Here is a 144,179-nt window from a genome sequence, read left to right as displayed (position 1 = left end):
CCGCGCAGACCCTCAGCTCTGTGACTTCCTGGAGAGCCACCTCCTAGATGAGGAGGTGAAACTCATCAAGAAGATGGGCAACCACCTGACTAACTTCCGATGGCTCTCTGGTCCCCAGGCTGGGCTGTGCGAGTACCTCTTCCAAAGGCTCACCGTCAAGCATGACTAAGAAGGAGCCTCTGGAGCCCAGCGGCCTTTGAGGAGCCCTCTGGTGCCAGGGCTTCTGCCTGAAGCCTCTCTCTGCAGCCACTAGGCAGTCTTTTAACCACCCTGGAGCCCTCCCCCAAGCCTTGGACCAAATGGAAACAGTAAAGCTTTTTGCAGCAACAAAACAAAACAAAAAACTCCCCCCCAAAACAAAACCCACCCCCACCCCCATTTCAATACTAACACGACAACAAGTTTTCTTTTGGTTACTATCTGCCACATATGTCTTTTCACTTACTTTTACTTTCAACCTTTTTATGTCCTTATGTTTTTTAAAAAATTTTTATTTATTTTTTATTTTTGGCTGCATTGGGTCCTCGTTGCTGTGTGCGGCCGTTCTCCAGTCCCGGCGAGCGGAGGCTACTCTTCGTTGCAGTGCACGGGCTTCTCATTGCAGTGGCTTCTCTTGTTGTGGAGCACGGGCTCTAGGCACGCAAGCTTCAGTAGTTGTGGCACGAGGGCTCAATAGTTGTGCAACACGGGCTTAGTTGCTCCGCGGCATGTGAGATCTTCCCCGACCAGGGCTCGAACCCGTGTCCCCTGCCTTGGCAGGCGGATTCTTAACCACTGTGTCACCAGGGAAGCCCCTGTCCTTATGTTTTATGTCCCTCTCTATTAAACAGTATTTAGCTGGATTTTTAAAAATATAATTGTACAATCAGTCATTTATCTGGTGAGTTATTTTCTTTAACCTAGTATACCCAAAGTATTAGTTCAACCAGGTACTCTTTTAAGAACTTTACTTTCATTAACTCATTTAACTCTCATTTTACTGATTTACCTTGTTTTACAGATTAGGGAACTGCAGCAGAGAGAGGTCAAAAAATTTGGCCAAGTTCGCATAGCTAGGTAGATTTCTGAGCTGGGATTTGAGCTTGAGTTGTTAACTATACTATAAAGGAGGGATAAAACCAAAACGTTGTTTTTGGCAAAAGAAAATTTTATTTTTGCTTTTTTTTAAAATAAATTTATTTATTTTGTTTATTTTTATTTTTGGCTGCATGGGTCTTCATTGCTGCGGGGGGGCTTTCTCCAGTTGTGGTGAGTGGGGGCTACTCTTCACTGCAGTTCACAGGCTTCTCATTGCTGTGGCTTCTCTTGTTGCGGAGCACAGGCTCTAGGCATGTGGGCCTCAGTTGTTGTGGCACGTAGGCTCAGTAGTTGTGGCGCATGGGCTTAGTTGCTCTGCGGCATGTGGGATCTTCCCAGACCAGGGCTCAAACCCATGTCCCCTGCACTGGCAGGCAGATTCCTAACCACTGTGCCACCAGGGAAGCCCTTGCTTTTTTTTTGCTTTTTTTTTTTTTTTTTTTTTTTTGCGGTACGCGGGCATCTCACTGTTGTGGCCTCTCCAGCTGCGGAACACAGGCTCCGGATGCGCAGCCTCAGCGACCATGGCTCACAGGCCCAGCCGCTCCACAGCATGTGGGATCTTCCTGGACCGGGGCACGAACCCGTGTCCCCTGCATCGGCAGGCAGACTCTCAACCACTGCGCCACCAGGGAAGCCCTCCCTTGCTTTTTTTAATGCTAGTGACTTTCGCGTTTTTTCATGTAGTACTTGGCTTTTTGCATTTCTTCTCTAGTCTATTTTTCATATTCTTTGTCTATTTTTATCTTGGAGTCATAAAGCTCCTTGCCTTAACCACAGTAACATGTATTTTTATTTAATAAAATTTTCATTTTACCAGAGATAATTTCCCAGTTAACATTTTAATTTCCTAAGGAAATTTAGGAGAGTTATACAATTCCCTTTTCAAAGAAAACATACCTCTGCTCTCCTTCATCCTCACTATCAGGAAATCCTCAGCTATTATTATACAGTTCCTGAGCTCAAATTTCCATAAGGATAACATGGAGAAAGAAAAAAAAGCATATGTTCTTCTGTTATGTATATTATATAAAATATCATTTCTGGATGGCTATAAAATTAAATAAAAAATATATTAGATATAACAAAGAACTAAATCTATTTAATATGCCATAAGCATCATATGGTATAATGAATAAATGGACACAACTACTATTTGCGTTATTTTAAGGAATAAAACAAAATTTAAAAAAAGTTTTAAAGGTAGAGATTAATGATCATGCAGGATATAAAAAGGAATACTTTATTTTCAAGAATGAGCCACTATAGAGATCCTTTATGGAGAGATCCAAAGTCTTATTTGATTTTTACAACAAACAAAAGTTTAAGAAATTAAAGAATCATGCAGTCCCATTTTGAGGCTCTCAACATTTGTCGTGGTCAGAAACTCTCCTGGGAAAACAGCACAGTTTAGGAAGGTTGCCATCTAGTGTTCACTTTTAGAATTGGTCCCACAAAATTAGTGTAACCTGAACAGATTATTTCAAAATGTAGTTAGAGGAAAACATAGGAAAAACACTCTTTGACATAAACCACAGCAAGATCTTCTTTGATCCACCTTCTAGAGTAACAGAAATAAAAACAAAAATAAGCAAATAGGACCTAATTAAACTTAAGAGCTTTTGCACAGCAAAGGAAACCATAAACAAGACAAAAAGACAACCCTCAGAATGGGAGAAAATATTTGCAAATGAAACAACAGAAAAAGGATTAATCTCAAAAATATACAAACAGCTCATGGAGCTCAATATCCAAAAAAAAATCTAGTTAAAAAATGGGCAGAAGACCTAAATAGACATTTCACCAAGTAAGACCTACAGATGGCCAAGAGACACATGAAAAGATGCTCAACATCACTAATTATTAGAGAAATGCAAATCAAAACTGCAATGAGGTATCACCTCACGCCAGTCAGAATGGCCATTATCAAAAAAGCTAGAAACAATAAATGCTGGAAAGGGTGTGGTGAAAAGGGAACCCTCCTACACTGTTGGTGGGAATGTAAATTGATACAACCACCAAGGAAAACAGTATAGAGGTTCCTTAAAAAAACTAAAAGTAGAACTACCATATGACCCAGCAATCCCACTACTGGGCATATACCCTGAGAAAACCATAATTCAAAAAGAGTCATGTACCACAATGTTCACTGCAGCACTATTTACAATAGCCAGGACATCACCAACAGATGAATGGATAAAGAAGATGTGGCTCATATATACAATGGAATATTATTCAGCCATAAAAAGACACAAAATTGAGTTATTTGTAGTGAGGTGGATGGACCTAGAGTCTGTCATACAGAGTGAAGTTAAGTCAAAAAGAGAAAAACAAATACTGTATGCTAATGCATACATAAGGAATCTAAAAAAAGAAAAATGGAACTGATGAAACTAGTTGCAGGACAGGAATAAAGAGGTAGACATGAGAATGGGCTTGATGACATGGGGTGGGAGGGCGAAGCTGGGACAAAGTGAGAGTGGCATTGACATAGATGCACTACTGAATGTAAAATATTTGGCTGGTGGGAAGCAGCAGCATAGCAGACAGGGAGGCTGGGAGGGAGGCTCAAGAGGGAGGGGATATGGGGACATGTGTATGCATATGGCTGATTCACTTTGTTGTGCAACAGAAACTAACACGGTATTGTGAAGCAGTTATACTCCAATAAAGAACTATTTTTAAAAAAATGTAGTTAAGATCTTGACTCTTTGAAATTGGAGCCAGAGATCAAGAGAGAGTTTCCTGAGGTAACTGAGAATTGTTTAAATTAAGGAAAGAAAGGAGGAGGTTACTAAAGATGTGTGTACATACGTGTGAGGACCGCAATGAATGAGGATAGACAATGGAAAGAGAAAATGGCAAATGCCCAGGACTCTTTAGGGAGAATAAAGAATGTGAGAAGGCTGAGGGTCAAATCTTTGAAGCAGTAGAAAAATAGTGAACTTAGTCTTTGAAATGTATTAGATGGGAAATCTTAAAAATAAAATGTATTAGATGTTTACAACTTTTGAAGGATTTCTGTTTTAGATAATAAAAAGTTACCATTTATTGAGTATTTAGTGAGTACCAGATATTCTAAATGCTTTGCATGTAATACATACTTGACTTCTGTAATTACTCTGTTACCCCCATTTTAAAGATGAGAAAATTGAGGTACAGAAAGGTTACAAAGCTGGTAAGTGACAAAACATTGTCATTTGATTTTTCTAAACCAAGAGGCTGGTTCCAATATCCATGCTCTTAACACACATGCTATACACTTCCATCTAAAATAAGTACAGAACTTGGTCTGGGGTCACCATATAACATTAGATAGAAAGTGTAGTCAACTATCCAAATAATGCTGACAAAATCTTATTATTTTTATTATCCGGATCTGGTGTTTGAACCGATAAACTCATCTGACAATTGTTCAGTTTTCCCTTTTACACCTGTGCTACGTTTTTGATAAACTTTAGTACATACATGTTTTAGTACATACAAGTTTAAGGAGAAAAAAAAAAGACATTTCCTAAGGAATATTAGATAGCTCAGAGAATCTTTGGAGAACTAGAGAGCCAGGTTTGGAGGCCACGCAGTGAGAAACAATGCCCAAAGCACGTTGAGAGATTGTGCCAGTAAAGGCTCCAATGAAACCAGACACTGCATTACACACCACTCACTGTGGACATGAGGTGCCAGGACTTTCACCTTCTGCCCATGGAAGATAACATCTCAGAGGCTACCTGTGCCCCCAAAATGGATTTCCTGCAGCCCTGTATTGCCATGTAGCTCATTTGTGGTCTGACGTCTCTAGTGGGTGTGTGAGATTTGGGGAGCCTAGGTTCTGTGCCTGCAGCCTAGCTGTGAGTGAGTTGGGAGAGTGAGCTTTCTAACTCCTGCCGCGTGGAGGTGGATCAAAAGGCAGGAAATTGTCTAGACAGGGAAAGGGTGGTGGTAAACCAGAAAAAGCACATAAAGGGAATCCATTTTAAAACCTCAGTAGTACGAGTCTTTGACCCGCTGCTCTGTTGGTACATTTCTCTGAGACCTAGTTGTCATTTCCTTAGTTCTTATACTCTTCTTGAATTTATTTTTATTTTCATTGGATAAAACCTCTCCCTTGTCTAGAAATCAAATGACTATCGAGCACAAATAGCTGGACCCCTCACCCCACCTTGCTGTCTACCTTTGAAAGAAAGAAAGAAATTAAGCAGGTTGATATGAAGTTGTTGCTTGCCAAGTAGTTATTCCTCCTTAGGCTGGTCAAAGAATCCCCAGTTTTCCTCAGTGAATCACCCCTTCCCCCTGTCTTTCCTTATAGTTTCTGTGGGGATAACGTTCCCTACTCTGCTGCTCCAGCCCAAGTTCCAGAAGACTTAGGCTCAGTTTGGCCAATCAGAACATACACACACCAGCCCTCCTCCCCAGCTGTGTGATTAGTTCTAGAATAGGCAGGAAAATTGTCCGGGACAGACTAATGAGACTCAGTCCAAGGATACTTCCTAGAACGACAGACTTGCCTCTCCTGGCTCCTCTCTTTCTGCTGTGGTTGCTAGGCTAGGACACAAGCGTGGAGCTGTTGTTGACTAAACTGATACTCCTTGATGAGCACTTTCCTGAGAGTAAAATCGACACAGTGGAAAGTAGAGACAAGAGATAAACAGACACAGTCCTAATATCCCTTGAGTACCTAGAACCAGCTGTGCTTGAAGCTTGCACTGCCTCTGGACTTCTCAGTTCCTTACGCCAGTAAGGTCCCTTTCCGCTTAAATGCATTTGAATGTCTTCAGTCACTTGCAACCAAAAGACTCTTGACTCATTTTATTGGTTAAATAAAATAGTTAATTACTACAGATTTTCCTCTAATCATTCTGATAAACAAATATTTATAGTACCTCTAATTTGATGTCCAAATAAAAAAAGAAACTTGGCCTTGTTTTTATATAAGTGTGTATATACCACACATGCACATGCACACACAAACACACAGAGTAAGGCAAAAATGGAGTAAATATATCAAAGATTTTATTCATCTTGGTTTCTTTCTCTTTAGATAAAATGACCTTTTTAGGATTTGATGAAACAGAAAACATACTTGCATATATTTTTCTATATATTTTTTGCTCTATCCAGGTTGTCTCTTGAATGCAACAGAGAATTATTTTGCTGTTTCTTGCATCCCAGTGTTTGGAGGTCAGCATAAGTTTTGCTGCATTAATTTTGTTTCTTTTTAACATGCTGGCTTCACTCTCCTCAGGTTTGATCTTTCAATTTCTTTCCTACATCTGACTATTCCAGGTTAAATGCTGGGATGTACACACACATTTAATAGAGGAGTACTGTAAGTTCAGGCAGACTTTCATCTCTCTGTCTCCTGTAAGAATTATGAGCGCTATCAAGTAACAATTGTACCCTGCTTTACTTTGTTTCATCTTTTAGCTTTCAATGCCTAGTTTTAACTGTCCTTCCTCTTGTAATCATAAATCAGATCCCACTGTACTTATCTTAAGAGCAGCTGTTGTATTGAAGGAAACAGATCAGTATCACTAATTTAAATCTAAATTTACTTTGGAGGAAATAGTTCATTAAAGTCACTGTACCTAGATATATCAAGAATCTAGTTCTCAAGTTGTGTTTCTGCATAAATTACGAAATGAGACATAAATGAGTGCCCTGGAGAAACTATAGACATAAGCACTGTCTTAGTCTGTTCAGTTGGTTGTAACAAAATTCCCCAGACTGGGTGGCTTATAAAAAAACAGACATTTATTTCTTACAGTTATGTATGGAGGTTGGGAAGTCTAAGATTAAGGCGCCAGCAGGGTTGAGTTCTCATGAGAGCCCTCTTCCTGGTTCATAGCTGGTGTCTTCCCACTGTGTCCTCACATATTTGAAAGGGCTAGGGATCTCTCTGGGGTCTCTTTTATATCCCATTCATGAGGGTTCCACCTGTGGAATTAATTGAGGAAGCTCAGCTAAAACTGGAATCAGGACAGGCCTGTAGGGGGAGCTCTCACATCCTGCCATACATCATCAAACATCACTTCAACTAGGAAGAGATTTCTGCCTATATTTACAACAGGAAGGTGCCTCTACCATCCAGTAGGAAGAAGAAAACTCTCTGCCCCATGACAGCCCAGCCAATCTGAGACAGTGACAGCCCAATGAATAAAAAGCCTCCATACTTTGGACTCCAATGGACTCTTTGGTTACCACAGCCCCTCCCAACTCCCACCTTTCCCCTATAAAGGCAAGTTCCCCTTCCCCGTTCTCTGGATTTACCTGTGCTCTGCCATGGTTCACGTATCCTGGATTGCAATTCCTCTGCTATTTCTGAATAAACTCAGTTTTGCTGGTAATATAACTGGCTATTATGTTTTTAAAGTTGACTACCCTTATGACCTAATTACCTCCCAAAGAAAGGCCCTTCCTCCTAATACCATCACTTTGGAGTTTGGATTCAAAATATGAATTTGGGGGTGGGGGACACACAAATATCAAGTCCATAGCAAACACTATGACACACTGGTTTGAAGAGCAGAAGCTTTGTCTTTGAGGCTCCATGATGCCTTCCTTTCTTCTACCTTTTCTTTTAACCACATTAACTTTGTGTTTTATTGGACTTAATGTTATTAGTGTGTCTTTTCATATCATCTTGAAATGTGTTCTTATAATTCCAAAATAAATATTTACTCTTAAATATTGGAATTCTTGTTCTACAACTCTTGCTTTCATGAATTTCATGTACTAAAATATCCAAGTGGAATAATTTTTGTGTGAAGTGACTTCTCTGGAAGTCATGCCCAATAAAGTTAACCAAGAATACAGCTTTTATAGAAGAGTGAGGAGGTTGATTTGGGACCATGTGCATCTTATGTTGCTAGATTGCTCAACCTAGAAAGGGGCAAATCCTAAAATAGGGACGATTTTTCAGTATTACAACATAATAACACAGCATGGGCTTCGGACTGGCTTGTGTGAAATGACCCTGTGGGTTTCTCAGAACACTATCTCACAAAAACTCAGACCAGTGTGACCTACCTAGTATCCTGGACATCTGGGGAGAAAAGAATTAGGGGTGAGGGGAGGGCTGGGCGGAAGGGAAGGGGAAAGGAGGAGGAGGAAGAAAGAAAGAGAACTGTGTTTAACATTTCATCGTCTTAGGGCAAATCCTGAGTATCCGCAACTTGTAAATAACAGGATAATGTTCCCTCACTGAAATTAGGACCTTGTTTTTATGTTATGAATTTATGATTTCCTAATTGCTATTGATATTTGTTGCAACTTAAAACAAGCAGATATTCTTGTAAATTAGATTTGCCTATTATAAACTAATGGATGTCTCAGGTTCAATACAATTTTTGCTTAGTTCCTTATTGTATGAAAGTATTTTAGTTTTGATTACTGTAAAAATATGCATAATTAAATTGGCTTCTCTGTGATTAAATATTTCATAACTTCCTTTATTTGATTTGTAATTTTTACTGATAAAGTGGTTATTTTCAAAAGTAAATGAAGGCAAATGATCATAGTAAACAGTGAAATTATTTAAGTATTTGTAAGTAAATATCTAAGGTATTTCCTCTGAAATGGGTCATTTCTAAAGCAGACACGTGTTTATAAATATAGTTTAGGCACAATATATTAAGTTTATGCAATATTTTTTCCAAAACAGTTAACATACTTTTTGTTAACCTACTGCTGTTTAAAAAAATTACTTCAAAACTTATTGGCTTAAAACAACCACAACCTTGTTATGCCTCACAGTTCGTGGATTGGGATTTGGCTACGGCTTGTTGATTTCACTACTTGGACTGGACTGGAATGTCCAGGATGGCTGCTTCACTCACATTTGTCACTTGGGCTAAGATGGATTGAATGGGTCTTACTGGAATGGCTCTCCTACGGTCAGATATTTGGGACTTTGGTTCCCCCTGCTGGCTGCATTCCTTGGTCTTCTCCAGATAGCATTAGAACCTCTATTTCTCCATGTGGCCTCTCTCTAGTTCTTCTGGCAAAGTAACTTAGACTCAAGTTGTCAGGTGTAAGCCTGGAACAGATACACGGTCGCTTCTGCCACATTCTGTTGGCTAAAGTAAATCACAGGGTCAGCATGAATTCAGGGTGGAAGAGGACTACACAGGGTGTGAATACCAGGATGAGCAGTTCATCATGAGAGAGGAGGTACCTTGTGGAGTTTAGCTACTTCGGTCCATGTGTCCCTCGATGGCATCATTTCCTGCATCCTCAAGGGTAAAACTGAGTATTTCTCCGGATGTATCCTTTGTGTTATCTGAGGCTTAAGAAATGCCTTTCAGAAAAAGAGCACTTAGTTTAATAATTTGGGAGACAGCAGAAATGATAGCCCTTCTCTTGGGTTTATAATGGCTTACTAAAAACAGTAAGGATTTTGCAGTATAAAAATATATGTACTTTGTTTAACCTGGCATTTCCCAAACATTTAAGTGCATAGAACTGTGCCTGGCACTTAGTAATCACTTATAAATATTTGTTGAATGAGATTTATCCATTTTTCACAAAACATACATGTACATTACAAAGAATTGGTGTTTCCAGGAAAGAACTTTGTGAAAGGAGTATGTGATTCTGGGTTTCCTCCTGATCTACAGCCCCCATCTAGCTGCTTCCTAATGAATTAATTGTTGTACTTTAGTATGACCCCATCTCCTGGCTGCAGGTGACTAGACTCGCATGGGCACCTGACTCAAAGGCAGTTGTCTACAGGCTGGCTAGCAACTTGAAAGATAGCCTGGCAAAAGAGCTTTCACCAAAAGTAGTCTGAATTGGATTGTGATCGGCAGAGCAAATTAGATCCCGTCACTTGGGTGGTTTGAATGTGGGAAAATCAGTCAGTTAGTTGGCCGGGGTAGGAGCCGTAGAAGCAGAAGCAGAGAACACATGAGTTTCCATTGTACGCAACCCTAGGTTGCTGTTTCTTCATGATCCTGGTTTTGTGGCTGCTGAAAACACTTCCTATTTCCCTTTCTTCCTCCATCTTTAGAATAAAACCCATTAACTGTGGTAGCCCAACTATGTCCCTATTTCTTAGTATCTGAAAGAGTCTAATATGTGATGTCAGGGAGGCCTGATGCTCTCTTATTCAGAATGAGAAAACAGTCTATTCAATTATCTAGTCAGGGAAGAAGTACCACTACGACACGCTCTCTTCAGAAGCCTGTAAACACAGCAGGAACTGCTACTAGTGGCGCCAATAATAGGTAGAATGGTAGGGTAGGCCGGCACACAAATTGCTCAGGAAGTTCTTTCAACTGTTGTAGGAAACTCTTTGGTTAATAGCTTCAGAAGAAACACTTAATGAACAAATACTGATGTATTATTATTAAAGTCCACAATTTATTCAGATTTTCTTAGCTTCTACTTAATTCCTTTCTATGCTCCAGGTTCCCATCCAGGATATCGCATTGCATTTAGTTGTCGTGTCTCCTTAGGCTCCTCCTGGCTGTGACAGTTTCTCAGACTTACCTTGTTTCTGATGATCTTGACAGTTTTGAGTACCGATCGGGTATTTTGTAGGTTATTCCTCCGTTGGTATTTGTCTGATGTATTCCTCATGATTCGACTGCAGCCATGGGTTTTTTTTTTTTTTTTTTGGACGCGCAGGCTCAGTGGCCATGGCTCACTGGCCCAGCTGCTCTGCGGTATGTGGGATCTTCCCGGACCGGGGCACAAACCCGTGTCCCCTGCATCGGCAGGCGGACTCTCAATCACTGCGCCACCAGGGAAGCCCCAACAGCCACGGGTTTTTGAAGGAGGATCACAGAGGTAAAGTGTTATTTTCATCACATCACATTAAGACTGCATACCATCAACATGACTTATCACTGTTGATGTCGATCTTGATTACCTGGTTGAGGTAGTGTTTGTCAAGTTTACTCACTGTAAAGTTGCTCTTTTCCTCTCCGTTTCCATAATGTACATTTGGAAGGAAGTGTGCACAGCCCATATGTAAGGAGTGGAGATATATGGTCCCTCTCCTCGAGGGTTGAGTATCTACATAAATTATTTGGAATTCTTCTCCATGGGAGACTTGTCTCTTCTCCCATTTATTTATTCATTCAATCATTTATTTATATCAATATGGACTCACAGATATTTATTTTATACTTGTGATAATTCAATACTACTTTATTTTGTTGCCCAAGTTGTTCCAGCTTTGGCCATTGGCAACTCTCATGTGGCTCTTTTGCTCCTTCAACAGAACCACATGAATGTGGTATTTTGTTATATTCTATTTTGCTTTGTTGTTGGTTTTTGTACTTCCTTACTTTCTGACACTACAAGATGTCCCAGGCTCATCTCGTTTATTTCTTAGCTAGTCCGAAAATCAGCCATTACTCCAAGGAACCCTGGTTAGTTATTGGAAGTGGCATTAGAAACCAAGATCTGGGCATTAGGTGTACTTGTTACTAGGAGTAAGGCATTGTTTCTCTTGAGTCTTCTCAGCTGACAGAGCAAAGAAATATACATGTGCATATCACTTACGTATATACACATATCAATAAATATTTCTATATGTAATCATCTGTATCTATAATAATTTACATATGAGTTCTTACGAGTGTCTGCAATTCTAATCCATTACCAAATGAATCACTCTAGCCTCTCCTTAACCCCTACCCCTTGCTTATCTGAATCCCACTCCAACAGTGAGAAAGTTAGCTCTCATTCTGTGCCATCCATTTACTTAATTGTTCAATTCCATTGTACATGTACAGTAGCATCAGAATTATTAACCAGTACACTCATGGGAATGACTTTATCAACTAGAGTACGGTGCTTATGTGAAGTTCCTTTTGTGTTTGGTTTTACAGATCCCACTCTCCCAAATTTACTTAGTTCAGCACCCACTTCCCTTTAGTGACGCTGTAAAGAAATGAAAAGGATGGAGAAGTAAATTTACAGATTAAAATAGTCTTAAAGACAATATCATACTTTTTAAATTGGTAAGAATTAATTACACTATCTAGAGAGGTACATTTAAATGGTGAAACAAACAAACAAAAAAGCAAAGAAGTTATGACTATAACAGTAACCACATAAAAAGTAACTTCTACTTCTGGGCAGATAAAGTGTCAGAGATTGGATGTACTATCCGACCTGAAACAGGTAAAAAACCCAACAAAATAATACGTGAAACAATGATTTTCAGACACTAGATACCAGGCAATGCAGGGCAGTGAGATGGGGAAGTAAACAAGGTAAGCCCTACAATTGCCTCAGCTTACTACCTGGAAAGAGTTTTGAGGCTACAGTGCAATTTACATGAGGGAGAAGAAATTAAGTTGAGACCCCAGGAGCAAACGAAATTTTACTGTTGTTGTCTGAACAGGCTCAGTGGATGGTGAGCATTTGGGTATTTAGTGCATGAGAGAAACATGTTTGCTCTAGGGTGTCAGGATTCTTTTATTTTTAAAAAAATAGTCTCTATTTTCAGAACAATTTTATATTTACAGAAAAACTAAGGAGATGGTACAGAGAATTCACAAATACCCCACACCCAGTTTTCCCTGTTGTTAACATTTACCTTACCGTGTAAGGAAGGGGGAACCCAAGCAGAGACCAGGAGTCCCCCTGGGTTTAGGAGATAGAGTTGGGTATCAGAGAGACACAGTGGAGTGCAGGAGAGGAGACAGCTACCACAGAGAAAGCTCCAGAGATGGCAGAATGTCCACTTGAGCAGAGGCAAGTGAGGAAACTAATGTAGGACAGAGAAAAATTCCACCCAAAAGGAGCACGGGAAAATGCCGGGAGCTCACACCAGCAGAAATAGATAGCGTTCCCACTGACTAGAGTAGAAAAACTTGGCTTTGGGCAAAGTATTTAAAATCATGTTCTGAGTGGTAAGGCACACTTAGTCATAGACTAAAGGCTGCTTGGGTACCACCTAATGATGCTAAAACCAAGACTTGGAAGTATCGAACTGTTTCCAAGTAACTTAACTGTGACCCAGGATAAAACTCAAGAATATTTATAGGAATACAAAAATATGCAGCATTCAACAAGGTAAAATTCACACTATCAGGGGTCTAATAAGGAGGAGGGAAGAAGTGGGGGAAAGGAGGAAGCTATGACACATCATGAGAAAAAAATGAATCAATACAAAAAGGTATAAACACAAATAATAGAATTAGTATATAAGGATATTAAACAGTTACATTACATACATTCAAACAGGTAGAGGAAAGACTTCTCATGTTAAATGGAGGCATGGAAGACATATTTTTTTACAAAGACCCGTGTTGAACTTCTAGAGATGAAAAGTAAAATGTTTCAGATGGAATATATATATATTATTCTTAGTAACAAGAGAACAAACAATTCAGTTAGAAAATGGGCAAAAGATCTGATCAAACCTTTAACCAAGGAAGATATACAAATAGCAAATAAGCACATGAAAAGACATTCAACATCAGTAGACATTAGGGAAGTGGAATTAAAACCACAATGAGACACCGTTGCGTACTACAATCATGACTAAAATTGAAAAGACCAGCCATACCACGTGTTGGCAAAGATGTGGAACAACTACAATTCTCATACACTGTTGGCAGGAATGTGAAATTGTACATCCACTTTGGAAAATGGTTTTGGCAGGTTTTCAAAAAATTAAACATATACCTACCATATGGCTCAGCCATTCCTCTCTTAAGTAGTTACCCAGGGGGAAAGAAGGCATATGCCCACACAAAGACTTGTATCTGAATGTTCATGGCAGCTTTATTTGCAAAAGCCCCAAACTGAAATTACCTAACCATTCAGCAACAGACGAATAAACAAATCATGGTGTATCCATGTGTTGAGAGTTTAGCTAAGCTACTCAATGGTATTGCTGTTTCAGCATTATTTTGTGTGGCTAAGAGGCTTTGGGGAGAGAGGGGCCTTAAACTGACACTAGCTCCATCATGCAAGTATATGCCCTAGAAAATAGCCTGCAGAGTCACAAGCAAGTGAAGATTCCTGAGGCGACTCCCCCAACAGCCCCTGTGATCAAGTCTTCCCGGCCTCCCAAGAACTTTCCTTGTGTGCCTCTTAAATAAGACCCCCCACAGGGCTTACCAAGCCGCATTAATTTTGGTTTGAATTAACCAATACAATACCGTGTTAGTCCCAAAGCACTCACCCACAGACCCTAAAAAAGGCATGTGCCCCAGGTCCTGCCTCTCTCTGCCTGCACCCTGCTTTGATCTACCAATGTGGCCCCTCAAGGTGTGCCATGTACTTTGTTCAGGATCTGCGAGTAATAAACTTCTCTATTTCAATTTCTCTTTTTTCTTTTACATCTTTATTGGAGTATAATTGCTTTACAATGGTGTGTTAGTTTCTGCTTTATAACAAAGTGAATCAGTTATACATATACATATGTTCCCATATCTCTTCCCTCTTGCGTCTCCCTCCCTCCCACCCTCCCTATCCCACGCCTCTAGGTGGTCACAAAGCACCAAGCTGATCTCTCTGTGCTATGCAGCTGCTTCCCACTAGCTATCTATTTTACGTTTGGTAGTGTATATATGTCCATGCCACTCTGTCACTTTGTCACAGCTTACCCTTCCCCCTCCCCATATCCTCAAGTCCATTCTCTGGTATGTCTGTGTCTTTATTCCTGTCTTACCCTTAGGTTCTTCATGACATTTTTTTCCCCTTAGATTCCATATATATGTGTTAGCATACCATATCTGTCTTTCTCTTTCTGACTTACTTCACTCTGTATGACAGACTCGAGGTCCATCCACCTCCCTACAAATAACTCAATTTCGTTTCTTTTTATGGCTGAGTAATATTCCATTGTGTATATGTGCCACATCTTTTTTATCCATTCATCCGATGATGGACAGTTAGGTTGTTTCCATCTCCTGGCTATTGTAAATAGAGCTGCAATGAACATTTTGGTACATAACTCTTTTTGAACTATGGTTTTCTCAGGGTATATGCCCAGTAGTGGGATTGCTGGGTCATATGGTAGCTCTATTTGTAGTTTTTTAAGGAACCTCCATACTGTTCTCCACAGTGGCTGTACCAATTCACATTCCCACCAGCAGTGCAAGAGTGTTCCCTTTTCTCCACACCCACTCCAGCATTTATTGTTTCTAGATTTTTTGATGTTGGCCATTCTGACCGGTGTGAGATGATATCTCATTGTAGTTTTGATTTGCATTTCTCTAATGATTAATGATGTTGAGCATTCTTTCATGTGTTTGTTGGCACTCTGTATATCTTCTTTGGAGAAATGTCTATTTAGGTCTTGTGCCCATTTTTGGATTGGGTTCTTTGTTTTCTTGTTATCGAGCTGCATGAGATGCTTGTAAATTTTGTAGATTAATCCTTTGTCAGTTGCTTCATTCACAAATATTTTCTCCCATTCTGAGGGTTGTCTTTTGGTCTTGTTTATGGTTTCCTTTGCTGTGCAAAAGTTTTGAAGTTTCATTAGGTACCATTTGATTTTTTTTTTTTTTTTTTTTTTTTTGCAATACATGGGCCTCTTACTATTGTGGTCTCTCCCGTTGCGGAGCACAGGCTCCGGACGCGCAGGCTCAGCGGCCATGGCTCACGGGCCCAGCCGCTCCGCAGCATGTGGGATCTTCCCGGACCGGGGCACGAACCCGTGTCCCCTGCATCAGCAGGCAGACTCTCAACCACTGCGCCACCAGGGAAGCCCCTGGGTTTGTTATTGTAGGTCTTTTCCTTCTCTTGTGTTTCCTGCCTAGAGAAGATCCTTTAGCATTTGTTGTAAAGCTGGTTTGGTGGTGCTGAACTCTCTCAGCTTTTGCTTGTCTGTAAGGGTTTTCATTTCTCCATCAAATCTGAATGAGATCCTTGCTGGGTAGAGTAATCTTGGTTGTAGGCTTTTCTCCTTCATCACTTTAGATATGTCCTGCCAGTCCCTTCTGGCTTGCAGAGTTTCTGCTGAAAGATCAGCTGTTAACCTTATGGGGGTTCCCTTGTGTGTTATTTGTTGTTTTTCCCTTGCTGCTTTTAATATGTTTTCTTTGTATTTAATTATTGACAGTTTGATTAATATGTGTCTTGGCATGTTTCTCCTTGGATTTATCCTGTATGGGACTCTCTGTGCTTCCTGGACTTGATTAACTATTTCCTTTCCCATATTAGGGAAGTTTTCAACTACAATCTCTTCAAATATTTTCTCAGTCCCTTTCTTTTTCTCTTCTTCTTCTGGAACCCCTATAATTCGAATGTTGGTGTGTTTAATGTTGTCCCAGAGGTCTCTAAGACTGTCCTCAGTTCTTTTCATTGTTTTTTCTTTATTCTGCTCTGCAGTAGTTATTTCCACTATTTTATCTTCCAGGTCACTTATCCCTTCTTCTGCCTCAGTTATTCTGCTATTGATCCCATCTAGAGTATTTTTAATTTCATTTATTGTGTTGTTCATCATTGCTTGTTTCATCTTTAGTTCTTCTAGGTCCTTGTTAAATGTTTCTTGCATTTTGTCTATTCTATTTCCAAGATTTTGGATCATCTTTACTATCATTATTCTGAATTCTTTTTCAGGTAGACTGCCTATTTCCTCTTCATTTGTTAGGTCTGGTGGGTTTTTATCTTGCTCCTTCATCTGCTGTGTGTTTTTCTGTCGTCTCATTTTGCTTATCTTACTGTGTTTGGGGTTTGCAGGCTGCCAATTTGTAGTTGCCATTGTTTTTGGTGTCTGTCCCCAGTGGCTAAAGTTGGTTCAGTGGGTTGTGTAGGCTTCCTAGTGGAGGGGACTACTGCCTGTGTTCTGGTGGATGAGGCTGGATCTTGTCTTTCTGGTGGGCAGGTCCACGTCTGGTGGTGTGTTTTGGGGTGTCTGTGGACTTATTATGATTTTAGGCAGCCTGTCTGCTAATGGGTGGGGTTGTGTTCCTGTCTTACTAGTTATTTGCCATAGGGTGTACAGCATTGTAGCTTGCTGGTCGTTGAGTGAAGCTGGGTGCTGGTATTGAGATGAAGATCTCTGGGAGATTTTCGCTGTTTGATATTATGTGGAGCTGGGAGGTCTCTTGTGGACCAGTGTCCTGAAGTTGGCTCTCCCACCTCAGAGGCACAGCACTGACTCCTGGCTGCAGCACTAAGAGCCTTTCATCCACACGGCTCAGAATAAAAGGGAGAAAAAGTAGAAAGAAAGAGGATAAAAGAAAATAAAGATAAAATAAAATAAGGTTATTAAAATAAAAAATTATTTTTGAGAAAAAATTTTTTTAAAAGATTAAAAAAAAGAAAAAAGGACGGATAGAATCCTAGGACAAATGGTGAAAGCAAAGCTATACAGACAAAATCTCACACAGAAGCATACACACTCACAAAAAGAGGAAAAGGGGCAAAAATCACAAATCTTGCTCTCAAAGTCCACCTCCTCAATTTGGGATGATTCGTTGTCTATTCATGTATTCCACAGATGCAGGGCACATCAAGTTGATTGTGGAGCTTTAATCCGCTGCTTCTGAGGCTGCCAGGAGAGATTTCCCTTTCTCTTCTTTGTTCTCACAGCTCCCAGGGGCTCAGCTTTGGATTGGGCCCCGCCTCTGCGTGTAGGTCGCCGGAGGGCTTCTGTTCTTCGCTCAGACAGGACGGGGTTAAAAGAGCCGCTGATTGGGGGACTCTGGCTCACTCAGGCCGGGGGGAGGGAGGGGTATGGAGTGCGGGGCGAGCCTGCTGCGGCAGAGGCCAACGTGACGTTGCACCGGCCTGAGGCGCGCCGTGTGTTCTCCCGGGTAAGTTGTCCCTGGATCCCGGGACCCTGGCAGTGGCGGGCTGCACAGGCTCCCCGGAAGGGAGGTGTGGAGGGTGACCTGTGCTCGCACACAGGCTTCTTGGTGGCGGCAGCAGCAGCCTTAGCGTCTCATGCCCGTCTCTGGGGTCCGCGCTGTTAGCCACAGCTCGCGCCCGTCTCTGGAGCTCCTTTAAGCAGCCTCAATTTCTCTTGTCGGTAGTGGAGCCACAGCTCACCATCCAGCACCCTATGTCCACTTCACAAATGTGATTCGATCAAGTCATAACAACATACAATGAAATATTAGCCATCAATAAAATGGAATGAACTATTGATACACAGAGCAACATGGATGAATCTCAATAATTACGGTGAAAGAATGTAGGGAGAAGAATATGTGCTGTGTTTGGTGATGTATCCTATTACTTACTACTTAGCTACTTTAACACACAGAAATTATTAACACAGTGCTTTACATATAGTAAGGTACTTAAATTATTATTTACATGTATAGATGACACAAATTAAGAACCTAGAATAATTTTAGAGGAAGAATCCTTTGAGATAAATGTATCCAACTGCCCCCGCCAGAAGTTATGTGATTTCCCCAAGGTCATATGGGCAAAGTAGAAAACGCAGATTTCTAGCAAGTTATTTCCAGTCACTCTGAAGATCTCCTTTGAATTTTGAATGAGCCATAATTTTAAAATATAATCTTTTTTTTTAGTAACTGGTCTTATGCAATTCACTATCTGGGGGGTTTTTCTAAGGAAAAAAAAGACAATGTTAACCAGAAGGAAATGCTTCAGATGAAATTGAGTGATGTTTCAAGGATTCTTTCAGTCGTTTCTTTATTCAGTCAAATCCCCCTAGTGGAGAAGATATGCCTTTACGTATCTTCATATATCTTCACACATAAAATGTGCAGAAAATGGAACCACCTTGACTAGAGGGGTCATTTTCTCTACAGACTGACTTAGAAATCGTCTGGCAAGTCCCAGAGACTTGAGGGGAACTTTCCTGAATCTATGGTGATTCCTTCCAGGTGGAAACCAAATATCCGTGACTGCTTCCAAACCATCACACCAGTTTCTCAGCTGGTGGCGATTTAATGAGGGAGTACGGAGGTGAATGAGATCCTAATGACCATTTATCTCTGGCTTGTGTGGCATCTTTTTAATTCTCCCAGGTGAACTTCTGAGACTGATGCTCCAATATTACCAAGATAAATGACTTACAATATTACCAAGCTTACTTACCTATTATTCTCTTACTGAGAATACCTGTGTACCCAAAGGGTTAAAATACACGTTGCTCTGGGTTTCCTAATTTTTATAGCTCCTCAGTTTAGCTTAAAATATTTAATTTTTTCTTTTCAATTTTTATGATGTTTGAAATATACAGTTAAATTACGGGAGAGATCTTAATGCCTAAGGTTAATTACTTAGTTATAGATATTTAGGAATGCCCATCCATTATTTACAGCAATAGTTCTCAAAGTATGGTCCTCTCTCACTAATGGCCTTGCTTCGTACTAAATGAGAAAATAAAAACCTTCAATGGAAATTCCCTCATCATTCCACTACCTATACAAACGGACTGGCATCTGTGCACATCCTCTCCTTTTACTTTATTTTGCAGGAATTACTTACTGCGCATTAAAGGCCTGTCTTTACTTATTCTCTGGATTCTCAGCCGCAAGGACCTCCATCCATCAGTTACCCTCTCTCTCTGTTGGATCATTCTCATCAGCATACAATTTACTCTAGTTTTTCTCCTTTCTTTTTAAACTATCCTATCTTGATTCTGTATTATCCTTCAACGATGTCCCATATCTCTGCTCCTTTTTTCAAGCCAAACATCTTCAGGGTTGTTCTCACATGATAACTTCATTTGACTTCTAATTCACTCTTTCCAAAAAAAGTTTTTTTGTATGTGTGTCAAAATGATAATATCCAAATAGTTTAGAGTCAAGTAATTCAATAAGGAATTTTAAAACAGAGAGCAATTTTCCTTCCCTGGAGGCAACTACTCTTAAGTCTTTTAGCAAATTCCCTTGGTATATATCTCCACATCTTGAAACAATGGGTATATTGCTATTCTTGGTCTTTATGTTTTAGACAATATCTCTTGTTCTCTCACTATGGAAAATGAGGATTTATCTGTTTCCTCTCCTATTATCATCATCACACAAACACACACACCAACACAGACACACTCATTGTATCCCCTCAAACTCTCCAGCTAGTCATACTGCAATTTTGTTAATGTTTATATTCATAGTTTACATTATTATGACTAAATATGTGTGATTTAGAGCAGAGCCATGTAGTAAAACTATTATTAGCCCTCCTTTCCAGCATGATATTTTTCCTCTGGAGACAGTTTCTTTTCTTTTCTTTTTTTTTAAGTGGGCTTGTGTGGTTTTCTTTGAAAAATTCTTTGCCTTTTCTCATCTTAAAAAAAAGTACTCTTACATAAAAAAGAAATAGTATAGAAATATGCTTTTTTTAAAAAAAAGAATACTTCATTAGCGGCTCTGGCAAACACTTCTGGTGCCCATCCACATCCACTTTGCCCTTACTGCCATGTCTTTGCATGAGGGCTTTCTTTAGGACTAGTGCCCTCTCTATAGATGTGCATTGCAATCCAAAAGTACCAGAGAATGAACACTCCCTGGGAGTAGTCCTTGAATAATGACTGAAGGGAGTTGTATCAATGCCCTAGTTCTCTCCCTCAGGTGAGATACTCTGAAGGACATGCTCTACACTGTTTCTCAGAGTTCCCTGGTGGGATTTAGCTCCAGTTACCCACCATGGCTGCTTGATAGCACACTTTTTTTTTTTTGCAGTACGCGGGCCTCTCACTGTTGTGGCCTCTCCCGTTGCGGAGCACAGGCTCTGGACGCGCAGGCTCAGCGGCCATGGCTCACGGGCCCAGCTGCTTCGCGGCATGTGGGTTCTTCCCGGACCGGGGCACGAACCCGCGTCCCCTGCATCGGCAGGTGGACTCTCAACCACTGCGCCACCAGGGTAGCCCGATAGCACACTCTTTATTGACTTCCTTCTTGTTCCACTAATGGTGTTTCCTGGGATCACCTCCCAAATAAATGACTTGTACTCGAATCCTTCTTTCCATGCCTGCTTCTTCAACAACCCAAACTAAAACAATAGTGCTGAGTATTCCCTGTTACTTCACATTTTAAGGTACAAGATATCTGCTGTCCCAGTTTTAGAGATGCTAAGATTAACAAGTGGACGCAGGTGGTGTCAGCCTGATGTGTCCATTATAAAATTCCCTTTCCTACCTGTATTAGTCAGGGTTCTCTAGAGAAACAGAACCAATAGGATAGATAAACAGATAGATAGGAATTGGCTCATGTGATCGTGGATGCTGAGAAGTCCTAAGATCTGCAGTCAGCAAGCTGGAGACCCAGGAGCCAACATTTCAGTTCAGGTCTGAAGGCAGGAAAAGACCAATGCCTCAGCTCCAGGAAGTAAGGTAGGAGGAGCTCCCTCTTACTTGTGGAAGAGTCATCTTTTTTGCTCTACTCAGACCTTCAGCTGATTGGATGAAGACCACCACATTAGAGGGGCAAGCTACTCAGTCTACTGATTCAAATGTTAATCTCATCCAGAAACACAGACACACCCAGAATAATGTTTAACCAATATCTGGTCACCCCATGACCCAGTCAAGTTGACACAAAATTAGCCATCACACTACCTTTCACCTAATACTTTTATCAGTCGCTAATGGTTATTGCCTATATCAATTACCCCCTCAGGTGTATTTTTGGCCGTGCCACACAGCGCGGGATCTCATTTCCCAAACCAGGGATCGAACCCGTGACCCCTGCAGTGGAAGCTCCAAGTCCTAACCACTGGACCGCCAGGGAATTCCCTCGTCAGTTGTTTAAAATGGTGATTTTTAAATACCAACATTCCTTCTGCATTTATTAGCTAAAATTCTATCAGTCTGAGCTTTCCCTTATCAACTATTTGATTACCCTGAAATACAGTTTGTACAGAAAGGGTGCAATAAATATATCCTTTTTTTAAAGAAAAATATTTGTTTATTTATTTGGTTGCATGGGGTCTTGGTTGCATGGGGTCTTAGTTACAGCAGGCGGGCTCCTTTGTTGCAGTGTGTGGGCTCCTTAGTTGTGGTAGTCGGGCTCCTTAGTTGCAGTTTGCAGGCTTCTTAGTTGTGGCATGCCAACTCTTAGTTGCGGCATGCATGTGGGATCTAGTTCCCTGACCAGGGATCGAACCCAGGCGCCCTGCATTGGGAGTGTGGAGTTTATCCGCTGTGCCACTAGGGAAGTCCCAATGTATCCTTTTTGATGACTTAGTTTTCTAAGTAGTTATCACTAATTTAATCCCAAACTCTGTCACCTATCTAAATTATTTTCAGTATGGTCATTCCCGTCAAATGCTCTATCAATTTCATCTTCCTAAACAGGGCTCTCCAAGGGCTTCCTGACTTCTTGGAGAGGCTTCTGAATGATTATCTTCTACACCTGGTACACTGCCGTCATCCTGGGATCTCCGTTCACTAGAATTCCCTCCAGTTGTTTCCTGTGTGGGAACTCCTATTCTCTGGATGCCATGTTTTTCTCTTCCTATTTAGGTGAATCATATCCTCTAATATTTCTTTAAGAGAGGGTGTACGATAATTCTAGATTCTAAATTGGAAATATTTTTTTTTCCCTTTTTTTTCTTTTGCGGAAATACCTTTTTATTAGAGCTCTGAAGCTATTGTTCCATTTGTCTTCTAGCTCTTGGTGTGTTTCTTGATAGCTTCAATTCATTTATACTCCTGATTCTTTCTTTGCGAACTCTCCATCTTCTCCTTGGAAGCTTGTAGGATTTCCAAACAGTTTCAGAACACTGGGGAACACGGTTTGGAAATTTCATAGTGCTGTGCTTTGATTTTTATCTCTTAAGCTGGACATTCAACAAATGTCTAAAATCCTTCAGTTATAGGAAATTTTGTTGAATAATTTCCTTGGTTATTTCCTCTGGTGGGTTTTCTCTTTTTGGAACTCTTAATATTTGAATCTTAAATTTCCTAGACTGTTCTTTCTTTTTAAAAATTCTCCTCTATTTCTCATCTTTTGGGGTTTTTGCTCTGCATTCTGAAAGATATCTTCACCTTTTCTTCCACTCCTGCTATCTTGTTTTTAATTTCCAGGAGACGAGTTTTGTTTCCTGAATACCAATGGCATTGCCATTTCATTGGTAAATCTTTCAATACCTATCTCTAAAATTACTCCTTTAAAGATATAATAACAATGCTATTATAATGCCAAAAGAATGTCTTTAATATCAAGAGTCTAGGGACTCTCTAAATTTCCTGTATTTAAAAATATTTTTTTGTTTGAAGCAGTGTTCAGATAAGTTCATGTATTTCAACTGCTTGATAGTTCTCATAAGTTCTCATAATCTTTAGTTCTTCTTTAGTTTTTCCTATAATTGAATTATTGAAGAGTCGGGTCATTTATGATGTAGTTTTTCACAGTTTGGACTTGACTGATTGCATTTATGGTGATTTTACATCTTCCTCTTTCCTCTGCATTAGCTATAAATTGATAATGAAACCTGAAGACTTAAGATCAGTTTTAACTTTTTGGGGGGCATTAATACTTCATCAGGAAGCAGGAAAGTTCTAATGTTCTTTATTTTCATGATTTAGCAGCCATTGAGGACCATTGTCTTGATCCATTTATTTCATTTAAAGTTGTAAAATGGTGACATTATAAAATCTACCTTTCCTTCCTAATTTATTAGCTGTATGTCTACAAAGAAAAACTTCCTCTCATCAGTGTAAGGCCAACTGGCCCGAGGCAGGGGAACGCAATCAGACTCACAGGTTGAAACTGACCTGGAGACTTTCCGGACCACCCAGTTCCAGGAACTGACCTGGGGACTTTCCACCCGGCCCAGCCTTCCCGCCTTTCGAGGGGCGGGACTAACGGTCCCCCACGATACCCGAAGAGACCACCAAATAAGGAATACCCAGCGCCCTCCCGGATTCACCACACCCCTTTCCCTTCTTCCCCTATAAATTCTGCCTAAACCCTCGCCCGGGCCCGACTTTTCTGGCCCCTTTCTCTCGGATCAGTGAACCTCGCCCGGGAGCGTACCCAAATAAAGCTTGTTTAAGCTCTCCTCCGTTTTTGGTGCCGTTCCTTACAATCAGCTCTTTCATTACCTGACTTACAGTTAGTGATGGCAGCCAGGGTAAATGCTTAATTCTTTCCTTTTATTTATAAGTTTTCAAAACAATTAGTTGGTTTGTTAGCATCCTCCAAGTGTGACAATTAGTTCTTTTTAAATTGTCATCATTATGAACATTTAGATTTAAACATATTTGATTTGTTTCAATACCTTATAGATATTATCCCTGTAGTGCTCTAATTGTGTAATTTTGACAGGGGAAAGCTTCAGTTTGGCTTCTGAGTCCTTTTGACATAATCCTAGTGGTTTTTGATAATTTCTTGTTTTGGATTTGACAGGATGTTTCAGGCTCATTTGCATGAATGATGTCTGAAATAATACATTTGAATTGATAGTATCAAGGTAAACTTATGATATATTTTACCTGAAAAAAGTCTTTCACTGAAAAAGTCCAGAAATATGGACTGACTCAGAAGCACTAAACAGTTTTAGAAGCCCAGATTGTGATATCTAAATACCACTCCCTTCTGAAAACCAGGAATCCTGGGACTCCTTAGAGAAATGGCTGATTCCAAATGTGGTGCTGTGTTTTCATTTGAAGCTTTGGATCCTCTTCTAAGCTCATTCCGTTATTGGCAGAGTTCAGAAATATACTGAAATTAAGTTCTATATACAGACTGCAAATGAAGAGTCCCCAAAGAAAAAGCTACAAGGAAACCATTGACAGTTTGAGGTCAAGTAACAAGATTGAAGTTTTAGAAATAACACTCTGACAGCAATGTTAAGAATGGAGTGTGTGGGCAGCAGATGCACAGGATGCCCAGATACGGGGATTAGTTGTGATTCATCCTGGATATAGGAAAGGCCTAATATTAACACAGTAGCAGTGGGGTAAATAAACAGGGAACTAATTTGCTAGCTATTAAGAATGTATGACTGTTGGGACTTCCTTAGCGGTGTAGTGGTTAAGAATCCACCTGCCAACGCAGGGGACACGGGTTTGAGCCCTGGTCCGGGAAGATCCCACATGCCGCAGAACAACTAAGCCCGTGCATCACAACTACTGAAGCCTGTGTTCTAGAGCCCGTGAGCCACAACTACTGAAGCCCGCGCACCTAGAGCCCATGTTCCGCAACAAGAGAAGCCACCGCAATGAGAAGCCCGTGCACCTTAACAAAGAGTAGCCCCCGCTCGCCACAACTAGAGAAAGCCCATGCGCAGCAACGAAGACCCAATGCAGCCAAAAATAAAAATTAAAAAAAAAAAAAAAAGAATGTATGACTGTCAGCATAACTGATGGCAACTTGGGCCTGTAGAAGTTCCTCCTGTCCTTCCACTGGCCCTACCCAGGACTGTACTCTGCAGTAAATCACTTCTCTTGTCGTCAAGGGCTTTGAAGTTAATAGATATTGTTTAATAATCATTAGGACCCAGTGGCTTCTATGCTATCTTAGTCCCCAGACAATGATGAAGACCTTTGTTGACATATTCCCAGTGCCCAGGAGACTACTTACCCATCCATAAACCTTGACTTAGGAATGCACTTCCTGTTTCTAAGCACTACTCCAATACCCTAGGTTAGCTATACAACTGTCCCAATGTCCCCTCAGCAGTGCGGATGCAGCTGTAAATGCTTCTGGATCACAGTCCTCCATGATCTCACCCTGTAAGTTACTGTATAATAAACAGATCCATTGATTACATGGAGCCACCTGCTTCATTTTCTCAGTCTCGAGATACCTTCTTAGTTTGGTGGGCATTTTTCATTCCCTCTTGTCCTCCAGCAAAGAGGCAGTAATGTCAGGTCTTTGGGATTGGTGTGTATTTGTAGGGTAGGGCTTTGGGTTATGGAGGAGAAGCACTTCAAACAACTATCTTGGTGCCAGGGACAAGCTATGGAAAGTCCCTTAGGGTACTGGGGGTGGAAGGGGAGATAACTCCTAGAGCAGGCTCCCCTCCATCCCCAGCCCATCCTCCCGTGAAGTAGCTGTGGTATACTTCGGTGAATTTGAAAATGTCCTTCACACATGGACATTCTACTCTGTGGTAACCAAGGGCCCTCCTGCAGCCTGGATTTCATTCCTCTAAGGATTTCCTGAGAAGCTAATAAAATAGAGGTCTTTTTCTGGCTTACCGGGTGAGAAGTATCCGACAGAAATCTCCTGAAGAGACATCTGCAAGTGGGGAAGGAGGCACCTTGCAGATAACCACTAAAACCTGAGAGATATTAATTACTGATGTCCCGGGATGGGGTACTGACTTTTTTTTTTTTTGAAACTGTGCGCTGAGCAGAATTTTAAAGCTAAGTGGAACGTGTGGAGAATGAGCTGTTTAGCACATCTTCCCTCCGCGAAGCTGGAAAATTCCTTTTTAAATGTGGCCAGGGAGAGGAGGGCACAGATATGGAGGATAGGAAACTGGTGGACGGGTTTACGGAGTAAAAACCAGAGGGCCGGGAGACCACCTCAATGTCTTCTGCCATCTAGTAAACAGCAGCACACACCCAAACCCGCAAAGAGGTGGGGAGCTAGTATCTTCCTTGTCCTTCCAAGCCGAGGCCTGGGACGCGTTTCCAGCCTCTGCGCATGCGCAGCGCAAGGCGGCGAGCGGGGGAGGGACCCTGGAAGTTCCACGACTACCTTCTCAGGCCCCGCCCCTACTTCAGAATCAAGAGGGAGGAGCGTCGTGCGCGCTCGCGTCGGTGCGCGCCCTGAAGGCCCGCTCCCACCCCCTGCGTCCGGTTCTCGTCCGGTGCTTCGCCCCACCCCACACACCTCTGTCCCGGACCCATTTAGGAGGCGGGGCCGAGGCGCCGCTGAGTCGGAGCCGCGAGCACGAGCGCGTGCCTACGACAGCGCGTGCCAGCCCGGTCGCGAGGAGACCCCGCCCTCCCGTCCCGCCCACGCCGGCCTCCAGTCCTCCGACTACTCACTGGGCGCTGAGAACGCGGGCACGCGCGCGCTGAGCAGCCATGGAGGTTCCCGGTAGCCTGTGCAAGAAAGTCAAGCTGAGCAATAACGCGCAGAACTGGGTGAGTCGGAGTAGAGGTGCGGAGGAGGCTCTGGGAGGCTCCGGCTGCAGCTTATTTCGTAGCCGCTACCTCCCTTCCGTCTCCTCTGTATCCTCCCTGGAGAATTGGGGGTGGTACCCGAGGCCGCGGCGCCTTCCACCTGGGGCGGTGGGTTGTGCCGGGTGGAGTGGCGCGGCGGGGGCGGGGGTCCGATCCAGGGTCCGTGGGAAGAACTCCCCCTTCTCCAGCTCCTCGCCTCAGAGGAGACCTTGAGGACGCTCTTTCGGCAGTGAGCTGGCGGCTGCTGAAACCTGCATCCCTCGAGGGGGAGCTGCCCGCATCCCCCTCCAGTGGCCTGAAGGTCTGCGGAGGAGGCAGAGGCAGGCGTCTTTGGTACGTTTCCTGGTTTTTCTTGGCTTTGCCAGTGCAGTGAGCCCAGGTTTGGGTCCATCTCCACGTCTTTCCATTTCTGACTTTCAGCGTGAAGGGAGAGTACTCAACAATGCGGCCATTCATGAGCTGAGACTGCCCTGAACTGAGGTTCTTTGTGATTCGGTGCTAAATCGGAATATCCAGCAAATAACATGGAAACAGTGAAGTGTGGGGAAACTAATGGTTTATAACGTTTAGCAAGGACTGCCAGTTTGCTTTGATGGTTAAGCAACCTCGGAAGGTTGCTTGCTTCCTTAATTATTCTTGGTAAGAAACAGCCTTAAGCTAAGATTTTGTAAGTGTAGAGGGGGTGGGGTGGAGCAGGTGATGTCCAGCTCTGGAGGCCGGAAAGATACTGGTTTTAAGTTTGGGTGGAAATTTTTATTTCACAGTACAGCAAGATCATGAGGTTTAAATGCAGCCTTGTAAATCGTGATTACCCTTGGTGAGTCAAAGAAAAAAAAAGCCATTTCAGACAAATGTTCAAGTCATTAATTTACCACATCTGTTGTTACCAAGTATTCTCACCCGATTCCTTTCCCCTCTTAGTTATTTAACTCTTCCTTAGGTGATAAGGACGGAGAAGAGATAAAAGGGGAATTAGACCATTGGAAAGAGCGCTGGACTAGCGGCCTGGTCTCTGGTTCCAGCTTTGCCGTATAGTAGTTGTGTGATCCTGAGTAAAAACCCTCGACTTCTTTAAACCTCAGCTGACTTAAAGGTATAGTAGTGGTACTTCACTGGAGAGTTTTGAGGAGTAAAGAAGATAATGACTTGGAGGGTGCAGTGATAACACTGCTCTGAAACTATTGATACTGCTCCTGTTACCTTGAGGTGTTTCCTGGTTAGGGAAATACGGTTGGCTGAATTAGGGTATTTACATGTCATTTCAGCTACACTGTAACTCATTTACTGTTCCATTTGCCACATAGTGTGTGTTTTTTGTAGAGGCATGTGCTACTCACGGGGAAGGTGAGAAATGAGGGACTCAGTGCTTGCCTTCCAGTTGCTCAGGGCCTGGTTGGGGTTGTGATTGGCATTTGCCGGATGATGAATATATCATTATAGACCCCAGTGAGTGGGGTAAGACAGCTGTTTTATCACAGTTTAGAGGGGAGATTAGTTTAGTCTGGGCGTGATGGAGGGGAAGTGTGCTCAGATTTTTGAGGCAGAGGGGAACTGTATGAATAAGGTCTAATATTAATAATAATTTATATTATTTATAATAATATATAATATTATTATTATAAATAATATAAATAATAATAATTACCATTATTTACTCCAGGAACAATGAAGAGACCTGTTTAACCACTCTGGAGGGCTTTTGTTGACTGGAGATAAGATTGAATGAGCGGGATGGGGCTAGGTTGTATAGTTGTTAATGTTTGGTTGCTGAGTTGAGACTAGATTCTGTGAGAGATTTTGGATGAGGCTAGAATTTTTAATTTTCAGGGCCTTGTAAATCTTTCTTTGCCCCAGTAGGGAACACCCATCATCTTTTCCTCTCACATACATCAACTGATAGGGACACATGTAGCGAATCCAGACACCTTTAAAGTTCCCATCATATGATGAAATTGGTATTCCAGGAGGACAGGTCTGCTAAAGAAATTAGACACTGTTAGAGCCCAGGTATAGAAGTCCTGGAGAACAAACAGGGTTATAGTAAGGTTTAAATGAATTAATAGACTTGAGGAATGCCTGGTACGTGAGCACCAGTTAAGGTCTTTGTCTTGTTACTGCTATTAATTCATACAGTTGTGAGGGTGCAGAGTACTGGGCTAAGGTGGTAGTGGAAAAGCAGCATAGATCCGTTAAGAGCGTTCAAGGTTGAGTAAGAAGGACCTGACAAGAGTTAGGGAATGAAAGAGGGAGACGTATTAAAAGAGGATCCTGAGGTTTTAATCCTGGGAAATGAGGAGAAAAGTCGCGGCATGCAGGGAATTTGGGAAGTAGGTTGAGGGCTGGAGTGATGGTGATAATAGTTAAACACTGAAGGAAAGTTTACTATGTGCTGGAGACAGTTTGAAATTTTTTACCTAAATTAACTTATTGAATTTCTGTACCATTTTTGAGGTGGGTATCATGAGAGACAGTGGTTTAAAGCAAGGACCCTGGAACTGACTGCCTGGACTCGAACCTGGGCTTCACTATTTACTAACCGTGTAACCTTTAGGTAGTCACTTAATTTCTCTGTGCCAGTTTGCTCATCTGTAAAATGGGGGTGATGGCCTCACAGGGATATTGTGAAGATTAAAGGAGTTAATATATGAAAAATGCTTAGAACAGTGTCTGGCATATTGTAAGTGTTGTGTGTGTGTTAGCTGTTACAGTCTGAGTATTATGTGTGTTAGCTGTTATTGTTAGTTATCCTCTTTATTCCAATTAGTATCTCCATTTTATTGATGAAGAAGCTGAGGCACAGAGATGTCATAGAGCTTGTAAAAGGTGGACCCGATATTAAGTATGCTGCACGTAAGGGACAGATGGCCTTAGTAGAGATAGTCTGTAGAACAAGGCTATCCAGTAGAAATATAACGTGAGCCACATAATGCAATTTAAATTTTTCTAGAGGTCATAGTAAAAAAAAAGTAAAAGGAACAGGTTGAAATAAATTTTAGTATTTATTTAACCCAGTATAGCTAAAGTACTGTCATCTCAATATAAAAATGAGTTTAATACTATCATAATCAATATCAAATTATTAAAAGATATACATAAGTATATATTTTAACTTAGCACACGTCTCACTTCAGACTAACCACATTTTATTTATTTTTAATTAACAACTTTATTGTAGTATAATTGCTTTAAATGTTGTGTTTCTGCTGTATAACAGTGAATCAGCTGTATGTATACATATATCCCCATGTCCCCTCCCTCTTGCGTCTCCCTCCCACCCTCCCTATCCCACCCCTCTAGGTGGTCACAAAGCACCGAGCTGATCTCCTTGTGCTATGCAGCTGCTTCCCACTAGCTATCTATTTTACATTTACTAACCACATTTTAAAAACTCAGTCGGGACCTGTGGACAGCACAACTATAGGGATTGAGTTAGGTTAAGGTCGAAAATAAAGATTTGATGGTTAAATTCGAGTTAGAGAATATACTAGAGAGAAGGGAGGTGTCTCCATGTACCTACAAGAATAGTAAAGAAAATCAAGAATGAGCATGCCCCTTTAGCCTCCTCTTGTCTCAGTCTGACGAAGCATTAGGTGTAATGAGTATCATTTAACATCTGATTGAACCTTTCTCTGTTGGGACCGGTTTTCATCTGCCTTCCATAAAACATTTCAAACTGTGTGTTAGCTGGCCCTCAGTTCAGACCCAGGTGTCACTCCCTATTTTGTAGACTCATGTTGGGCCAAATCCCTTGCTTGGACCCGCTTTACAGTGGAGCTGGACCCTACTACCCACAGAATAGTCTGAGATCTAGCATTGCCGTTTGGAAGCACATACGACAATCTCGTTCTGGTTTGCCGTTCCATTCCCCTCTCTCCTCCATGCCCTAAATTCCCATAACTCCATATCTCCAGCACCAACTCTCTTTCTTTCTTTCTTTTTTTTTTTTTTTTTGCGGTACGCGGGCCTCTCACTGTTGTGGCCTCTCCCGTTGCGGAGCACAGGCTCCGGACGCACAGGCTCAGCGGCCATGGCTCACGAGCCTAGCCACTCCGCGGCATGTATGTGGGATCTTCCCGGACTGGGGCACGAACCCGTGTCCCCTGCATTGGCAGGCGGACTCTCAACCACTGCGCCACCAGGGAAGCCCCAACTCTCTTTCTATACCTTGCATCCTCAGGGTTTTACACAAGCCTTTCCTTCTGCCCTGATGCGTGTTGACCTTTATCACTTGTGGAAATCTTAAGAGCCTCGGGCTCCTGTACTGAAACTGTGGCCTCCTGTGTCCACACACTGTTGCACATAGGCTGAATTCTTTGTGCACCTCTGTGTTATGTTGCAGTCTGCTATTATCGTGTATCATGTAATCATACTTCGTTATAGAGGTTTTGCGTCTACACGGAGCTTTTCCTTATATAACAGGATGGGGATAAGGGTTAGGGTGCCGAGTAGGCCTCGGTACTTCTGTTATTAAAAGTCTTAGATAACTTACTAGTAACTTAGCACAGCTTAAGTAAGAGAATAAGCTCCATACGTGGTAGAATTAAAATTATAGCTTTGTCACTTACTACCCGTGTGACCTTGGGCATGTTGCCTAACTCCTCTGTGCCTCAGTGTCTTCAAATGTAATAATGTGGATAATGAAACACAGCTTCTAGTGGAGCTAATAGGGCATATCTCATAGGGTTATAATGAGGTTTCAGTTATTTAATACATTTAGAGCACTCTAGTGCTGGCACATGGGCACTGTTTAAGGTGTTCTTATTTATTAAGTCATCGAATATTTGACACCTGCTTTGTGTGTGCCTGTGTTCCAGGTGCTGGGGCTGCAGTGGTAAAAAGACAGCCAACGGCCCTGCTCTCATGGATATTACATTCTACCTGGGAGAGGGTTAATCGAAAAGCAAATAAATGAATAAGATATTTTTCCTTTTTATCAGTTCTACCTTTTCTGAACAATGTGTCCCTCATACTGTTCGATGCCTTTCATAGAAGGCCAGCAGCCCGTTCTGGATTTGGGGGAAGACTGAGGTGGTCCAAAAATGAAGCAAGCATGGAAATGGAACACACAGCATACGGAAAGCCATATATTCCTCCTTCAGAGCATTGGCCTGGCTGTGTGCAGGGGCAGCTACTGAGTTTCCTTCCCTGGAAGTAGGGAGATACTGCTGGAAGAGTTGCCTAAAGGAGAAGGAGAACTGGACTTTACCAAGAATGCCCTCCGTGTTGACTGAAAACAAGAACGGGAAGAATGACAGCAGGGTCTGGATCTGCATGGTCCAATCTGGTAGCCACTAGCCACCTGTGGCAACTTAAATTTAGTTAAACTAAGATGAAACGTTCCATGTTTCAAGTGCTACATTTCCATAGGAAGCTCGTGGCCACTGTATTGGACTGTGCCGTGTAGAGCATTTTCATCATCTCAGAAAGTTATACTGGACAGTTCTAGATCGTAACTTTGGGATGGCTGCTGACATTTTTTCCTACTTATGTGTGTATTTCTGTACTTGTGTATTTGTTCTTACTTTCTTCCCTGGGGAAGGAAATTTCGAGAGATGGTAGCAACTTTGGAATCACGGTTTTGGGCAATTCTGTAGTCCTGGCTGCAGCAGGGTACCCAGCTGTCAGTTAGCCTCCCCTTTAGCATAGTGGCATCTCTAAAGTTGAAATATGAAATAAGCTTCCCCAGCTTGGCTCTATTACATTGACCTTTGAGGAGTAGTTTTCTTTTCCAGTGATTTTCAACCAGGTAAAAATTTACTTCCCCCCAGGGGGTGTGTTTGGAAAATATCTGGAGACATTTTTGGTTGTTATATTTGTGTGTGTGTGTAGGGGGGTGTTGCTTCTGACATCTGTTGGGTAGAGGCCAGGGATGCTGCTACAAACCCTGCAGTGCACAGGACAGTCCCCACAGCAAAGCATTATCATTAATGCTGAGGCCCAAAAGTCACTAATGCTGAGGTTGAGAAACCCTGTTCTATTCTTCGCTTTGAGTAAGAAAAAGGGGAAATAAATTAGGTAACTCTGAAATGCAAAACTAGTAATTTAAAATAAAATCCAATACTAGCATTTTCTCCTCCACCAGCTAGGATGTTACCATCTTTTGCTCTGAGATGGATCAATTACTCATAGCATACCAACAGCAAAACAGTAAAATCCAACCCTGAATTGTTTTGAAAGCGAATTACTAAGTAATTAGTTCAAATGAAGAGACTGGGTTTTTTTTTGGTTTTGTTTTTGCTTGTTGTTTTTATTTTGGTATTTACCTAAGTGGTAATTATTTCCGTGAAATATCCTTTCCTAAGGACACAGTTCTCTACCAAGTAAGTTTTAGCTGAGTAAACAGTGGAAAAATTGGACAGTACATATAGAAATCCCGTTAGACGACTGCAGCCATTGTTCTTATTCTTCTCTGTAGTTTCTTTGATGGTTGCATCCCTTCCCTCTGTCTTTATCTCTCATATGTTTAAGTGTTCAGTTCATTGTTTTTTTAGTATATTTACAGTTTTATAACCATCACCAATATCTACTTTTAACATTTTCATCACCCCAAAAAGAAACCCTGTACCCATTAGCAATCATTCCCTATCCTTCCCCTTTCCCTCTCTGTAGCACCTGCCAACCAATAATCTACTTTTTGTCTCTGGATTTCTTTATGCTAGACTCTCCTATGAATGTAATGATATAATATATGGCCTTTAGTGTCTAACTTCTTTAACTTAGAATAATGTTTTCAAGGTTCATCCATGTTGTAGCATGTATCAATACTTCATTCCTTTACATGCTTGAATAATATTATGTTTTATGGATGTATCACATTTTGCTTTTCCTTTCATTAGTTGATGAACATTTGAGTTGTTTCTCCTCTTCAGTTGCTATGAATAAGGCTGCTGTGAACATTCATGTACAGTAAGTCTCCTACATATGAATGAGTTCCGTTCCGAGAGAGAATTTATAAGTCCAATTTGTTCGTAAGTCCAACAAAGTTAGCCTAGGTACTCAACTAACACAGCCGGCTATATGGTACTGTACCGTAATAGGTTTATACACTTTTCACAAAAATAATAAAAAACAAACAAACACAAAAAATAAAACATTTTCAATCTTACAGTACATACCTTGAAAAGTACAGTGCGGTACTGGCTACATCACTGCTGCTTTTATGCTTGCTTCTGGACATCCTGGGCTTGAAATAAAGATACTGTACTACTGTACTCTATACAGTATTGTGCAGTAAAGTACACGAAAGCACAACCACCTGTAGAGGACACATCCCCATCATGTATGTAGGGAAAGCCCCGCTGTCACCATAGTGGGAGGCAGGGGCCTGTCATAGTGTAAAGGTGTCTTTCTCTCTTTATTGTTTGTCTCCTCCCCTGAAATGTTTTTGATCCGTTTTACTCCCCGTATCTAGGAGGGATCCATCAACAAATGATGAATGAACAGGTCGTCTCAGGCTCATTTCTGACTTCTAAGAATCTCTTCTGGCTGGACTTCCCACCTGGAGGCCATTCAGGGCCCCTTCCATTAAAAGTATTGACAGTTTAAAATATCCATTAAGTAAATATTTAAGTGTTCTTTAATCTTTAAAACAGAATAGTCGGAGAGCCATAATGGATATGCGGAGTGTATGCGTGACAATCGGTGATCGAATAGGCATGCCAGTATCTTAGCTCTGATTCGGGAGATCTGGGGTAGGGCCTGAGATTCACTTTCTGAGAAGCAGCTGGGTCATTGCCAGTGTTGCTGTGCCCCGTGCTTTGTAGCAGCAGGGTTTTAAGTGTAGCCTTTTCAAGTTGTTTTCTTAACCTCCAGGAATGCATGAGCCTCGGTTTTGCTGTTTGTCTTTGGCTTGTTAACGTTAATGTTCAAAAGATTAACTTCAGTTATCAATAACGCAGTGAACGAAAGCTTTCTTCTCACTGTATTCTTTTCAATTTTATCCACATGGTACTCTACCATCTCTCCAGTTTACTCACAGTATGTCTTGGGTTATAAAAGACACATCCGTGTTACCATTTCAGGTATTCTCTTTGGAAGAATATACTGTTTGGCAGTCAGTTTAAGATGGGTGGTGGGGTGAGTGATCGATGTTGAAGTCCAGAATTATGCTTCACATTGGGTATATTTTCTGTGCCTTTACAAATTTCACTGAAGAATGCAGAGTTCTTCATAAAATCATCATAAACTCACAGACCATGAAATTCTCTAAGTAGCATCATAGGAGAAGTTAATTTGTCCCATACGGAAGCGGATAAAATAACAAAACAGCCCATGTGGAAGTTAAGGTGGGTCAGAAAGGGACACAGGGCCACTCGTGTGGGTGCGGAGGACAGCAGTTTGTAGAATGTGTAGGAAATGTACACCACACATAATGAGAGGCCACCTGGCGTTAGCTTAGTAGCAGGACTGGTAGTCATTTAGTCCCAATCGTAGAAAGAGAAGGAATTCTTTTGAAATGAATTGTCCCAGTTCCGCTATTCTTAAGACTTCTGAATGTCAATCATCATTTCATTTGCAGGTTATACAGAGAACACAAATCACGCTTTAAAATAAATGCCTTATATCTAACTTTTACTGAGCACTGACAAGGCACAAGAAAAGAGGTTGGGTGTTGTGAAAAACACAAAGAACTATAACTCATAGTGCTTGACCTATTCTCCCAAGGAAGTAAAAATTATACACAAAAAGACACCGTATGAAACGGTCCATAAATAACAGACAAATCCTATGGGCAGTAAATGTTACAGGGACTGCCTTGGGTATATGTACAACAAGCCAAATATTACTATCAACCACCCAGACTCTTAGAAAAGAATAAGCCTGATTTCATTGTTCTGTGAATAGAAACTAGGGCATTGAAGACTCTGAGAACAGGAATGGAGAGTTGGAAGGAAATAACTCACTGATGCACCCACTAATGTCATGTTTTCCTGGCGGGATTATAGGAAGGCTTTGGCTAGAGTGGGTGGAAAAGGAAAAGAGGGGAAGGGGAACTAGAAGATTACGTATGGAAGTGAGCTTTAGATTTTTAGTAAAGTTCAGGCATACACCCACCACCTTGCAATTCTAAGAGTTTTAAAAAGTGCTCTTTGATTTATTCTGAAAAACCAGGAGGTAGGAGATTGTGGCAGATCTTTTTTTAAGTTTGTGTTTTAATATGGAAAATATCAAGCATACATAAACAGTAAGCCTCCTTGTACCCAGGCTGCCATATTTACTGCCAGAATTCTTTTAAATGTAGGAGGCAGGAAGCCCGGAGGGAGCATACTTTTCTAGTGATTAAAACAATCTCTTATCCTATATTTGCTCTCAACCACAGCCTCAGCATTTTGTAGCTTCTCAGTTTTTATACATTCTACTCAGTTTAAAAAGAAAAGCGGAAGATATTTTATGGTGCCAAAATGAATTAAAACTCATTAAATACATGTTTCTTCTTGCCCCAAAGCAAAGTAACTTGGAAAAAAATCGCGAAACAAAATGACGAAGTCAAACAGGTTCTGCCAGTGTAGGCAGCTAATGTGTATAGCACCCTCCTTGTCCCCCTATCCCTGTCCTGTCCCCTTCCAGCAGACCCAGCTCCTGTCTCCTCTCCTCCCAGGCTGCCTGCCTGGGAGCTAAAACTGGATACCTCAGGAAAGAGGGGCCGCTGCTTCCCGGGAGACACAGATGTCTGGGTCAGACACCCCGGGTTTTGTTTAAAATCCTGAAAATGCAGAGCTGGAAAGTTATGTTTGCTTCATCAGTTTAATTGAAAGGAAATGGTTTGGGAGACCCATAGGAGAATTCTTTGTGATTATTGGAACTATGGATACATCTGCTAATGAGATGGTTAGTGGGGGAGGGGTGCAGCTTTTGTGGTGGGCCTATTAAAAGAATTGTCCAATTGTCCCTTTGGCTCCCGAGGACACCCCCAGGGCAGTGAGTGAGAGTAAGATGCAGATGGGCAGAGATGCTTTCTCCTGTACACTAGGGGAATTGTGCAGGGAGAGGGGGAAAGAGATCCTGAACCTCAGGCACCTTCTCAGGCCAACCAGTTTTAGAAAAGAACACGTCTGGAAGTTGAAGATCTGGATAGAAATGGTCCCTTGACAAAGTCCATGTTCATGTACCTATCAGGGTGTTTGTTCCCCATTTTGAAGACCTCTGGGTCAAGGGTGAATCAGTCTATTTCGTGCCTCAACCTGAGCCATGCACGTGGCTGCAGAAAACATGGTCATGGCCACTGCTCTTGTTTTAGATGTATGACTGTTGCCTCCAGACGGCTTCTTTGGACTGCCCAGGAATCATTCTGGATTTCCCCAGTTACTTTTTCACTTTTCTTTGCACTTGCTGTTCCCTGTCTGGAAGGTGCTTCCCTCAGAGGTCATCAGAGATCTTAAATATCCTCTTTTTGCTGAAGCCTTCTCTGGCCACCCTGTCTAAATATCATACTTCGTATGATATTTCTTCACTTTTTTTGCTTTATTTACTTTTTCCCCCTCTTTGATACTTATTTCTAACTTACATAATTTCCTTCTTTATCTTGGTGTTTTCTTTTCTCGCCTCTATTTTTCCTCTTAGTCCAGTGGTTCTCAAACTTGAACTGGCATTTGAGTCACTTGGAGGCTTTAAAATGCAGATTGTCAGGCCCCACGCCAGAGTTTCTGACTTAGTCTGTTTGGGGCAGGTCCTGATAGTTTGCATTTCTGGCAGTTCCCAGGAGATGCCAAAGCTGCTGGTTAGGGACCACGCTTTGAGAACCGCTTCCCTGGGAGGGAAGACTAGAGAAGCCCCAGGAGGTTGGTGATTTTATTGGTATTGTGCACTTCTGTTTCATCAGCACCTAGAAGAATATCAAGCATGTAGTGTGCATTCAGTAGATATCTTTGAGTGAATGATGAATAAAACTGTCTTAAAAAATATAAGAGCTATACGCAGTATGAAATACAAACACCCTATTAAAAGAATGCTGACACTTACCTATTTTATAAAGGCATAACTTGTTGAAAAGAATCTAAATTATGTTCTTGCTCCATAGGAGGAGAAAATAGAGGCTGTGTGATTCATTTTTTTAATTTTAGAAAACAGCTTTATTGAGACAATTTGCCTACCGTTCAATTTACCCACTTAAAAATGTACAATTTGATAGTTTTGATTATATTTACACAGTTTTGCAACCATCAGCACAGTCAATTTTAGAGCATTTTAATTACCCCAGAAAAGAACCCCATATCCATCAGAAGTCACTCCACATTCCTCTCCCAACATCCCAGCCTGAGGTAACTGCTAATCTGCTTTCTATCTCTTTAGATTTTCCTATTCTGGATGGTTCATATAAATGGAATTATGCAATATGTGGTCTTTGTGACTGGCATCTTTAACTTAGCATAATTTTTGTTTGTTTGTTTTGTTTTGTTTGTTTTTTTTGCGGTACGCGGGCCTCTCACTGTTGTGGCCTCTCCCGTTGCGGAGCACAGGCTCCGGACGCGCAGGCTCAGCGGCCATGGCTTACGGGCCCAGCCGCTCCGTGGCATGTGGGATCTTCCCGGACGGGGTCACGAACCCGTGTCCCCTGCATCGGCAGGCGGACTCTCAACCACTGCGCCACCAGGGAAGCCCAGCATAATGTTTTTGAGGTTTGTCTGTATTGTAGGTTGTATTAGTACTTCATTCCTTTTTATTACCAAATAATATTCCACTGTATGTGTATACCATACAATTAAACACTTTGATTATTAATTGATGGACAGATGGGATGTTTTCACCTTTTGGCTTTTATGAATCATGCTGCTAGAACATACGTGTACAGGTTTTGTGTGGACATGTTTTCATTTCTTGTGAGCATCAATGTAGGAGGGGGAATCATTTGGACATATGATAATTATAATTAATGTTTTGTAGAACTTCACTTTTCCAGAGTGACTGTACACTCCCATCAGCAAACGTATGAGGATTCTAATTTCTCCATATCCTCACTAGCACTTGTTATTTCCTGTCTTTTTGATTATAGCCGTCGAGTGAGTGTGCAGTGGTATCTCGTGGTTTTGATTTGCATTTCTTGGGTGGCTAATGATGTCGAGCATCTTTTAATGTGCTTATTCACCGTTTGTATCGTTTTCTTTGGAGAAACGTCTATTAAGATCCTTTGAGAACTATGTAATTTTATGCCCTTTTTGTTTAAGGAGAAGAAAATTTGAGAGAACAACAATTACCTTCCATTTTTTTCATCATGCATTTCATGATACCTGCAGACATCCCTTCCACACTTCATTCAGGAATCTGCTCAGATGCCACCTTCTCAGAGGTTTTTCCTGATCATCCTGTCTAAAGAGGCACTCATCCCCTATCTCTCTTTCCATTCTTACCCTGTTTTATTTTCAGAGTGCACTTGTCACTCTCTGATTTAATAATTAAGTGTTATTGGTCTGTCTCCTGCCAGTGGAATGAGCTCAGTGAGAGTAGGGACCCTGTTTTGTTCACTTGGTGTACTAGTAGGGCCTCAGGAAACAATGGTTGAACGAATGAATGAGTGAGAAGACTGGGCTCTGGAGTCTGCCACTTACCAGTTAGGGGAACTGGGGCAAGTTATTTAACTTTTCTCAGGTTTAACACCTTCATCTGGAAAACCACAGTAGTAGGAGTTTGTGCATCCTTGAGGGGCTTTGCAGACGAATTAATTGGTGTTTGTAAAGAACTGAACACCGTGCCAGGTACTCTAAAGAAAGAAAAAGCTGTTAGTTTTCACCTTTTTCCTTTCTTTTGGCATGTTACATAGGGCAGTTACTGTATGTTTGCAAGGAATATATGTTTACCTTTTAAGGGACTCAGGTAAACCAGAATTCTTTCTTTTTTTTTCTTTTTTCCAGGGGATGCAGAGGGCCACTAATGTCACCTATCAAGCTCACCACGTCAGCAGGAACAAGAGAGGTCAGGTGGTGGGGACCAGAGGTGGCTTTCGTGGTTGCACGGTTTGGCTAACAGGTATGGTCTGGAGAGACAAGCCAGTCTGTTTTGAAAGCAGTGGTATAGACAGCCTTGAGCCAGGAGTAAGAATACTTACATTTTGAGCTCTGTTCTTGTATCTGGAGCACCATAATATGTAACTGACAAAGTTGCTTAATAATAACATATTTTCTTTTGGTGATTCCTTTTGTTCTTTACAAAATTGCTGTTAAAGAGGAAAAATCAGAATGCAGCTTAAAACTACTTTCTAGTTGGTAACTACCGTACATTCTATAAAATTCTGCATGCAAATAGGACCTGGATTCTGCCTTCAAGATGCTAATAATGTAGACCATATGAAGAGAAAGAATGAGTGGTAAAGAATTTCACACAATCAGTTTCTAATGATTCTTCTTTTGCTTTGGCTTCTGATTGATTCTTGTGTTGATTTTCCCAGAATCTCTCTTTGAGAGGGTAAATTGATCCAGGTTTTGGAGGTGGTTTTAAAAATGATGGATCTTTTTTCACTTCTAGGAGTTTTAAATAAAATTTTGTTGCATCTCGCCAATTTACCCATGCTGGAGGACAGAGGGAATGAAAAGTGTCCACTGAATTGAGAAGGAACCTTGAGACTGAAAAGCAAGGCAGGCAGCTTCATATAATCAGTGGATCAGTTTATGTTATAGGGTAACTTATTCACAGGGTGGGAGCTGGCAAACAGTGATCTGGAAACATTCACCGCTGCACTCTGCGCTGCTGAGGGGCCACTGGGACAATTTCATAGTTAACCTAGGGTACGGGGGTACGTGCTTGGAAACAGGAAGTGTATTCCCAAGTCAGGATTTATGAATGGGTAACTAGTCTTCTGGGCACCAGGAATATATTAGCAAAGGTCTTCATCATTGTTTGGGGACTAACAGAGCATAGAGGCCACCTGGACCTAACGAACATTAATCTGTTAACTACAAAGCCTTGATGACAGAGAAGCGCCAAGTTGGCATCAGTTATGCCGACAGCCATACAACCCACTAAAATTTATACCTATTTATTTTCCAGAGGTGGATGAGGGTCCATTTTCCAGTGTCTTTGTCAACATGGATATTACCCATCCTTAAAACTTTTGCTGATTGCCAAAAAAACAGCATTCCCATTTTCTGTTTTTATAAATTGAGAATTTCAACTGTAGATAGGTCTGTGTATTTCTGTATGAAAGAAGAGAGCATTTTTGAGTTCTTCCCATCTCCTCATTCTTAAGTCTAGATTGATGTTAAATTGTTATATTTATATTGTCTAGGCTTGTGACACATTCTGTTCCAAATCTTAAATTTCCATAGGTGTTTGTATTTGAGTTCTGTAAGTCAATTGATTCAACCTTATCACCTTCCCATCAGTTCTTTTATTATGGCATGCCCACTCATGAGCTCTTTCTTTGAGTCAGGTTTTTATGGTCTGTATTTTTTTGTTCAGTGGTTTTTATAAGATGGCTTTCCGTTGGATTCTGAATTCCCTGAGTTTTTGTGTTGGAGTAATGTTTTAAGAATTCCAGGACAAAGAAAGTATGAACCAAATATATATTTTACCCAGCCAAGTTGTCATAAGAGGCAGACATTTCTTCTATTAAATGTGGTGACTAATCCAATTTTTTTTTCTTCTTCTAAGGAGCTTTCCTTTTTTCATCTGCATGCCTGAAGAATTACTTCTTTTCGTATATTTTCTTTCGGAAGTTTTGCTTTTCTCGTTTAGGCCCTTTTCCTTCTGCAATTGGTTTTTGTGTGTAGTGTGAGGGGCGGATCCATTTTCTTTTCTTTCCATACGGATAATCAGTTGTCCCAAGATGAGGGTATCCTTTTTCTCTGATCTGCTGTGCCAGCTGTCATAGATCAGGTTTCCACTTATGTGTGGATTTGTTTCTGGGAGCTCTGATCTATTCCACTGGTATACTTACCTATTGCTCTGTTACTGCCACACTGTCTTAATTACTATATATTTGTAGAGTCTTGAAATCTAGTGGAGTAAATCCTCTTACCTTCTTCATTAGGAATGTCTTGACTTTTTTTTTTTTTTTTTTTGGCTCTTTGTATTGTATAAATTTTGTAATAGGTTTAACTAATTCCACCAAAATCCAGTTGGGATTTGATTTGGGATTACATTGTATCTAAAGGTCAATTTGGGAGGAAATTGATCTTTAGAATATTGGGTACTCCTTTTCTTAAACATGGTATATTCCATTTATTTTACCACTAATGATGCTTATAAATACTTCTATCAGATTTTTTTGGTACTTGCTTTACAGTGTAGGATGTAATCAGTTTCATAAATGTGTATTTGTAAAGAAAATGTGTTCCCCTGATGTGGGCAATATTCTATATACGTCCATGAGATCAAGGTTGTTAATTATGTTGTCAAATTTATAGCCTTCACTTTTTTTTTTTGATATTGTTGGAAACGGAAGTCATGATTTCTTTCTTTTTCTTGCAATTCAGTAGCTTAACCAGATCTGTCCAGGTATGGAGTGGTTTGTATGTCATTTTCTTGGAACACTGTTTTTTCTTACATCTTATTTCGGATAAACTTTCTGGTTTTGTATTTTTACATTGATTGGTATATGAGTTTCCCAGGGCCACTGTAACAAATCACTACAAACCGAGTGGCTTCAAACAACAGAAGTTTATTCTCTCACAGTTTGGGAACCTGAAATCAAGGATGGTTCCTTCTGTCAGCTCTGGGGAAGAATCTGTTCCATGCCTCTCTCCTAGCGTCTGGTTCTGCTGGCAATCCTTAGCATTCCTTGGCTTGTATGGGTACCACTCCAGTCTCTGCTTTCGCCTTCAGATGGCCTTGTTATAAAGATTTCAGTCACTGGATTTAGTGCCCACCGGAGTCCTGTGTGACCTCATTTTAATTTAACTAATTACATGCACAGAGACCCTGTTTCCAAATAAGGTCACATTCTGAGGTTCCAGCTGTATGTGAATTTTGGGGAGGACGCTCTTCAATCTAGTACATTTGGTTTCTCTTTGGTATACCAGTTTTCTTTATCTTAGTTTTGGATTATCTGTCTTGCATTATCTATTAATTTTCTCTAACCACTTTGATATCCTAGCCTTTTTGTCTACGTTCACTATAATCATCTCAGTGAAATTTTCTGTGTCATTAGTTCAGTTTTCAGCAGTGTCTGTTCTTTGTTTCAAATTAAATATATACATAAAATACGTACATGTACACACGTATGTATAAACAGACACTTTAATTGTAGTTCAGGTTATCTGTGTTTTTTTTAATTTTTATTTTATATTGGAGTATAGTTGATTAGGTTGTCTTTGGTGTATAAGAAGCTGATGTTTTCAGTGTTTTTTCCCCCTGATTCCTAGTGTTCAACTGGTAGTTAAAAACAACAATAACAAAGAACAGAAAAACCTAGTCCCCCCAACATCCATCTCTTTGTTCAGTCATTGTTGCTATGTAACAAGTTACCCAAAACCTAGTGGTGTGAAACAACCATTTTAACTTGCTCACTGTTTTGTGGGTAAGGAATTCAGGAGTGCTCTGCTGGGCGGTTCCCCCCTGGGTCTTGCTTGGTTGCAGTCATGCTGGCTTGGGCTCCAGTCATCTAAAGCCACAACTGGCTGGGTGTCCACAGTGACTCCCCAGTGGACGCTGCTGGTCAGCTGGGAGCTTAGCTGGCTAAGGCTATCGACAGGAACACCTACTTGTGATTTCTCTAGCACGGTGGTCTCAGAGTATTTGACAGCTGGCTTCTCCACAGTTAAATAGCCAAAGAGAAGCTGAAGAGCCTTTTCTGACAGTCTTGGAAGTCATGTTCATCATTTTCACTATATTGTTTTGGCTACAGGCGACTCCTAAGTCCAGCCCAGATTCAAGGGCTGAGAAATACTCTGCCTCTGAGTGTGACAGTGGCAGTGTCACATTGTAAACAAGCTTTCAGTCAATCTTTGGAAAATACTACCTGCTGTACTCACGTTAATATACATTTTTAATGTAGAAACCATATAACACTATATTGATCCTCTTAACATATCATCCTTTTTAAAATTGATTTTTCAGTTAGCCCTCTATACTAGCATGTCAAAGTATCAGTACATTAGGTTTCAGTGTTTTATCTCTTGTCTCATAACTATCTTAATTTTTTTTTTGAAATACCTATCTGTGTATTTATATATCTGGCTGCGTTGGGTCTTAGTTGCGGCACCCGGGATCTTCGTCGTGGCATGTGGGATCTTTAGTTGCAGCATGCGAACTCTTAGTTGTGGCATGTGGGATCTAGTTCCCTGACCAGGGATTGAACCTGGGCCCCCTGCATTGGGAGTGCAGAGTTTTAGCCACTGGACCACCAGGGAAGTATCTGTCTTAGTTGTGAATTCTGATACACTCACCAAGGTGGCAAGTATTAGTGCATAAATGTACTCTTTCCTTTTCCTTTATTCCTCATCGTTTAGTGACTAAACATTGGTAGAGGAAGGTGAAATGAGGATATTCTTTTAAGGTTAATTATATTATAAATTGGATTCCCAGGTGCTTTTATCATGGTTGCCTTTGGGAGGTGTTGATCCTGGGATATAGAGGTAACTTTCTAGTATTTATTTCACTTACTTTTGTCCTTTCTTTTTCTTCCCTCACCAGAAATAATTTGGTCATATAACTTTCTTTTAAAATTGGCATGCAGCTTTAGAATAGTGGTAACAAGAGGACAAAGTGAATATCTACCCAGCCATGTGTAATATTAAAATTGGTTAAGCCTTTGTAGCTTGGTGATTTCTAGGATACCTTTGGGGTTAGACAGAAGTTACTAAAAAGATAAATGCTTATTATATTTAAACTACAGATGTTTTTTCTAGCTAAGATGTAGTAAAATTTTACAGAGAAATATTAGACAAGAATGTTGCTAAGAGACTGCTCTGAATAACGAATATAATTAAGCCTGTGGTTAAAATTCTTTATTATTTATCCCCCTAACTTTATGTATGGAATCTGTTTGGACTGTTCACTTCTAGGCTTATCGGGAGCAGGAAAGACCACAGTAAGCATGGCTTTGGAGGAGTACTTGGTTTGCCATGGTATTCCATGCTACACTTTGGATGGTGACAACATTCGTCAAGGTCTCAATAAAAATCTTGGCTTTAGTCCTGAAGACAGAGAAGAGAATGTTCGACGCATCGCAGAAGTTGCTAAGTTGTTTGCAGATGCTGGCTTAGTATGCATCACAAGTTTTATATCACCTTATACTCAGGTATGTGGCTTTTGCGCCATTGCTGTTCTAATTACATGTATTGAGAGTATGGTGTCAGGCAAAGTGAATAATTTAAACACTGACATGTACTTTGAGGCTAAGTCCAAATTAAAACAATTAACTTACAACATTTTTGTGCCGCAACTTCCTGAGTAAATTCATTTTTGAAAAGCTTGCTATAACCCACACACCCACCGCCCCCCTCAAAAGTATAATCAAAGTTGTTGAACAAGTCAGTGGCCAAATTATTTCAAGTTTGACTTTTCAGTTCAAAAATCCTATAATAAATACTCAACATGTGTCAAACACCAGGGAGAATCTTAGGTTTCTTAACACGTGTCCTGTCGTGGCTTCTTTGCTCACAATCCTTGAGTTTCATCTTTCATCACACTCTTTCTTATTTTAGAGACCATAGAGCACTAATTCACTTTTTTGTATTTCTCTGAAAAAAATCACATTGTTTCTTACCACGAGAATTTTGTTTCCCTCTGCCTCGAAGGCCCTCTTCTCCTTCCTCTTAGCCTCCCCTCAGCATCAGTTGACACCTGTTCATGCTCTGAGACTCAGGTTGGGTATTTCTTCCTCCTAAGTCTCTCAGGCTTTGTTGGGTACCTGTCTTTGGTGCCCTTGTTATTGTACCATAGCACATTGTTTTATTATAAATACCGGTTCTTTGGTTGGTGGTGCTGATAGCAGCAGTAATAATAATAATAATGATAATAATAGCAGCTAATGTTGATTGAACACTTTACTGTGTACTGGTAACGGTTTTAAAGTGCTTTTATGTGAATTAGCTCACTTAGTTCTCATCACCCAGTGAGGAGGGTGGAGGTGAGGAAACAGGTGTCAATCACCCCACCTCACAGACTCTACGTGGCAGAGCAAGGATTTGCACCCAGACAGTGTCAGTGGAACCTGTGCTCTTGCCCACTGTGCTCTGCTGTCTCTAAACCCCACTGGCTCTTTGAAGGCTGGGATTACCTCTGATTTATGCTTATAATCTTGATGCCAAGCCCAGATCCTGGAACACGGTAGATATTTAGTGTTTGTTAAATGGTAGATTAGCCCTTAGGAAGCCCAGATATGAAAGAACAGGTGAGTTAGTGTAATAGTTAAACACAGCAGCTTTGAAGCCAGAAACAGGAGACTGAAATCTCGGCTCTGCCAGTTACTGTTAGGACCTTGGCCGATTTGCTTAACCTTCCAAGCTCAGATAATACCTACCTCGTAGGGTTGCTCTGAGGATTAGGTAAATCGTGCATTCACAGCTTTCAGCATAGTGCCTGATGTGTAATAAATATTCAGTAAGTGTAGTAAATAATAGTGCAATTCTAGTACTGTATCATAAATCTGTCTGGTTACTTAGACTTTTTTTTAAAACAAAAACTAAATTTGAGCGGTAAGGGTTATAGATAAGTGTGAGACTGACTGTTAATCATACAGGTTCACTCATGGCAGGAGTCCTAAAAGGTTCTTTGAGGACTAGGTACTTTTCATTTTCCTGAAACCCTGGGATCGGTGTCAATATGTCAGTTTAAGGTATCCTGAATAATGAAGTGTATGAGAGTTGTTAGAGTTCCTGAATTCTAGGATATAAACAGTTTTCATAGTAATATAGTAACAGTGATTTTCTTGCACTTTCTGGGAAGCTCTGCAACTCTTGGAAAAAGAGAAAGTTAGTAACACCTAATTTGGAGAGCGACCAGCTGAGACCTGGGTATCGAAAAGTATACGCTGATCTGTTTTTTTGGCTCCCTTGTTTCCATAACACGGAGCAACACTTTTCTTGATCTCACCCCCAAAAGCACTAAGAATGAAAATGAGGTTCGGACTATGCTTAGGTCATGTCAAAATTCATGATAGGGCTTCCCTGCTGGCGCAGTGGTTGAGAGTCTGCCTGCCGATGCAGGGGACACAGGTTCGTGCCCCGGTCTGGGAAGATCCCACATGCCACAGAGCGGCTGGACCCATGAGCCATGGCCGCTGAGCCTGCGTGTCCGGAGCCTGTGCTCCGCAACGGGAGAGGCCACAACAGTGAGAGGCCTGCGTACCGCAAAAAAAAAAAAAAAAAAAAAAAATTCATGATAATATTTGGACCAAATCATATATTATAGGATATGTGTATTCTCTGTCACCACTAACCTTGGGCATCTTGGTTGTAAAAATAAACCTGATAGTTCTTATCCTTGAGGAGTCAGTAGGTAGTGGGAGCATAGAGATGCGAACAGTTGCAGTATCGTGAGGCAAGTGATTAGGTACATGTATATAAAGGTGCTGTGGAAGATTCGCAGAGGAAGCGCTGCTTGAAATGCGTCATGAAAGATGAGTCAGCTTTCTCGCAGGAGAAAACTGTTTCACAGAGGAGATGCTACAGGATTTGCAAAAGCATGGAAATGTGAGGGACTTAGGTCTTTGGGGAACTGTAGGTTGTTTTGGCTGCTCTGCCGGATGAACGTGAGGGGAGATGAAGCTCGAGCGATGAGCAGAGGTCTGACGGTGAACTCCGGACTGCTCGGGACTTTGCCCCACAGGTGGTCGAGAGTTTGAGATTGCACTGGGGAATAGTGTCTCTGGTGCCTTTGTATTTTAGTGAGGTCACCCTTAAGGCCTGGAATGGGGAGGGTCTGGAGGTAGGAGACTAGTCAGGAGGCTTTTGGAGTGAATTGAGGTATCGGCCATGGGAATAGAAAAGATGGGGCATATTTGAGGGCTCTTGAGCCTGTAGCATCAGTGGAACGTGGTGTCCGGGTTGATTGCTGAATTTGGGGGTGAACATGAAGGATGGTGCTTTCAGAAGAGAAGATGGTATGATTGAGTTAGAAAATATAGGGTAGGAAGGGAGAAGATGACTGTTTGATTTTAGCTGGGTTAGGTTTGAAATGCTGGTGGCGTATCTAGGTGAAGATGACCACTGGGTCATTGGGAAATTGGTTCTGGAGCTCAGGAACGTTGTGTAGAATTAAGATAAAGATTTGGGAATCAAGGACTTCCCTGGTGGTGCAGTGGTTAAAGAATCCGCCTGCCAGTGCAGAGGACACGGGTTCGAACCCTGGTCGGGGAAGATCCCACATGCGGCGGAGCAACTGAGCCCATGCGCCACAACTACTGAGCCTGTGCTCTAGAGCCTGCAAGCCACAACTACTGAGCCCATGTGCCACAACTGCTGAAGCCTGTGCACCTAGAGCCCATGCTCCGCAACAAGAGAAGCCACCACAATGACAAGCCCGCGCACCGCAACGAAGAGTAGCCCTCGCTCGCCCGAGCTAGAGAAAGCCCACGCACAGCAACAAAGACCCAGTGCAGCCAAAAATAAATTTAAAAAAAAAATTGGGGAATCATTAACTTTATTGTTGAAACCTTGATGAAGTTGAGTGTACAAAAGAGTATATAGAATGAGAAGCGAGTCACAGATGGAAACTTGGGGAACACCTTCATTTAAAAGGACGGTTGGAATAGTAGGATCACGACTTAATCACTCTGCCAGATACTAAGGCTATAAAGCTACTGAAATTATTTCAGTATATTGGGATGAGATCTGTGACAGAGGTATATGGTGGGTACTCTGAGAACCCAGCAGAAGTGAGGCCTCAGTCAGCCTGGACATGAGGGTAGGCTTCCTGGAGGACTTAGCATGGAGCTGTGCTGTGGGGGACACATTGCTGTAGCCAGAGGAGAGAGGTGGAGTGTTTTTGGCAGGGGGGATGGCAAAGGCATTAGGCCCAAACAGCCTGGTAGACCAGGCAGGTGTTAATTATCAATAGAACATCAGGTGCAAGACTGAGAATGGTGGGGCCAGGTGGAGAAGGCCTGACGATTCACACTGAGAAGCTTGGGTTTTACCCTGATGGTGCTGGGCAGTCTCTGAAGAGTTCAGTGATGTGGTTGAATTTGCATCCTCTGTCATCCTGGGGCCAGTGTAGAGTGTGGCTTTGAGCAGGTCAAAGCTGGAAGCCAGCAGACGTATTAAAAGGGTGTTGTCCAGGCAGGAAAAATGAGGTTGAACCAGGAGCTAGGGAAGAAGTGCAGACTGGGTTAGTGTAATGTCTAGAGGTAAAATCTGAAGGACCTTGTGACAAAATGCAGGGGTGGGACGGCAAAGGGAAGAAACCAGAACAACTCTGGGGATTCTGGGTGAGTAGTGTCGTCATCCCTTGATTCGGGCAGTATAGGTGGGAATGCAAGCTTGGGAGAAAAGAGAGTGGGTTCAGTTTTGGACGTGTTAAGTTTGAGGTACCTGGGAGATCTCCAGGTGGGTGTATTTTGGAGGAAGTTGGAAAGGTGTGTTTAATTTCGGGAGAGGTCAGAGTTCAGGCTTGAGTGTTGGTTTATATGCTGTAGTTTACACAGTGAAAGCAGTTGAGAAAAGTGCTCAGGGACTGTGCAGTGTGAGCAGTGGTCTCCTGGTAGAATGTGGGCAACACCAGTGCCGCAGGGGAGCATAGGAACGACCGGGGAGTAGCATGACTGCAGTACACAGGGTTAGTAGTATGACATGTGGCAGAATGGCCTGGAAAGTGCCAGGATTGAGGGAATTTTTGTATGATTTGTTAGCTCATCTCTTTTTAATGGAAGAGAGTGACTTTTACTTGTTTGTTGCCAGTGGAGAAGGGGGAGGTTGAAAATTCCAGATGCAGCAGCCATAATGGATTGAGCAAGGTTCATTAGCAGGAAGGGGATTTTTTTTTCTTATGTACAATTTTTAAAAGTTACTTTCCATTTACAGTTATTACAAAATATTGGCTCTACTCGCCATGTTGTACGCTACATCCTTTAGCTCATCTTACACCTAATAGTTTGTACCTCTGACTCCCCACCCCTATGTTGCCCCTTCCCCCTCTCCTACTGGTAACCACTAGTTTGTTCTCCATCTCTGTGAGTCTGCTTCTTTTTTGTTATATTCACTAGTTTGTTGTACTTTTTAAAATTTATTTATTTTATTTATTATTTTTGGCTGCATTGGGTCTTCATTGCCGTGCGTGGGCTTTCTCTAGTTGCGGCGAGTAGGGGCTACTCTTCGTTACTGTGTGCGGGCTTCTCATTGCAGTGGCTTCTCTTGTTGCAGAGCACGAGCTCTAGGCACGCAGGCTTCATTAGTTGTGGCTTGCGGGCTCTAGAACACAGGCTCAGTAGTAGTGGCGCACGGGCTTAGTTGCTCCACGGCATGTGGGATCTTCCCAGACCAGGGCTCGAACCTGTGTACCCTGCATTGGCAGGCGGATTCTTAACCACTGCACCACCAGGGAAGTCCTGTTGTATTTGTTTAGATTCCACATACAAGTGATATCATACAGTATTTGTCTTTCTCTGTCAAACTTATTTCACTTAGTATAATGCCCTCCAAGCCCATCCGTGTTACTACAAATGGCAAAAATCTCATTCTTTTTTATGGCTGAATAGTATTCCATTGCAGAGTAGGGGATTTTGAATCCGTGAAGGGAGGAGCGGCAGGAGGGAAGGAGATGAAGGTGGGGGATATAGGTAAATCATATGGCAGAGGGGAGATTGAGAGCGTTCGTGTCTGGGGATTTCCTTTTCTTTTCTTTCTTTCTTTTTTTTGGCCATGCTACACGGCATGTGGGATCTTAGTTCCCCGACCAGGGATTGAACCCACGCCCCCTGCACTGGAAGCACGGAGTCCTAACCACTGGACGATCAGGGAAGTCCCTGGGGATTTTCTTTTTGAAATGAGAAGTGTGGCCATCTGATAAGAGTGGAAGTAGGCATGGGTTGAGGGGCCGTAAGAAAGGTGGTAAATGATAACATGAGCCGTGTGGGGATAGACTGGAGGAAGGTGCAGGGGCTGGCTTTGAAAATGGTGGCGCTGCCTTGTCTATAGAATATGAACGTGGAGCCTGCGTTTGAGAACAGGAAGATGAGTGAATCCTCAAGGGAGAACTTGGTTTCAGTTAAGACCAGGAAGAAGAAGAGTTTCACTTACAAAGGAAGCAGTGTTCCAGAGAGAGTTGAGGCCGAGCAGTGAAGGTGTTAGCAGAGTTGGGGGTTAGGAGCCATGCAGAAAAGTGAAGTTTTGGGAATGCTAGAGATGTGTAGCGGCTGCAGGGGTTTGTGTTTGGCAAGTGAATAAACTAGCCTCGGGGTTCTGAATGGATCCCTTGTGAAGTTACTTTCACGCTAGCTCAGGCTGAGGTGGAGCCTGTTGTTAAGAGAGAGGCCTGATGACTGACATCTGCATTTAAGCTGGACTTTGGCTCAGCTTCCTCGTAAAATTTAGGTGAAAGTTTTAATGGGGCATCCATTGTTCTCCCTCCTGGAACTTGCCAGTATCTCAGAATAGCAGGCCTTTTGAGGATCCGGGGAGGGGGAAGGGTAAGCTGGGACAAAGCGAGAGAGTGGCATGGACATATATACACTACCAAACGTAAAATAGATAGCTAGTGGGAAGCAGCCGCATAGCACAGGGAGATCAGCTTGGTGCTTTGTGACCCCCTAGAGGGGTGAGATAGGGAGGGTGGGAGGGAGGGAGACGCAAGAGGGAGGGGATATGGGTACATATGTATATGTATAACTGATTCACTTTGTTATAAAGCAGAAACTAACACACCATTGTAAAGCAATTATACTCCAATAAAGATGTAAAAAAAATAAATTAAAAAAATCCTTAATGAAGAATGGGTGTGTTAATCTAATAATTTCTTGGGTTTACTTTTTTTCAGTTTATATTTTCAAAATATAAATTAAACTTTGTCTGTTTTCCACTAACACAGCTGAAAAGCACTTTTACTTGTCCTTGACATTAATACAGTACCCTTGATTCACATGAGCACTCTTCATTACGTTTCTGTATGTGCCTTTTTTCTAAGGATCGCAACAATGCAAGGCAAATTCATGAGGGTGCAAGTTTACCTTTTTTTGAAGTGTTTGTTGATGCTCCCCTGCATGTTTGTGAACAGAGGGATGTCAAAGGACTCTACAAAAAAGCACGGGCTGGAGAAATTAAAGGTAAGCAATATTGTTTTCCCAGTTTGTCTTTCCTTAGATGTTTCATCTTACCGTATCTGAGACTGGTAATCTTTTCTAAGAGATGGAAGTTTTCAAACAACTTGGAGCTACTTGAGAAGAGAAAGCAGGTCTTGTTACACTGTTGTATCTCTCAGGCCTACCAGTAGTACCTGGCACCGTGTACCCTCAGTATCATCGATCAGGTTGAAATCCTACTCACAAGGCAGTTTTAGAGGATTGGGACTTTGGGAAGCCTATTTGGTATAATTAGGTACCTAGCATTAGATTGGCTATTAGTCGGATAGTTGCTGCCACTTCTGTTCTCTTTGTTCCAGTGAAGATGTAGGACATTCCATAGCTGCTGGGAAAAATGCCTGAATTACAAGCATCTTGAGAGCAAGGAAAATGTCTCATTCTTATTTACATCATAGTGCCTGGAATGGTCTGAAATTCATTCTATGTATGATTGTTGCAGTAGATTAAATTAACATATCTGTGATTTTATCAGAGTACATACAGCTTGTATTTTCGATTTTATGGTCTGCTCCCAGAGTTTCAACTATGATGAAAATTTGGACATAGAAAGAGACATTTAGAACCCGTTCTGCTGTCGCCCTTGATACCAGTCATTCTGTTTATCTTTTAGACATCCTTTGACATTAGCCCTGGTCTGTTACCGGTATTATTATTAACAGTAACAGAGGGCACGTAGGTTCAGCATTGTTTGGGATCAATTCATGCCCCTAACTTTTGTTTGCCTTCCCAGCAGGGAGTGTGATAGCCTCGGACTCCAGGAGCTCCCAGGAGCTCTAGGAAGTGTAGATTTTAGCACCAGCTTCTGGCCCTAGAAAGGAAAAGGTGGAACAGGAAGGAAAATGCTTGTTATTCTGGGCTCTTCTGTTTGGACCTGGGAGCCCATTAGCAGTTGGGGCAAGTTCCACTGGCCGTGATGAATCTGGTTCCTTGGGCAGGACTCGTATCCAGTCTTGCCATCATGGAGACTCAGGTTTCACCCATTAAGCCTGTACTTTCTTGACTCAGTGAGAATAGGCTGCCTGACCTGAATAATATATGACAACAGGAGGGAAAACAGTTTATCCATTTAATTTCTAGGTCACCCTCTCTCTGTTGACGGCCAGTGTGCACTTCTGCAAAGAGAAGCAGAACAGTGTGTCCAGGATCCTGAAGTCTGAATCTTTTACTTATTTTAACTGTAGTTGCTTTTGTTGTTTTTGCAAGGATGGATTGGTGAGGGAGGTAGATTTGTTTGCTCAGCTGGAGTAAGCACCCTGTGAGCCAGGACAACATCTTTACCATTTTTGTATTTTTAGAATTTAGCACAGAGCATGGCCCAAAGCATAATACTTGGTGCCCACACACAGTAAATGCTTCTCGAATGGATTAGAAGGTGGAGTGGAAATTGGATGTTCAACACTTTTATCAATGCTTTCTATTTGCAAGGTTTATATCTGGTGCTGGGGATGCAAAGATGAATAATAAGACTGAATCCAAAATACCTTGAGTCACTTACAGTTTGCATTCTGTATCTGGGAATGTGCTTGTATTAGTTCAGTTTTCTATGTTTTACTTGTTTACCAGGTGTTTCGTAACTCCTTTGAATAGACATTGTTAAAATGTTCTTAGGTTAATGTATACTTGTGTGCATGTGTGTACACACGTTTATTTATTTTAGGTTTGCCATGGTTCTAGAGTTCCTGACTGGACAGTTTTCAAAATCATTTACTCATTGTAAGAATGGTGCTTAAAAAGTTTCCTACCAATGCTATTTCAGAGCCTTGATGGTAAACATTTCAGGGACAGGTGAGATTGCATACATTCAGCAGACTTCAGGCTTTTATAGGCCTTTATATGACATTTACTAAACTGTAAATATATGCCTGTGTCAGCTACTCTTAAATACCTAGATTATTTTCATGAGTAACGCTCAAGTAGTTATTATTTACTTAAATATAAACGTTTTTTTCACAGTATACATTTACTGTAATCACTTATGGGCTAAATTAACTAGGAAGAGACTTCCTGGGCTTTTAAAATGTTAAACCAAGTCTTCTAACACAGTGATCCTCAAAGCTTTGCTGCACATAAGCATTATCTGATGGGACTTAAAAGATCTAGTGCCAAGGCTGTACCGCAGACCATTGAAATCAGAATCTCTTAAGGGTGGGACCCAGTGATTCCAGCGTGTAGCCACATTTGAGAATCAGAGCTTAAGAACTAGTGTTTTAACCAGGTTTGTTTTTTCCCCACGTATTTTACTGTGACTCACCACTAATACTGTCGGGAACATTGGTAATGCAAAAATTTCTTCTTGGGTTCAGAACTTCATGTGATACTTAAAAATATGAAATAGAAAAAAAAAAAGAACTAGATGGGCTGTAGACTGGTAGTGTTTATTTTAAAGCTTTTTAGTAATGATTTTAAGTTCATGTTGACCATTCTAACCCAAGAATGACTTGGCATTCCAAGGCAGACAGATCTCGAATGACTTAGGTATGGAATAATATGAAAGATAGGAATAGCATATCTTCAGCTCAGCCGGCCCATTCTGTGGTTAACATCATGCGTTCTTTCTCTTCTAGGCAGTTACACGGTAGCACATGTACAGATAGGGAAAATCTAAATAGTGGTTAATATCTAAATGGGTTACATTTGATTGTGGAACATTTTTGGTGATATAACAGGATTCCTTACTTATGTTCTGCTTAAGCTAATAGTAGTTCATCTGTCTTGCCTGAACACTTCATGTGATGGCAGAAGAACCCTGCAGAGCTTCAATTCGGCTGTAGATAATCCTGGTGAATATAATGGACAGATTGGCTTGGCGTTGGTTTTTGCACTGAGAGGGAAAAAAATCTTGTCGAGTTTGGTTTTCTGCCCAGGGTTTCGGCACTATATCCTGTGTTCCCGTGGAGAAATGGGATGCTCTGGATTACTTGGTATTCATTCCTGTTTTCTTCACAGGCAATGTAGGCATTTACTTAACAGAAAAAAGGAAGGGTGATAGAAATATCATCAATCTTCATTATTGGAAGATTCCAAATTTGCAAGTGTGCCTACTCACTAAAATTTGTTACCCCACATCCATATACCCACAGTACTTTGGCTGTCACTTGTAGACACACACAGAGCAGCAGAATTTTAGTCACCTGGAATATACATTCCCAGCTGAAGTTGAACAAAGCTTTTGTGTATCAGCTCTCATACTGTAAAGAAGTGTCCTTTTCTGTTTTGTTTTGTTTTTTTGGTACGCAGGCCTCTCACTGTTGTGGCCTCTCCCGTTGCGGAGCACAGGCTCCGGACGCGCAGGCTCAGTGGCCATGGCTCACGGGCCCAGCCGCTCCGCGGCATGTGGGATCTTCCCGGACCGGGGCACGAACCCATGTCCCCTGCATGGGCAGGCGGACTCTCAACAACTGTGCCACGAGGGAAGCCCAAGAAGTGTCCTTTTGATGGCCTGTTTAGTGCCATGTGTTTTAACTTTTTTTTTTCTTTTTGTTGGTGATTTTGCTGTTTAAAATGACCCCCCGGCACAGTGCTGAAGTACTGTCCAGTGTTCTCAAGGGCAGGAAGACTGACCTGCCTTGTGGAGAAAATACATGTGTTAGATAAGCTTTGTTCAGACATGAGTTCTGGTGCTGTTGGCCATGAGTTCGGTGTTAATGAATCAGCACTATATATGAAATAAGCTGTCTTTAAACAGAAACACTCATAAAACAAATATATTAATTGGTTGACAAAAATTTGGTGACTAGAGGCCCACAGGAAACCAAACCCACACTTCTCCTAGAAGCAGTGGTTCAGTATTCACTAATTTTGTATGTGTGGCAACTTATTGAAGAGAACTACTGCGAATAAGAAGGATCGACTGTTTGTGTTCAAAGAAGAAACAAAAGTTTAATTAGAAATCTTCTCCCAGGAAAGAAGTTTCAATATTATAACCCCGTAACTTAGAAGGGGCAGCATAAATATGAACTTCAGCATAGCAGAGACTTACACTGAGAAAACAAACCTATTTTAATTTCCACTCCCTCTATTATCTTTTACCTTTTATAGGTTTCACTGGGATTGATTCTGAATATGAAAAACCAGAGGCCCCGGAATTGGTGCTGAAAACTGACTCCTGTGATGTAAATGACTGTGTCCAGCAGGTTGTGGAACTTCTACAGGAACGGGTAAGAGGAGGTCCAAGAGGGAATCCCCAGAGAATAATTATATCCATCTCATAACATTCCCCCTCCAAAAAAAGGGTGCTGGTAATGTGGAGTAACATTTGTATTTTATATTCTTTTTTTTCTTCCAATTTTATTGAGATATAATTGACATACAGCATTGTATAAGTTTACAGTGTACAGCATAATGATTTGACTTATGTACATCACGAAATGATAATCACAATAAGTTTAGTGAACATCCATCATCTCACATAGGTACAGAATTTAAGAAATAGAAAAAATTTTTTTGTGTGTGTGATAAGAACTCTTAGGATTTACTTTCTTAGAAACTTTCATATATGGCATACAGCAGTGTTAATTATATTTATAATGTTGTACCTTACATCCCTAGTACTTATTTACCTTATAACTGGAAGATTGTACCTTTTGACTGCCTTCATCCAGTTCCCTCTCCCCCCAGCCCCTGCCTCTGGTAACTACAAATCTGATCTCTTTTTTTGTGAGTTTGTTTGTATGTTCATTTGTTTTTGAAGTATAATTTATAACACTGTGTTAGTTTCTGTTACACAACATACTGATGTTTTATATACATTTCAAAATGATTACCATAATAAGTCTAGTTACGTTGCCACAAAGATATTACTTAGTTATTAACTGTATTTCCCACACTATATATTTCATACTCATGACTCATTTATTTTGCAACTGTAAGGTTGTACCTCTTAATCACCCTCACCTATTTCTTTCTTCCTCCCCCAGTCCCCTCTCTTCTGGTAATCTTTTTGCTCTCTATCAATAACTCTGTTTCTGTTTTGTTAAGGTTGTTCATTTGTTTTGTTCTTTAGATTCCACATAAAAGTGAAATCATACAATATTTGTCTTTCTCTGTCTGACTTATTTCACTTAGTATAGTATCCTGTGGGTCCATCCATATTGTCATAAATGGCAAGATTTCATTCTCTTTTATGGCTGAGTAATATTTCATTATATACATGTACCACAACTTTATCCATTCATCTATTGATGGGTACTTGGGTTGCATCCATTTCTTGGCTGTTGTAAATAATGCTGCATAGGGGTGTGTATAGCTTTTCTAATTAGTGTTTTTATTTTCTTTGGATAAATACCTAGGAGAGGTATTGCTGGATCATATGATAGTTCTATTTGTAATTTTTTGAGGAATCTCTATACTGTTTTCCATAGTGGCTGCACCAATTTATATTTCCACCAATAGTGTATGAGGGTTCCCTTTTCCACACATCATCGACGATACTTGTCATTTGTTGTGTTTTTGTTAATAGCCATTCTGACAGGTGTGAGGTGTTATCTCTATAGTGGTTTTGATTTGTATTTCCCTGATCATTAGTGATGTTGAGCATCTTTTCATGTGCTTGTTCACCAACTGCATGTCTTCTTTAGAAAAACAGATCCTCAGATCCTCTGCCCATTTTTTAATCGGATTGTTTGGTTTTTTTTTTTTTTTTTTTTGCGGTACATGGGCCTCTCACTGCTGTGGCCTCTCCCATTGTGGAGCACAGGCTCCGGACGCGCAGGCTCAGCGGCCATGGCTCATGGGCCTAGCCGCTCCGCGGCATGTGGGATCCTCCCTGACCGGGGCATGAACCCGTGTCCCCTGCATTGGCAGGCGGACTCTCACCCACTGTGCCACCAGGGAAGCCCTGTTTGGTTTTTTTGATGTTAGTTGTGTGAGTTCTTTGTATATTTTGGATATAAACCCCTTACCAGCAATATCATTTGCGAATATCTTCTCCCATTCAGTACGTGGCCTTTTTGTTTTGTTGATCGTTTCCTTTGTTGTGCAAAAGCTTTTTAGTTTGATGTAGTCCCATTTGTTTACTTTTGCATTTGTTTCCCTTGCCTGAGGAGACATAGCCAAAAAAAAAAATACTATTAAGACCAAAGAGCATACTGCCCATGTTTTCTTGTAGAAGTTTTATGGTTTCAGGCCTTACATTTAAGTCTTTAACCCATTTTGAATTAATTTTTGTATATGGTGTGAGAAAGTAGTCCCAGTTTGATTTTTTTTAAATTATTTTTTCACACACACACACACACTGTACTTTATTTTTACAAGAGATAGACTGATACCAAGCATTGTAAATGGATGACCACAACAAAAGCAACAATGAATGTAATTACCAAACACAAAACACACTCATACTATGTCATAATATTGACATTCAGTCCAGTAATCCTCCACTGTAACAGCTCCTTTACTTTGCAGTGAAAATTGATTCGTATATTTTTTGCCTCTGAGTCCTTGTGGGATTTTTTTTTTTTAATTCAGACAGAAAGTCACAAAAATTATAATTATCCTCATCAGTTCACTCAGTCCCATGTAATTAATTGTTTTTCATCTTGATCTTTTGTTAGCACTTTTATGAATTCATCAGTTTTTCATTAGAGTTCTGAAAATGCTTATTCATTCAGTTCAGCAGTATAGTCAGTTACCAGAAACCTGTACTTGTCAGTCTTTTCCATGAATTCCTTGAAGATGAAACCCTTTTATAGGAACATTTTTGCAAAAGCCTGAGTACACCCAGAACTGTCTGTGAATGACAAAAGACTTAAAAATGACCATGGTTAAAGATTTGATGAAAGTTCATAATAAGGCAATTGACAAGGAAATTTAGTTATTTCTGAGATATACATTTTAAAGTAATAACTAGAATTATGACTTATAACATTATACCAGAACATATAAGATTTTTAGAAATTTCATGTAATGTCTGAAACATTTATATTAACATATTTCCATACAAATAACCCAATGAAAGTTTAGTATTAGTTGTTTTCTTTGTTTTTTTATACTGCAGGTTCTTAATTAGTCATCAGTTTTATACACATTAGTGTATACATGTCAATCCCATTTGCCCAATTCAGCACACCACCATCCCCACCCCAATGCAGTTTTCCCCCATTGGTGTCCATATGTCTGTTCTCTATATCTGTGTCTCAACTTCTGCCCTGCAAACTGGCTCATCTGTACCATTTTTCTAGGTTCCACCTACATGCGTTAATATATGATATTTGTTTTTCTCTTTCTGACTTACTTCACTCTGTATGACAGTCTCTAGATCCATCCACGTCTCAACAAATGACTCAATTTCGTTCCTTTTTTATGTCTGAGTAATATTCCATTGTATATATATACCACAACTTCTTTATCCATTCGTCTGTCATTGGGCATTTAGGTTGCTTCCATGACCTGGCTATTGTAAATAGTGCTGCCATGAACATTGGGGTGCATGTGTCTTTTTGAAATATGGTTTTCTCTGGGTATATGCCCAGCAGTGGGATTGCTGGATCATATGGTAAATCTATTTTTAGTTTTTTAAGGAACCTCCCTACTGTTCTCCGTAGTGGCCGTATCAATTTACATTCCCACCAGCAGTGCAAGAGGTTTCCCTTTTCTCTGCACCCTCTCCAGCATTTGTTGTTTGTACATTTTCTGATGATGCTCATTCTAACTGGTGTGAGGTGATACCTCATTGTAGTTGTTTTTTTTTTTGTTTTTTTTGTTTTTTTGTGGTACGTGGGCCTCTCACTGTTGTGGCCTCTCCCGCTGCGGAGCACAGGCTCTGGACGCGCAGGCTCAGCGGCCATGGCTCATGGGCCTAGCCGCTCCGCGGCATGTGGGATCTTCCCAGACCCAGGCATGAACCCACATCCCCTGCATCAGCAGGTGGACTCTCAACCACTGTGCCACCAGGGAAGCCCCTCATTGTAGTTTTGATTTGCATTTCTCTAATAATTAGTGATGTTGAGCATCTTTTCATGTGCTTCTTGGCCATCTGTATGTCTTCTTTGGAGAAATGTCTATTTAGGTCTTCTGCCCATTTTTGGATTGGGTTGTTTGTTTCTTTAATATTGAGCTGCATGAGCTGTTTATATATTTTGGAGATTAATCCTTTGTCCGTTGATTCATTTGCAAATATTTTCTCCCATTCTGAAGGTTGTCTTTTCGTCTTGTTTATGGTTTCCTTTGCTGTGCAAAAGCTTTGAAGTTTCATTAGGTCCCATTTGTTTATTTTTGTTTTTATTTCCATTACTCTAGGAGATGGATCAAAAAAGATCTTCCTGTAATTTATGTCAAAGAGTGTTCTTGCTATGTTTTCCTCTAAGAGTTTTATAGTGTCCGGTCTTACATTTAGGTCTCGAATCCATTTTGACTTTATTTTTGTGTATGGTGTTAAGGAGTGTTCTAATTTCATTCTTTTACATGTAGCTGTCCAGTTTTCCCAGCACCACTTACTGAAGAGACTGTCTTTTCTCCATTGTATATCTTTGCCTCCTTTGTCATAGATTAGTTGACCATAGGTGTGTGGGTTTATCTCTGGGCTTTCTATCTTGTTCCATTGATTTCTGTTTTTGTGCCAGTACCATATTGTCTTGCTTACTGTAGCTTTGTAATATAGTCTGAAGTCAGGGAGTCTGATTCCTCCATCTCCATTATTTTCCCTCAAGACTGCTTTGGCTATTCGGGGTTTTCTGTGTCTCCATACAAATTTTAAGATGATTTGTTCTAGTTCCGTAAAAAATGCCATTGGTCATTTGATAGGGATTGCATTGAATCTGTAGATTGCTTTGGGTAGTATAGTCATTTTCACAGTATTGATTCTTCCAATCCAATAACATGGTATATCTCTCCATCTGTTGGTATCATCTTTAATTTCTTTCATCAGTGTCTTACAGTTTTCTGCATACAGGTCTTTTGTCACCCTAGGTAGGTTTATTCCTAGGTATTTTATTCTTTTTGTTGCAATGGTAAATGGGAGTGTTTCCATAATTTCTCTTTCAGATTTTTCATCATTAGTGTATAGGACTGCAAGAGATTTCTGTGCATTAATTTTGTATCCTGCAAGTTTACCAAATTCATTGATTAGCTCTAGTAGTTTTCTGGTGGCATTTCTAGGATTCTCTATGTATAGTGTCATGTCATCTGCAAACAGTGACAGTTTTACTTATTCTTTTCCAATTTGTATTCCTTTTATTTCTTTTTCTTCTCTGATTGCTGTGACTAGGACTTCCAAAACTATGTTGAATAATAGTGGTGATAGTGGACATCCTTGTCTTGTTCCTGATCTTAGAGAAAATGCTTTCAGTTTTTCACCATTGAGAATGATGTTTGCTGTGGGTTTGTCATATATGGCCTTTATTATCTTGAGGTAGCTTCCCTGTATGCCCACTTTCTGGAGAGTTTTTATCATAAATGGGTGTTGAATTTTGTCAGAACCTTTTTCTGCATCTATTGAGATGATCATATGGTTTTTCTTCTTCAATTTGATAATATGGTGTATCACATTGATTGATTTGCATATATTGAAGAATCCTTGCATCCCTGGGATAATTCCCACTTGATCGTGTTGTATGATCCTTTTAATGTGTTGTTGGATTCTGTTTGCTAGTATTTTGTTGAGGATTTTTGCATCTATATTCATCAGTGAAATTGGTCTGTAATTTTCTTTTTTTGTAGTATCTTTGTCTGGTTTTGGTATCAGGGTGATGGTGGCCTCATCGAATGAGTTTGGGAGTGTTCCTTCCTCTGCAACTTTTTGGAAGAGTTTGAGAAGGATGGGTGTTAGCTCTTCTCTAAATGTTTTATAGAATTCACCTGTGAAGCCATCTGGTCCTGGACTTTTGTTTGTTGGAAGATTTTTTTTTTTTTCTGGTACGAGGGCCTCTCACTGTTGTGGCCTCTCCCGTTGCGGAGCAAAGGCTCCGAACGCACAGGCTCAGCAGCCATGGCTCACGGGCCAAGCTGCTCCGCGGCATGTGGGATCTTCCCGAACCGGGGCACGATCCCGCGTCCCCTGCATTGGCAGGCGGACTCTCAACCACTGCGCCACCAGGGAAGCCCTGTTGGAAGATTTTTAATCACAGTCTCAATTTCATTACTTGTGATTGGTCTGTTCATATTTTCTGTATCTTCCTGGTTCAGTCTTGGAAGGTTATACCTTTCTAAGAATTTGTCCATTTCTTCCATGTTGTCCATTTTATTGGCATAGAGTTGCTTGTAGTAGTCTCTTAGGATGCTTTGTATTTCTGTGGTGTCTGTTGTAACTTCTCCTTTTTCATTTCTAATTTTATTGATTTGAGTCCTCTCCCTCTTGATGATTCTGGCTAATGGTTTATCAATTTTGTTTATCTTCTCAGAGAACCAGCTTTTAGTTTTATCGGACTTTGCTATTGTTTTCTTTGTTTCTATTTCATTCTGGTCTGATCTTTATGATTTCTTTCCTTCTGCTAACTTTGGGTTTTGTTTGTTCTTCTTTCTCTAGTTGCTTTAGGTGTAATGTTAGATTGTTTACTTGAGATTTTTCTTGTTTCTTGAGGTAGGCTTGTATAGCTATAAACTTCCCTCTTAGAACTGCTTTTGCTGCATCCCATAGGTTTTGGATCGTTGTGTTTTCATTGTCATTTGTCTCTAGGTATTTTTTGATTTCCTCTTTGATTTCTTTAGTGATTTCTTGGTTAGTTAATAACGTATTGTTTAGTCTCCATGCCTTTGTGTTTTTTACGTTTTTTTCCCTGTAATTCATTTCTAATCTCATAGCGTTGTTGTCCAAAAAGATGCTTGATATGATTCCAATTTTCTTAAATTTACTGAGGCTTGATTTGTGACCCAAGATGTGATCTATCCTGGAGAATATTCCGTGCGCACTTGAGAAGAAAGTGTAATCTGCTGTTTTTGGATGGAATGTCCTATAAATATCAATTAAATCTATCTGGTCTGTTGTGTCATTTAAAGCTTGTGTTTCCTTATTTATTTTCATTTTGGATGATCTGTCCATCGGTGTAAGTGAGGTGTTAAAGTCCCTCACTATTATTGTGTTACTGTCGATTTCCTCTTTTATAGCTGTTAGCAGTTGCCTTATGTATTGAGGTGCTCCTATGTTGGGTGCACATATATTTATAATTGTTATATCTTCTTGGATTGATCCCTTGATCATTATGTAGTGTCCTTCCTTGTCTCTTGTAACATTCTTTATTTTAAAGTCTATTTTATCTTACATGAGTGTTGCTACTCCAGCTTTCTTTTGATTTCCACTTGCATCAAATATCTTTTTTCATCCCCTCACTTTCAGTCTCTATGTGTCCCTAGGTCTAACTGGGTCTCTTGTAGAGAGCATATAGATGGGTCTTGTTTTTGTATCCATTCAGAAAGCCTGTGTCTTTTGGTTGGAGCATTTAATCTATTCATGTTTAAAGTAATGATCGATATGTATGTTCCTATGACCATTTTCTTAATTGTTTTGGGTTTGTTTTTGTAGGTTGTTTTCTTCTCTTGTGTTTCCCACTTAGAGAGGTTCCTTTAGCATTTGTTGTGGAGCTGGTTTGGTGGTGCTGAATTCTCTTAGCTTTAGCTTGTCTGTAAAGCTTTTGATTTCTCCATCGAATCTGAACGAGATCCTTGCCGGGTAGAGTAATCTTGGTTGTAGGTTCTTCCCTTTCATCACTTTAAGTATATCATGCCACTCCCTTCTGGCTTGTAGAGTTTCTGCTGAGAAATCAGCTGTTAACCTTATGGGTATTCCCTTGTATATTATTTGCCTTTTTTTCCCTGCTGCTTTCAATAATTTTTCTTTAATTTTTGCCCATTTGATTACTATGTGTCTCGGCGTGTTTCTCCTTGGGTTTATCCTGTATGGGACTCACTGCGCTTCCTGGACTTGGGTGGCTATTTTTCTCATGTTAGGGAAGTTTTCGACTATAATCTCTTCAAATATTTTCTCGGGTCCTTTCTCTCTCTGTTCTCCTTCTGGGACCCCTATAATGTGAATGTTGTTGTGTTTAACTTTGTCCCAGAGGTCTCTTAGGCTGTCTTCATTTGTTTTTATTCTTTTTTCTTTAGTCTGTTCCGCAGCAGTGGATTCTACCATTCTGTCTTCCAGGTCACTTATCCGTTCTTGTGCCTCAGTTATTCTGCTATTGATTCCTTCTAGTGTAGTTTTTATTTCAGTTATTGTATTGTTCATCTCTGTTTGTTTTCTCTTTAATTCTTCTATATCTTCATTATACATTTCTTGCATCTTCTCGATCTTTGCCTCCATTCTTTTTCCGAGATCCTGGATCATCACTATCATTATTCTGAATTCTTTTTCTGGAAGGTTCCCTCTCTCCATTTCATTTAGTTGTTTTTCTGGGGTTTTATCTTGTTCCTTCATCTGGTATATAGTCCTCTGCCTTTTCATCTTGTTTGTCTTTCTGTGAATGTGGTTTTTGTTCCACAGGCTGCAAGATTGTAGTTCTTGTTTCTGCTCCAGTTTGATTCTTTTGCATGTTGCTGTCCACTTTTCCCAAAATCATTTATTGAAGAGGCTGTCTGTTTTCCCATTGTATATTCTTGGCTCCTTTGTCATAGATTAATTGCCCATATAAGTGTGGGTTCATTTCTGGGCTCTCTGTTCTGTTCCTTTGATGTATGTGTCTCTTTTTGTACCAGTACCATACTCTTTTGATGACAGTAGCTTTATAGTGTAGTTTGAAATCAGGGAGCATGATACCTCCAGCTTTGTTCTTCTTTCTCAAGATTGTTTTGGGTGTTTGGGGTCTTTTGTGTTTCCATACAAATTTTACAATTATTTTTTCCAGTTCTGTAAAAAATGCCATTAGTATTTTGTTAGGAATTGAAGTGAATTTGTAGATTGCCTTGGGTAGTGTGGTCATTTTAACAATATTAATTCTTCTAGTCCATGACCAAGGTATATCTTTGCATGTTCGTGTCATCTTCAGTGTCTTTCATCAGTGTCTTATAGTTTTCTGAGAAGAAGTCTTTTACTTCCTTAGTTAGATTTATTCCTATTTTATTCTTTTTGATGTGATCGTAAATGGAATTATCTTAATTTCTCTTTCTTATAGCTCATTTTTACTGTATAGAAATGCAACAGATTTCTATATATTAATTTTGTGTCCTCCACCTTTATGAGATTCGTTGATTAGCTATAGTAGTTTTTGGTAGTGTCTTGAGGATTTTCTGTGTAAAGTATCATGTTATCTGCAGTGACAGTGTTACTTCTTCCTTTCCAGTTTGGTTGCCTTTTATATATTTTTCTTGTCTGATTGCTGTGACTAAGACTTCCATTACTATGTTGAATAAAAATGGTGAGAGTAGACAACTTTGTCTTGTTCCTGATCTTAGAGGAAATGCTTTAACCATTGAGTATGCTGTTAGCTGTGGGCGTATCATATATGGCCTTTATCATATTGAGGTGTGTTCTCTCTATAACCGCTTTGTTGAGAGTTTTTACCGTAAATGGATGTTGAACTTCGTCAGAAGCTTTTTCTGCCTCTATCCAGATGATCATATAATTTTTATTGTTCATCTTGGTAATGTGGCATATCACATCGATTGATTTGTGGATATCGAACCATCCTTACATCCCTGGGATTAATCCCACTTGATCAAGGTTTATGATCCTTTTAATGTGTTGTTGAGTACATTAAGTGCTGAATACGTGCATTTAAAATTCTTTATAGCACTGACAGTTTTCTGTGCATGTGTGTCACTGTGTTAGGTGCTGTGGGGGGCACCATATATGTATCACATGTGAAATATTCCAGTCAGTCTAAACCACAGGAGGCTTGAGAGACAAACAATCTTTTATTTTACCTGTAATTTTAACACACAAATGCCTTATAGAGGAAATTCAGCCTTGGTTATTCAGCTCTACAACTTGGCATCAGTATATTTTTAAGTTGAGTTATATAATGTATTTAACTTTTCCTAAACATTTAGAGAGTCCAGATTTCCCCTGTGATAACTTGATGACATCTTATGGTTGAATTTTAGGTAGGTGAAGGTTCCAGGACATAACGACCTTTGTCTCATTCCTGAACATATGGAAACGTAAAGAGGTTTGATGTTATCAGGCCCACTAGGTGCGTGATTCTCTGAGTTTAGTTTAATCTCAGTTTTTAGAAGTTATTTTTCTTCCCTTCTCTGCTCCTTTCTCCATACTTCCCCTTTCCTAGTGGAGGGTCACAGTTCATTTAGCTGAAGAGGATCTGGCCTTCATGTGGGGGTCAGTAGTTCCTTTCTCCCCAGTCATGGGGTTCCTGCCTTTGCTGTTCAGTGCTGCACAGGAACTCCTGATATGGTGGTACACAGTCGGCGTTGTATCATTGCTCCTCATTCTGTCCTAACTGTGGCTTGTGATTTCTCAACCCACTGTTGACTTTTAAAATCCTATTACCATAAAACTCTTTCATCTAGTATTCCTTACTGGATATACTAGGCATACAACTTTTAAATAAAAATTACCTATATCTGAATATACTATGAATGTTTAGCCTTTGAATTTTTCCATATTATAAAATGTTTACCAGATGATTAGTCTGGGACTTGCTTTCCTAATTTATTTCCCTTACATAAGCATTTTAGCTGAATAGATAGAAATAAAATGAATTGCTAACTGCCCTGCTCTGATGTTTTTCTTCATATGTATTGGTGTACTCTCTGCAGGTCAATGAGACCTAATCCCAGAAGGTTTCGTACTTCATCTTTCTGCTCTTCTTCATTTTTCTGTTGGTTAACCAACTTCTGAGCTCTTGAGCTAGTCCTATTGCTCTGCTTCTGGCTTCCTTCTCATCCCTTCATTATTCATTCTTTCATTATCCATCATCAATCCGATATCTGTTAAAAGCCCGCTACTGTAGTCAGTCACATTCTAGGGCACTGGCACTACAGAGCTTAACCAGCTGTGTTTCTGTCCTTGAGGAATTTACATTGTAGGTGATAGAAATTAGAGTATATAACTCCTAGAAAGTGTCCTAGAAACCATAGTTTCAATGTATACATAGCATACTGGGAGGCACAGATGACTGCGTTTGGAAAGGCTTTATATCAGATCTTTCTCATCTGTTTGTTCATTTTAAAAAGATGTTTGGGGGAGGGCATAGGATACATTTTAAAAAATTTTATTGAAGTATAGTTGATTTACAATGTTGTGTTTAATTTCTGCTCTGCAGCAAAGTGACTCAGTTATACATATATATGTTCTTTTTCATATTCTTTTCCATTGTGGTTTATCACAGGATATTGAATATAGTTCCCTGTGCTATACAATAGGACCTTGTTATTTATCCATCCTATATATAATAGTTTGCATTTGCTAATCCCAAACTCCCAGTCCTTTCCTCCCCCACCCCCCTCCCCCTTGGCAACCACAAGTCTGTTCTCTATATCTGTAAATCTGTTTTTGTTTCATAGATATGTTCATTTGTGTCGTATTTTAGATTCCACATATAAGTGATGTAAGGTGGTATTTGTCTTTCTCTTTCGGACTTAACTTTGCTTAGTATGATAATCTCTAGGTCCATCCATGTTGCTGCAAATGGCATTATTCCATTCCTTTTTATGGCTGAGTAATATTCCATTGTATGTATATACCATATCTTGTTTATCCATTCATCTGTCGATGGACATTTAGGTTGTTTCCATGTCTTGGCTATTGCAGATAGTGGTGCTGTGAACATTGGGCTGCGTATATCTTTTTGAATTATAGTTTTGTCTGGGTGTATGCCCAGGAGTGGGATTGCTGGATCGTATGGCAACTCTATTTTTAGTTTTTGGAGGAACCTCTATACTATTTTCCATAGTGGTTGCACCAGTTTACATTCCCACCAACAGCATAAGAGGGTTCCTTTTCCTCCACACCCTCTCCAGCGTTTTATTATTTGTAGACTTTTTAATAAAGGGCATTCCATCTGGTGTGAGGTGGTACCTCACTGTAGTTTTGATTTGTATTTTTCTAATAATTAGTGATGATGAACATCTTTTCATGTGTTTGTTGGGCAGAGTTCTGGGTTGACAGGTGTTTTTCTTTTAGTACTTTAAAGATGTTGTTCCATGGTCCTCTTGTTTGCATTGTTTCTGATGAAAGTCTGATGTGATTCTTTTCTTTTTTCCCCCTCTCTTTATAATGTTTCTGTTTTTTTCTGCCTAAATTCAACATTTGCTCTTAATCTTTTTGGTTTTCAGCAGTTTTAGTATGAGGTTTATAGGTCTTTCAGTATATTTAGGTCGATTTCTCTCAGTTCAGAGTTCTTTTACTTTCTTGGGTTGGTAGTTTACTCTTTTATTGGTTTTTGAAAACTCTTGACCATTATGTCTTCAAATATTTCTCTTGCCCTATTCTCTCTCCTCCTTCTGGGACTCCAGTTACGGATATGTTAGACAATATAATATTTTCCCGCAGCCTAAAGATGCTCTGTTCTTTCACCCTTTTTTGTCTTAACTTTTCAGCTTTATTAATTTCTATTCACTTATTTTCAAGGTTACTGATTCCTTAGCTGTATCCAATATATTGATTTGCCCATAGGAGGAATTTTTAAACTCTGATCATTAAAAAATCCTATCATCATTTGATTATCTTTTTTGTTTTTAGTATAGTGTACATCTCTCTGTTGAAATCCTTTATCTTTTTAGGCATGCTGTCCACTTTTGCACTAGATCTTTTAACATAGTAATTTTAATTATTTTAAAGTCCTGCCTGGTGGTTCTAACCTCTGGGTCATTTCTGGATCTTGCTGTATTTCTTAACAGTGGGTGTTTTTTCTTGCTCTTTTTGATGTGTCCTAATTTTTTATTGAATGCTGGGTGTTGTGTCTGGAAGAACCGTAGAGATTGAGGTAAGTGGTATTTATGCTTTGGGCATTTATGCTTCTGTCACACTGTTAGTGTAGTGAGTTGAGTTAGTTTAATAAGTAGCTCAGCTGGGTTAGGGTTTCCTTATTCTATAGTTATTCTTCATGCAGCACCCGCTTCACATTTCTCCAGGGGTGAGCTGTTTTCCTTGTGCTTAGTGTGGGATCTGGCCTGCTGGAGGGTTTTCCCCAGTGTTTCTGCTCCGTCCTCAGCTTTTAGCATTCCCTATATGCCTGTACCACAGAAGGGGTCCCCTTCCAGGCTCTTGCTCCTCTCTCACAGCAGTAAACTACTCTTGCTTATTACTTAGTGCTAAGCTCATGGTGGAGGAGCAGTGGTGGTTTTCAGTTCTGCTGGTCCAGATTCAGCTTTAAGCAGGACCTCTGCTTCTGGATCTTGGAGTGGGTCTTCCTCAGTGTTGCTTCCCCTCTCTGCGTGGTAGCCAGCCTCTCTTTGAACCTGGGAGGTCTTGGAGGGTGGGTTTTCTGCTCCTCACGTGCAGATCCCTGGTTTGTATCGGTTCAGGATCCTGGGCCAAGAGAGTTTCTTCCACCTCCTTTTGGCAGACCATACTTGCTTCTACCCCTCCCCCAAAACAGCAGACCCTGGGAGGCTAGGGGTCGGGTGGGGAGCGGTTTCCTGCCCTCCCCCATCAGCCTAAGGCTTTTGTCTTGGATGAGACAGTGCTGCAGGGAGTGGGCAGAGCTTTGTGCTGCGCGCCACCGAGGGAGCGCGCTCTGGTCTCCAGACCTGCTCTTCACGTTCCTTCTGCATACCTCCCGTAGGCCTGCTTGTGAGTGAGCGCAGAGCTCCTCACGTCTGGGTTCCCAGGGATACTCACCTGTCACACTAGTCCACACTCAGCCTTGAAGAATTTTCAAAACTTTAAAGCTGTTTTCTTCTTCCTGCTTTTCTTGCAGCCATCTCTTCCTCCCAGGCTTTACTAAAGGGAGATAATTCACGTGTCTTGACTTTTCTTGGTGGGACTTGTCACTCTTTGGAAGCAGCTCATGTTACTGCTTTAGGACCTCAGCTCTGTGATGGGCTCAAGAAAGTTTGATTTTATAGATTAGCTGGCCTTTCTGCTTGTTAGGTGTGGTCTATTGTGTAATCTCTGTTTCGTTTTCAGTGAATTGTCTATCCTTACTCTACTTTTACTCTGTTGGGGTTGTTTATAGTTTTCTTATAAATTTGTATGAAATCAATAAATATTAATTCTATGCCATTTTCATTGAAACTATGTTTTCAGTATTTTTCCTTTAGATTGTAGTTTTGCTTGCATTTTTTATATGTTGAACCTATCTTTTTTTTTAACTTGAGATTTGTCATATCAATATTAGAAAGTTATACTTAGTTCTATTTTCTTTTTTATTTTTCTACTTTTGGCCACGCCATGCGGCTTGCAGGATCTTAGTTCCCTGACCAGGGATCAAACCCTGGCCCATGGCAGTGAAAGTGCAGAGTCCCAACCACTGGACTGCCAGGGAATTCCCGATAGTTCTATTTTCTGTTAGTTTGGATTGTCTGTTTTTTATATCTAATTACTGATTCTTAAGTGTTTTACAAAACTTCAGAAAAATACACATAGATATTCTCATAAAATTTTAGGGGGCTCATGCATCTCAGAAGCCATTTTATGGGCTATAGATAATTCCAGATAGTTCAGACACTTAAGGGATTATTAAACTTAGAGAGTGATGGCTACCCTCCTTCCATTCTTTCCTTCCTTCAATTCCTGAATACTTCTTTGGGGCCCTACTCAGAGTTGTGTCCTTTGAGTTTGACACTTTTACCTACATAGAGACTTTTTTCTTTCTTTCTTTCTTTCTTTTTTTGTAGTGGGAAGATGATTTGCTGTTTTTCAAGAAAAATTTATCTTGAGAAAATTTGGCAATTCTTCTGTAAATCTAAAAATATTACAGAGCGTTCTTGTATATCCTTCACGCAGCTTCCTCTTAGGTTAATAACTAACATGATCATAGACCATTTCTCAAAACTGAGAAATTAAGCTTGGTACTTTGTACTAAAGCACAAACTTATTTGGATTTCACAAGCTTTTCCACTATTATCCTTTCCTATCCTTGGATTTAATCCAAGATCCTCACTGTATTTAGACTTAAATTATTTTTAACCATGATTCTGTAAAATGAAAATGCAGGCTCATGTGGTGTCTGTTATGCACAGGACTTTGCCTTTTTTTCCCACCTGTAACGGTAAAAAATTGAGTGTTGACTGCCACTGTACAATTGGTCACCCCACCTCCAGTCCTGTCTGCCTTTTATTCCATTTTATATTGTTGGCAGAATCATCTTTCTAAAGTGTAGTCTAATCCCTTCCGTTTTTTACTCTAAAATATATATTGATTTTTTTCCCCATTGTTTATAGATTTAAGGTAATTTGTGTTCAAGCTTCTCCATAGTTTGGTTCCAAGCTGATTTTTAAAAAATTATTGTCCTTATGCCTTTCACCACAGTGTTTACTTTTTTTCTTTTTTTGATGCCATTGCTTGCCTTAGTCTCTGTGGCCTTAATGCCTTGCTCCCAATTTGTTTGTTCCTAATTAATGATTATACCTATTATTCTTCCTTTTATACAGATATTAGTCTCTATTATTCTTGCTAGACAATCTGATAATTGGACAGTTTCACTCAAGGTTTTGAAAAAGAGGGATAGATAAACTAACATCTAGTGAATACTTATTGTAAGGGACATGTATGTGGGGCTTTGTGTCTTTTAAAATATTTGCTTTGATTGTTAGAATCTCAGGGGAAGTGGTCTTCTGTCCTACTTTAGCTTCTAACCACCTCTCCCTTGAATTACTTTGGTGGTTTCCTACTTGGTCTTTGCACTGAGTACTTTGTGTATGTTGTCTAATTTTATTCACAGAGTAAACCTATGAAGTATTTCAGAGATATTAACTAACTTGTTCATGAACTTATTAGACTCCATACCTAGGATTCCAGGTACATGAATTCCTAGAATTCATTTTCATATGCCTCTGGCTTTTACTTTCAAGAGTGTTCTTATTACAACTCAAGTACAATATAATTAAATTTACGGCCAGAAAGGTATTCTGGTTATATTAGTTTAAGACAGGGAAATTTTCTTTTGAAAATTACTCATTTTTATTCTAAAGCTGGGTGGTGACAAAAGAATAAATGTAAATGCCTCCTTAATGCAATTGCTTTTTTTGGGAACCACCTTCTTTTGGGGAAAAGATTTCAGTTGTGTGCTTTCCTAAGTAAATGACTTCACTTCCCATGGAAAGTATGTATTTCTGTTTGTACTGGTTGATCCTGTGAGTTAATTTAACAAATACCTAGTGCCATACATGCTAGGCACTGTTGTAAACCACTGTGGATGTGGCAGTGAATTAGACAGTACAGATTCCTGCCCCATGGACCTTAATTTTTGGTCCTTGCTACCATTATTTATAAACTAGAATGACTATATAAATTCTTTTTTTTCTTTTATAACATGATACAGAATTTAAAAGTACAATTGAAGGAAGAAATATGCACACATACCAACTACTTCTGTTCTGGCATATTGTCCTTTGATTTTCTCACAAAGTTGAATCTCAGATGAACATTAGGATACATGGGGAAACCGGTTCATACCTGACGTTCAGCTCAGACTTTATGGTCAGTTGGTGATACAAGGAGTTTCTTTGCCTGCTGCACCCTTATCGCAAGGTGACAGTGTAATGTGCTTTTCCTAACAAGCTCCTTCTCCCTGGTGGTCCAGGGGTAGCCAGTGCAATTCAACTTCATTGTCATCACAAAGACATTAAAAAAATATTTTATTTATTTATTTGTTTATTTATTTTGGTTGTGCCGGGTCTTAGTTGTGGCAGGCAGGCTCGTTTAGTTGCGGCTCGTAGGCTCCTTAGTTGCGGCATGCGAACTCTTGGTTGTGGCATGCATGGGGCATCTAGCTCCCTGAGCAGAGATCGAACCCGGGCCCCCTGTATTGGGAGCTTGGAGTCCTAACCACTGCACCACCAGGGAAGTTCCTCAAAGATTATCTGTTAGGTTTTCCAAGGGTGGGTTATGTGAGCTCACATGGTAGAGCTAATATCACAAATACAGATTGCGGGTGGAGGGGATGAAGATGTCGAGTGCAATGGTGTTTTCAGGGAATTGTAACTAAATTTCCATAGCTTTCTAGTGTGTGCTTTGAGTGGGGATGTGAAGATTAGAGGTTCTTCATTGACTAGCATTGTAAGAATATAATTGTGAGTGCTGGCAGGGAATGGCACAGGTAGAGATGGAAGAGCAGAACTCTTAGCATGTTCAAAGCCTTTGGTAGTCCCTTCAGTAGCATTATTGCATTTAATTTTTGTTAAAACTCTGAGAAGTAGTTATAATTTTCCTCATTTTACTGATGAGGAAACAGCTTCAGGGAGGTGAAGTTGTTTGTCTCAGGATAGTTCAGGTGTTTGACAAGTGCTGCCTCCTCTGGTGATAAGTGGAATTTTTTCTGTCTGATGCTCCGTATTACTTTGGAGAGACTCTTCTGAAATGAATTCTACCAGGTATTGTTTCTTTAACATTCTTTACTGTCGAGAAAAAATTAATCCATCTAAGAAAGAAATGGAAGGCTTTATTCGAGTCAAATAGAGGATTTTAACCCAGGAACAGGCCCTCAGCAAGCTGAGGACTGTTCTGCCCTTAAAGGTCAAAGCACAGTTGTATAGGTTTTTGAGACAGAGGGCTGTACATTAAATGACGTAGATAGTTTGCACAATCCAGATCTGTGAGTACAAAGTGGGGGTCATTGTGGCCCCTTACAAGATCATGAAGGAATGTTACCTTCTTTTTTAAATTAATTAATTAATATATTTATTTTTGGCTGCGTTGGGTCTTCGTTGCTGCGCGTGGGCTTTCTTTAGTTGTGGCGAGTGGGGGCTACTCTTCGTTGTGATGCACAGATACTCTTCCCATTGTGGTGGCTTTTCTTGTTGCGGAGCACAGGCTATAGGCGCGCGGGCTTCAGCAGTTGTGGCTCGCGGGCTCTAGAGCGCAGGCTCAGTAGTTGTGGCACATGGGCTTAGTTGCTCTGTGGCATGTGGGATCTTCCCAGACCAGGGCTCGAACCCGTGTCCCCTGCATTGCAGGCGGATTCTTAACCACTGCGCCAACCAGGGAAGTCCCCAAGAAGGAATATTATCTTTTAAGGAGTTGTCTTGTTGGTGCTAGGAGAACATTGCTCTTTATGAGTGAACATGAATTTCTGCCAGTGGGGTAGGTTAGGCCAATGCATAATGCGGATACACAATGCACAGTAGAGGGGAGCGAGGTCAAAGGGCAGTGAAAAATTTTCATGTTTAAATTTTCCTTGATTTGCCTTAGAATATGAAATTTTATCATTATTAAGATATGGAATTGATTTTCACTGTCCAAGAAAAAAAATTTTTTTTTTTGCGGTACACGAGCCTGTCACTGCTGTGGCCTCTCCCGTTGCGGAGCACAGGCTCCGGACACGCAGGCTCAGCGGCCATGGCTCACGGGCCCAGCCGCTCCGCAACATGTGGGATCTTCCCGGACCGGAGCACGAACCCGTGTCCCCTGCATCGGCAGGCGGACTCTCAACCACTGCGCCACCAGGGAAGCCCAAGAAAAAATATTTTTAGTGTGGTCTACAGTGGGTATTTTAGGATGGTGGGTATTTTGGTTCTGTCCTCTCTGGATTGTCTTATTTCTCTTTTGATCTGGCTTACGTAGTATAATTGGTATAGGCAGTGTGGTCATTTAAATAAATACCTAATTTCTCAGTATTTTGTCAGAGCATCTTTATTTCCTCAGTATGCTTCAGTTGGCACATTTTTATCCAAGAAGATAGAAGACACTGGAAAATACTGAGGGTTTTTTATTTAAGTTTTTTCCTAACCCTTGAATGGTCACTAGATGGCCTGCTGGTATTGCATTTTAACTTGGCGGGTTATGACATAAAGAAGTAGGCTTCTTGCTGATGGTTTTAATCTAAAGTGATATTTTAAATACTGTTTTTAAATCTACTAGGAACTCTAGATTTAGTAGTGCTATAAATTATTTAAGGGTTTATCTTCCTATGAAATGGTGGTTTGGTGCTCTAAATGGGTTTTATACTGCATGTAAAACCAGACTTTGCAGCTCAGTTTTAAAGTGATGCCAGTATGCCGTTGGTGTTCATGCTTTGGAGGCATGTAGCTTAGATAATAGAAATTTAATAGTTTCATAAAAAGATGATTGAGCTCTCGTGTTCAAATCTGTTGAGATTTGGCTCAAGAAAAAGTTCAGAAAGTACCTAAAGGAAAAATTTTAAATGTGAAGTCACTGTCTTTATTAACTTATTCACAGTTCTTTAGGAAGATTAAAAAGAGAAGGCAAGAACTACTCTTTTCAGGTAGTGAATGTTGTTTGTTCTGCTGGCCAGTGTCCAGGAAAAAAACAATTTTCTCTTTGAACAAAGATACGGATACAACATATGTTAGGTCTTAGATTGTATTTAGTCAGTCAAGCAAAAAAAAGAAAAAAGAAAAAGTTTTGAGTATCCATGTTACATTTTAAAATTAAATTTTAAAGTATTTGTAGACCTCCCTCATTAACGGTAGCATGTGAATTGTTTACTGACCCCCTACTCAGGAGAACTCCTAGGAGCACCCCTGTTTCCTCTCTACCCTTAAATACTTGGCGACTCTGGCGCTCTTAAAACTGGAAGTAAGGGGTTAGGTACATGAACACTTGTTCCTGACCTGGCTTGTGATCTATTTCTGTTTTAAAGGAAATTTCCTGAAATAAAGGGTTTCATTTGTACAGGTTTCAGAAGAACACATGATTTTCTAACAGCTGACTGTTTCTCTGGGAATCCGAATGAATCTCAACTAAAATGGGTAGCTCATGTGGCAGGGACTTCATGTTCTGTTGTCCAGATCTCTTGTCTCACTTTGAGGTGGTTTTGACTCTTTTAGATGTTCAGTAGTGGTTTTGGAAACGAAAACTATTTGTCAGTAGAATGTGCTAGGAACTGACTGTGTCTGCATTTTAAAACCTTTTTGTCTTCCTGATAGTTGTCCAGTCCACAGAGAACTCGCTTCCTCTGAGTATGTGTTCCATGTTCCTGTTGGCTCCTGCTATGTTTGTGTTAATTCCAAAAGTGCTCACTTTATGTACCTTTTTAGAAGAGAAAAACAGTAGCAACCTCTTGAACCTTTATTTTGCCATTGGTTAGATATCAGAAGAATTTTCTAAGTTGTGAGGTTAAAATTCAGTTTAAAATAATTGCAGGGTGTGAATTTTGAAAATGGAAGAATTTTGTGACATGCTTGTAATGAAAACAGTTTTATACTTAAATTTTCTTTTTTTTTTGCGGTACGCGGGCTTCTCACTGTTGTGGCCTCTCCCGTTGCGGAGCACAGGCTCCAAACGCGCAGGCTCAGCGGCCATGGCTCACGGGACCAGCCGCTCCGCGGCATGTGGGATCTTCCCGGACCGGGGTTACGAACCCGTGTCCCCTGCATCGGCAGGCGGACTCTCAACCACTGCGCCACCAGGGAAGCCCTTTAAATAATTTTAATTATAAATATTAAGCAATAAAATTTTATGTAATTTAAAATTATTTTCTCGAACGACTTCCCTCCTTTTTGAAAAGCAAGTGATTATAGGGGAATTCCCTGGCGGTCCAGTTGTTTGGACTCCACACTTCCACTGCAGGGGGCACGGGTTTGAACCCTGGTTGGGGAACAAAGATCCTGCAAGCCATGTGGCATGGCCAATAAAAATTAAAAAAAAAAAAGTGATTATAACCTCTAAGTTCATGCCTACAAAGCAGCACATTACTAACATGCATTACTAAAGCTGTGGCATTGTTAGCGTACAGAACATAAAAAAATAATTTGGTTGGATTTATAATATAGATACCACTCTTTCGTGTTCAAACTAGTTCTCTTGGATTTGCTCACAAACTGTAATTCGTTTTTTAACTTAGGGTGTGGTTGGAAGGAAATAGACACGACATATAGAAAGAAACATTTGTTGGTTCTCAGTTCTTACTTTGAACAGAGTCTCTTCAGAGGGAGCAGGTTCACATACCTGAGTGTACACTCCAGTGTCCTGGCGTTCTACAGAAGGGGGGATTCCAGGGTGGAGGCAAGGCGGAGACACACCCAGCCTCGTGCTGGGAGCATTACAGTGCGCAGTGTGCACTGCTGCTATTCATTAGTATTTGTGAGCTGACTCTGGTGATGATGGCTTAGGAAACCAGCTAAAAATGCCCTGTTGCGTCCAACAGAGATGAAAAGATTTAGTCTATTGGATGCGCTCCTCTGACCCTCCAAGATTGTTGACAGCTATTAGTGGTAAATGGGGGGTGGGGGAGAGTAGTCAACACATATCGCAAAAAAGGCATCTCATCCTTACAAAATAATATAGGCTTCAGAGATGGCAAAGAAAGCTTTACGTAGAGTTGTTTGTATCAGTGAAATTCTTCTCTTCCCTGGAGTTCCTGTGTCATTTATTCCCAGACTGTGATTCTGGTTTTCAAAGTTCTAAGGGGTCTCAAGTGGTGGAAGTGGAGGTTTTCAATTTATTCACAGTGATGGAGTTTGAGAAAGTTGGTTGAACATCGTTCACTTGTTATTAATAGAAATGTTTAGATGTAACTGAAATGTTGAATATCTTTACTTTTTGTCTAGGACTTTATTAACACAGAAAGATCACACACTGACCAGAAACCCTGGGAACTGTAAATGTTTAATAAAATCATGAAAGTAAACTAAGAACAATTTATGTGGCAAAATGTTTCATAACTTAGTTTTATGGGAAAAACAGTAAAGATTTTTCTTTTAATTTTTATTTTTTAAAATTTGTTTTCTTATCTGGAGGAGAATAGTGTTGGGACCTGAGTTGGAATCCCAGTTCCAACACTTATCAATTAACTGTACGACCTTGGAAAAAATAACCTGATTTCTCTGGCTTCAATTCTCTCATCTGTGAAATGGGAAATAAAAATAGTACCTGTCTCAGAATTGTACTGAGGATTCTATTAATAAATGTAGAGTGCTTAGGACAGTTCCTGGCATGTAGCAAGCACACTATAACTATTATTTATTGAGTATTTATTTGTGTGGTAAGCACGTTGGAACACAGTACAACAGGGATTTGGGGCACGTTATTAACGTCTCCTGAGCCTTAATTTCCTCATCTGTAAAAGGAGGATAGCAATAGCTTCTTCTATTTTCATAGGTAGGATTGCATGAAAATTAAATGAATTAGTTCACGTGAAGCCCTTAGAACATTGCTGGTATTGTTGTTAGCATCCAGTAAATGTGAGCCCCGCAGTTTACATACTTTAAGTCATTTGTCACAGCAGCCCTGTAACTACACACACACACACACACACACACACACACACACAGTTTTTGGTGGCAGTGTTGTTAAACAGCTGAGACGGAGACAAGGTGAGAAATGTTAGATAACCTGCTCAAGGTTGCACTGTTAGAATCTGAACTCAGGTCTTAAGTACAAAAATCAGAAATAACTGACCTATAGACCTGTGTTGCGTTCTTGTAGCTCTTTTTGGTTTTGAAAATGTTGTGTGTCTAATGTTTTGTGATTAATGCAGATATTTAATTTCAAGTGTGTTTTGTGAAACTACCACACTCTTTCTCATAAAAGCCCTAATGAATGCCTGACTTTTTGTGTAATTTAATTTAGCATTTGTTCCTAGTGTGGAGGACTTAAATTCTTTATTTTACAAAAATGTGTGTTCCTCAAGGTACCTTTCAGAGCTTTACATGTCCAAGAAGCTAATTGAACATATAGGGAGTGTGTGCAGTTCCCTTAATGCACATCATACTGTTCTGGGAAAAGTTGATTCTGAATTTTTGTTTTCTGGTTGAGGGAGTAATAGCCTTTGTAGAAAATGCTGAAACTACCAGTTGCCCTGTAATGCCCATGGGTGAAAAACGCTTGGCGGGGAACATATATAGGGTGATGGGTTTTTCTCCTTTCCACATTCTCTTTATTGCTGTTTTATAATTTAAAATAAATGTATTAAAAATAATTCCTGGAGTTAGAAGGTACAGAATGGACTACCTTAAGCTATTTCTCTCGCTAGATTTAAAAAAGAGTCTTTACAAGGTTGTACGGTATTTACATCTACAAAGAGAAAATTGAGGCTGTCTCTCTTCTTCATCATTATTCTTTGATGCCCTCATGTCGTGTTTACCTTTAGTAAATACAATAAGTAGCCGTCTGCTGTGGGTACCTGCTGCAGGCTTAATTGCAGAAGGCGGTCTGGAAGGTTTATGAAGTGCCCTGTGCTGTGCGGAGTTTGTGCTTAACACACACTTTCTACTTTGCCGTGAGTGGTGGGATGCTCAAAGGACACAGGGCTTCCAGAGACCTAGCTGAACGTGGTGTGGTAGTAAGCAGTGCTTCTTTATTTATGTCTTTTAATTTTATTCTTTCTTTCTTTTTTCCTTCATGTTTACTCTTCTTATTCATTCTTGGGTTTTTCATGAGAAAGATCAGAGGCCTTGAATTTACTGGTAGGAGGAGCTTGATTTTGGTACATGATTTAGCCAGTGCTCTTCCATCTTTGAGGGGACAGAATATCAGAAAAATGTAGTAGAATAATTCTTTCTAGATTCTCAGAACCCATACGGACTGCTTGAGTGGTAGCACTCAGGCTTTCATGAGATTGTCTAGCTTTGAGACACATATCTGACTCTGCTTTTTTCTACTACTGAAGATATTAATGAAAGTCCAAATGTAAGTTGAAGTTTCTTCCCAAACATTTTCTTTCTAAAAGTAGTAGGTATTGTCCTTAAACACCTGGTTCTTCCATTAATATTCATTTTGAATTACTTTTTCTGTTGTTATGCATTTTTTAAAATGGGTTTTATTTTTTAGAGCAGTTTCAGGTTCACAGCAGAACTTGAGTGGAAAGTATAGAGAATGAACTCCCATGGCTCCCCTCCCTGCCACACACAGCTTATCCTGCTACCAGTATCCCTCACCAGAGTGGTACCTTTGTTATAATTGAAGAACCTACATTGACACATTGTTATCATCCATAGTTCATAGTTTACATTAGCATTGAACCTTCTGTGGGTTTTGACAAATGTGTAATGACATTTATACACCATTGTAGTATCATAGAGAATAGTTGCACTGCCCTAGAAAATCCCCTGTGTTCTTCCTATTCGTCCCTTCTCCCCTCCCCTGTAACCCTGGGCAACCACTGATGTTTTTACTGTCTCCATAGTTTTGCCTTTTCAGAATGTCACATAGTTGAAATCATACAATATGTAGCCTTTTCAGACGGGCTTCTTTCACTTAATAGTCTGCATTTAAGTTTTCTCCATGTCTTTTCATGGCTTGATAGCTCATTTCTTCTTAGTGCTGAATAATTAATATTCCATTGTCTGGATGTACCACAGTTTATCCATTCATCTACCAAAGGACTTCTTGGTTGTTTTCAAGTTTTGGCAATTATGAGTAAGGCTGCTATAAACATCTGTGTGCAGGTGGATGTAAGTTTTCACCTCATTTGGATAAATACCAGGGGGCATGATGGCTGGATTATTTGGTGAGAGTATGTTTAGCTTTGTAAGAAGTCACCAGATTGTCTTCTAAAGCAGCTGTACCATTTTGCATTCACACCACCAGGGAATGAGTGTTCCTGTTGCTCCGCATCCTTGTCAGCATTCGATGTGGTCAGTGTTTTGGATTTTGGTCATTCTGATAAGTATATTCTAATGGTGGTATCTCATTGTTGTTTTAAATTGCATTTCCTTGATGATATATGATGTAGAGTATCGTTTCATATACTTATTTGTCATCTGTATATCTTTTCTGTGAGTTGTCTGTTCAGGTCTCTGGCCCATTTTCTAATAGGATTCTTTTCTTACTGTTGAGTTTTAAGATTTCTTTGTATATTTTGGGTAACAGTCCTTTTTCAGATATGCCTTTTCCAGCTATTTTGTCTCAGTCTGTGGCTTGTCTTCTCATTCTCTTGAGAATTAATTTATTTTGCATAAGAAATTATTGCTTGGATACATATGGAAAACCCTTAATCAGTGCCAGTTTTGGATGCTTATAGAGATTACTTGATTGATTTGACTGGAAAGTTTTAAAGTAATTAAACACATTTGGTAGGATTTCCCAGGTGGTCCAGTGGTTAAGACTCTACCCTTCGTATGTATAGCTGCTTCACTTTGTTATACAGCAGAAACTAACACACCATTGTAAAGCAATTATACCCCAATAAAGATGTTAAAAAAAGAAGAAAAAAGAAAAGACTCTGCTCTTCACTGCAGGGGGCGCCGCTTTGATTCCTGGTCAGGGAACTAAGATCCTGCATGCTGTGCAGTGTGGCCAAAAAAGAAAAAAGGAAAAAAAGGAAAACCCCCCAAAACACATTTACTAATTATTCCTAGGTATATGACAAGTGTGAATAGGCCTTGTAAAGGTCACTGGATGAGCCGTGTATAAGAGCAGTATATAAGTTTGTGGTAATTACAGACAGGTACTTGTGGGACAGATGAGATAGAGCACTGTCCCAATGTGATATAAATGAATACTAGGACGTTTTGTTAAAATTTCCGGACTACATTTCGTAAGACATCAGAGACTGCTGTTTCTCAAACTGCAGTGGTGGGAGTAGAGCTGACGTGCTCTGGAATACTGTGTTACATGACTAAGAAGGTGGCTTTAGTGACAATGGTGACAAAGATGCATGTGGAAGCTGGAATGAAATGGTTTTATAATATGTTACAGAAAATAATGATTATGTTTAGAGTGCTTTTTTTGTTTATTTCTTTGTTTCCAAATTATTTTTATCATTACCCCTTACTTGAGGTTACCTCTTCTTTGCCGTTGCATGATCTTGACTTATATGGCATATTCCAGGAATTTCTGTCTCACTAGATAGTGGGAGATTAGATTAATGAAGTCTTGCATGTGGGATGTTACCGGCTTGCAAGTAGACCAGCTGTCACTAGGAAAATTGATTGGGAGGTACAGCATTAAATCCCTGTCTTACACGTCGTTTTTTAAGTCTCATTTTGAAATGTTAATTTTCTTCATTAAGATACCCTTTGGGGAAAGCTAAACTGTTGAATCAAACATTTAACTGTACTTTTGTGTATGTATAGGATATTGTACCTGTGGATGCCTCTTATGAAGTGAAAGAACTCTATGTGCCAGAAAATAAACTTCATTTGGCAAAAACAGATGCAGAAACATTACCAGCATTGAAAATTAATAAAGTGAGTGCTTTGTTCCTTTTCCTACTGAGTGATTTAACCTTATGTATAGTGGTTAGTCTATAGAATTTGTGATTTTATTTTTGTGTTTGAGGGTGTGAGTGATAGTGGTAGTTGTGTATATCACAATTCCCCAGGGATGGGAAATATGTTTTATTTGTAAAACCGTATTTCCAAATTACCATGGCTTTGATTTCATTTTAGTCATAACATTTATTTATTATGAAATATCAAAGAACAAAGATTATGTAAGATTTTTAGGCTTATCAGAAGGAATGGATTCTAAAAGGTTAAAAACCTTTAATAATTAAATAATTAAAATGAACAGTTTTTCCCTTTAAACATGTTTCCTAATCCCTTGTCAAAACCCTGACTTTCCCTTTCTTATATCGTGAAGAATAATTCTGTTGTGTATGTTAGCTCTAATAATAGCATTAGGTGTTTTTCCCAATAGAAAACTGCTTAGTTAAACTAGATATGACAATGGTGACTATAATTTATCACTTTCAAATCTTAGAGAATTTAAATTGTGTCATTCAGATATACTTTAAAAATGGAGAAATTTAGGAATAAGAATGTGGACCGGGACTAGAATTTCCCAGCCTTTCTTTTAATATAGTTAAAATCCCGAACACCCAGGGAGGTGCCAAATGTGCAAGTAGGAGAAAGAAAAATAACCCCCCAAGCCTTCTGAGGTCGGAGGAAGACTCTTCAAAGACTTACTCACATTCCTGATAGGAGTATATTATCTAGGTGATTTGTGTGATTGGGTTTCTGACCAGAAGCTAAGACATGCTGCAGGGGAGCAGAGAGAGGGAGAGTTGGAGAGCAGAGGCACTCAAAGCTGACTTTGCAAAGGCACAATAGATTTTGTCACTGACAGACTGTGCATCAAATGAACGAACACACACACACACACACACACACACACACACACACACACACAGGGCAGGGAGGAGGGAAGGGGAGAGAGAGAGAACGAAACTGAGAATGAATGCATATGAATCCAGGTCAGTTAGACTCAATAACCCAGAAAAACAGCTGCCTTTTCTAAATGTGATCTTTTTTTCAATACGGTAGTTTGTTCTTTGCACAGCAGTATGCAAAGTAATTAATTAAAAAAATTAGGTTACATCATATAATGTATGCTAGGCTGCCATAACAAATACCATACCCTGGATGGCTTAAACAACAGAAATTTATTTTCCCATAGTTCAGTAAGTTAGAAAGTCCAAGGTCCAGGTGCTGGCTGATTTGTTTCCTGGCGAGGCTCCCTTGCTGACTTGCTGTCAGACGCCTTCTCACCTTATCCTCACAGTGTGTCCGTGGGAGCTCTGGTGTCTCTTTCTCTTATGAGGGCACCAGACCTGTTGGGTTGGGACCCACCCTTTAGACCTCATTTATTCTTTATCACCTCTTCAGGGCCCTATCTTCAAATACATTCACATTGGGGGTTAGGGCTTCAACATATTTTCAGGGGGACATAAACATTCAGTCCATAATAGATACCATCTAGAATTAGATTCCAATAGAGAAGAATAGTGGCCATTGTCAAAGGTTTAGGAAAAATTAGTAAGAGGAGAACTTGAAAGTGAAACAATTTGGTGCACGAATATAATTTTTTCCTGTGAATTGAAGGAGGGGAATGCTTTACCATTATTTGATTTTTCAGTGGAACATGCCAACCTAATACTTTGGGTATACATGGTAAGTCACATCATAATGCACACCTCTTGGCCAGGTGCTTTATCTTTTCTCGTATGAGAATCACTGCTCCGTGTGTATATATATACACACACACACAGTTAAAAAATGAGCATATCCAGCTTGCGTTAATTCATCAATTCTTTAATATTCTGATGGGATCTACTAGAAATCTTAAAGTTCAAGAAATAATATAGTGTTTGTAAAATGAAGGGTACTCTGTCATTGGTGAGGGATTTTGTTTTGGTAAATATTTTATCTAAAGTTTGTTTTAGTTCAGGACAGTGGTTGTTAGAGTGTAGTTTCCAGACCATCATTGTTAGCATTTTCTGGGCACCTGTTAAAAATACAAATCCTTGTGCCACAGCAAACTAGCTAAATCAGAAACTGGGGGGTGGAGCAGTCTTCATTTAACAAGCCTTCCAGAGGTTTCTTAATACATATTAAAGTTTGAGGACCACTGGTTTAGGAGATGCTATTCTTATGGGAAGCCTAATGTTATTCAGATTTATTAAGAAAAATACATACTTTCCTAGTGACCTTATTGTTTATTAGATTTGTAAAATCTATAAACATTCTCGAGAAGTTCGTTTCCATTGCTTTCAAAATTAAACTCCAAAAAGCCATTAATGCTTTTGTTCATAAGTACATGAAATAAAGCATTTTTGTTTACTGTCTCGTTTACTAGGTGGATATGCAGTGGGTGCAGGTTTTGGCAGAAGGTTGGGCAACCCCGCTGAATGGCTTTATGAGAGAGAGGGAGTACTTGCAGTGTCTTCATTTCGATTGTCTTCTGGATGGTAAGACATTTAAAAATATTCAAGTACATTGAGTATGGAAAAGAAAGCACACAGTTGCAGGGATTCGTCACTATTTATAGAGAGTACTGGTAACATCTTAACGGAGATAGCACTTAAAGACTAAATTATATCAGTACTGAATATTTTAAACGTATCATGAGATCTTTCCATTTTTAGTTTTCTTGATTGTGACTTATTGCAGGGGGAGAAGGACAACCTGGGGATTAAGGCTGAAAATGGATTTAAAAAACAAATACAGTTTCCCTATGCCATATCTACCTGATCACGGTAAAAAGCCTCTCCCCAGAAAGTGTACATACTTACTAATTGTGCTGTGCTGAAGCCCATGCTTGCTTAAGCTGGGTGTTCTAACAAGGAATCAGGGAGTCCCAAGTTAAGGAGTCCTGAAATAGGTGGTTAAAAGGATGGTTCTTCCTACTCTTTTAAAACACTAAAAAAAAAAAATTGCCAAAGAAATTGATATTTAGGGTATTGTAATTACATTCCAGCTACCTTAAACTTTGTATATTGTTGGTAAGATTAATGTACTACAATAAAGAAAATATTGCTGAATGTTAAAGAACTATGCCGTATGATCCAGCAATTCCACTTCTGGGTATTTATGTGAAGAAAACAAAAACACTAACTAGAGAAGATAGATGTTCACATATGTTCATTGCAACATTATTTACAATTGCCAAGATATGGAAGCAACCTAAGTGCCCATCAGTAGGTGAATGGATAAAAAAGATGTGGTGTATATATATATATATATATATATATATATATATATATATATATATATATATATATATATATATATATACACGCACACACACACACACACACACACACACACACACAATGGAATACTATGCAGCCATAAAAAACAATGAACTTTTGCCATTTGCTGCAACATGGATGGACCTGAAGAGTATTATGCTAAGTGGAATAAGTCAAACAGAGAAAGATAGATACCATATGATTTCACTTATATGTGGAATTTAAAAAACAAAACAAAAGAACAAACAAAACAAAAACAGACTTGTAGATACAGGGAACAAACTGGTGGTTGCCAGAAGGGGGTGGGGGTAGGCTCAATAGGTGAAGGGGGTTAAGAGGTGTATAAACTTCCAGTTATAAAATAAATAAATAAGTCACAGGTATATAATATACAGCATAAGGAATAATATGGTAATAATTTTGTATGGTGACAGATGGTTACTAGACTTATTATGGTGATCATTTCTTAATATGTTTAAATGTTGAATCACTATGCTGTACATCTGAAATGAACATAATATTGTACGTCCACTATAATACTTAACTTTTAAAAAAAAGTCATAGAACGCTGCAAAGTTGCGACCACGTTCTTCTGTGTTATAACTTCTTTTGACTGGGGAGTAAAATAGATACTAGAAGATGTAATTCCTACTCATTGTTCTCAAGAACCTTTAACATAAGAATTAAATTATACTTCTTGATTTTCTTCCTTGGAAATAATGGTAAAGTCTTTGTGAACTGCCTTCTTAGTTATGACTTAGTCTTGGGTGTGGTGTAAATCTACCTATTAATTTTCCATTTTGAACTCCACCTTACGGTGGTAATTTTAAAACAACCAAACTGTTATCATGGATTTTGTTGACGTCTTTTGCCCAAAGAAGGCATGCCATGATTTCCCAAAAAGTGTGGTTTCTCTTTGATAATGTAAATAATATCCACATATGAATCTGAGAGTGTATTTTATTTTTCTAACTTGCGCATAACGAATAGGAAAGAAAAAAACACTTTCAGAGCTTGAAAGGTTGGGAACTGAGAATGTGCTTTTGGGCTCACTGGCAACATATTTTGGTTTAAATGGAGCCACTGATTATTTACTGCCTTTGTTTCCTGACCAGTATAGCTGGCATCAGTTCCATTCTGATTAAAAAACAAAAAACTTTTTGAGTGTTTTCGTCTTCCTCTCTCAAGGATATCCAGGTATACCAAGTATACTCAAGTTACTTAACCAACTTGCCACTCAAAATGTAGTTGTCAGCGGTATCAGTTATAATATTTTTCCTGTAAAGGCCCTGAAGCATAATTCTTTGTCTTACTCATGTATTTTTGGTGATGTTAGGCTTAACCCGCCGATTATTCCTTACTCAACAGTTGCTTAAACTTCTGCGCTTCTTCCCCCTAAAGACAGTTTCATGAGTGGTTGTGAGGAGTATTGCTGCACACAGTGTTGATGTTCTTAATTTTTGCTGTTTTGTTTTGTTTTCAACTCTGGGTTTGTTGCTTGTTCTCTGCCTGCTTTTCTGTGCCAGGTACCAGTGGAACACTGTCACTGGAGCAAGAAATCTTTTATTATTTGAAGAGTGTCTACTGAAGTGTGAAAGGTAGATGTCAGGCCCGCTGAGTAATGCAAGCTGTGTGCTTTATGTTCTTTTGTGCCCTGCAGGGGGTGTCATTAACTTGTCAGTACCGATAGTTCTGACAGCTACTCAGGAAGATAAAGAGAGGCTGGACGGCTGCACGGCTTTTGCTCTGATGTACGAGGGCCGCCGCGTGGCTATTCTTCGCAATCCAGAGTTTTTTGAGCACAGGAAGGAGGAGCGCTGTGCCAGGCAGTGGGGAACAACATGCAAGAACCACCCCTACATCAAGGTCCTGAGTAAACCTTGCCGCATTTTATCTTGATTTGCCAGTAATGTTTGTGCTGAAATGTGAGGCATTACCTCTATATCAACTATGCCATTGGAACTGGTAATATTTTGCAGAATCAAGGCTGGAACTTAGTGTGAACTTTTAAAGAAACTAAGCGAAGGGGTTCCCTGGCAGTCCAGTAGTTAGACTCAGCGCTTTCACTGCCAGGGCCCTGATTGGACCCCTGGTCGGGGAACTAAGATCCTTCAAGCTGCATGGTGCAGCCAAAAAAAAAAAAGAAAAGAAACTAAGTGAAATTTTAGTAGCTTTACCTAGAAACTTTATATAGCAGCTGTTTAGATCATGGAAGTGTGTTCAATTTCATTTCATTGTCTTATGTAGGACAAAAAAGGGATAAACTTAAAAAACAGGCAAATATATTGTTTTATAAAATAAAGAGGTTGAACTAACGGTGTCAGACATTCCTTCAGCATTAAAATTCTACAGTTATTAATAACAAATAACATAGTTTACAAACCATGCTTATGTAAATTTTTTGAACCACATAGCAGACCTATAGGATGGGTGGCATTTCCATCTTACACATGGAGAAATTGAGACTTTATGGGGGACATATGTTCTTGGCCAAAGTTAGGCAGCTTATGGTTGGGATGAGGGTCTGATTTGAATCCAGGACCTTGGGCTTTAAAGCCATCTTCCATAATCCTTAGCAGAACGTCATTATTGGCTTATGTAGAGCTTCCCGTACTCTGTAATCCCTACCACTAGAGAGTACTTTTTGTGTGAATTCATTGGAGGAGACATTTTTTAATCACTGAACATATGTGAATGCTGTTTATATTGTGTGCCACTTTTATTTAGAGCAGTCTGTAAGACTTCTTAGGTTAGTTAGGACTTGGTGTGCAGCCTTGAGGAGCCAATAGGATTTGGAGAGGAGGGAGCTGTAAGAAACGGCTTCCCAGGTTTCTGCGGCAGGGCGAGCAAAGACTCGGTGTGTTTGAGAGAGGGTTGGTGGTTCGAGTGGGAGAGAGGACCTTGGGCTTCAGTTTCTACTCCAAGGTGTTAAAATTTTGTTCAGTCATAATAACAGTTTACATGTATTTATGCTTTTCAGCCACGTTTCTGCTTTTCAGTCCTTACAGTGACCCTTAGAAGTAGACAGGGTTATTTTCTTTATTCTGAGGAGTCTTAGAGTGGGTTCAACTTGCCCAGAGCTGCAGAGGTACCTGTGAGGTGTCAGGATTAGAGTCTGTCTTAGGTCTTCTGTGCTCTTTCCCCTATGCTGCTCTGCCTTCCTAGGAACAGAGAGGTGGCAGGCAGATTTGACAGGGTCACAAACGACGTGGTGATTTGGGAAGCCAGCTGGGTGGTCTAGAGCAGGGTGTCCCTCTTCCAGCCCCATGCCCCCCGGTACCAGCCATGCCCTCCCGGTCTCCTGGCTGGAGTCCAGCTTCCTGTCATACTCATTGAAATCCATTCTCCTTAGTGCAGCCAGAGTGAGTCTTTTAAAATATAGATCTGAACATATCACTGCTCCCTTTAAAACTCTCCAGTGGCCGCTCATTGTAATCAGAATAAAACCTGTGAGGCCCTGTGGGACCCGGCCCTGGCCTTCTTCCACCATCTCTTCCACTACCGCTGCCCCTCTCCTTGCTTTGGCCTTTCCGACCTTCTAGCCACATTAGCTTTCTTTCTGTTCCTCAAAGACAGAAATGTGTTTCTCGCCAGGACTTTGCAGTTGGTGTCCCTCTGCATGAACTACTTTACCTCTGTGACGAGTTCCTTTTCATCATCTCCGGTTAAATGTCACCTTCCTCAGAGAGGCATTTACTAACTCCTTTCTCTTAAATGCCATTCACTCTACTCCCTGGACACTGTGTTCCAGTGCCCTGTTTGTTTTCTCTGCAACATTTATTTATCACTAGCTGATAGTTCTCTGGTTTCTCCTCTGTCTTGCCCACTAAAATATAAGCTCCATTGGAGTAAGATCTTTCTCTCTCGTTTTCTGCTGTATTTCCCAGTGCCTAGCACAGGCCCTGACACATACCAGTGCTCAGTGAATATTTGTTGAATGAGTGGTTTGGTGGATGGGTAGAGACCTACTAGTGAGGGAGACCACGCAGGAAGTGACTACGCAGTTGAGGTGCATTGTTAGCAGGTAAGTTGAAGCCGTGGGGGAAGAGCTTGAGCTGCATTGCAAAAATGGTTGGGTCCTAGAGGGTATATCTTCTCCTCTCAGATGCAGAGAAAGGACACGAGTGGAGCCGAAAGAAATTTGAGGTGGTGTGGAGATTGGAAGGCAAGAATTTGTGTTCAGCTCCATCATCAATACTTTAATTGCTCAAAAGTTTAGGATTGGAGAACACAAGAGGGCGGGATGACCCAGGCTCACACACTTTTCTGTTAATCGACATACAACAGCAATGAAAAGAATGTTTAGGTTGCTTAAAAAAGTCGTAGTTATTCATTTTGATTTTGTTTGCGTTTCATATGCAAATATAATAGCTGCGTCACAAATCCTTTGCAAAATTATAGAATATATTCTAATTCTACAGCATCTCTAATGCCAGTTCAGTTGATAAACCAAACAGATTTACCATTGACCTTAAGATGAGAGTAGTTTACAGGTATATTTAGCTTGTATGAGAGAAACGTTCTTACTTATTTTGATATTGGTTCCTGTTAAAAAAAAATTATCTCCTTTCTCTTGCCATTAGATGGTTATGGAACAAGGAGATTGGCTGATTGGAGGAGATCTTCAAGTCTTGGACCGAATTTATTGGAATGATGGTCTTGATCAGTACCGTCTTACTCCTACTGAGCTAAAGCAGAAGTTTAAAGATATGAATGCAGGTAAGACATGGACCTAATTATCTAACATGGGATTACTTGGAGTTTCTCCTTGATGGGGAGGTTCTCGAAGATTTTTTCCAATGCTTGCTAAAATGTAAGGCAGAATGAGGAGTAAAGATAAATTTAGCAATGGAATATGTAAGGAAAGGTAGTCAATCTGAATCACCCTACGTAGTTCACTCATATCAATGTGCTTTATATCCCAGAATGTCTTATTGGAGTGGAATGCACCACTGCAGAAAATAATAGAACAACAGTATCACATTTGCTATTCATTCAGCAAGTGTCTGTTTTGCATCTTGATATGCCAGAGTACCAAGTGCTGAGGATTCATAAATAAATAAGACAGGAGTTTATGGTGTAGAAGAGAGAGACTGTCAACAAATAACAGAAAAAGTTGTTGAAGAGTAGGTTAATAATGATTTCAGATTTCTGGATTAGGAGGAAATGGAGCAGTAAATATAGAGAGTTTGTAGAAACTGTTCTTTATAGTACTGTCTTAGAAAGTGCCCCAGGACAGGGATTTTTATATTAGACATCTGTGATTAGCAGATGTTTTACACAGAAGTAGGTAAATGATGTGTTTACACGGGTGCGCCCACACTTGCAAATTCCGGGGGCCTGCCACAGCATTCGCTGTAGATTTTAGGAGGCTGTTTTTTAAGGTCTGAAGAATTTGAAGCCTCCTACAATCATGCTGCTAGTGAATTCTCACCCACTACAGAAATGGTTAAACACTAAGCCTTGGTGCTGCTTTTTAAAATACCTTCTGTGTACAAATTGAGGAGATGTGGCCGAGAAAAGTCAGGTGGGTATGGATGCCTTTTAAGGGACTACCCGGCCACCCAGCCGTATTTATTAAGCAGAAGCCCGCCTTCCCAAGTGACTCCAGAATCTGGGCAAGAGCTCCCATTTCATCAGTTGTGTTTAGGTCCTGTGACCTCTCAGATCCTTGGTAGTCATTCAGAGTCCTGTGTGCACACTGCCCCCTACTTTACCACTTAGAAGTTACGTGGTTGTGGGGAAAGGGGTTTCCTCTCTACGGCTCAGTTCCCTAGTTGTACAAATGAGGACAGTGATGGTACCCGACACATAGGTTTTTATTTTTAAAAAGTGAAATGAGCTAAGATGCTTAGGCACCGTAACAGTACCTGGCACACAGCAAGAGGTTAAGGTGTCATTATTTCTGTTACGTGAGTTGGAAGCTAGTTTTACCAGTAAGTAAAGGGCATACAAGTAAAGGGAAGAGAAAGAGTATCTGTTTTTTCTTAAGCTGTGTCGTAATTAGCTGATACTTGAAATGATGTGAAAGGGATCAAGCACTGGAGGCCCGAGATGGACACACACTCTTCAGACCTCCACAGTCCCCACCAGCCTGCCTCGTTCATGCACATCTTTTGCTTGGCCCCCTTACGGTATTTGATCGTGTGGTGCCCCGTTCTTCCTTCCGAATTTTATTCCTCTCCTCTGAATTTGAAGCACATATTTGGCTTAAACTACTTGTGCAGGAATTTCTCCGAATATTACACTCGGCGCTTGCTAATACAGCAGCTTGTTTTCTTCTCTTGCTAACACGTTTTGGGCCCAGTCGTAGAGGACTGTGTCATGAACTGTATTATGACTGCTGTAAGTCAGTGATGGTGCCGTATTCTCTTTTGTCACTGTGTGACTTAAAGGTCCGTGTGTAAGTCAGTTTTGACCTTTGAGATGTAAGCAAGTGGGGCTTCTGGGAAAGGTTTTCCTTCCTGAAAAGAAACTGGCTTAGGACAAAAGTTATCCTTTCCCATCCTTCCTCTTCCTCCTGCTTTGGATGCTGTCATGTAAGGGTGCAGTGTTTGGAGCTCTGGTAGCCATTTTGTACCGTGAGGATCCATAAGAATCTTATACTGTTTGAGTTTCTGATCCAGCCCTTGGGTCATCTGTATCCAGATTTGTTATTCAAAGACCTAATGCATGTTTGAGTTGTATAAGACACTTCTAGTTGGGTCTTTGTTTATTTCCATCCAGAAGCATCTGATAGTTTAATATGTGTAGACTTCTCTTTTTTTTCTGGTGAACAGGACATGTTTCACTGAGGACTTGCTGAGACCGCCTTGCTTACTTTAATTTGTTTTCAAAATAATTTATATCTGGAATTCGTGTTACTAAATAAATTTTTAGCACTGTTGAGGGGTCTTATCAAGAAATTATCATTCATAATCCAAGACTTTATATTACGTCTGTTTTACATTCTTCCTTGTGTACCAAACATTTTAAATCATTTAGAGGATTTGTTGCATAATGAGTGATTGCAACTTTGTTTAAAGTAGCTGAGAGCTGGTTATTAGCCTTAAATCCAGCAAAAAAGATGATGGAGTGTTATTTTGTTTACTTTTCCATTTTAGACTAAGGCAAATAAGCAACAGACTGAGGAGGTCCCTTTATAGTTCTTATTCAACTCTTTCTGGAAGCCAATAACAAGTCATCTACTCTTGTGTACAAATCATAGTTCAAGGGAGGGAAAACGGGGAATATTTTTTTTTCTTTTACTTAGGGTTTCTATTCTTACCTCTCCCTCCTTCTCCTTCCCTCGTCTTAGGGAATATTAGGTAATCTTTGATTACCCTGTGTGGGTTGTTATCCTGTGCACATTGATATGATCAGTTTTGCTGTTTCTAGACCATTCTGTAGCTGGAAGGATTGAGAGGTCTTTAATACCCACGTCAGTGATTGCAAGGTGACACGGTTCCAGATGGCAAGTTCTTTGAACCACCGATGATTGACCACTATCCTGGAAAGAAAGACTGAATTTCACTTAAGCCAAGTAAGAGCCAGTCAGTGTTTATTACACACAGGGTACTGGTGTCCTGCTGGGTTACAAAGGGAAACGCTGACATCATTTCTCTCAAGCTAGTATGTGGTAGCACAGCGTTGAATACATCTGAGAAAGCTTTGTCAAGTTGTTGAACCACAGACTGTATTTTAAATGAATGGATAGAGACGGTAGATGGATATATTAGGCTAAGTGGGGAACAACAGATGCCTGAGAAAGCTGAGGTGGAAGCAGATAGTTTGCCTCTGAAGGCACTGGGCTTTCTTGCCTGTATGTGGCAGTGGGCTGGAGATGCTGTAATCTGAGATTGGGTGACGGAGCCTCTTGTCAGTCAGGTCAAGGCCCACTCAGATGAGGCTGTGAACATTATCTGACAACGTGAGTGTTTAAAGATGGGCGGTCAGGGCTGAGGGAACCGCCAAAGAATGATGAGGCATCCGGGGACTAGCAATTTGGGGTAGTATGACCATTCCTGCAGGGCATCGGAAGGCAGCATTGTTTCTGAAGTGGGATAAGAGGAGCTGGAGCTGTGGCAAGGGGCTGCCGGGCAGGAGCTAGTTGTCCGGGGTGTAGACCCCGCTGGGATCCCAGCGCTGAAGCAGGATGCTACTGGGGCGAGACTTCTGTCCTCCGTCCTCTGGTTGCCTACTGCTGTCTCCCGTATGGAGGCAGGAGTACAGCACTCCCACCCCCAAACACGCACACACATGCACATGTACACACATGCACATGTGCACACGCGCACAGAGGCACGAGACAGGACTGGACAGGAAGGGGAGTGGAGAACAGGCAGTACAGTGTCCAGCTGGCAAAAAAGCTTTATTTCCAACATTATTTTTCACTCTAATTTGAAAGCATTTCTAGTCCTGAGAAAGAGAAACAACTTGCTGCCGTATTATGGGGTATGAGAGTGCCTGTTGGTGAAAAATTCTAGTCTATTCATATTTACTCAAGTAGCCTAGCCCTGTCGTGTTGATTTCTTTTCCCCCCTCATGAGCAGTTTAAGTAAAAGAAATGACAGTCCCGAGGGAGGAGGGGGATCAAACTCTTTCTCATTTCCAGCTCTCTTCAAAAAACTCCCACAGAAACATAGCGTGCGTGCACCCCAGCCTGCCTCCCAGCAACGCTGGAGTGATTGTCAGGACCCTCTTGTTCAGCTACTGTATTGATTTGGGGAAAATCAGAAATGCCTGTACTTAGAGCTTTGGGGTAAAGTGGCAGATAATAGAGCTTGCGTAGGACTGCAAGAGAAGACTTATCAATTACTGCTGTATGCAGGCCAGTTTTCAGAGAAGTTGAAAGGAAGACAGCAGGCGGATGTTGTAATTCTGGGTCTAGTGGTTGGGATGCAGGCCGGGGCTCTGCCTGTGGGCTGGGCAGCGAAGCGCAGGTCTGAGAAATCTGGGGGAAGGAGTTAGCAGCGCTCCCCTGCTGACCAGCTCATTCGTTGCCCACAGCTGCCCTGCTGGGGAGCTGCAGTTGTCCCCGGACCCCTCGCTGAGAAAGTGAAGCACAGGGGTCCAGCCCAGTGTTTGTACTGTGCCACATCAAGGTTCCGTGGCCGTGGCGCTAGATTAGGCAGCCTGTGTCCTGCACGTATTCTGGGGGTCAGGGCCCAGCCCCCTCCCACCACCAGAAAACACTCACGGTTGCCGTTCTTCCCCTGTCAGAAATCAGCGCATCCTGAGAAGAACCTTCTTCACTGTCTTCTTCCCCTTCCGTCTGCTGGAGGGAAAGGGATCAGACTGTACTTGTTAACATGGTGTGTTGGCTCCTGGACTGGATGGTGTCGAATCCGGAGGAGAGGGAGAGAAACTGTAGTCCGGGGCTCTTCCTTTACTTAGACATGAGGTATAGGAGAAGGTGCAGGTTTCAGCAGCTGGACCTGCTTTTGGCTTGAGATGTGAGGGTGGTAAGTGAAGGTGAAGGAATTGAGGGGTGGGGTGGTAATGAGCAGCGTCTATTGAAACATTGTTAGTAAGTCTCTGTAACTGATGAGTTGGAAGCTCAGGACTTAGGGATGCAGCTAACAGAAGCCATCTGTATGCACGTGGTAATTGAATCCAGGCGAAGTGGGGTAAGTTTCCTGAATGAGTACGTAAAGAAAGAATTTCCTAGGACCCAGCAATGAACTCTGTGGCTCTGAGAGGACTACAGGATGTCAGAAACAGGTGACTAGACCAAAATGGGCCAGGCAGAATATAAAATGTCATGCACATTTGATCACATCTATGTAAAAACGTGTGCGTAAGGAGAAAAACTAGGAGGCTATGCAAAACCCCCAAAACAGTTATATTAAGATAGTGCATTTGGGGTGGTTTTTCCCCTCCAAGTTTTCTTCAGTGTTTCATGGTTTTTACTAAAGAAAAAGCATAAAGAGGCAGATGAAATAGAAAAGGTTGGTGCCACGGTTAACAGGCCTTGAGGCTATGAAGACAGTGGCATAGTCTTTTTTTTTTTTTTTTATGTCAGAGGCAGCAGAGAGGTCAGGACTTTAAAACAGGAAAGTACCTTTTGGGTTTGCCAGGGGTTTCATACTCACCGTGTGGCAGAGCAGGAAGGAATTAGTTGAAGGAGTGACTCCATTCCCGTTCTTTTCTTCCATCACTTTATCCTTCACATTGTCACCAGACTTAGCTTCTGAAAACAAAGATCTAATCATGTCCTCTTGGAGCTGAAGGAAGTATATTCCTTCTAACATGGATTTATTCTCTGATAAGTGAATGTTTGCTTCTCCTCCGCTGACTAGATTGTAAGCTCCTGGGGGCAGGACCAGTTTCACTGTCCCCCCAGGACAGCGTATCTAAAACAGAATTTTCATCCTGTCCCAACTCCTTTCTTCCCTGCCCCCCTGCCTGCTTTGGCTGCTGGATGGAGGCTAGATGGGGTTGTGGGGGGGACCAGTTGCCTCATGAAGCAGGGATGAAGGGCTGATGTGGGCACGGGGAGTGAAGAAAGCAGGGTTTAGTGAGGTTTAGGGAGCAGAGCGATGCGGTGCGTGTGGAGGATGGCAGTGGTCCTCCAGAGTCTGAGGCTCTGCAGTGGGTAGTGGTGCCTGCGCTCAGAGGTCGTGGAGGAGGACCAGAGGTTCAGGAGGAGGCTGGCGGGAGTGCTATGAGGCAGGTGGAGAGACGGTCTGGAGCTTAGAGGAGTTTCGGTCAGATGACGTAGACCCGTGAGTCAGTAACACGTAGAGCGCTGCTCAGTGACCTCAGCACCGGGGAGGGGTTTGAGGGAGCGGGCAGCGCCAGTCTCTGCCGTTGTGACCCCATTCCCACTGTGTAGGTTGTCATTGGTCAGACGAGCCTGTCTGTATCCTGGGGGAGGAATAGATTGAGTGAGTGGGGAGAATGAAAGAGTTGGTGGATGGTTTATTTTATATGGAAAATATGGGAGCACGTTTCTGCGCCACAGTCTTCTGATTTTGCTGTCTCCCCACTCCACCCACTGACCCTCCCCCAGCTCAGTCCCGCACAGTCTACTAGCCTAATTTTCTGGGCAACATTACTGATTAACTCACAGTCTCTGTTTGGAACACAGTATCCCTCCTAACCTATCATTCAAAATTCTGCGCGATCTCACGTGCTAGGCTTCGTATCCATGTTTGACAAGATGGACGATTCTGTGTCCTCAGACGCATCTGCTTTCCTGCCTCCACACTTCTGCTCACACCAGGCGTCTTGGTCGCAGTGCTCTTACTTCCATCACCCGAATTTCATTTGTCTTTCAGAGGTTGGTAAACCACAGCCTGCACGCCAAATCTGGCCCACTGCCAGTTCTTGTAAATAAAGTTTTACTGGAAAATATCCACAGTCGCTTATGCATCGTCTGTGGCTGGTTTTGCACTGCTCGGCAGGGTTGAGTAGTTGCAGCAGAAGCCGCATAGCCTGCAAAGCTTAAAATATTCACTCTAGCTCTTGAAGGAAAAAGTTTGTTTTTGTGCACGGCACCAGCAGCTTCACAGTGTAATTTCTGTAAATCACAATTATGGAATTCCTGGTCCTTTCCCAGGGACGGCGGCAGAAGGCTAGAAAGAAATGGAAATCATAAATGTTAATATTAAATTCCAGTCATTTTGAAGATAATGTCCCATTTTCAAACACGGTTGAAACCCTGATCTTAGGTAAAGCAGTCTTAAACTAATCCGTAAAGAGTTATAAGCGAAAAGACAAGTATTTTCTACCAGTTATGGTGTGACAACGGGGAATTCGCTTGTCCTTTAGAAAATGGGGATGAGAATGTGAAGAATTACTGAAAGTTGCTCTAAGTATCAGTGGCCCCAGGTCCATAGTGGCCCATTATTCTTTTTCCATCCTTGATGGAAAATTGTTGGAGGAAAATGTAATGGTGATGCATACTGGGTTATGTTAGTTGGGACAATACCTTGGGAATGTAAGCTTCCAGTGGATCAGGTGCTTCCATTACATTGTTCATCCACATAAGTTCTCTAGTGGGGAAACCAGATGGTAGGGATGACAATGCAGTCTGGAGCTACAGGCAGTTAAAGCCATTTGTGTAATTCATTGATAAATAGTTACAAGGGATTGAAAAGGCTGGAAGTTTAGGAAAGACCTGTTAATATTGGCAAGAAAAAATGGGCAGACAGAGCAAATGATCATTGGATTTCTGAATGGAACTGATAATAAGGAAATAATTCTACCTGGAAGAAATTTTGGCAGCAAAATCCTTTATATGCTGCTAATGTAAACTTTTAATAAGTCATTCATCTTAACTTTATCTGTTAAATGTCCAGTGTGGAGCTAGATTAATTCTTTTTGGAAAGGAAACCTAGGTAGATGAATTATTAGAATCTGTGAAATACGTATATTTGAGACAGAATTTATGTATGTTTCCTTTTGCACATGCTGTTCATATAAATAATCTTGCTAAATGGCAGTTTTACAAAATCAGGTTTGACCTGATTGGAGTCTAGGAATGTAGTCATCATACACCTGAGATGTATTACCCAGGGGTCCTATTCACAGTTAGGCACCTGTTCCTGATTAAGGAAGGCGAAGGCTGCATATTGCAGCACAGAGCTAATGCACCCTCCTCTTGGAAACACTCACTGGAGTGTTGGTTTGTACTAGAGTAGACCTTGAGTCACCAGTAGAACAGTGGGTTCAATTTCCTGCCAGGAACTTTTAGATATGGTGTTTTTTTGGTTTTTTTTAAATGAATTGGCACTGTACATCTCACCGTGCTGGGTACTTTATATTATTTTAGCTTCATAACAGTAACCTTAGTATCATCCCCACTACGAAGATGTCAAAAGTGAAATTAAGTCCTTAAAGACCACAGTCCATGGTTAAAAATTGTTAAACCTGTAATTTGAACCCGTAAATATCATGTTCCAAAGCAGTGCTGCTTCTACATGTATCTTCTCGTTTAAAAATTATTAGGGAAAATTTGAGACATATGATACTTAATCTGTAAGTAGATACAATAGTGTGAATGAATCCCTATATACCTCTAACCCAAATTCAGTGGTACCAACTCTTGGCTACTCTTGTTTCACCTGTACCCCTACCTACCCCACTGCATCCCTGCATATTATTCTGAAGCAAATCTCAAACCCTATGTCATTACCATCTAAATATTTCAGAAAGTATTTCTTAAAGGTAAGGACTTTAAAAAATACAACCATGATATCACTGTTGCACCTAAATAATAATAATATCAATAGTTTCTTAATACTATCAAATATCTAATCAGTGTTTATATTTCTGATAATTTCATAGTAGTCACATTTCTTTTTTTATAGTTTGTTTGAATCAGGATCTAAATAAAATCTACATGTTATAACCAGTTCATATGTCTCCTGTCATAATTTTTTACTTTGTTTTTTAACTTTTTATTTTGAAATAATTTTAAATTTACAGAAAAATTACAAGAATAGTACCAAGAACTCCTATATATTCTTCACCCAGTTTCCATAATTAACACTATATTTCTTTGCTTTCTCATTCTCACTTTCTTTGAAAGTTGCAGACATGATGCCTCATTACTTAGTTATTTCCATATGTATTTCTTGAAGATAAGGACAGTCTCCTACCTAACCTCAGTGTGCTCATCAAACTCAGGAGAATACCATTGATAAAATACTGTCTAATCTGTGCACTTCACTCACATCACGCCACTGTCCCAATAATGTCTTTTATCACAAAACCAACAATGACAACTAAAATCTTCTCTTTGCCACCTTTCCTTCCTGGTTCGGGATGTCAGTCATGTCTCTTTCGTCTACTTCATTCGGAACAGTCGCTGAGTCTTTGTCGTGTCTTTTACAACTTCGGCATTTTTGAATAGTCATGTCGTTTACTTTCTTGACTGTCTCTCAGTTTGGGCTTATCTGCTCTTACCTCATGATTAGGTTCCGGTTACACGTTTTTGTCAGGAATCCTGCAGGAAACAATGCTGAATTCTTGGGGCGTCATATTTGGTGGCTCACAATTTTGATTTTGTCCTATTACAGATGAGGCTAACTTTTTCAAAGTTAACTTTTATCATTTAAGATCACGTTTACCAGGTTTTTGTGCTGTAAAGTTAACAAATTATTTTGTATGTACTAACAGGTGTTTTGGGGGAGAGATCTTGAGACTCCATAAATATCCCCTTGTCATCAAACTTTTATCCGCTAGTTTTAGCCTGCTGCACATGCTACCAAATGGTGATTTTTCTAATTCCATCATTCCATCTACGTTTATTAGTTGACTTTCTACTGTAAGTTAACGTTTCCACTTCTCCATTCGTTTTTTTTCATTTATTTTATTCTTTCTGGATTTACAGGTTCCTATTTTACTCGGTGATTTACAATCCATTAATATTATTATTTACTTGATATTTAGCTTGTCCTAGGTTGGCCTTTGGGACCGTGTCAGGCTGGTTGCTGTATCCTTTTGACAAGTCCTCGTTATCCTCTGAGCACTTCCTTTCCTTATGACACAAAAGACGTTCCAGCTCATGTTGTACTTTCCGTGCCCTAGCCCTAGAATTGGCCATTTTGCCAAGGAACCCTGCTTTAAGTGAGGAATAGTATTTAGAAGGTAAGATTTGGGCTTTAGTCTTGCTCATTGCCACTGGGTAGTCATTGCTCGTAGGACCTTTCAGCAGACAGAACCAAGAAATGTGCATAAGCACGTACACTCACACACGTTTATATCTGTTCCTGTATATATCTGTCTATGTAGCTGAAAACCATGAGGTCACGCTGCCATTTTCAACCCTAATCCAATACCACGCGGTCTTTTCTAGCCTTCCTTCTTTTGGGTATTTTTGCCTCCTCCCCTACAGTGAGAATCCTGGCTGCCATTCTACTCAGTCTATTTACTTATTTGCTCTTATTTGCTCTGTTTACGCTCCCAGGCAAATGAGCTGTCTTCTCAGCCCTGGCCCTGTTTGCCCCTACCACGCAGGCATCTCCTCGGCCCTGGTGCTACAGGCTTGTGCTGGGCCAGAGTCCTCTTACTCTCTTTCCTCCCCGTGGTGCGAGCCTGGAGCCACTCGCCCCCAACCTCTCCATCAGTGCAGTAACTCACATTAGCCCGGTAGTAGGATGTATTAATGCTTAGTAAGTGTCTCTGTTGTGCTTCAAGGCTGTTTACAAAGAATGGGCAGTACAAAGGGAAGGGAAGAGAGGGGAGAGCACTAAACTTGCTGATGAGACTTAGGCCGGAATCAGAATGCAGGTTCAGTTCAGGCAGTAATCGCCCCTGAATGGAGCAGCCTTAGTGCTCATATGCAGGAGACAGTCTTCGTCTGTTCTTTTTTGGAAGGACTGGAGTATAATAGAGTCAGGAAGTAAAATTCCTTCTTGGTCTTGGGGAAGGGGAGTTCTGGAGTTCTACTTAATGGCTAAAAGGGATGTTTTGAAATCTTTTGAAATCCATATACCATCTCCAAAATTTGAAGTGATTTCAGAAGGATAGAAAAACTTTCCGGTCTGTACCCCTCCTCCCATTTCCTTAAAGCAGCATAATTTTAAATACTCACATATTTGTATCAAGACTTCTTTTTTGTACCTTATGTCATATAAGGAGGAGAAGTGGAAACTCTAACTTATAGTAGAAATTCAACTAATAAATGTGGATGGAATGATGGAATTAGAAAAAAATCATCATTTGACAGTATTGGCAGCATGCTAAAACTAGCAGATAAAAGCTAGCAGCTATTTCTTTGGTGAAAACCAGCCTTGTTTCTCAAGAAGAGGTAACTTGAGAACTTCAAAGCATAGTGAAAATGCTCTAAATCTTGGAATATCACAGGATGTGTCCCCAAAACTCTCCTGGTCAAGTAGGGCGCCATAGTTTTCTTTCTGTGCCTTTTGTCACGGTGATAGAAGAGGGTCAGAACTGAGACTAGATTGGGGATGTTGTACTATTCGGCTTAAAATTATGCAGGAAGAGGAAGTGGTTCCTCTCTGAGTCAAGATTGGGTCAACACAGCGTGATGATGTATCAGATATTGTGAGGGCATCAAATACAGAGCTCCTCTAACTGCGTTGTTAACTCTGTTCTGTGAAATTACTCTATGACTCCAAGGAACCGTGCCTTCTAAGAAAGGTCTTCTGATAGCAAGAGCCCCATGTAGGAGCGGAGCCAGGGTTGTAATCAGATGTTACATAGTTAACCAGTTTAATTAATCCAGCAGTTTTCAACATTTGAGTAATAGCAATGGTCCTTGTAGGGGATACTGTTGTTGCTAAACTATAATCCAAAATCGAGACCTGGCATCACAAAACAACATTGGGTTCCAGTCAAGCAGAGTAATCAGTAGAAATGAGCTTATTTGGGTAGTAAGTAAATTTTTTAAACTCTACATATCTCTGTCTTTCTGTCTTCCTTCAATAAAGGAGTATCTTAGATCCAACGGCAGGATTGACTTGATGGGTAATTAAGGCGTAGACCAAGAATTTATATCCACTGCAAGCAGTTGAACCGAGATGTTAGGGCCAGAAAGTCTGATTATCATTCTCAGGTTGCCCATGAATTCAGAAAGTAATTGTTATAAATCCATCACTACTATGTGACACATGCTCAGGCTTGTAAGATTTGTAAAGTAATAATTACTGTATCGTGTTGCCTTGGAGTAAATGGTCAGTGCGGTACATGTTTTTCACCGGTTTCTGATTCTGAGGCATGCGTGTTTGCTTAATCCTAAGTACCGAGCTTCAAGAAGCATTGCTTATCCTTTGGAAGGTAATCTGTTAGAAAAGGACTATTATTAACTCTGAATATTCTCTTTCAGATGCTGTCTTTGCATTTCAGTTACGCAACCCGGTGCACAATGGCCATGCTCTATTAATGCAGGATACCCATAAGCAACTTCTAGAGAGGGGCTACCGGCGCCCTGTCCTTCTCCTTCACCCTCTTGGTGGCTGGACAAAGGACGATGATGTTCCTCTGATGTGGCGTATGAAGCAGCATGCTGCAGTGCTGGAGGAAGGAATCCTGAATCCTGAAACCACAGTGGTGGCCATCTTCCCATCTCCCATGATGTATGCCGGACCAACTGAGGTATTCACGGCAGCAGTGCTGAACCACTGTTACTGACACAGCAAGTGTCAACAACAGACCTGACTTTTGATTTTTCTCTCATCTGTAGGTCTACTCTAAACACAAGGCATGCTCGCATGGGCGAGTTGGGAAGGTGTGACACAGGCTCTTGTCTGACCATGTTATGCAGATCTGATAACACTCATCTTATCCCTTTAGCAAAGTCCAGAGTAACTCTTCCCAGGGGACAGATTTGGCCTGACTTTTGCTTCTCGTATTTCAGTGGGAAGGAAAGCATGGTATCTTTTCAAAAAACATTCAGAAGACATTTTTCATCTGTTCTTTATTGAAGGACTAATAGGGTTAGGAAGTAAAATTGCTTCTTGTTATGGGGTGGAAGAGAGTTTTCGAGTTCTACTTAGTGGTCAAAAGGGAGGTTTTGAGATCTTTTTATAACCATATGTAAGGAAGAGGAGTTAAATAGGTTTTTGCTTCAAAGTAGAGTTGGCTTTCCAAAAATATTTGTTTGAATAAATGAATAAATCAATAAATGACCTAAAAAACACTGTGTGGGAAATTCCTAGCCAGCTTCTTGTTGAGTGTTTAAGATAAAGAATGGAATGCATGTTATTATTGCATTCTTTTTCATCCCTGCCTTGAAGGGAGATGAATTTACTTAGATTTATCTGAGAGGCAAACCCTTTTAGAAAGAATTAAATAATTTAGTTGTATATACTCTGAGATATCTTCCTTCAAAAAAAAAAGTTTAAAAGGAAATACAAGTGTGTTTGGCTATTCTTTGGGATCAAGCCTAAAATTTTGTGTTTTTTTTAACATCTTTATTGAAGTATAATTGCTTTACATTGTTGTGTTAGTTTCTGCTGTACAACAAAGTGAATCAGCTATACGTATACATATATCCCCATATCCCCTTCCTGTTGCATCTCTCTCCCACCCTCCCTATCCCACCCTTCTAGGTGGTCACAAAGCACGGAGCTGATCTCCCTGTGCTATGCAAGCCTAAAAATTTTTATTTGACCTTAGTTGTGGGGCTGTGCAACTCTTTAAGAAATACTGACAGAAAACTACAATAACAACAAGCTAAAAGATTACAACGTATTTGACTCTTCTCTTGGATCCAGCCTAAATAATGCATTAGAACTTCCATATGAGGTAAAACTCCTCATATTCTTCCCTGGTTGTTGGTATAAAATGTTCATGAGAATTGGGCACCAAAAGCCCTTTTAGTTTCCCAGAGACCACCATGGTCTTTAGTTCTTACATCTCAATGAACTAAATTATTTTGGAAATAAAGTAACAATTTTGTTCCAATAGTTTCTCAACTTTTTTGGTGCTGTCTTCATCATCATTATTTTAAGGGAATCATTTGGACTGAAGTTTTCCAGAATTATAGGGTGGGTGCTTTTCACTGTGGGAATGATGTAGGTGAATTTAGGGTCAGGAATGAGTTTATCAATAATCTCATTAAGAGCCAGTGAAGAAAATGAAGGAATTTATCTTCCCTATTGAGGACATATTTTGTCCTATTTGTGTTTTTTATTCCCTATGTAAAAGGGGAAGATGTGACATTTTATTACCTAAATAAACTAAAAGCTGCTTTTGAGAAGGAGGCAATGAGGGGATAGATAAATAATAAAAGCAGCCAGATGGGACTTCCCTGGTGGCTCAGTGGTTAAGAATCCGCCTGCCAATGCAGGGGACACGGGTTCGAGCCCTGGTCTGGGAAGATCCCACATGCCGCGGAGCAACTAAGCCCATGTGCCACAACTACTGAGTCTGCGCTCTAGAGCCTGCGAGCCACAACTACGAGCCCCTGTGCCGCAAACTACTGAAGCCCGCACGCCTAGAGCCCGTGTTCCGCAACAAGAGAAGCCACCACAATGAGAAGCCCGCGCACCGCAACGAAGACTAGCCCCCACTTGCCGCAACTGGAGAAAGTCTGAGCGCAGCAACAAAGACCCAACGCAGCCAAAAATTAATTAATTAAAAAACAAAACAGAACAGCTATTGTAAGAGAGAAAGGCCTTCCTTGAGATAACACCACAAAGGGTCAAGCATGCTGTTTTGTCTACACTAGAAACATTTTTAAGCATTTTGATTTCAGAGCCAGGTGTGTTTCTCAAGATTCAAAGGTGAAGGTGCCTGAAGGTGCCTTTGGAGTGCTTGCATTTCGGCTAACCTCAGAGTCTCCCTCCTTGCAAGGCAAAGCTGACAGCGAGGCGAGCAGGCTGCAGCAGGCCTTTCCCCGGCCTCGGATTTGACTCCTGTTGCTACCCACAAGAGTGTGGTCTGGTCAAGGCAACACAGGCTGTTGTCGAAGCCTGGGCCTGTTCTTGGCCTGGTTTGTCACCAGCTGGTCTGTAATAGCAGGTTAGACTTTGCTGAGCTATGTTTAAGTGCACAGAAAAGGGTTATTTAAGGGATGCACAAGGAGGTGAGACTAAATATTCTTTAAGGTTCTGTCCCATTCTCATCATTTTCTTATTTGCCTTATTTTCTTTTAACTTTGTATTGAAGTATAATATACGTAGGAAGAAGTGCATATTTCATAGGTTTACAATTAAATGAATTTTTCCCATTTGAACAGTCACAGGACCAGCACCCAGATAGGTAAAAAGCCTTTTACCAGCACCCTAGATGGTCTCCTTCCTGCCGTCTCCTGTCATTACCTGCTCTCCCCACGGTAGTCGTCACTGTTCTCGCTTCTTGCATCATAGATCTCATCTGCTTGTTGGATACTTCGGGAGGCAGACTCTAAGAGTGAGAGATTAGCGTTCAGGAAATGTATCAGGGATGGCTCTTGGGATCAACGCTTGTGGAAGAGAAGAGATAGGAAGGGAGCAAGATTGGGCAGGGGGAGAAGTTGAGCTGCAGTTCAGTCTCAGTGGAAGCCTCAGTTGACCCCATGTGGAATTCTGGAAAGGCCCTTCAGAGATGTTCTGAGTTGCACAAGAAGGGCATGATGCCTTTGGGCACTGCTGCTCTTTTCCACGGAGGCAGTTTCTAAGGAGGGCTGACAGCTGCTGGGTGTTGTGTTGGCAACTCCTAAAGCTGGGGGAATAATCCTTCCTTCCTGGGGGGACCAGGGCGTTGCATCACAGCATCTAGTCCAGCCTGTCCTAGTGCTTTTCATAACTGAAATTATACAGTGTATATACTCTTTGGCGTCCGGCTTCTTTCGCTTTACATTATGTTGGTGAAACTCACCCTTAGTGTTGTGTGTAGTTAGTTGTAATTGGTCACTCAGTACTGTGGAGTGCCCCATCGTGTGACTGCACCCAGTACTGTGGATGGGCGTTTGTGCAGTTTTCAGTTGTTTGCTATTAAGAATAGTGCTGGTACGAAGATTTTAATGCATGACTTTTTGTGGGCATTTATGTTGGTTATATACCTAGGAATTCTAGACAATTTAGGGGTATGCCTTTGTTCACCTTTAGTAGATGTTGCCAGTCAATTTTCCAATGTGGTTGTACCATTTTATATTCTCGTCAGCAGTGTATTTCTTCATCTAAACTTGATGACTGTTTTCATTTTAGCCATTTGGGCCCTCTAGCCCTATTTAACCAAAAGTTCTGTAATACTTTTACTATTTCTTAACGAACCTCAAAATTTTTTTCATTGAAACAGTTTCACTGAAGAGGAAATGGAGAAATAAATTATATACCATGATTGAGAATATAAGAATAGCCTATTTTTATTGCGCTCTTACTGTATTTGCCAGGCAATGTTCCAAGTGCTTTACATGTATTAGCTAACTTCATCCTTAGGACGACACCAAGAGAATAGGTACTATTATTATTATTCTCACTTCAGAGATGAGGAAACGGAGGTAGAGGGGTTAAATAACCTGTTCAGGATCACACAGTAGTGTCGAGATAGTCTGGCTCCAGAGCCAGGTACTATAACTGCCACAGAATATTTTTTATCTTATCGTATAATATTAAAATATGTGGCCGCAGATTTTTGGAAAACAGACTGGAAATAAATTCTTAAAATATCCTGTAGGAGTTCCAGAACGCTGAATTAGGATGGCCTTGGCTGACATTCATTAGAGGTGGAATCTCTAGTACAGGGCCTTTCAAACGTACTTTTTGTTTATCATAGCCTAGAGTTGTGGGTTGTGATCTTTGTTTAGCCTGTATTCATCCCCACAACAGCTCAGTGAGATAGGTTTTATGTCAATTTTATAGCTGAGGTTACTGAAGCTCAGAGAGACCAAGTAACATAACTTTGGTCTGTCCAAGAAAACCAGAGCTGGATAGTAGTTAAAGCAATAAAAACAGATTTTCATTCAGGAACTACTGAGCAGGGGAAAAGAGACCTCAGCAGAGAACTGGGCTCAGTTGAATAAATCATGGTCAAGTGGGGATTTATAGCCAAGGAGCAGAGTGGGAGTCAGTGGATGGAAAATTACTAAGAGGAAACATCATAAACAGTGGGGCATGGGATAATTCTAGTTAAACAGACCTAGCAGGATCCTTGCGGAAGGCAGGACAGCCTCATCAGATATCACTTGGGGGGTGGGGAGGATGAAGAATTTGATCAGATATCGAGGATGGAGGGTTTCAAGACTGACTTAGATTTTTGCTGCAACTGGGTGGTACAGGCCCTACAAGGATAGACACTGAAGGTCGAGGCATAGAGGGCTTGGAGGAACCTGACCAGAGTTAGGTCAGGGAGAGAGTCTTGGTCAGATCTTACAGCCAGCAAGACACAGAGCTGGAACTGAAACTCAAGCCTTTCTGACTCCAAGGCCTGTGTGTTCTTTGCACAAGGCTCCTTGCTGCCTGGAGGCCTCAGAGGGGCCTTAGCAGTCGGTGGGAGGGCAAAGAAGTTAAGGATCCCCTGAGCCTACACAGAGCTCCCAGGTTTCCTAGAAGGGTATAAAGGTGTGTTAGAGTAGTTTCTGTCCGTAGATCTCTGTTTGGAGTGTCAGTTACATGCTAAAAGGTGTAGCTCTTCTCAGGAAGCACTGCATCTGGTGCTTGAGCAAAGGCCATTTTTAACTTCTGAACTTTTATAGAACAAACTTTAGAAATTCTGATAAACGGCTTCCTTTTTTTTTTTTTTTTTTTGTGGTACGCGGGCTTCTCACTGTTGTGGTCTCTCCCGTTGCGGAGCACAGGCTCTGGATGCGCAGGCTCAGCGGCCATGGCTCACGGGCCCAGCCGCTCCGCGGCATGTGGGATCTTCCCGGACCGGGGCACGAACCCGTGTCCGCTGCATCGGCAGGCGGACTCTCAACCACTGCGCCACCAGGGAAGCCCACGGCTTCATATTTTTAAACCATTAAATATATTAATGTTTATGAACTGGCAGGATTTAAACTGTTAGATTGAGTGGATTTTGAAAACTATCCATTTCTTCTTCTCAAGTGCCTCACTTGTGTGTTTGACTTATTTGGCTTATTCACAGCCTCAAGTGAAGAATTTTTTATAGTTCAAAAAAAAAAAAAACCAAAACACAACACTCATTTTGTAGCTGACCCAGTGACATCAGGAAAAAGTCTGCCAGTAATGCTCATTTGCCAACTAATAATAATAAAATAAAAAACAGTGACTCTTCCTTTAATCGTTTTCTGTAGGTCGTTTAGAAGGCATTGGTACTAGATTTGCTTCCGCAGCACAAATGCTTCTCAGAACAACGAGCAGCTGTTAGTCTGTTTGGTTATCAACAGGATGTCCCTGATTTTTCAGACTGTAAAGATTTAATGGCTTGATTCCTAAATTCCGTTTTAGGAATTGGATAGGTGGGGTGCAGGGCAGCATGTGGGAGAGCTACTTTTCTAATGCTAAAAATGTGTCATACGTGTACTTTTTTTTGAGGCATTAATCTACTATGTAGAAAATTGTCCCATCTCACTAAATGCTAAATCCATTTCTGCAAAGGACAAATAATACTTTTTAAGACATGTTACATGAAAGTGCTGAAAGTAAGATATATCTTGGAATGTGGATATGTACAAATAATAAGTTCTGTCTTGGGTTTAAGGCATTTGAGTGAAAATTACTGAATTTTGGAGAAAATGCATTGTTAGAAGCTGGGATTTTTCTTTGCCATGAAAGTTATCCGTGCACTTGGTAAATGACTCCTTAATAGCAACTGATTGTATTTAAGTGAGCAGATGCCCGTAAACAGCTACAGTAGGAACATATTGCCACATGATGCCAGTATATTTAATTAGTTCCTGCTTTACACCAGTATTTGGAGTAGTAAATAGGATGTCTGTTAGGGTATAAACCCTGTTCTTCCCCTTAAACACTTCCAAGAGCTTTAACAACCTAAAGGGACACTCTTAGGGTCTGAGCCTAATTATAGGAGCCATAAACTCCCAAGTTTTAATTGTAACCTTTGACTCTCTTTGAGGTTTTTGATAATTTTGTCTTCTGCTCATTTATTTTATTGATGTATCTGGAATAGCGTAACACAGATTCACAGTCTCTTATCCAAAATACTTGGGGTCATGTATTACTACTTAATTCTCCTGATGGTTCTGAGACATAAAACACATTAATATTTCTGTAGCAAAGTGAATGACTTTCCACAGTAACTGGGATCAGCAAAGGCCATAGATAACTTCATGTCAGTTTTGATCAGGTTCTGCTAAATTAGTTAAAAAACTGGGCCTTTGGATTTCAGATGGATGTGTTGAGTAGTCTTCTTATGGTAACCACTTGGTAGTATGTACCTATATCAAATCATCATGTTGTATACTTTACACTTACATAAAGTTGTATGTCAATTATATCTCAACAAAGCTGGAAAAAAATTGAACTTGAGATTTTCTGGTAAGCAGTTGTAGATCTTTATCACCAAAACATTTAGAGTCTGTTGATTTATTTAAAAAATAATTTGGGGATTCCTATAGTCTGTTTTATGTACTTTTAGCTTATATGTGTCTTAAGAACAGAAATTACTAACTTAATTCAGAAACATTAGATTTTACAGGTGTTTTAGGATGCTTTTCCTGGGGGAGTGGGAAACCCTGTTTTTCTCCTGACTTTTCTGTAGATTTCCAACTCAGAATCTCTTTCTGCCTGTTTCTTACTCAGGCAGCATCAAGTTCAGATACTGTGTTTTAGTTTGGCTTTTCACTTTTTTTTTGCAATTGTAATCTATGCTGTTTCTTCCTTAAATGTAGTACTAACTTTTGTTTCCTGTCCTGCTCTGATGTCCTGTGTTGTAGGGCGTGATGCAGTGTAAGTAGCTCAATAAGAGTAGGTATGCATGGACTTTGGGGTCGGAAAGACCCAGTTCAAATATTCCGTCTCTTAGTCGTTCGTTTTGCAGCTTTGAATGTGTTATTGAAAGTTTTCTTATTTGTGAAACAGAGATATTATCTTACTGATTTGCTCTAAACATTAAATGAGGTATTTATAAAACACTTTGTTTTCATATTAGGAAGAACTCAATAACTGGTACCTATTTTTTTCTTCTCTTACCGCTGTAAGGGATATCATGAAATGCTTTCCAATGACACACCACCATGGTTGCCTTCCTTTGCTTCTTTAATAATCAGTGAGCGGGTGGAGAGACAGAAGATTATCAAGGACTTTTGGCTTTTTTTTTTTTTTTGCGGTACGCGGGCTTCTCACTGTTGTGGCCTCTCCCGTTGCAGAGCACAGGCTCCGGACATGCAGGCTCAGCGGCCATGGCTCACGGGCCCAGCCACTCTGCGGCATGTGGGATCTTCCCGGACCGGGGCACGAACCCGCGTCCCCTGCATCGGCTCAACCACTGTGCCACCAGGGCAGCCCTGGCTTTTTTTTTTTTTTTTAATTTATTTTGTTTATTTTTGGCCACGTTGGGTCTTCGTTGCTTCTCACGGGCTTTCTCTAGTTATGGCGAGCGAGGGCTACTCTTCATTGCAGTGCACAGGCTTCTCATTGTGGTGGCTTCTCTTGTTGCAGAGCACAGGCTCTAGGCATGCGGGCTTCAGTAGTTGTGGCACGCAGGCTCAGTAGTTGTGGCTCGATGGCTCTAGAGCGCAGGCTCAGTAGTTGTGGCGCACAGGCTTAGTTGCTCCGGGGCATGTGGGATCTTCCCAGGGCATGTGGGATCTTCCCGGACCAGGGCTCGAACACGTGTCCCCTGCATTGGCAGGTGGACTCTCAACCACTGCACCACCAGGGAAGCCCCTTGGCTTTTATCAAAAGCAAATTTTGTGGTCGCTGTGCTTGGGAGGCAGGAAGAGGGAGGAAGATACTGGATTTGCTCTCTATTCCATGACCCTCTCTCTTCACACCTGCTGGGGGCCTGGGCTCAGCCAGGGCAAAGTAATTTACAAGAATAAAATCAGTTTGGTTGCTGATGGTTCTGAGCAAATACTTCTCTTACATTTGAATTGTGTTATTTTGAATCCTGAGACAGCTGAGGTTTATCCTTGAAGGTAAAGGAAATCTTTGGGAAAGTCTGTATTTTGTGAGGAATCAGGCCTCAGATTCCTGGCGTGCAGACTGAAGAGTTTGGATTCCACAATCTAAATTCCCTTTCAACTCTTAAAATTCTCTGATGGGAGTAATTATAAGGTGTGTCTAATTCTCTCCTACAAGCTGGAGAATGGAATGTCTAAGTAGATTTCATAATTTTTGCAAATCAGAAATGTGACTCTCATGACGACTGAATACTGTTCAGTGCCTGTACAGAGGGATGGAAATTCTAGAAGCATTTAGAATACTTAGTTGTACAAAGATTGAAAGTCATAAGTACCCAGAATCTACATGATGGGAAGGATGAACCTTGTCTTTCATTTGCCTCTCTTGATTTTCCCAGTCAACTTGAAGAGTTTAAAATGGTTCCTACCATTGAGAAATCAAGAGGCAGACCATTAAGATTTGGGAATTTCAAGAAAATAGGTTAATACTAAAGTGATGTGATAATGTACAACCAAGTATTTTAATGTGAAATTCATGAGATGAAGATATAGATTATTTTACCCAACAAAAATAGATAATTGATATGACCTTCTAAAGAATTTTCGTACATTAAAACAAGTACATTTTTGATGATTTAGAAAAAAAAATTTGCACATTTACAAAAAAAAAAAAGTCCCTGTGCCTGAAGTTCTTTCATAAACCAGTTGATATATGAGTTTGGGTTTATGGAATGTTGACTTTAATAAAATTCATTACACTTGAAGAAAATTTTGATGTGAAATGTATAAAGAAATAGGTTATTTAAATGGGGACTTAAATAACTGTTCTATTTATTATCTTCAGTATTTTTAATTAAACAAAATTGAAAATATTACATACTTAACCAGGCTTCTAGGACAGTGGAATTTCTCCATTGTGGGGTACGAAGAAGATGGTGTAGTACTAGTGGTGTTGTATGTAAGTGTATAGTCCAGTTTTATAATTTTATAATGTAATATTTTAAATTTGGAAAGTAATTTGTTTATTTTTCTCTTGGAAACTACTGAAAATAAAATTTACCAAAATCCTTGCTAGGTTTGCAAGTAGAGAGGTAAATGATAGGTACTGTTTTCTAATGGAGTCAGGGAGCAAATGAGACTTTTATGTTTATAAAAAGGGGCGTGAATTAAAAATGGGGGAGAGACACACTCCGAGGTAATATGCCATAGTGGGATGATTCAGGAACAGTTCTAATTCTAAAGCATTTACATTATAAATATTATATGTATGGAGATGGGTAATTTAGGTTTCTATATATCAGTGATTTTTGGTTTGTTAGTCGCACAGTATCTTTTTTTTAAAGAATATTTATTTTTAATTAATTAATTTTATTTATTTATTTTTGGCTGCGTTGGGTCTTCATTGCTGTGCGCGGGCTTTTCTCTAGTTGCAGTGAGTGGGGGCTACTCTCCACTGCGGTGCGCAGGCTTCTCATTGCGGTGGCTTCTCTTGTTGTGGAGCACGGGCTCTAGGCACGCGGGCTTCAGTAGTTGTGGCACATAGGCTCAGTAGTTGTGGCTCGTGGGCTCTAGAGTGCAGGCTCAGTAGTTGTGGCGCACGGGCTTAGTTGCTCTGCGACATGTGGGATCTTCCCAGACCAGGGCTTGAACCCGTGTGCCCTGCACTGGCAGGCGGATTCTTAACCACTGCGCCCCCAGGGAAGTCCTGCACAATATCTTAATCTATGATGGCTGGTAGGGAGAAGCCATTATAGGATTTGCATAGATCAGTCTCATTTCTTTAAGAGTTGATTATAATTTTAATCATGAACTACTCCCCTGTTAGCACTACTGGGTAGCAGAACTTAATTCTTACTTCTATTACATTGTGGAAGTTAAGTAAAGAGTCAAGTAAACATTAGCTGCAAAAATGTATTTGGGGAGGAAATTCTGAAACATATTGATTTATTTCTATGACTTATTCTGAGTAGTCATTATTCTGGCATCCATTTTATTTTATTTTACTATAGTTGATTTGCAATATTGTGTTAATTTCAGGTGTTCAGCTTCAGATTCTTTTCGATTATAGGTTATTACAAGATATTGAATATAGTTCCCTGTGCTATGCCGTAAATCCTTGTTGTTTATTTTATACGTAGTCATGTGTATCTGTTAATCCCATACAGTACTCCTAATTTATCCCTCTCCATCCCTTTTCCTCTTTGGTAACCATAAGTTTATTTTCTGTGTCTGTGAGTCTGTTTCTGTTTTGTAAATAAGTTTATTTGTATCATTTTTTTAGGTTCCACATATAAGTGATATAAAATATTTGTCTTTCTCTGACTTCACTTAGTATGATAATCTCTAAGTCCATCCATGTTGCTACAAATGGCAGTATTTCGTTTTTTTGTCATTGAGTAGTATTCCATTGTATAAATATACCTGTTGAGCTGAGAAGGCAGAGATTGGCTTTTAGGGCTGCTGGAGGAGCTGAGACTTGCAGTATAGAGCTAAGGCAGCAGAAGACTGTGAGGGTGTTCCCCACGGTTCCTTGGACTGCAATCGTGCAGGGCAAGACTCTGAGGCCTGGTAGAGAGTGGCTGCAGTAAGTTTGAGAGTGGATTGAAGACACCAGAGGTTATTCATTGTTGGAAGATGACATTCCAGCTCAGCTAGAGTGGAGAAACCTTGCTAACACCCTTGGCATTCAACTAAGACATCAGAAACACATGCTTTAGGAACAAAGACCACACCCTAGAGAAACAGTGTATCAATTTGGGTACAGTCAGGAGGTGGGAAATCACACAGAATTGGACAGGGGAAGTTTAAAGAATTGTTAAGCTTTAATAGAGAAGTAACTATAAAAATGCAGAGTGAACTCTAAAGGGTGTCCTGGGGCTGAGGGAGATTACCAAAGGAAAAATAGATACACTTGGAAAAGGGATCCTCTCCCCAAAGCTGGGCTTCAGATCTCATTGGAAAAGGTATGGTTTCATCCCACTGGATGGTGAAGTTCAGTGGATTGCCTGGACCGCACTGGTTCACAGGTGCCACATAGCAGGGAACAACCCTCTGGTTCACAAGCTAGCTGGGGCTAATAGACTGGGCTCAGTGCGGGTCAGGGCATTGGGAGCTGGCTTGCTGCCAGATTGGTGCACGGTGTGATACCCATGTTGGAATTAATGCAAGAAACAACCCTCTGAGGCACAGGTGAGCACAGGGTGGTGAGTGAGTGAGCAGAGGGAGTCTGGGAGCTGCTGGTGGTAGGCTTGGAGTGCACTGGTGTTTGCATTAGGAGGGCTGCAGCAAGGTGGCCACTGGACTCAGGCTAGGGCGCTGAGGTTGTTGAAGGATTGTGCACTTTGAGTTTGCTGCTGGACCAGACTGCCACCAACTGTCCCCATACTCAGGTGCCACTACGCACCCTTCCTTCTACAATGTCCCTCTACTGATAAAACTTCACGTTTTGCTCACTGTGAAGGGGAAAGGCTTAGTTTTCAATCCGTTATCTCAGAGCAAATACTGAGGGTGAATTTGGATTTGAAAGGCAGTGGGTTGATAATTGGCCCCAAAAGCTAGACTGGACCTGCCCAACAAGGTTTAAAACTGAGCCTCAAAAAGATAAGGAGAGGTGCCAGTAAATTACCTGCCTGCTAGAATCAGGCTCTTAACATTCTAAAGGAAAAAAGCACCATTCAGACTCCTTAAAACAAGTCATTCGGGCTTCCCTGGTGGCGCAGTGGTTGAGAGTCCTCCTGCCGATGCAGGGGACACGGGTTCGTGCCCCGGTCCGGGAAGATCCCACATGCCGCGGAGCGGCTGGGCCCGTGAGCCATGGCCGCTGAGCCTGTGCGTCCGGAGCCTGTGCTCCGCAACGGGAGAGGCCACAACAGTGGGAGACCCGCGTACCGCAAAAAAAAAAAAAAAAAAAAAAATTCAAAGGAAAGCACAATTAAGCACATAGTAGTCAATCTGCTGAAAATTTATGATAAAGAGAGGAACCTTAAAAGTAGAGGGATGGGGAAGGTGAGAGGAAGAGGGAACAATAGGGAAATAATAGGAATGATGGCTGACTTCTCAAGAGCATTATGAACTAGAAGCAACGGAGTAACACTTTTAAGCGAGAAAAGAAGTAAAAACAAGTCTGTAATCTAGAATTCTGTATTCAAGCAAAAATAAAGGTGAAGTAAAGACATTTCAGGTAAATAAAAGTTGAGAATTTTATTAGGGAGGAAAAGTTTTTCAGAACCCTCCAGCAGACTTCCCAAGAGATTCTATTATTTGCTTAGATGCTCATGCTGTAGGGCTGTATGTCAGGGAAGGCTGAAAAAGCAAGGACCCGACATTTTCATCATTTAGGGTGCTGTTTCTGTCATCAAGGAATAGGGAGATCAGGGCAAAGAGAAATCAGTTGTTGTGGAGGCAACTAGCAGTCTTTGCCACCTTTGAATTAAATTACTTTTATAATCAGAAAAAGAATGACAAAGCTATTTGTTATTTGCTACACAGGTGCAAGTAAAGCCAAAAATAAGTCATTTGTTGTTCAGTTGGCCATTTACAGATCCTTAGAGGGGCTTATAGGAAACTTACAGGTATCATCTTGTGTTCCTTCTTCACTGTGCATTCAGTTTCCCGATAATGATGCTAGCCACTGGGCATGAAAAGATAAATAATACATCTTGACCTCAGTCTGCTGGGTAGATAGATAGCTCTTACTGATTTTTAGCAGCCATCTTCTGGGTAGTATGTCACCTTTAGAGAGTGAATGAATTTTCTTTAGAAACACTGGTTAGGAAGCAATTAATTCAACTGTGATTGTCAGAAAATACTTTACAGAATAATACTGACAGCAGCAATATTTGTGACTGTCCTCTATTGAGGGCCGGGTGGTGTCCTGAATTTTTTCAAAACTCCCAGCAATCTTTTGCATTAAGTATTATCATTCTCATTTTTATAAACTGGGAAACTGAGGCTTATATAAGGAAGTTGCCTCTAAGGGCATTCCATCACCAAGGGGCAAAGCTAGGATTCAAAGCTAGGACAACCTGACTCTAAATAAAGCCTGTATTCTTAACCAGATACTGATGGCTGTGGGCTGACTTGCATTCTCTGGATGAAAACATATTACCTGTTCAGTAGGTTGTAATGACTCACACTAGGCATTCTTGGAAGAGTTACGTGTGATTTGCCTGTTCATGGCTGTTAAAATTTAAAAAGTATTCTCATAAGGGAACCATTCACTAAAATGCATACTGAAATCATTCAGGTCACCTGCAGGAGAATGCTGACTCCATGTTTGTTGTATTTACATTTAATTTACTCATATACCTTCTAAAAGAAGTCAGAGAAGCAGTTTAAATTTCTGGCAATTTTACAAGACAGAATTAGCACTGGCCCCTGTCACCAATATGCTTTTGAAAAATATTCCTAGTTTAATGGCCATTTGGCCCTTGAATGATTTAAGCGTCCAGACATAAATACTTAATGAGAAAAGTAAGTTCACCTAAATTCAGAAAACTTAGACTGCCCTTTTAATTTAACTCTGTAAGCAGTAGCTATTTTTCCTGAGGCAGAAAAGATTTTCCATTTAAGTGGAGTTGCAGAGTTAGTTAATTGATGATTTGGTTCTGACTGACCCCTCGATAAAAATTCTGAGTGTGAACTAGCAAAGGTCTTCTGTGGGTCTGTTGTGAAGGGGCAGAGGGGAATGAGCTGAAATTTCATGAAGAGCTGAATCTGGGATGGGTGGGTGTATGTGGGGAACAGAGCATCATGCTTTGCCATCTTGTTCATACAGAACTGCTGCAGCTCAATGCAAGCAGAAGTAATACTGTAGTAGGAAAATAGGTAGTTTATTATAGGGCCTTAGGGTCCTTTCTATTTAGTTGGCTTATGGGGAAAGCAAACTAGGATAGCGCTCTGGAGGCTCTTGAATGGTCTGTGTTTGGAAGTGGCACACGTCACTTGGGCTCTCATTCCTTCCGCCAGAACTCAGCCATATGGCCACGCTGCAAGGGAGACTGAGAATTGTATTAAACTGTGTGTTCAGGAAGAAGAAGGATGGTACAAGGTACATAGAAACAGAGGTATACGGAAAACTAAGCAAGTGGAAGAAAATCAAGACAATTATTAACTCTAGGAAAAGCAAACAGTTGTACAAGGAGAGGAATAAAATAAAGATGATAACAGCTAACATTTGTTGTGTACTTACTTGATACCAGGTACTGTTCAAAGTCCTCACATGTTTCACGTGTTAAATTTCTTAAAAATTGAATGCGATAAATATTATTGTAATTCCCATTTTACAAGATGAATGTTTATTTCACCAAAGTATTGGTATCACTGTATTTCTTGGATAAATTGGATAGGGAATGAGACAGTGGAGTAAGAGCCAAATATCTTCTTCTCTTTTTTTAAAAAATGTATTTATTTTTTTATTTATGGCTATGTTGGGTCTTCATTGCTGCCCGCAGGCTTTCTCTAGTTGCAGCAAGCAGGGGCTACTCTTCTTTGCGGTGCGTGTGCTTCTCATTGCAGTGGCTTCTCTTGTTGCAGAGAACGGGCTCTAGGTATGCCGGCCTCAGTAGTTGTGGCTCGTGGGCTCTAGAGCACAGGCCTCAGTAGTTGTGACGCACGGGCATAGTTGCTCCATGGCATGTGGGATCTTTCCGGACCAGGGCTCGAACCCACGTCCCCTGCATTGGCAGGCGGATTCTTAACCACTGCGCCATCAGGGAAGTCCCATATCTTCTTTTACAGTAGGAAATATAAGTCATGTGGGAATAATGGCTATGTTACAGTTGATCCTTGAACAATGCAAATTTGAACTGTGCGGGTCCACTGATACACAGGTTTTTTCAGTAAATACCTGCGGTACTACATAGTTTTTGGTTGATTGAATCCATGGATGCAGAACTTGGGTGCAGAGGGCTGACTGTGAGACATGAGCATCCACAGATATCGAGGATGACAGTATATAGTATCTAAAATTAAACAGTCGAGATGCAGCAGTGTACACATGCTGCTTAGAAATATAGAGGTAAGGACTTCCCTGGTGGTCCAGTGGTTAAGACTCCGCACTCTCAATGCATGGGGCCTGGGTTCAATCCCTGGTCAGGGAACTAGAGCCTGCGTGCCCCAACTGAAGATCCCGCGTGCCGCAGCTAAGACCCGGTGCACCCAAATAAATAAATAAATATTTAAAAGAAAAAGAAATACAGAGGTAAATATCTGTAGAAACAACTAAAAAAGTTGAAACTCCTCAGGGTGACCAATTCAAGCGTAGGGTATGGGATTGCCCCTGTGCTCTTGCACTTTCTGAACTATGTTAATAAAAATAAAGTACTTGGTAGAAGAGAAACTATCAAGAGAGATAAAATGAAAGTGATGTGTAGTGGTCATCATTTATACCTCTTTTCACACAGAACCGAGATGGTTTTGTAAATCACTAAATAATGGAGCCACACACTGAAAGGGAGCTAAGACCATGTTTGTAGACCTGGGTTGGTCCTACACTCTATTGGCCGAGTCACTTAACCTTTGAGGGTTTACTTCCTTGGAGTTTTAATGAGAACGACGGTCTCTTAGTTACTTTAACTTCTAAAGTTCTATAGTTCTAGGTGTTAGACTGACTAATTTTTGTTTTTGAACAGTATTAATGTGAAAGTATAGGCTACAGAGGTAGCTCTGGATGCAGCCTGGCTATTAGTCACAACCAACACCTTGTTTTATTCTTACCTGTATCTTAGGTAGTAATCATTTAGGTGACAGGATTTTCTCAGTACCGGTTTATGTAAATATTCATATAACTTAAATAATTTTCATCCAGTTTTTTTTAACCTATTAAAGTATAACATAGAGAAGAGTACATACATCACAGTGTACACACAGCTCAGTGAACTCTTACAGTGAGCATGCTCTGATTACCAGCACCCGGATTGGATCCTGGGTCAAGAAACAACATTACCAGGGACTCCTAGAACTAACATCGAAGTGGTTTAGGTACAAGCTTTTATTTCCAAGGTTGGTCAAAGTAGTCAAACTTTCAGTTATAAGATGAGTAAGTTCTGAGGATCTGTTGTACAGCATGGTGTTTGCGGTTAATAATACTGTATTGCATACTTGAGATTTGCTAAGAGAGTAGATCTTAAGTGCTCTCACCGTAGGCACAAAAAGGTAACTGTGCCGTAGTGAATGTGTTCATTAACTTGATTGTGGTATTTCGCGATGTATATGTGTATCAAATCATTGCGTTGTAGGCTTTAAATATAAACAGGTTTATTTGTCAATTATACTCAATAAAGCTGCGGAGAAAAAAAGAACATTATCGTTACCCCAGAAGCCCCTTTCAGTTGCCTGTCTTAGAGGATCAACCACTAGCCTGATTTCTAACCAACATATTAGATTTTGAACTATATATAAATGACATCTAGTAGTTGTATGAAATCCTACACATAGACACAGATGTACATTCACATATCTCTTACCAGTAAAACAAATATATAGATACGTATACATAAACATCCATACCACATATACTTTTAGATTTTTTGGAAGGCGAGGGGTTGCCAGTTTTGTTTCTCGCTTCCCAAAGTGAACATTTTAATCTGTTGAGATTTCCTACTGATACTGACTGTATAAGAAGTATATGCATTTATTAGCCACTTATTACTCCTAAGTGCTGGTCATAAAATCATGGTTATCTAATGGGAAAATTTTTGTTCTAGGTCCAGTGGCATTGCAGAGCACGGATGGTTGCAGGAGCCAACTTTTACATCGTTGGACGAGACCCTGCTGGCATGCCTCACCCAGAAACAGGGAAGGGTCTCTATGAGCCAACTCATGGCGCCAAAGTGCTGACCATGGCCCCTGGCCTAATCACCTTGGAAATAGTTCCCTTTCGAGTCGCGGCTTATAACAAGAAGAAGAAGCGGATGGACTACTATGACTCTGAGCAGTAAGCTTTACAGTCTCTGCACGAATCTGTGAAACACTTTGTGCTCTAAGCTGCTCCGAGGGCTTTAACGCATTGTCTCATCTTTACTATAACTTATCAGTGACAAGCTTTGTTGTACCCATTTCAGAGAAAGGCAAACCAGGGAAACGAATTTCTCAATATTTCAGAAGTTAGAAGTAGAAATAAAAATTGAATCTGGTTGCATGGTTCATGATCTCAGGAATTTTGTTGTGAAGTGTTTAAGGGCAGTAATGACATTTCTGTCTGCCATATTACTGAGCACATAGAAGTGCTTAGGACTTAGTACCAAGGCCTAATGATGATTTTGCTGGTAAGCCCAGGGGATCTATGTAATGAGAGTGAGTTTAACTAATGTTTGTATAATCGTTGGGTGAACAGGCACTGTCATAATTGCTTTACAGGTATTAATACCTGTAATTAATACCCCATAATAATCCTGTGCAGTAGGTGCAATTATTATCCCCCTTTTGTAGGTTGGTAGTAAGCTGAGGGCTACAAAGTTCAAATAACTTGCATAAGGTCACAGAGCCAGTAAATGGCAGCTCAGCACTTGAACTCAAGCAGTATGGCTCCAGAGCCTGTGCTCTTGACCACTGAGAGTGCAACTTCTTTCTTCAAAGATCTTAGAAGGAGCAAAAAAATAACAACCTTTTAATACAAATTACTGGTAGTATTGAGCATGTATCTATCTTCCTTTGACTGACACACTTTTATTGCTATCTATAGATAATATCGGTACGGACATACCTCAGAGATACTGTGGGTTCGGTTTCAGACCACTGTAATTAAAGCAAGTATCTCAAGCAAGCAAGTCAGACAAATATATTGATTTCCTAGTACATATACAAGTTGTGTTTACACTATACTGTAGTATATTAAGTACGCAATAGCCGTATTTCTAAAAAAGCAATTTACATACCTCAATTAAAAAATAATTTATTGCTAAAAAATAAACTTTATTATCTGAGCCTTCAGTGAGTTGTAATGTTTTTGCTGGTGGAGAGTCTTGCCTAGGTGTTGAGGGCTGCTGACTGATCGGATGGTGGCTGCTGAAGTGGGGGGGGCTGTGGTGATTTCTTAAAGCAGAACAGCAGTGAACTTTCTTCCTTCCACAAACGGTCTCTCGATAGCGCACAACGCTGCTTAATAGCATTTGACCACAAGAGAGCTTCTTTCAAAATTGGAGTCAGTCCTCGCAGACCCTGCCGCTGCTTTTTATCAGCTAAAGTTTATGTAATATTCTAAATTCTTTGTCGTCATTTAAAAATCTGTACAGCATCTTACTGGGAGTAGATTCCACCTCAGGAGGCCACTTTCTTTGCTCCTCCGTTAGAAGCAACTCTTCATCTGTTTAAGTTTTATTGTGAGATTGCAGCAATTCAGTCACATCTTGAGGCTCCACTTCTGATTCTAGTTCTCTTGCTATTTCCACCATATCTACAGTTTTTTCCTCCACTGAAGCCTTGAACCCCTCCAGTCATCCATGTGTGTTGGAATCAGCTTCTTCCAAACTCCTGTGAATGTTGGTATTTTGACCTCTTCCCAGGAGTCACAAATGTTCTTAATGGCATCTAGACTGACGAATCCTTTTTAGAAGGTTTTCAGTTGACTTTGCCCATGTCCATCAGAGGAATCACTATCTATGGCAGCTATAGCCTTATGAAATGTATTTCTTAGATAAGAAGACTTGAAAGTGGAAATTAGTCCTTTATCCACAGGCTACAGAATGGATGTTGTGGTAGCAGGCATGAAAATAGCATTACTCTCGTTGTACATCTTAATCAGAGCTCTTCGGTGACCAGGTGCATTGTCAGTGAGTCGTCATATTTTGAAAAGAATCTTTTTTTCTGAGCAGTATGTCTCAACAGTGGGCTTAAAATGTTCAGTAAACCATGTTGTAAACAGATGTGCTGTCATCCAGGCTTTGTTGTTCCATTTATAGAGCACAGGCGGAGTAGATTTAGCATCATTCTTGAAGACAGTAGGATTTTTGGAATGGTAAATGAACATTGGCTTCAACTTAAAGTCACCAGCTGCATTAGAGAGGCCAAAGGACAAGAGAGCCTGTCCTCTGAAGCTTTGAAGCCAGGCATTGACTTCTCTTTAGCTGTGAAGGTCCTAGGTGGCATCATCTTCCAAGAGGAGGCTGTTCATCTACATGGAAAATCCGTTGTTTAGTGTAGCCACCTTCATTAATGATCTGACCTGGTTCTTCTGGATAATTTACTGCAGCTTCTACCCCAGCACTTGCTGCTTCACCTTGCACTTGTATGCTATGGAGGTGGCTTTCCCTTAAATCTCATGAACCAACCTCTGCTGGCTTCAGACTTTTCTTCTTAAACTTCCTCACGTCTCTCAGCCTTCATAGAATTGAAGAGAGTTAGGGCCTTGCTCTGGGTTAGGCTTTGGCTTAAAGGAATGTCGTAGCTGGTTTGATCATCTGTGCAGACCAGTAAAACTTCCTCCATATCAGCAATAAGGCTTGTTTTGCTTTCCTGTCATTCATGCGTTCACTGGAGCAGCACTTTTAATTTCCTTCAAGAACTTCTTTGCACTCACAGCTCGGCTGTTTGGCACAAGAAGCCTAGCTTTCAGCCTGTCTTGCTTTTCAACATGCCTTCCTCACTAATAAGCTTAATCATTTCTAGCTTTTGATTTAAAGTGAGACACGTGCAATTCTTCCTTTGACTTGAAAACTTAGAGGCCATTGTAGGGTTATTCACTGACCTAGTTTCAATATTGTTGTGTCTCAGGGAATAGAATAGGGAGGCCCAAGGAGAGGGCGAGAGACTGGGGAACCGCCAGTTGGTGGAGCAGTCAGAACACACACATTTATTGATCAAGTTCACCATCTTATACGGGCGTGGTTCACGGCGCTCCAAAACCATTGCAGTAGGAACATCCAAGATTATAGATCACCAAATATAATGATAATGAAAAAGTTCGAAATATTGTGAGAATTACCAAACTGTGACACAGAGACACGAAGTGAGCAAATGCTGTTGGAAAAATGACGCTAACAGACTTGCTTGATGCAGGGTTGCCACAAACCTTCAATATGTGAAAAGCGCTACAAAATGAAGTGCAATAAATGAGGTACGCCTGCAGGTAGTACACTCTAAATTTGAGTGGCAGTGTGAGGCTCTAGAATCAGAAGGTATGAGTGCTAGCCCTGTGCTTCCTGCGTGACTTGAGATTCCTGTGTCACCTCTGGCCTTGTTTCTTCCTCTCTACAGTGATGGCAGTGGATGAGCTGATTCCCTTCTAGCTCAAAACCTGTAGTCATTTCCGGGAATCGTAGCTCCTAGTTATTTTTACATTAGTAGGTGCTTCATGCTTTGTTGATTGATGCTTATTTAGTACAAATTACATCTGCTTATTTAGTACCCCTGCTTTTTTAGTATAAATTGCAATTCATGTTCAGTAAGTAGTTGTCTCTCAGTATCTGGGGGGGGGGAATCGGTTCCAGGACCCCCCACAGGTAACAAAATCTGCAGCTGCTCAAGTCCCTTATATAAAATGGTGTATAGTATTTGTATGTAACCTACACACATCCTCCTCTCTACTTTAAATTACCTCTAGAGTACTTACAGTATCTAATACAATATAAATGCTGTGTAAATAGTTGTAAATGCTATGTAAGTAGTTGCCTGCCCATGATAAATTCAAGTTTTATTTTTGGCCTTTTGTGTTTTTGTGGCATCAGTTGTTATTTCTCCTCATTCATTTCTTATTTTGTTTATTTGGGTCCTCTCTCTTTTCTTCTTGGTGAGCCCGGCTAGAGGTTTGTTGATTTTGTTTACCCTTTCAAAAAACCCGCTCTTGGTTTTACAGGTTTATATTTTGGAACTTTCTGGAATTCTCCCCTTACCTCCAGATGTTTTCAGTCAGAGGTTGTTTGAATCCTTGGATGTGGAAACAATGGCTATGGAGGGTTGGCTCTTTTTAATTTATGTTTTATCAGTTCACCTCTACTGGCAGGTGCTAATTAAAAACTGACTGAGTCTAATAACTTCTAATCTGAGAGCGCTCATCCTTTTTCCCTTGATACTGTGCAGTTGACTGCGATTCAGGAATAACGCTGATCCTAACCCTGTGTCCTCACTTGTTGTAGCCTTTTTTGTAATGGTGCAGACAAGAAGGAAAAAGAAACTTTTTCCTAACAATGGAGTTTGAGGGATTTGTTGGCTTCTCGTTTAAGGATAATAATTCTGGAGAAAATGCATAATTTTAGATGATAGCAGTCTTCTCTGAGTGATGGACTGTAGCAATATACAGGAAAACCTTATGAGTCAATGAACAGAAAAGGCTTATTGGATAGCTGGTTTGGGGAAATATGAAAGAACTCCTGACTGTTCCCAATAGCCTTGGTGTGGCCACTCGAGACTATTATTTTCTGAAGATCCAAGTTGTGGCCCAGGTTACAGTATACTTCAGAACCACACCATGAGAAGAATTTGCAATAAACCAGAATATTTTTACCCTTGTACAAAATCAGGGTTTGCCAATACCTAGAAATAGCTCTAAATCGTGGCGTGTTTTGTTTTGCCCTAAAAATAAATGTGTTTATGTATGTCTATATATATATACTTATATACATACATACACACATTCTACAATTTCACTGTCTAAAAAAAAGTGCAGCTATAAAAGTGATGTGCTGAGAGCTGTAAATGGACCAAAGAGATGCCTTACAAGCTTAAAGAAAATTTCTTTAAAGAAAAAGCAATTAGAGTAAACCTTGAACTATATTACTGCAAAAGATGATTGAAAGTACAAATTAAATGTTAAGGAAAATAAAAAAGTTTAAAATATAGGTCTGTCCTTCTGTGGTTCAAAATATGTAGGGCCACCATCAGAGATTTTAATTTCCTTAGACTGGAGAGAGGATTACCCGTTGACAGTTCTTTTGAAAGCCCCCCCTGCCCCCCCCCCCCCCCCCCCCGCCCCACAGAGGGTAGCCTTGCCTTCCTACAAATCTGTAGACTGTATAGTGTCAGAGATGGAATCCTGGGCAGGGCAACCCTTCACTTCTCACCCAGCGTGCAATTTATTTGTATACTTTGTGTACAAGATGTTTGAGCATAACCTTGTTCTGAAAGTAACAATTAATCACTTATAGAGTGAGGGGTGAGAAATAGAATTGTTCTGCTAGTGGCCAAATGCTTAAAACTTAGGTGAGTTTCCATTTTGATGAGTTAAGGAAGCAAAACTAAATAGAGTTGAGCTTTTCTTTTACACTTCTTGTGCCGCTGTGTTTCCTTCCTGTGGTTTCTTTGCGTGATCAGCTGATTTAATCACACACAGGATCCTAGAACCCATCTGTATGTAGCTGAATGATGTGCTGGGAAACCCTTGATAACTTTCATGTTTTGTTAAATCTGTGTAATATTTCTTTAAGTCTCTCTTTTAATCATTCAAAAGCTAAATAATTACATCAGTTCTCATAAGATTTTCCAGTGATGAATTCTATATTAGTTGCATAACTGGCTCATTTTCTTGGAATTTTTTTTGAGTTACCAAATCTTTATAAATTGTAACTTGGGAAGCTTTAAAACTGCCTTAGTTTTCTAATTTTTTTATATTTATGTTCAAATATAATTAAGTTGATGGGGTGTGTTGGAAAGTGATTAAAATTTTGTGGAAAGGCGATAGTCTTTGATGTAGTGAGAAAACACAGTTATTAATTATGCACATATGAGGTTGTCTTATGTTTGATTAATGGATGTTATTCAATGCCACATTTTATGTAATTAATGATTTTGTAGCTTTTGATTTGATTAAATAGCAGTGTAAGGCAAGGCTTAGGGAGAAAGAAACAAACTTCATCAAGATTACAGGCAAGATATTATTGATAAGAATTATGATAAAAATCATCTGTTTATACTTAGGAAGTTAAGTAGGTTCATATTAGCTGTAATAATGACTCAAGGAAATATAGTTTTAGGAGTACAAGATTAAAGCCCATTCTTTCAGATATTACAAACTTTTAGAGATAATTCAGCTATTTCTATTTTTTTCTCCTTTATGCAGTAAATCTTCTTTGTATTTGGATAGATAAATGCAAAATTTAGGTTGAGATTATTGAAGTAGCAACTCACCAAAAAGAGAGTGCACATGAGTGAGAGTGCCTGGTGGAAATGGGTCAGTGAAGGGACAGGTGGACATAAATGTTTGCTGTCTGGTTATTTCCATGTTATCAGTAGAGTACTTCTTTCATACTTTTTAATGCTAGAGTATACCTTAAATCATGTACTATTAGTGTCTTTTTTTTTTTTTTTTTGTGGCGTGTGGGCCTCTCACTGTTGTGGCCTCTCCCGTTGCGGAGCACAGGCTCCGGACGCGCAGGCTCAGCGGCCATGGCTTATGGGCCCAGCCGCTCCGTGGCATGTGGGATCTTCCCGGACCGGGGCACGAACCCGTGTCCCCTGCATCGGCAGGCGGACTCTCAACCACTGCGCCACCAGGGAAGCCCTATTAGTGTCATTTTTTAAAAGCATTCTACTTAGAGGCGTCCTTCAAGGCTTTTCTCATGTATTCTTAACTTCTTTTATTTACTTTCTACGGGAAAGCTCATCTGTTCTAGTGGTTTCTGTGTGGTGACTCTTAAAGCTATTCCTCAGTGTTTCCAAGTTGCTAATTATGTTAGTTTTCTATTGCTGTGTAACAAAGTGACACAAATTTAGTGGCTTAAAACATGACTCATTTCTTACCTCACAGTTCCTTAGGTCAGAAGTCTGGGTGGGCCAAGCTGGACTCTGGCCAGGCTGGGCTCTTATCTGAAGGCTCTGAAAAGAATCAACTTCCAAGATGACTCTTGTTGGCAGAATTCAGTTCCTTACGGGTTTAGGACTGAGCTCCCCATCTTCTTACTGGCTATCACAGTGCGGGGGAATTGCTCTCTGCAGCTAGAAGCCACGTTGAGAGTCTTCCTTGTGGACCCCCTCATCTCAGCAGTAGAACCTCCCTCAGGTCAAATCCCTCTCAGGCTTCAAATCTCTGACTACTGCTGTCATCTGAGAATATTTGCTTTTAGAGAGCTTTAATGATTAGGTTAGGCCCACTCAGATAATTTCAGTATTTTAGATCAATTGATTAGCAACTTTAATGGCATCTGCAAAATTCGTTTTGCCATATAAGGACATATCATGGTAGTAACACCATGGGGTGAAGGTCATGAAGGCCATCTTAGAATTCTATCTACCACGCCAATGGGTGTTTTCTGCTTAGATTTCTTGTTATTATTTAAAATGCCCAGAAGCAACTTTACCTTTCCCCTCATCTATCTCCAAGTCCTAAATTTCCTTAGTTACTTGTTCTCCCCGTTGTGTAGAATCTTGAAGTCCTTTATCCTTCCACCTCACTCTTCACATCCAGGTCTTGTCATATTGACCCCTGAAATATTTCTTGTGTGAATTCTTTTCTTTTTCTTTCTTGCTATGTAGTCTTTGCCATACATAAATATTTCTGTTAGAGTACTGGGGAACTGTCTTTTCCATTCATTTATAACGTGCTTTGTTTTTATTAATTTTGATGTTCCTTTTAAAAACTTGTAGAAGTCTGACTGTAACTGCATGAACTTGCCAATGAATCTTGTCCTGTGTTTGTACATTTTGCACATATTTTATTGCAGGGGGTTATTGCATAACCATTAACTGATAAGGTCTAATTTAAAATCTATTGCATTATCTTTTCTTACTATACATTTTAATCATAATTAGGGACATAATACTATGTATATTTTTGAAAGTCAAATTATATATTTTATATATGCTGTGTCTTGTTTTAAAGTCAACATGTTACATTGAAATTAGTATAAAACTTTCCAACTTTGCTATGCTTTATTCATTTATTAACTATTTGTTGAGTCTTTACTACGTACATGTCATTGCTAAATGTGGGCACTGTGGTTGGAAACAAGCAGATATTGTTGTTGCCTTCATAGGACTTACATTCTAGAGAAGACAGACAGTAAACCACTTAAGGATGGCATGTGCTTTGCGGAAGACTTGTGGGAAGCTCTGCTAGCACTTGTGTGACCAAGTCTGGGTTATCAGGGATGGGTTCCTGGAGCAAGAGACATTTGAGCTGAGCTCCAAAAGATGAGTTAGGCATTCCCTTGGTAAAGAAGGAGGTAATAGCATTCTGGACAGAGGGATAAGTGCATGCAAAGGTGCTGCGGTGAGATAGACTCAGAGGGTTTGGGAAGAAGGCCAGGGTGGGCCGGAAAAGAGAGTGAAAGGAGGAGGATGAGACGGGGACTAGATAAGGCAGTTCTTTGAAAGGTACACACTGGAATAGATTTTGAAAAGATAGTGTGTTGTTACCATGTACATTAAATATTGGGAAGTTCAGGTTTTTGGTAATTAGGTAAGTTGGATTATACAGGTTGATTCTCCTGAGAAATGAACTAAAAATTCTGGATAAAGGAAAACGTTTTCATGAAAGTATTGTGGTGCTGCTAAGATGGTAAGAACGGTGAGGCTAAGCCACTAAATGAAGGTTAGAACTTCAGGTAAGTTGAGTGTTGAAGTTGCTTCTGTCCTGGTTGACCTAGCAAACTTGAGTGTTGATTTCCATGGTCTTGACTGAGGTGGGGAGTCCCAACAGGAGACACTCCCATTAAGCTGATGCTCCCTCCCACCTTAGGTAGTTAAGAGAGAATCTGAAGGAAACCCCACCCATTCCCCTACCCCAGGAGACTGAGCACAGCCCTGAGCTTTAGACTTCAAAGCTCAGAACTGTTCACATGGGCCAAACTCATACTACCCGGGTTGTATCAAAAGAAAACAGATAAACAACCCAAAAGCCCTCAAGCCATGAAATTAGTTTTTGGTGGTTCTTAACTGGACATGCTTCTAAATATTCAGCAGAAGCAAATGTAGACTGTCGCTAGAGCATTACTCCTGTGTCCTAGACCTCAATTTATTCCCACAAATAATTATACAAGCGTAATGAACAGCTTAAGTAAAAAATGATAAAGTATACAAGGAAACATAGCACCAAAGCAAGGAAAAAAAAAAAAAAGGGAAACTACAGTTGGCACAAGCAGACCTGCAGAGACTTCACATACTAGAATTACCAGACATGGATTACAAAGTAACTATACTTGCTGTGTTTATTAAAACAAAAACAAGTTTGAAACTACTACACGGCACATAAAAGTATAGAAATGACCTAGCAGTATAGAAAAGAGAAAGATAAGAGGGAAGCCAGCGTGAAGGTGTGCATTAGTGCAGGCAAGAATGAATGAAATGATGGTTTAGGTTTAGGTAGCTTGCAACAGGGGGGTTGGAAGAAAGATGAGTAGGCTTCCCTGGAAACTTCTTGTTTGACTGAATGTCTGATAGGAGCTGTTCTCTAGCTTTTATTTATAAGATTTTTGAGGGGAGGAAAACATGATGAATTAAGGATTTTGATAAATTAGTTCGAGACAATTAAATTTTTCATGTATTTCAGTTGGTCTTTGGTTTGGAAACAAAAATTGTTAAATTTGTCATGCATGATGCCATGCTTTTTGGCTCCTGGAAAGAAAGCCATAAATAACTAATTATCTGGTTTTGAACAGATGATTTGTATTTGAAGAGAATTCTTAGTGTTTTTATGTATACTGTATTATATATGAGTTTCTTTCGAGTTAAATGAAAGGTAGTTAGCCCCCAAATAGTTAATTAGATTCACTTATAAGTTACTACCATTATTTTTAGTTCTATCAGAGAAGCTCCCCTTTGCGTCTCTGATTGCTTATCATCTAATTAGTATTTTTTAAAAAGCTGGTCTAATTGAATATGAACTTTTGAGAGATAAAATTGAAGGCCCCTGGGCTGACCCCAGCTTCTTGTCTGACAGCTTGTGCTGGTGGCTCTGATGGCCACATATGTGAACCGAGAGACAGCAGATATTTGTAAAGAATTAAAATCTTCAACAAGTGGCCAAGAGCTGTTGTACTTTGCAGTTGGTCAAGATGCTGGCCATATGTAGTTGTGTGTCCCACATGGGACAAGATGCTGGACCCACAGGGGTGTGCTTTTTCTGTCCTTGCGTTCTAACCCCTTCCCCTTCAGTTGTTTTTGTTTTGTTTTGTTTTTTGGTGTGTGTGTGTGTTTTGAGAGGAGGTGTTCTGTCAGCTGTGGATTGTAAGAATCTGTGACCAAGTGGTTTTGAAAAGGGAAGAAAAAAAAGCAGACTTGCATTTCCTTTTTCAGGTGCCATGGAGATGGGTTAACGAGTGTAATTGATGGACTAGCTAGGATTGCTTTGTAGTGAAAGCCTAAGCTTTAGTAGCCTTTTCTGCTTCTGCCAGATTCCCGATTACTCACAGGTAAAGAAGTTCAGAGCTCGTTTTAGAGCATTCCCCAAAAGCCTCAGTTTTTAACTTGATTTATTTTTTTCTGTAAAATGCTATCCATTTGAAGATGTAATTGTGAAAACTGTGATTGGATTACAGATAGTGACTCTAGTGTCAAGTCCTTGCACCTGACTTCTGATAAAAAAATAAAATCCTCATGTGAGGGATAGAAATACAAGTCTGAGGCAGAGGGAAATAAATGTTTTCCGTAGCCAGGGTGGAGTGGAACCACCAGCATGTGGCAGCAGAAACTCCCGTTTCATGCGATGAAGAAATGCTTGTGGCATGCGGGGCAGATAGAGTGTGAAATAGCATCAGGAAAAGAGGTACCCAGGGACTTTGGTTTTAAAATTCAATTTCAGAAGGAATGCAAGCCGACTTCTGGATTTCAGACTGTTTGGCATTGTGAGGAAAGAAAGGACTTTAATTGGTCTGGCTTTTTCCTTTTAATTACAAAGTCAGGACAGAGTCATTCTACAAGCTGCTCCCTCATTTCTTTTTCATTGCCCCATCAGGAACAGGTACTTTATGCATGGGACACAGGGTTTCCTTTCTGAATTCAAAATTTTAAATTGACATGGCCAGAAAGATCTACGGTCATAATTTTCCTTAATGACACTTATTTAGGGAATTGATAAGTGACCCTCCTAAGGAACTAAAACATTCAAGCAATATTTGTCAAATGATTCTCAGCTGAACTAACCAGTTTTACATCAGGTTGGAATGAGGGTTTTTTAGATGCAATTGGAGAGATCTGGACCCCTCCACACCCTTGACTTCCTCTCCAGATGCTGCTTTGCCGAGCCCTGCCCTGAGGGGTAACCTCTCTAGCCTAGAGATAGTCACCAAACTGTGTTGATGGATCCTATTATCAGTTCATTCCCACACAGGTTCTGTTTACCCACAGGAGACAACCTTACATTTTTATTGAGAAGGTTGAGACCATCTTGCATTAACCGCCTCATCTTTTTCTAACTCCACGTCATCACTATTTCTTCTTTTCTTCATTTTTCACCCTCCTTGTCAGAGCTCCTTTCTGTGTGTTCTTCATCCCAGACTTCTCCGTCTTTCATTTCTTTCCTGTTACCCTCTCCTGGCTTTTCATCCTCCTCCCTTGTCTCATTCTATGCCACTATTTTCTTCTGCCTATACACATGCTAAGACCTCCCTTTTCTTGTTAAAAAAAAAAAGAAAATCTTTTCTCCACTGTGTGTCTCCGCCACTTTACCACTCCATCTCTTTCCTTCATCATCCACTGAAACTCCTTGATTAAAGAAAATTTAAATTCTGATGCGTTTATCCAGTGGATTTTTCCGCCCCCCCATGGTCATCTTCCTTAGCCCCTCTGTGGCCTTCACATTAAAATTTTTTCTTTTTCCATGACCTGCATATAATCATCTTGGTTTTCTTCTTACTCTTTCGACAAATGCTTTCCCTTTTGGCAAGTCTTCTTTCTTGGAGAGCTTATCCATTTTCTCAAACTGGGTTTTCATTTTAGTGTTGATAAATTTAAAAATTTATCAACCTTTCCTGAATTTTTTGGAAATCTCCTCTTATAGTCTTGCTTTCTTCCTAGGCCCATCTCACATGCAGTCAATTCTTTTTCTCCCCTTAAGTTTGTAGTCATTTATGTAAGAGAAAGATGATAGCTTACTTCATATTTGAACTATTGTAACCAACACATCTGCATGGGCCAGTTTATTATAGTAGATTTGACTTTCCTTGCACATTGAACACATGATAGAAGTGGGAGATACTCCCTAGATTTAAACTACTTGAATCCATCTTGCTTTGGAGCAATATCTGTTAAACTTTCCTTTTCTTCGGTCATCTTTGAAAATGTGAGCAGACATTTAAAAGATGTTTTACCTAAGAAGATGAGAGTTGTTGAAATATCGAGTTGAATGTATATCTTCCTGTCTTTCTGATAGTGCAGGGAATAGAAGAGCGGACAGGTGACTAGGGGAAGGTGTCACATGCCTGAGTTAAAGAAGTACTGACTTCTGCTTAATAGCAAGAGATGGGATTATAAAGCATTAACGTTGATTTTCCTGTGGCTGATTAAATGAGTTACACTTTTTTTTTTTTTTTTTTGCTGTACGCGGGCCTCCCACTGTTGTGGCCTCTCCCGTTGCGGAGCACAGGCTCCAGATGCGCAGGCTCAGCGGCCATGGCTCACGGGCCCAGCCGCTCAGCGGCATGTGGGATCTTCCCTGACTGGGGCACGAACCCGTGTCCCCTGCATCGGCAGGCGGACTCCCAACCACTGTGCCACCACGGAAGCCCACTTTTTAATATTCTTATCCTGTATGTGTAGCATTCCAGAATAAAACTCTCAGACTCTTAGGTGTTTCAGAGTGGGGTAGGACATTCATTAAAGTCTGGGTACCTCACTGGGGAGTTGGAAAGGCCAGAGTTAGGGACAGCAGCAAATATGAGAGGGAAACCTAGATCCAGGACCAAGAGTCAAGTTGATCTTAGGAACTAACAGTAGTGGGCAGGCCTAAGGACAGGCCAGATGCAAGATACGTAGAGGCTGGTGATAATATAACCAAGTCCAATGTTCAGAAGACCAGTGAGCAGTCGGGTCATTGAGCACACAGACAGTGCAAATTAGAAAAGCAGGAGAGGCCAGAAACTGGGGCACACTGGATCATGAGGAAATCACAATAATTCTTCCTTGGTCTGGAGCTCAGTCCTACCAAGTGGACAACCCAAGAGCTCATAGATAGACTAAGTGAACCAGGTTCCCCCAATAAAGTGGAGGTGAGCAAGGTCAAGAGAGAAGCTAGATCGGAAGATGACTATTGAAGAGGTCATGAAGGGCATGTAGAAACCTCTAGTGTGAATAGTCCAGATTTAGAGGAAAGGGAATATATAAGGAGCTCAGATGAACCACAGCAATCAGAAACCCCTTCTTACCCGTTTTTAGTGACTTGTATAAGACTCTAAATGGTTCTATATTGAATAAAAATTTTCTGTACATATACCTTTTCACTCTTTCATATTTCACCAAATATTTACTGAGTTCCTAGTTAGAAAGCTAATAAAGTACTTGATCACTGGTCATTATTTACTGAATATGCTGTATGTCCCAGCACTGTTCAGATATACTGTTTACTGCTGATGTCTGTCATTTAGGGGTGAATCAATAGCCATTGTAACTCCTGTTGGGCCAGAATAGGGAGTGTAATGCTATGTCAGCATCCTGTTTATCTGCTCTCATCAGGGCAGTGTTCTAAATGATTGAGGTTTCAGATCAGTTAAAGGTCACATTATTTAAAATTTGTAAATCACTTTTGGATAGAGATTTTAAAAATAAGCTCTTATTGATAATAATATATTATTTAAAATTTTATTTTGATATTGATAATATAAATCATCATTGTAGAAAACTGCAGAAAACATCATGACAAAACTAAAAGCACCTGTGATACCACTTCATAGAAATAACCACTATTAACGTTTGGGTGTATTTCTTTATGATCTTCTCCTCCCCGCACCCCCTTATTTTAACAAAATTGCATTGGTATTGTATATAAAGTTTTGCGTCCTGATTATTTCACTTCCCATTATTACATCGTGAACATTTTATCCGATCTTTAACTATACTTTAATGACTATGTAATTCTGCTCAGGACTGTACCACAGTTTACTTAGACCTTCAACTGTTAGATTATTTACAACATTTTAACTATCATAAAACAGTTTTCAGACAGCTATCTTTATGCATAATGTTTGTTGGCATCTCTGATTATTTCCTTTACGTAGATTCCTAGAAGTGTGATTATTAGTTAAAACATACCTGGCTTACCTCTAGAAACAAGGGGCATTTGCAGTTTATGGTTTCACTCAATTCTCAGATTAACTCCACAAATAGCAAAGTGGGGATGGAACATACAGTCGCTGACTAGGAGTAAACAGGGGATGTGATCTGGTGACTTGAGTGACCCAGAACTCTTGCTCTGTTCTTGGGTCTGCTATCTAGTCGGTTCCCTTGTTTGAGGGAAGAGGTTGAAATTACCAGTAGACAGTATGTGTCATAGCCATAGGTGCTCTGTGCTTAATGGTCTAAGGGCTTTTGTGTGTTTTTGTAGGTGTGAAGGTGAAAAGAACTAACACTACCTTTGTGTAATAGCTTATCAATGGAATAATATTAATTACTGCTACTTACGTGCTGTTGTTATTTTTTAAGTTCCAGTTTTTCTCTTAATGTTCCAAAATGCATTTAGCTTTCCAGATTCAGACTTCCTAAAAAGTTTTCAATATGTGCATCTAAATTAGATGTTTTTCTAAAAAATGTCTAAATTATTAGTTGCCAGGGGTTGGGGAGGAGGGAGGGAAATGGGTATGTCTATAAAAGGGCAACCTGAGGGATCATTATTGTTTTTTTGTTGGTTTTTTTTGTAAGTTTTGATAGTGTGGTGTTTTTTGCTCAATGACAAACTTAAAATCAGGTTGATATTCATAAGTAGTACATTTCATCCAGATATTTTTTTCATTAAGCTTGTCTTCCATGAACAGAAGGAACGAATGTTTTTTTAAAATTTCACTATAACTAAGTTTTTTAAAATGTGAAATATTTTTCTTTTTTCTCTCCCTTTCAGCCATGAAGACTTTGAATTTATTTCAGGAACACGAATGCGCAAACTTGCCCGAGAAGGCCAGAAACCTCCTGAAGGTTTCATGGCTCCCAAGGCCTGGAGCGTGCTGATGGAATACTACAAATCCTTGGAGAAAGCTTAAGCTGTTAACCCAGTCATTTCACCTTTGACACCTCACTGAGTAACAAGAGGGGACCATGTAGTTACTGTTGGCATTTCTTTGTGGTGGTATCTGTATGGACATGCTTCCTAAAAACAGACCCTTTTCCTTAACTAGCATCAGTTTTGGTCTGCCTTATGAGTTCTGTTCTGAACTAGTGTAACACACTCCTGGTTTTAATGTATCTTTTCCACTTACTATAGTTAAATATTCCTACAATACAGTCTTTCTGTATTATATTTATGCATCTGTCTCATTATTTTTCAAGCTGTTATATCAGTTGTAACCAATAGTATACACATTCAATCTCACTTTTCATCTCTTGAAAAAAGAAAAAAATCCACTAAACAATAAACTTGGCTAGACCTTGTTTTGGGAATTTTACAAGACCTCTGTAGCATTTAGATTTTCTTTTCTACATTGAAAGTACAAACTGCTTTCTTCCTTCCTTCCCATCAGCTATTGATCTCTCAGCTGTTATAATCTAAAGTATATTAATATCTATGTAAGCCCTGAATGAACTTTATTCAATAAAATTAAACTTTTTGGCTTATTTATGTGACTTTTTAAAAATATTGTTTTGTTTACACATACCTTATCCTTCTTGTGAAGAAGTTTCTCATGGGGAAGGGAAAATACAGGCGTCAGGCATCTTTCATTACTGGAATCTATTGATAATAATTAGTTCCAGGCACTGTTTCAGAGTGAATTTTTAAGTGGGAAAATAATAATGCATTCTCATTCCATCCAAAAGCTCAACCTGTTTCCCCAAATATCTCTCTAATATTCTTAAATACCTAAGATGGTGGTACTAGTAATAGAGACAGGATAGAGGGAGGTTAGTTCATGGCAGGGGGCGGGCAGCATATCAAGTTTGCTTTTGTAGTATATCCTCAAGTACAATATTCAAGAGGAGATGCTTATTTAGGGGCTGGATATTTAATTTTGGTTGAGATGCCAGCATTTTTGATTTGCAGTCGTATTTCCTATGATGAAATAATCTTGCGTGATCTGGCCTTGAAAATTCAGCATTACAAAGACATGGCAGATTATACACAGAGAGAGTGTATTGTCATTAATGCAAATGGGAATAAAATACCACTAGGAAAAGAAATAGAAGGAAAAACGAAAACAAAGTAAAAGCAGATCACTGAGGGAATCAATTAGAAAGTTGATAAATAGAAAAAAAATGGAGAATATGAGTAAAAGTTTCTAGTGGATGGATTTATTCACTAGTGGATACTGAATGAAAATATTCATTAGTGGACAATGTAAAAAGTATATGAATGCGTATGTTGATGGGAAGAATTAGAGGTGATAGTTGATATGAATTTTTTGGTTACACATTATCTAGATCTCTTTTAGGGAGATCTCCTTTATATAAATCTTGTATACATCTTCAATTTTTATGTATATATAGAGGTTGAAAGATTGCAGAGTGGCTCTCCAACCACAGACAGCTAAGGTGTGACATAGCGCTTCAGCTCAGCTAATTCAGAAACTCCAACCTGAAGTGTTGAATGTGTAGGAATGATGCAAAGTTGTAAGGACAGAATGAGTCGTGGTTTCATGGTGGCAGCGACACTCAAGATTCTGGGCGCAGTGGTGGTGGTGCTCATGGCAGTGGGGGTCTCCTGTGCAAAAGTAGTACCCTATCTTGAATATTCCAGGGCATGATTTTGGCTGAGTCCTCTGCCACTCACCTCCTTTCGTTCCTGACCATTTTCCAAGCCTCATTCTTTTGCATTTTCTGTCAATTCTGTAAGAGACCCAACAGCCTCCCCATATATTCCTTTGCTGCCTAAATTATCTAGAGTTTCTCTTGTTTGCCAAGAACCTGATTGTAACAGGTGATGTGAAAAAAATGTATACTTCACATTAAAATCTTGATACTGCTAAATTCAAGGTGATTTTTACTGTTAGCATATTTTATTTATTTTAAAATTTATTTATTTATTTATTTTTGGCTGCGTTGGGTCTTCGTTGCTGCGCGAGGGCTTTCTCTAGTTGCCGTGAGCGGGGGCTACTTTTCATTGCGCGGGCTTCTCATTGCGGTGGCTTCTCTTGTTGTGGAGCACGGGCTCTAGGCACGTGGGCTTCAGTAGTTGTGGCACGTGGGCTCAGTAGTTGTGGCTCGCAGGCTCTAGAGCGCAGGCTCAGTAGTTGTGGCTCACGGGCTTAGTTGCTCCGCGGCATGTGGGATCTTCCCGGACCGGGGCTCGAACCCGTGTCCCCTGCATTGGCAGGCGGATTCTTAAACACTGTGCCACCAGGGAAGTCCCTGTTAGCATATTTTAAAAGTTTAAGTATAGAGAAAAAATTTTAATACTTAGCACTCAGAAAACTTATCCTTCTAAAATTACAAAAATATACTCATAAAATCAAGCTGAGAATGTTTACAACAGAAATCAACAGCATCAGGGTGAAATGTGATCGAAAAAGGAGCTTTGTGTTCTGTCACGTAATTGTCCTTTCTTAGTCCCATAGTGCGCCTTGTCCTCAACCGACCGGAGTGGGACATGATAAGAACATGATTCTAAGCCCCTCCGCTCTTGGGATTGGCCACCCACTTGTGTGTTTTAGAGAGACGGAGAAGAAAATAAAAGTACCCAGTGATTTCTACCAGTCCACAGGTTGGTATGTGTGTCTTTAATCTACAAATAGGAAATATGTAGAAATTTTATTTTTCTTTCCCAGCTCATAAAAATGACCCCAAACCAATCTTTATAAACCTTTACCCCTTACACCAAACCTCTACTTCCAAGTGGTGTTGGAAATCTGAATGCCATTTTTATCTATCCATCAGCTGGAAAAATGAATGGAAAAAGAATTATTTTTTAAAAAAAGGAGGAAAAGAAAGTGCAGAAATGTTTTGGCAGAAATATAATGTTTTAAATCTGTCAATTCTGTATTCCACTCTGATAAGACCACGTATTTAAGTTTCATTTCCATCCAAGAGGGGAACAATTATGTCCATATCTTGGAAGTTAGCATTTAAATACCTTATCAGGAAAAATTCAGAAGTCATGCTTCCCACATATGGTAGATTTTTATTAGCACGTATGTATCCAGGGGTGAGTTGGCTCACAAGGTAAGGAAGTATGTGCCGACCGGGCTGCTTTTATGTGTGGGCTCTATTTCTTAGAGGGCCTATAAGCCTCTTTGTATTTCTGCGGATTCCATTTCCTCCTCCACACAGTCTTGTCCTGAATATAATTATATGTAAGTTGTGCAAAACACATTCTGCCCTCCTAACTCTCAGTCAGTCTTTTCTGGACTAAGGTAAAAGCTGGCCTCCCTAAAGGTAAGTACTTGAGGACTATAATTGAGCCAGGCGTGTGTTGAGATTGGAACCTCTTTTTCCTAACTTCCTGTTTCAACAGATCCTCAGGAAAATGGCACTAGAGTTTAGGGCCTAGATTTGAAGAACTGAAATTAGAAACGTGAAAAATCTCATCATGGACCTTTATTTCCCAGACCTGCATCAGCACTGAGCATCTATAATGATCTGCCTTTGTTAGGAAAAGAAATTACGGTTACCAAAGAGGAAGGGGGGGGGGAATAAATTGGGAATCTGGGATTAACAGATACACTCTCCTATATATAAAATAGGTAAACAGCAAGGACCTATTGTATAGCACAGGGAACTACATTCAATATCTTATAATAATCTCTAATGGAAAAGAATCTGGAAAATTGAAAAAAAAATACAGATGTAGGTGTGTAAAACTGAATTACTTTGCTGTACACCTGAAAATTGTAAATCAACTATACTTCAATTTAAAAAAGGAAAAGAACAGGAAAACCTCTCCACTGAAATGAATTAGAACACCGACTCCCTCTCTGCTTTTCCTCCAACAGCTCTGGCTTGTCCTCTTTGAAAAGTGTCTGTTCTCTCGGAGAGCATAACCACTTCTATTGCCCAAGAGAAAGTAATTATCTGTTAAAAGTAAACTGGGGCCTTGCTGCACAATCAGGTCCTCAAGAAAAAAAAGCCAAGCGAAGGAGAGACTGAGTTCTGTCTGACCCATGACTGGTTCACCACCTGGCTGCCCAGAGCCTGCCCCGAATGACTTTGAACCTCAGTGTGTGGCTAGTGCTATTTTGTGTGATCTATATGTCGTACATAGGTGCAGTTATAGCAATATGACTTTTGATACGTTGTGGGCAATTCTAGTGGGCATTTGCAATCAGAGAGTTTTGAATAAAAAAAGTTTATTTAGGAGCCATTTAGACTTAAACAGAAGCACAAGCGTAAAAGAGAGTATAGTTTTGTGGTTAAGAATTCAGGCTCTGAAGTCAAACTTGACCAATTTCTTGTTGATTATGTGACCTTCAGCTTCATGAGGCCTTGATTTCCTTATCTGTGGACGAAAGGTTATAGTCAGGAATTATATGAGGTAATGCTTGTAAAGCACTGCTCCTTTATTATTATTACTTTATTTAAAGATGTAGTCTTTTGGCCAGGAAACACAGTGATATCAATATTTATGAGACTATACCTTGTAATCTTTGCTTCAAAAAACCATTCTCTAGCCCACTGAGCAAAGTGACTAAATACAGATATATGTTAGATACAAATCTAAAGGCAGACACAGTATCCCTGTTTCAGCCATACTTTCCCCTCAGTTTTTCCCTGTGTCCAACTTCTCCTGTGTTTTCTAGATTAAGAAAACTAGTACATTTTTGCAAAGAGAAAAAGCAGAAAAATATACACATTTGCCTAAAGCAAGCATAGACTAATCCTGTGAAAAAATGATAGTCCTTTGGGAAAGCATCATCGAGAGGAAGATCAAGATTAGAAAGGTAGTTTATTCTCAACATTAAGTTTACTGAAGAAGGCCTGCCTTAATTAATGTGGTCATTACCTATATTAAAGCTGCATTTTACAAGTGTTAACACTTTTCATTTAAAAGTTCAGCTTGTTGACACCTCTGATCAAAGCATAAAATCTTAAATATATTTAACTTTTAGAATTGAACTGTAAGTGGTGTTTCATGTACTAGAAAATTATTTGTATCTTCTATGGACATAGCAGGAATTAAAGGTATTAGGAATATGAAATACAAAATAGTATACTGTTTCCCAGAGTTTTCCACACAGGGATTTTTTTTTCCTGTTTATATAGTCAAAAGATCTCATAGCTAAGAGTAGGATAATGAGTAAAGAATAGCATAAAATTTAAATTTATCTTGAATAATCAAAACCATCATAATAGCTAACATTTGCTAAGTGCTTACTATTTTATTTGCCAGACACTGTGCTAAGTGCTTTACATGTATTATTTTGGTTAATGCTTATAACAGTAACTGGCATAGTAAGAAATATTAAGAAAGGAGAAGAAAAATTTTTTTCAAAGAATTGCAGTAGAAATTAACAATATAATTTTGTTAGAAGAGAAATTAACATTAAAAGTTAACTTTGATAGAGGTTGAGTATAAGAGAAACGTGCAAAAACCAAAGTCACATAAATGTGCAAAAATCAAACTCTGTATTAACAATCATTGACTACAAGTGAAAATGTCTGTTGCAGGGGTCATCAAAAGGACATGACTGCCAGTTGACCTGCGAACTGGACGCAGGCAATCAGAGATTCCTCATCCCTCTCCATCCTTGGAATGTACATTCCGCTCACCATTCCCACAGCCAGAGCCATTTCAAGGATGCAGCCTTGAGAGATAATGTGTTGTTGAGACCATCTGGATGGTACGCGGGGCTGAACCCTGTTAAGGCTGCTATACACGCTCAAGATTCTGACGGGTGGGTGTGGAGATGTACTCATTTTGCAGCCTTGGGAGACAAGCCTTGTAAGTTTCCCTTGCTTATTAAAACTGCCGCCTAGGCATCTGGAGTGGCTGCTTCTTTCTTTGCTCCCTGCCCTCTGTGTTCAGGAGCTGTTTTCAGATTTCACTGGGGAAATTCCTAAGTTTGTAAACCAGCAATGTCCCAACAATGACAGTCACACAACCTGTCAAATACTTAGGAACAGAATTAAGAAGAAAATAAACGGTCTACTTGAGTAAAACTATAAAATTTTATGAAAAGACATAAAAGCAAGATCTAAAAAAGTGGAACAGTATACCTTGGTCCCAGGTGAAAAGGCTTAATAGCATAAAAATGTCAGTTTTCCTAAAATTCATGATTTTGAGTCAATTAAAAGCTCAATGAATCTTTTAGGGGGGGAATTACAATTTTATCAATTCATTTGGAATAACAAGTACTAAAAAGGCAAGATAATTATATGACCCAAAGACTCAGGAAAAATAATAGTAGTTGTTTTTAAGCCACTGAGTTTTGGGGTGCTTTGTTATACAGCAATAACTAATTAATACAGGCATTACAGCCCATGTATCAATTGTACTCACCAGCTGATGATGGCTGGGGAAATTTGGGTTGTGGTAAAGGTAAAAAAAGGAAGGGAAACTGGAGTAGCCCCTAGAAGCTTTATGATTAGAAAGATAAATGGTAGAACCAATTAAAACAGCAATGGCAAGATAAAACAGAATTAGGCAACACTGTATATAAAAAAAAGTGTTGAGTTACAGAGCTATAAAATAGAATATATCCTTGATAAAATAAGAAAAAAACAGAGAAGCAGAGTTCTCTAGACCAGGAGTTGGCAAACAGTGATCTGGCTTGCTGTCCGTTTTTGTAAATAATGTTGTGTTGGAACATAGCTACACACGTTTAAGTATTGTCTGAGGCTGCTCTGTGCTCCAGCAGCAGAGGTGAGTAGTTGAGACAGGCACCCTATGGCCTGAAAAGCTAAAAATGCTTTTCATCTGGCCCTTCACAGGAAGAGTTTGCCGACCCCTGCTCTAAGCTGACAATTACTTCTACAGCAGGGTTCCTACTAAAAGAAGGGGACAGACTTGGGGAATGGAGCAATACACTCAATATTTAGTCTGTATAGCTCACCCTTCTATTCCCTTCTTCATCTTGGATGGGAGTGAGATGGCAACGGGGAAGAGACCCAGACCCTCAGCAGGTTTAACCTGCAAAGTCAGAGAAATCAGAGTGGTACATGCTCAACTGCCTCCTATCATGGGAGTGAGATTGGATGCTTCTGATAGTAACATGTCCAAATAATTCAATTCAGTGTCAGACTTGCAGTCTGACTCGATTTGGAGCTATGTTGATTGAACTGTTTACTGAATAAAACAGTGTTTATTTTATTTTACTTATTTCTTTTTTTTTAAATTAATTTTTATTGGAGTATAGTTGCTTTACAATGTTGTGTTAGTTTCTACTGTACAGCAAAGTGAATCAGCTATATGTATACATATATCTCCTCTTTTTTTGGATTTCCTTCCCATTTAGGTCACCACAGAGCATTGAGTAGAGTTCCCTGGGCTGTACAGTAGGTTCTTATTAGTTACTTATTTTATACCTAGTATCAATAGTGTATATATGTTTTTTGCTTAAAACAACACACATTTATTATCTTATAGTTTTGGAGGTTGGAAGTCCAAAATTAGTCTCATGGGCTAAAATCAAGGCATCCAGCAGGACTGCATTTTTTCTGAAGACTTTAGGTGAGAATATGTTTCCTTGCTTTTTCCACCTTCTGGAGGCCACCGGCATTCCTCAGCTAGTGGCCTCCTCTTCCTTCTTCAAAGCCAGCGGTGTAGCATCTTCTGATCTCTCTCTCTCTTTGACTGTGATTCTCCTGCCTCCCTCTTATAGGAATTCTGTGATTACTAGAACAGAGTTTTTAGCATCATGTTGATCCAAAAACATTTCTTCTTCTTCTTCTTCTTTTTTTTTTTTTTAACTTTTTTGCCGCACCGCGCAGCATGTGGGGTCTTAGTTCCCCAACTAGAACCCTCGCTCCCTGCAGTGGAAGTGCAGAGTCTTCACCACTGGACCACCAGGGAAGTCCCCCAGCAGTATTTCTTCTGGTGATGGGAACTAAAAATTTGTGAATCCAAATAGGTATATTTTTAAAATACATACAAGGCAGAGAATAAAAATAAATGCAAATTTTAATAAGCAGTGGTTCCAATAGTAGTTCTTTCACTTTTATACTTACAATGACTGTCCAGGCAATTACAGATTCACAATGATTGGTGACAGGAACATCAGGTTTATCAGCAGAAACACACAGTGTGTAGTGCTGACAGATCATCATGCGTGTGTTCAGGGCATATGAGCTGAGGTTCCTATGAGAACGTTCACCTTTGCATTTCCTGACTTCCATGTTTTAATTTGTATCCTGTGCATTGTATTAACATTTTTCTTTGCATTTAGTTTCCTTTTAAAAAATGAGAACAAAAGAAAAATTTTAATATCCCAATCTCTCAGGACAATCACCATATACCACAAAATAGCTGCTTCGAGAGTCTTAGGTTTGAACATTGGGAAGGGATTTGATTCCTTTTATTCATATCTCTAATGGATTAAAAGTATTGTCCTCAAAGCTTGCATAAAAATTTTTCTTTTACTGCCAGAAATAAACAAAAGAGAACAAAGGACCTCAATCAAGAAAAGAAAATGTAATACAGCTTAGAGACAAACTTGGAAACTCAGTTTTGAGTGATTAAAATATATTAAATGGAAACTTTTAAAAGGCCGTCTTTTTAGAAAAGGGACTGGGGTGATGACACTGTCTACTGTGATAACTCTGAAAGAGAGCAGAGGTGATGTGAAAGCAAGGGACTTTGGGGTATTATGTTAACTGGGATTTTTAAAAAATGTGAAAGTACTTGATCCAGACCTTTCCATACAATAGGTATTCAACATATGTTTGTTTCCTCCCCTTTTGAAGTAGACACTACGTGTTTTCCAGACTCTCTCGTAACTATCATTGGTCATGGGACCAATTTGGGCCAAGAAGACATGAGAGGAATTCTGTTAGGGTGGGGGCTTTGCTTTTCTTATAGAGAGGACACAGCTAGCCACATGGTATTTCCTTCCTTCCTGTCTGGTAGGCAGACTTAAGAATGCTTCATTGGCGAACTCGGTAACAAGATATGGTGCACGGTATTTAGCAATTTCTGCTGTATTTGAAAAAGTCTAAAGAAATGTTTTTCAAATTGTGGCCTTGACCCATCTATTAAAGATACTTGGGTTGGTATCGCTGGGTGAAACCAGGAATATACAT

At 40.3% G+C, this 144,179-nt stretch overlaps 1 protein-coding gene and 1 pseudogene across 3 annotated transcripts in view; both read left to right on the top strand.

Moving 5' to 3' along the window:
• The window catches only part of LOC309822307 (ferritin light chain-like), a 769-nt pseudogene extending 600 nt beyond the window's left edge, over window positions 1–169 (top strand). The window contains exon 1 of the transcript in view: window positions 1–169. This exon is cut by the window's left edge and continues 600 nt beyond it. The product of the transcript in view is annotated as a ferritin light chain-like (transcript).
• Window positions 170–26,905: 26,736 nt separating this feature from the next.
• Window positions 26,906–135,623, top strand: PAPSS1 (3'-phosphoadenosine 5'-phosphosulfate synthase 1). Of its 2 annotated transcripts, none has more exons than XM_082653504.1 (12): window positions 26,906–27,019; window positions 39,904–40,018; window positions 44,992–45,227; window positions 52,049–52,187; window positions 56,262–56,380; window positions 82,191–82,304; window positions 84,694–84,805; window positions 87,249–87,454; window positions 90,172–90,307; window positions 102,366–102,634; window positions 119,714–119,943; window positions 134,920–135,623. In XM_082653504.1, exons 1-12 carry the CDS (start codon window positions 26,960–26,962, stop codon window positions 135,056–135,058), a joined length of 1,875 nt encoding a protein of 624 aa, XP_082509630.1. In that variant the 5' UTR covers window positions 26,906–26,959; the 3' UTR covers window positions 135,059–135,623. The 2 variants fall into 2 exon arrangements, with proteins under 2 accessions (XP_082509630.1, XP_082509631.1); XM_082653505.1 differs by lacking the exon at window positions 26,906–27,019 and adding an exon at window positions 27,298–27,391.
• The last annotated feature ends 8,556 nt before the right edge of the window (window positions 135,624–144,179 follow it).

Source organism: Grampus griseus, assembly GCF_964374135.1.
Source record: "Grampus griseus genome assembly, chromosome: 4".
Lineage (NCBI taxonomy): Eukaryota > Metazoa > Chordata > Mammalia > Artiodactyla > Delphinidae > Grampus > Grampus griseus.
This window is presented reverse-complemented; position numbering and strand designations above follow the sequence as displayed.

Bases quoted from the DNA above. Each gene is read 5' to 3' on its own strand.
- PAPSS1 (XM_082653504.1), top strand. From the start codon at position 26,960: ATGGAGGTTCCCGGTAGCCTGTGCAAGAAAGTCAAGCTGAGCAATAAC. The intron at 56,381-82,190 runs GTAAGAGGAGGT...GTGTATGTATAG, and splicing joins TGGAACTTCTACAGGAACGG to GATATTGTACCTGTGGATGC. The intron at 119,944-134,919 runs GTAAGCTTTACA...TCTCCCTTTCAG, and splicing joins GACTACTATGACTCTGAGCA to CCATGAAGACTTTGAATTTA.